The following is a 144,179-nucleotide window of genomic DNA, read 5'->3' on the forward strand; positions in this document are numbered from 1 at the left end:
CTGAAATCTCTTTCAAGTTAAAATATTTTATGCATGTTGTTGTTTAGTCACATCTGACTCTGTTGTGAACCCGCGGACTGTAGCCCACCAGGCTCCTCTGTCCATGGGATTCTTCAGGCAAGAATACCAGAATGGGTTGCCATTTCCTTCTCCAGGGATCTTCCCGATTCAGGGATTGAACCTGCATCTCTTGCTTGGCAGGCAGATTCCTTACCACTGAACCACCTGGGAAGCCATTTTATAATTAGCCTCATCTTTATCCTTTACCTTATCCATAATATAATAAGCATTGTTCTAAGGAGACAAGAAATTTAACAAGTTTTTTCCAATAGTCTATGAATGCTTTTTCAATGTACTTTAAGTGTTTAATTCTTAAATTCCAGAAACAAAAAACAAACCAAAAAAACTAAGAATTTCCAAGTTCTTAAAATCTATCAAAGTTCTTAAGAGATTTTGCCAAGAAAAGCCTGCTACATTTAAACAGTATCATTCCTAACTCCTGCTGAGCATCTGTCAGTAGGTTGTGGATTTCAACCAATTCAACCCACCATGGCCAGGAAACTGACAAAAATGATTTTGAGGTTCTATGCCTACTGAATTTCTGTTCTTGATCCTCCTGATACCTTGGCACACAACCCATCAATAAAAAATCTTGATCTTCCTGTGTGACTAAGCTTAAAAAGACAAGAAGGACACCACCACGAGAGACTGAACAGCAGATACTCCTAGATGATATGTTTTGGAAACCAGAGTTTGCTGGGCTCATCTTTGCAGCATGTCAGAAAACGCCCACATCTTAGAACTTCAGCTTATGCTGGGACATCATATTGGCTGCTTTGCCAGGGTTGCAGACGCTGCCTGGAGAAATGTTGTCTAAAGCTCACCACTCAGTCAGTGCCAGGCAGCCAGCAGTTGGAAAAGCAAATTCATGGCCTTCCACCAATCAGAATCTATGATGTAGGGCCCAGGAATTGGCTTCAAGGAGCTCTCCAGGTGATTCCCATACTCACTGAAAAGCAACAACAACTTTTGGACCCCTGTGTGCTGGATGTGGAACTTTAGCTAGAGACCAACAGGAGAAAAATGAAGTCCCTCCACACCAGCAGCAGGGACCTCGCCTTGGGAGCTTGAAATGAAGACGGTCCTGCTCAGCCCTCCAATGACTCAGCATGTTAGTTAATAGATCTCCTCTGTTCTCTGAAGGGTACTGCCTTGGGCAATCAGCCCCGGCCCCCTCCTCTCTGCCCAGCCTCTCAAATAGTAGCTAGAATGTTCTGGGCTTCTTTTCGATCTTTCTCTTCTCAAAATCCTCATTTACCCAACAACTTGCTTCAGCCAGGTGTCAGGGGTGAGCAGTGGTTTTCCTGAGCTAAGAAGCTATAGAGTTCCTGATAAAAATTCAAAACAGAATGAAACAAAACTGATAAAACTACATGTTATTAATTTCTGTACTATCAGTAACGAAAAGGAAAGATTTCTGGAGATGCCTGTATTTTAAGCCCAAGAACAAATCATATAGGCACAGGGGGAAACTAATAGAGAAGATATAGGTTTTGTGGGCCACTCCTGAGAAATCTGTATGCAAGTCAAGAAGCAACAGTTAGAACCGGACACAGGGACACAGAACAATGGACTGGTTTCAAATTGGGAAAGGAGAACGTCAAGACTGTATATGGTCACCCTGCTTATTTAACTTATATACAGAGTATGTCATGAGAAATGTTGGGCTGGATGAAGTACAAGCTGGAATCAAGACTGCTGGGAGAAATATCAATAATCTCAGGCATGGAGATGACGCCACTCTTATGGTAGAAAGCGAACAACTAAAGAGCCTCTTGATGAAAGTGAAAGAGGAGAGTTAAATAGCTGGCTTAAAACTCAACATTTAGAAAATGAAGATCATGGCATCCAGTCCCATCACTTCATGGCAAATAGATGGGGAAACAATGGAAACAGTGGCAGACTATTTTTGGGGCTACAAAATCACTGCAGATGGTGACTGTAGCCATGAAGTTAAGAGACGCTTACTCCTTGGCAGGAAAGTTATGATCAGCCTAGACAGCATATTCGGAGAAGGCAATGGCACCCCACTCCAGCACTCTTGCCTGGAAAATCCCATGGACGGAGGAGCCTGGTGGGCTGCAGTTCATGGGGTCTCTAAGAGTCGGACAAGACTCAGTGACTTCACTTTCACTTTTCACTTTCATGCATTGGAGAAGGAAATGGCAACCCACTCCAGGGTTCTTGCCTGGAGAATCCCAGGGACAGGGGGGGCCTCGTGGGCTGCCGTCCATGGGGTCGTACAGAGTTGGACACGACTGCAGAAACTTAGCAGCAGACAGCATATTAAAAAGCAGAGACATTACTTTGCCAAAAAAGGTCCATCTAGTCAAAACTATGGCCTTTCCAGTAGTCATGTATGGACGTGAGAGTTGAACGATTAAGAAAGCTGAGCACTAAAGAATTGATGCTTTTGGAGAAGACTATTCAGAGAGTCCCTTGGACTGCAAGATCAAACCAGTCAATCCTAAAAGAAATCAGTCCTGAAGATTCATTGGAAGGACTGATGCTGAAGCTCCAATACTTTGGCCACCTGATGCAAAGATCTGACTCCTTGGAAAAGAGCCTTATGCTGGGAAAGATGCTGGTAGGAGAAGGGGATGACAGAGGATGAGATGGTTGGATGGCCTCACTGACTCGATGGACATGAGTTTGAGCAAGCTTTGGGAGTTGGTGTTGGACAGGGAAGCCTGGTGTGCTACAGTCCATGGGGTCACAAAGAAGTGGACACGACTGAGCAACTGAACTGAACTGAACTGAACAGATCAGGTATGAGGGAGGCTGAGCTGGTCAGGTCTCCCTGCTGGATTCCTTACCTTTCTATTTAATTAGAACTGATTGAACAAAGAGTTCACCTCCAAATGGCAGTCTAATCATCTCCATTCACCTAGGTTTGTTACAACCATTTAATAACTCTGGCCAACCATGAGTCAAGTATTCAAGGTGTTTTAGGCTACATTTTGGTGGCTCCAGGAGCCCAAACAATGAGCTCAGAGGGCATTCCTGGGTTGGGAGTGGAAGGCCTTTGAAGGCCCGGCAGGCACTACTACTTTGCAGCACCCTGAAAAGTCCTGGTATTGTGCATGCTTGCCTCCACCCACCCATTCCACCACCAAATCTGGAAATCTGTGACTACAGGATGGAGGTGGTAGCTGGGAAATGCGTTTTTTACAAAGTTTTCTAGGCAATTCTGATACACATGCCTGACTTTGCCAATGGATAATCAGAGTTCAGTTGTCTAAGTTTTATTATTGCACATTCAGTTTTTATACATAATTCAATGGTGGCTATGCTGTGATTACTGAGACATGACTTTCACATATGTGACATGTTATTTAATGCCTCAATTTGATCTATGCATGGTTTGATACAGGTTCTCAACCAAAACATAGGTCTAAGCATGCAAAATTAATAGCTACTGTAATTTTTAATTTTGAAAATCTCAAACTTTACTGGCAACTCTTTTAACCTTGCACCATTAAAATGAAAACACAATTTGAAGACAGCTACATTTATTAAACATTTTTTCATCAGTATGAATCCTGGCAATGCACTGAACTGTGCAGCAAACAGCCCGCTGGGATGGGCAATCATTAGTTTCACCTAAAATACAGTAAAGTTCGAAAATATGTACTTCTGCCGGTTTAACCCTGGTTTCTATGATTAAAACATTTGAAGTAAATAAACCAAACTATACCTCAATGCACCTCTACTGATAGGAAATAAGCCTATCTAAAATGGCGACTGCGGTGAATTTTTACAATAAAAACCATTTTCTCTTTTTATTTATTGTAGAAACAATATTACCACATAAAGAGAAAATTGAATTTACCCATAGTCACACCAACCTAACTTGCCATTTATGTATTTTTAATCTTTATCCACAAACATAACTTTTACAGTTGTAACTTGTGTATTTATACAATTTTGAGAAAATCACAAGTCTTAATATACAGGATTTTATGTATATTCCTCTTAAAGAAAATTATACAGTGAAAAACCTACAATATGCAGTTATGCCCATTAATCCCATCATACCCAAGAGCTTCAACCTTCCAGACCAAATTATAATTGCTTTTCCTCCTGCACTTGAGCACATGAGCTAAGACAAGGCTCACACTGGTCTGAGTTCACCATCTGTAAAACAGCACAGGTAAAATACTGCTATGATTTTCTAAAGTTTTCATCTAGGTTGTTCAGCACATTTTCTTTGTGCAGTCTTTATAAAAACTTAAAATTACATCTAAAACATCCCCATATTAATCGTATCAATAATCTTCGATAATTCTTAACTATTATTCCACTTTTCTTGAGCTTGTTTTTAAGGCAAAGCAGTTAATATAAATGATAATAAAGGGCATCTGTATCTAAGTACACAGGTAGAGTAGATTCTGTGATGGCAGAAATACCAGCCTGGATTTATTCAGACTGTCTATGTGATCTTGGGCCAATCATTTTGTCCCCTTACTTTACTTTACTGTAAAATGAAAAATGAATATTTGCACTCTATCTCTTTGGGGCTCTTACGGCAAAAACCAAAATATAAGTAAAACATTTTGAAATCCTCAGATGAAAGGTACTAAATTTTTTAAAGATTTCATTTTTATTACTATTCATTGACAAATATAATTTATTAACCTGTATACTAAAACTTGTATGTAGCATTCTGATTAAAAAGCTGTTTCAGTAACAGGTCAGGAGAGTGTGCTGGTTTCATTTGGTGGCACGCTGACATCTAGTGGAGATTTATGGTGTGCTGCGGTACCACACACCCCACAGTAACCCCAGTTCTATGAGGACAGACAGAAGCAAAAGCACCTTTGGGTCTTTATGCAACGCATCAAGAAAATATTCCAACAAAAAACAGGCATACTTCCTGTGTATTTTTCACTTGATCAATTAAAAATATTGGCAGATTCTCAAGACATCTAGTCAAAAGTAGTGGGAGCATGCAGATGGGGGTGGAAAAAGTCGTTTGTTCAGCACTGCAGTTGAGGGAGGTCTTCCAGGATCTCCCACTAATCCAGAGTTTAAAAGTGACGACCTAATTATGTGCTCACCTACTTTTTTTTTTTTTTTTTTCCCCAGCAATGAAGACAAGCAAGACTGGAGGGTGGGGTGGAGAAGAGGAGGAAAGGGACAGGAGGGGAGGGGAGGGAAGGAAAGCATGCGGGAAGTAAGTTTTCTAGGGTTTTCATTACATCTATGAATTACATTTTGTACCTCTGTGTACCAGAATTTTATTAAATCCAGAGGGAAAATGTCTTTCAGCAATGTATGTGTAAGATTTCTGGCTTATCACTGAACGTTTATCTAAATATAATACACTGCACTTACTTTGGAATAAAAATATACAATAAAATGTTTCTACTATTACACCTAGCTTTCATCAACATCTAATGCCATCATTAAAGCATGGCTGTTTCCTTGCCATCCCTTCCAAAGACTACAAGACGTGTACGCCGAGTGGCCTTGAGAGGAAGTAAATTTGACCCTCACATTTTTAACACGTGACTAAATTAAGATAAACAAATACTGATTGGAAGACTGTCACAATCACATCAGATCAGCTTCAGTACAAATGTAAATGCTGTCTCCTCACCCCCGACCCTCCTTAGGGAAAGTGCGAAGATCTGAGTCAAGTTGTTCCTACTGGATCTAAACCCGCCTGCTTCCTCGTTTTCTACTGAGCTTCAACCAGTGGATGACGGTTCTTGACACCACTGCTTAACAGCTTTAGTCCAATGAACAGGAAAGGCTGAAGAGGATGCATTCTGGAAGCTGGAATAAAGAATTTGTTTTACACTGCTGTGTGCTTAGCCTCTGGTTCTGGCAGACCCTTCAACCACACCTCTTCTGGAAAAAAAAAAAAAAAGTAAAAACATCTTACTGTTGGTCTGGAGGAAAAATGGAATTAAAAGAAACCTCAAGGATTAGGACATGTGTGATTTTTCTCTAGAGAAGAATGTGCATGAGTTTGTTCCCACCACACCCAGAATGATTCTAAATTCTTTTAACTCCTCTCTTGGTGTCTGAGAATCGGAAGAGTCATCTAGAAATGATTAGACCAGACCACCTCTCAAGTGTAAAATCTAGAAGAATATTATGGCAGCTACATTACTTAAATTATAATTGAACACTCATATAAATATGTATCATCAGTCATTTAAATTAAAAAAAGAAATATACTCACTTATGTCCTTCTTGGCAATTAATAGTAAACTTCAATCTTCAGAGCCCAGAGACAAAAACAAACAAAAAACAACAAAAAAAGATGCGACACAACCTATTAGCACAAGCAAAAACAATGTTCTAATAGCGAAGCTTCATGCTGTATTCAAACATGTAATTATCCATACAATTTGCAACTGTATTGTTTTACTGCTTAAAGTCTTTCCAGATACTTTACACTGCCCAGTGTTTTGCTACTAAACACATTTTCCCCATCACTACATTTCTGCAGTGTTTTTCACTGTTTTTTGTTCTTTTAGATAATTGAGAAAATTCAGGCCCAGAGAAGTAAAAAAAAAACAAAACAGTTCTAATAGAATAAAAGAGTACACAGAAAATGGGAGTTTAGTTACTCCATCACAGGCTGACAGGCTGGTAGTTATTTTGGCTCCAGTTCAGAAACTGCAGATCCAGGAGAAGTGAAGTAATTACTATTGGAATGTTTTACTCACAAAGAAAATATATCATTGACCTTTAATTACTCTAAATGATAATACACTGAAAACTTAAAAGTTGTGATCTTTCTATTCTTTCAAAAGTGTCGAAATGTGTCAGGTGGCAACTCTTGGTAATTAGTTTATATTTTATTCAATGATAAAATGTTATTTGATGACAACATTTTAGTAGAAATGATGATTTTAAAGATTCCTAGTCTAGAGGGGACCTGACCTCAGAGCTAAGGTTACTGTCCCTGTGTTAAATATGCAGATGGCAGTGATTTTTAGACACGCAACGAGTCACTTGGGTGTGTACATGTCCTCCTAAGGCACTCTTCTAGTTCCGTTGTCCCATGTACGCCACTACGCGGTAGACAGGAACTAAGCTCCCAGGTGTGTTCAGAGTTGCACACGGTAAAGAAGTGACTCCTAAAGAGATCAGTCCATGGATGTGTTATATGAAATAAATCTAGAAAAGTGGTCAGAGTACCCTTCACGAGACACTTATTGTCAGAAAAGAATTTACATTAGAGAATCAATAAAAATACAGAATGCCCCTTTATTTGTGATCTTGGTTTCCCTGGAAATGTAGAAAAAAGAGAGACAAGTTTGACTTACAGAATCCGAGGAAACTTTTTATTGATCTCTTTATCCTTTCAGCACTGAGAGAGCAGGCAAAACACTATTTTTAACTCTGGCTCAAACGAGTAAACCTTTTCCCAAAGCTTAAATGAGGTGGGTGTTTTCTCCACATCATAGCACCCTCTGCTAAATTAACCATCAACATCCTCCATCCATCAAAACCCCAACCCAGGGCCGACTGCGGAACGACGGTGCCGCTGCTGTCGGCCTGTAGACGGCCCCGCGGGGCGTTCCCGTGTTGCGGGCGACTGGGGCTGCTGGCTCCTCAACACCCAGTCGTCCCCTAATGACCACAGAATTATGTAAGTCCTACTTTGAAAATACATGGAGAAAAGACATTTCCAGCTAATTACTGAGAAAGCTCTAACAAGCTGCAAATCAAAAAGAATACAAAATGATTTCTAATTTAAGTAACAAAACACAGGGCTCTAAATATGCTGTTCTTTGCAATCCTCTAGCCAGGCCTTAAATAAGGAAATGCTGTCTTAGCAAGGTACCCGAGGAGAGGTGTTACCTGGGGCAATCACGTAAAACTGGGGAGAGATGACCCACACGAGACCTAAAAGCCTCTTTCTTCAGACTCACTTCAGTCACATTCAAAAATCCTCCCCTTGGATGTTAACTAACATGAGCCTAACTTACAGTTAACTTTAAACCTGGAAAGTTTTGTGCCCATGTTTAAACATGGCCGAATACTTGTTAATCTTCCTAGGAACATCCCTATAATGAAAATAAAAACAAGTGTTGCCATATGCCAAACTGATATAGTGCCTATCCACTGATAATGTGCTTGCCTATGCTTGGAATGTCACTTTATGAAGGCGCTTACATATAGTTAATATGTAAGCTAAAACACTTCCAAATATTCAAATCCAGAAAAAAAAAAAAAGTACAAAGTTGCCCACTCATCACTGAATTATTCTGGATTGAACAGAAGGCTCAATTTCAGTACTGCCAAATGCTCTTAGCCTCACAAGCAATGAACCATCTGTCTTGAAGCACCAAGTATATCAATTCGGATTTAAAATACTGGTGTGCCTAGCAAAGTATCTTAAGCTATCTATCCATTTTCTGATGCTTGAGACTTACCACACAGCCAGCAACAAGGTTATATGCATCAATACTTTGAACTGCTTGTAGTAAAAGAAATTATAAAAATGTCAGACCATCAGAGAGTTATAGCCCCATAAGCAGAAAGTCTTGAAGAAGAGTCAGAAGATTAAGGAAGTTTTCTCAATGAGTCACTATTGCTATTTCTCTGACAAAATATTTTTAAGTTATAGAACGGCTGCCATTGGCAAGAATGATTCTGGTATTTCACTAAAAACAAGTGTATCTGAACCTACTACTGAAATAAATACTGCTTCATCATGGGAGCATACTGATGTCATGACAGAAAGCTGGGTTTCAAAGGAGTCTGGACTTGATTCTGAAAACAGTGGGCAACCACTCAAGTCTAAGAGCAAGGGATGTGCTTACTCTAAGAAGATTAACGCGACAGCAGCATGAAGAATGAGTAGGAGTCCTTTGGATGGATGAGAGGATAACTTAAAAGGCTCCTGAAGATAATGGGCCCGAATTAGACCTAGGACTGGAAAGGAGAAAATAGAACCCAAACATGACATCTGTCAGAAACAAGGAAAAAAGACAGCAAAGATCAGCCTGTAAAAGTATAAGATAGTCTAAAGAATATTATATGATTAATTTAGGTTAAAAAGTCACACCCTACTTCAGTTCAGTTCAGTCCCTCAGTCGCGTCCGACTCTTTGCGACCCCATGAATCGCAGCACGCCAGGCCTCCCTGTCCATCACCAACTCCCGGAGTTCACTCAGACTCACGTCATTGAGTCAGTGATGCCATCCAGCCATCTCATCCTCTGTCATCCCCTTCTCCTCCTGCCCCCAATCCTTCCCAGCATCAGTCTTTTCCAATGAGTCAACTCTTTGCATGAGGTTAGGTTCAGGTAATTAGTAGAGTTGGATTTAAATGTGCAATAGTCACACAGCAAAAGCATTGTTCAGCAAGATTCAGTAAGGAGAAAAGTTGACAAAGTATCTCTTACTTCCTGACTCTCTAGGCAAAATTGAGTGGTGAGCCAAATGGGTCTGTCACTGACTAGGTTTTCAGAAAAAATAAGCTAAATATGCTCCATTTCTTCTGTATGAATCTTGGGAAGCAGGAAGTCAGGACAGGAGCAGGGAAAGGCAAACAGGGCATGAGACCCGGTCCTTAGCTCATTGCCCCATGGGTTCACTGGAAATGAAATTTGCCCTTCAAATTCCCTACTACCAAGAGTAACGTAAAGACAGAAGGCCTGGAACCGGGAGTGTCCTTCCATGGAACCAGGGCGAGAAGTAACAGGAGTTGGCATCTCTATGTCCTTCTCTCACCACTATGTCTACAAAGTAGACTTGTTCTATTTCCTAGAATCACCTGAATGGGCAAGAAAGGATTTTTGACAAGCCATCTTCCTGAAAGCTCTCTGTGCTTACCTAGGACATCTCTTTTCCTGACTAGGCTTTGATGAGCTCTTTAGGAAATTTATTTTCCTCCACTTCCAGCATTTAAGCAGCATTAGTTATAAATACTTTGGAGAAGGCAATGGCACCCCACTCCAGTAGTCTTGCCTGGAAAATCCCATGGATGGAGGAGCCTAGTGGGCTGCAGTCCATGGGGTTGCTAAGAGTCAGACATGACTGAGCGAATTCACTTTCACTTTTCTCTTTCATGCATTGAAGAAGGAAATGGCAACCCACTCCAGTATTCTTGCCTGGAGAATCCCAGGGACAGTGGAGCCTGGTGGGCTGCCGTCTATGGGGTCGCACAGAGTTGGACACGACTGAAGCGACTTGGCAGCAGCAGCAGCAGTTATAAATACTTAAATCTGTTGATCTGAATTTTTAAGTGTAGTTAAATTTGGTGTCAAGGTAAGCTTCTTCAATGACAAGGAAAATCACCTGAAGGGAAGAAAATATTAAGGTGCTTAAGATTCAACTCAGCTAACAGTTGCTAGCCATACTTGAGGAAAAAGAAGAGCCATTCCAGAAGCTAAGGAAATTTTGATTACTTGTTTACTATATTACTTATTCACAATTAACATGTAACTATAAAATCACAGGCTCATCTAGACAGACAACTCACTTAACCATTCATTTATTCTCTCAAAAATAAATGACCCCTCTCCTGGGCATGGAGGACTCACACAGACACATGCGCTTTGGTCACCCCATCCTCCCTTTCGGCCAACAGCCACTTCCTAATTAATAGAGGTGTGGAAGTCACAGGGAACTTCCCACTATCACATCTACCTCCAGCCTGGACCTATCCCCTTGCCTTCTGCTTGTTCTACTACTATGGGTGGTATGAGACGTTACGTTCCCAGCAAAGAACAGCCACTTCACGTCTATGCTAGATCCCATCTCCTTCTGCCTAAGTAGGACAGCTCGAGTTCAGTGAAGGCCAATACTGCTTTAAGTAGGGATACGCCCCTCAAGAGCTCCTAGTGTTGTCAGGAGAGAGAGAGAGATCCAAGGGGAGTGCAGAGAGCTTGGGAAACACCTGGAAAACAGTGCAGACAATCTTCTCTAGGACACTGCTTCTCTGCCCTGCTCACCCATTTCTCCCTGTTCATCTTCCTCATCAACATACAGTATAATTCCCCCCATCTTAAATAAAGGAAACTACCCTCCATTTCTCTATTGCAAGACTGTCAGAAGTCTACAGTTTGTTACCTTCGGCACCTACTCCAACAGAGCTTTTGATCTTGCCACTTTTATTAGTCACTGATGACCACTGCTCATCAGGTGGGAAATAAAACAGCCACATCTGCATCTTAGTTCGGAGAAGGCAATGGCACCCCACTCCAGTACTCTTGCCTGGAAAATCCCGTGGATGGAGGAGCCTGGTAGGCTGCAGTCCATGCGGTTGCTAAGAGTCGGACACGACTGAGCGACTTCACTTTCACTTTTTACTTTCATGCATTGGAGAAGGAAATGGCAACCTACTCCAGTGTTCTTGCCTGGAGAATCCCAGGGACGGGGGAGCCTGGTGGGCTGCTGTTTATGGGGTCACACAGAGTTGGACACCACTGAAGTGACTTAGCAGCAGCAGCAGCATCTTAGCTGGATCCTCAGTCCCATCTGAAGCTGCAGATCATTCCCATCTCCAGGAAACTCTTCACTTTCTTTTTGGGTCCCCATGCTCTCCTGGGGATGTCCTTCTACTTCCTGGGTTCTTCTGCTGATTCCATGTGTCCTTGGCTTCTGAAATTGGAGTGCCCAGACTTCTTTCTTCCCTAGCAGCACTCATTTCCTTGATGATCTCATCCAACCCCATAGCTGTAAACATCAACTATCCACTCATGAATCCCAAATGTATGTGAATGACCCAGAACTAACTCCTAAATCTCAGAACTGGATATCCACTGCTCTGACGTCTCTCTACGGACGTTTCATAGGCGCTTTGAATTTAACCTGTTAACATGAAGCTCTTCATCTTTCTCCATTCCTGCTCCACCTCCAGACTCATCTTAATTAACTACAATTCCAGCCTTCTGGTTTTCTCAGGTGCTAAACTTTGACTTTTCACACCACAGTTAAGTCTATCAGCAAAACTTATTAGCTACCTTCAACCAGAATCTGATGATTTCCTACTACCTACACTAATGCTACCCAGGTTGATGTCAATCTCTAAGCCAGCTCTAACCCACCAAGTCTTTTCCCTAACAGTAATCAGAAATTCCAGAACATGTCGTAATCTCATCACTGTTTGACTACAACACTCCAGTGGCTTTCATCTTATCTGGAATACCCAGACTCCTTCCAAGGCACTATTAACACACTAAACGGCCCTATGTGACTTGTCAGCAGTCAGTCTTGACTTTGCCTCTTACTCTTCTAGTTGCTCACTCTACCCCAGCTTCTCCGGGGTCTTGTCATTTTCTGCAAGCATTGAGCATGCTCCTGACTCCTGGGTCTTTTCATCTGCTATTTCCTTTGCCTGGAATTTCCACACTCCTCCTCCCCTTATCCTTTACATCTTCAGCTCTTGGCTGACATTTTTGGTTAAGCCTTCTCTGATAACCCTTTTACAACTGGCCTACACCCTCCCCTTTCTCCCTCATGGCACACATTGCCTGCTTTAGTTTTTGACATAGCACTTACCATCATATATATATTATGTAATACAAGGGCTTCGCAGGTAGCACTAGTGGTAAAGAACCTGCTTGTTAATGCAGGAGACATGAGATGTGGATTCGATCCCTGGGTTGGGAAGATCCCCTGGAGAAGGAAATAGCAACCCACTACAGTATTCTTGCTTAGAGAATCCCATGGACAGAGGAGCCTGTCAGTCCACAGGGTCACTAAGAGTTGGACACGACTAAAGTGACTTAGCACATATTATATACATACAACACTCCCCCGCAAAAAAACCTGTTGTCACCTTGAACTGGAAAGTAAACAACCTACAACAGGGATTTTCATGTGCTTTGTTCAATGCTAATCCTAAGCACTAAAACCAATGTTGGCCAGAATACACGACTACTAACTTACTGGGTGAAATGAACCTGATCCCTGGTTTCTAGGGGCTCATGATCAAGTAAAAGGTAACTAACATACAAATAAAATGTGTGTCATTAAAAATAATTACAGAAGAAAAAAAGCTGTCCCACATGACTCAAAATGACCTTTACCATTTGGGGGTTGTGTAGCCAGGGCAGCAGTGGGCTAACACGATCCTAAAAAATAATGTAAGAATCAAGTAAGGGGTGCCATTAATACCCCTGCAACTCCCCGTATCCCTCGTAATTACTCTCCTTCATCACTACATAGCGTGAAATGCTCGTACATTGACTTGCTATAAGCATGCCTGTCTCAGTCTTAGAGAATCTCTAACATTCCTCACACACTTGCCCCTTGAATATCAGGACTTCCCTTGGTGATCAACAGTGCTCAGTAACCTGTTTCTCCCTGGGTTCATTCTCCACTCTGGGTGTGAGATGGGCCAACATACCTGAATTTGCTCAGCCGACTTACGAAATACTCACGTTATAAGAAACTGGAATTACACTTCTGGAATCAAGGGATCTTTTACCCAGTCCACACACAGGGCAATAAACATAGGGCAATAAAGAAAAAAAGTGACTCATTTGATTCTTTATCCTATTCTATTCCTCTTTTCTCACAGAAGATAGAAATGGGAAAGAAAAACAAAATGAAAAGATTTGGATAATATTTCAATGACTGACTTTCAACACTCTAGGACTGCCCCTCTCCATACTACTATATGGGTACACTTGTTCCTTTTCCCTAAATTATTTCTCTTAAGAGAAATTTTTTCAAAAGTTACCACTTTTCATTTTTCTTACTAGATTTCCGTAACAGAATTACTGTAAGCAGATACATATATTCCACTGTGTCCTCTGCCTTCTTACCAGTAAAAAGGAACAGGAGAAATATACCAAATAAGAGTAATGATAATGGGAAACGATGAACATTTTGTAGGGCAGAGAGCATTTTGGTATAATTAAGGACTTTTAAAATTACAAGATTAATTCATTCTCCACTTTAAACAAGTAGATATTAAGTAAGTTATGAAAATAACCCATTGCTACTTCTCACACTTCAAGTTAACAGGAATATCCAGTATCTACCAAGTATAAAGCACTGAATCAGCATGACAGGGAATTAAAGGTGACAGGACTGACATGCTTCACATGGATGGTCCCTGAACAACCTTACAGAGATTACACCCATGATATCATATGCATTCATTCAGTAAACATCTATCATGGAACAACAGATACTGGGCTGAGATACAGAGACAAGGACTACAGATATTATCCTCCAAAAGCTCACTATCCAGAAATATACAGGGTGTTAAACTGAATATAACAACAAAACACACACTAGAGATATTGGGTATTCAGAGTAGTTTGAAAGAGAGTAATTATTTTCAAAGCATCAAATAGTATTAAGAAAGTTTAACATCATATAGATTAGATACAACTTACCAAATTATTATACTAATATGTTCATAGCTAAATCAGCTGAGACATTTGTTTTAATTTCTTGTTCAGTAGAAAATGAATACACGTTAACAAAGATATGTTCTCCTCTGCTAAGAAGAGGGAAAATCTATTTGGACAGAAAAAGGATAAACTATTTAAGGATGTATTCATCTCTGCATGTGTTACAGTGCCTGAAAGAACCTTCAATAAGCAAACTTAATTTGTAGAATAAACTCGCAATGGAGGCCAGTTGGTATATAGCATAACCACCCCCCGCCCACCCACCCCATCCAAAGGAAAAGAAAGAAAACGAGAAACAGACTGATGGACTAAAGTTACACAACAGTAAAATGGAAAGTTTTCATCAGAAGAGCTGAACTTGAGAAAAACTTCAGGGAACTGGATTTGGGGGAAAATTTGCTTTTTATGTTCTGTGTTAAAAAGACCTGAATAATTAACTGGCTTTAGCCTCACTGGACTTCAGCAAGATAACCTATAGATGTAAACTGAATTTGTATTTCTCTAAATGTACCCATTGGTAGAATCTAGGTTCATTCTGTCTGACAAGGTTTTAACGCCACTTAATCATTGTTGGCAACACAGTTTATAAACCAGTCCCCCAAATTCATTTCATAACCACTTTGAAAGGACTATCATTCCACTGTGTAGAAACACCCCATTATACACTGGAGCAGTACATTTAAATCAGAGAATAACTTTACCCCCCAGAAGTTAACAAACTAGTTACCAAAAACATGTTTCAAATACCACCTGCCTATTAAAATTATGAATTATTTTCTATTATTTGGGCATTACTTGAAAAACTTGGTAATTTAGACAGGAAGCAATGGGTTTATTCATATATTCTATTTATCTAAAGAAATACTGAAACACAAGAGGATAATTATTGTAGAATCATTATCTCAGCCTCTTCAAATAACTTGCAATAGTTTTATGAAAATAATGCTTCAAATCACGCCATAATTCTATCCAAAGACCCTAACATAAATGTCAACTGAAAATGTGTACAGTATTAACTTGACTACAATCCTGGTTAACAGGTGAAGCCACACGCAGGACTGCAACTGGCTCAAACTTTACTATATAATCATTTTTGTATTGTTACAAGAATATACTTGGGCAAGTAGTGGACTGACTCCAAGTACACAACACCTCATGGTTCTTGTTAGAAAGAGTAATGTACACACAGGCCAAGACAAACCTCTAAATTTTATCCCCATACCTGATTAAATTAAAAAAAAAAAAAAAGACAGTGTCTAGACAACTAATACGTCTTATTATTTTGAAAAGGCTCATCATTAAATGATAAAATTTATCAATACAAATTTTTTCATGTGGCTATGTGATGGCATAAATAAATTTAAAATATCATCACTTATCTCATTTTCCAAATTAAAAAACGGAAACCAGTGATATTGAAAGTATTCTTATGACAAATATCTAAGAAGATAAATAAACGTACCTCATATTTACTGGAATCAATTATTAAAGTGCTATTTTGTAAGGTTCCATTTGAGACTAAAATAGAAGATTAAAATAAGGATTGACTAAAATGCAAAACTGTACTCATAGATTACCTTTCAGAAGTTTTCAATTAATCTATGTATACCTGCTTTTACATATAAACATATATATTCAATATTAACTATAACACTATGAACAAAACCACTTAAGCCTACTGGTGAAGAATGGGGATTGTACCTCCATTCACATCATGCTGGCTGTTTAATCTGCAGCAAGTATTTAACCTGTTCATCTATCAGTTTTATTCTGTCAACTGAGGATCATCAAAGCACCTCTCTCTGAAAGCTTTTGGGGTGATACTGAATGAGATAAGGCACCTCAGTGACTAAACAGAGCCCGGCGTGTGCTGCATAGGCAGGCCCTGAGGGCACACAGTGAAGATAGGACACTCCAGGCTCAGCAGGGTATATGGTGCCAGGGCTGCTCTTGCATACTACAACATTTGGACCTGGAACTTGTAAAACTTGCTCTTAATGAATGAGGGAAAAAACCTAGGTTTTAAAATATCACATTCACCTCCAGAGCAAAGTTTTATGAGGAAAAAAAAAAATCCCCTATTTGTAGTATACATGGATGGACACCTATGTAACTGGGAAGTAGATCAGAAATAGAAAAGATTTTTACAAATTTAGAATTTTAAGGAATCCAAGTGATGACTTATTTTTCAGTCCACTTGAAACTGTGGCCTGTTCCCTGCAAAAGAAAGCAGAACATGCGTAACAAAATTTTATAAGATTAGAATGACTGAGTTTAAAGACTAAGAGAGAACAGGGAAATAATTAAATTAACTTGTGTTTTACAAAAAGGTTGAAAGTGTCTTATTTAAGGCCACAAAGGTAGTTTGTGGAAGAGCCACAAATATTTTTATGTCACCAATTCTTCCCACTCTGTCCCAGGTGAGTACTGGACAAAACCTGCAAGTAAGCAGGTTGATGGTAGCAAATAGGCTCATCATAGCAAATGAAGGAAGTACAAGAATTGCATCCCCCAAATATCCTGATATTCAGTATGATGAACACTTTTCTAGCATCGAGAGTTTATTAATCTAGGGTACAGGACGTACAATGGTGGAAGTGGGTAAAAACTACTTTCTACCCTTCACCTACATAGAAATCCTCAAGAGCTTACGTAAAAAATCCCCATTCTCATCACACTGACTTGACTCCAGTTCATATTATTAGTTACTGCTTTTAATATTCAAGGCTCAGAGGTTTTCATGGGCCTAAGCCTGTTTGGTGTACTTTTGTAATGAGGAGATATTTGAAGAGTAGGGGTGTTAAGTAAAAGTGTGATTTTATTTTACACTGGTTTAAGACTTCTACTGACAAGTACTCTAGCAGGAGTCCATCATTCTTTGTAAGGGTATGTACAACTCGAAATGCTTTGCTTTATTATCTTGGAGCCATGTACTTCTATGCTAAGAGTTTCACTCTATGCATTTTAAGATGGTACTCTGTTTCCAACTTTTGGACTGGATAAGACATATCCCCATATTCAACAAACCTGCAGCATGACCAGGGAATTACCTTAATAACTATCCCAGCAAGAGGAAAACATTTATACTCTGCGGACCAATTTAAATATTGAAAAGTAAATTAACTCCTGTAAGAAATCTAGTATTTAATAATTATAACTAGAAAGAAGAAATCCATATAACCTGTAAACCCTTAAAATTCTCTATTTTTTCAACTGAGAATTAATGCTACATCTGCACACTAATCTGGAGTTCTATTCTACCTTCAGGATAGACGAAAGTTTGTGTTCAACCAGCTATCTCTGCTTGGCAAGTGCCATAATAAGTATGATAATATACACCAAAAAACACCATGAAAACTCAGGAATAGGATAAATTAAAAAAAAAAAATGCATGAAAGACACAGAAGGGATACCGGATTAAAGTTATTTGGCAATATTGCCCAATGGTGGACAGAAGTCACCATTTTGGATATAAAATCTTCCAAGCCAGGATTTTATGTTATTTTGATGTCACATCATCAAAGTAGAGCTTTATGTGTTTTTGAGACCAATGGTTAAAAATGTATTTCTGTATATTTAAGCTCATGTATTCTCTCATTAGGACTTAGAGGAAAAAAACTCTACACATTTATAAGATTTCAAATGTTTTCCATTTAATAAATGATTTATTTGTACTAGTCCTTCGTAGTCAATCTTCATATTCACATTTTTATTTCAACAACAATCATCTCAGACACGCCTTCTAACAAAACTGACTTAAAATATTACGACAGGAAACTATGCCTTCAGGAGCATGTTTATTGTGTTTGAGATGATACATCAGGTGCTCTCTGAGCTACAAAGGGTAAAAGGAAATCCTCTCGTTACAAACTGACAAAGGTAAAAGGTAAAACATTTTTCACAACAGCATGAACCACATACTCAGAAATAGATCTGGGTTTAATACAAATGACATAATTCCTAATCATCTACGGCTACTTTTATAACTTCATACAGATAATGAATTAGGCTAAAATGCACTATAATATTTGGTAGACTTCAGGACCAGTATCCTTAGTACATCACAAAATACATTTTGATATCCCAAAGAAGCAAGACTTGCAAGTAGGCGTTTTAAACAGAACTAATCTACAGCTACAAAGTTCTACTCTTGATAGCATTTACCTTTTTGGGGAGTCTCCCAGTCTCCAAAGGATAAAAGCAGAGAGTAGAATCAGTATAACATATACACAGAAGTCCGTATTGTAAAGGCTATAAAGATCTGCAGCACAGTGGGAAGATGCCTTCTGCTCCTTCACACTGCATACAAATTATGTGAATTATGTTGCGTATCGCTTGGTCCACTGTCTGGCTATCCTGTCATGTTCTGCTCTGTTGGTCAAATACTGAGTGGCTATGCTTCCAACCAGAGGATCCGCTGGAAAAGTGGAAAGAACATTAGAAGATATTATACAGTGTCTTAACGATTCAGTTCTAGCAGTTTGGAACTGAAATGTTGATTTTTCAGCAGCATCTTGATATATAATGGCTAATTTCTCAAAAAGAAAAATGCTTAAAGTAACATAATCATCTTTATATTTTAATATTCAAATTAGAAAAGCCTTCTTTAAAAATAAAGTTAATAAAGCTTTTAAAATGTGTAATTTTTTTAAAAAAATGTGTGCATCTTTAATATATAAAAACTATTTTTCACCCTTAGCATTTTACTGAAAAGTAAGTGTGCCAGTATTTGTTTTCCTATGGATACTTAAAAATTAATTTTTCCAAATGCAGATCCTATGATGCAAGGTTTTTCAGAATGAAATATTTCTTTTATTCTGTACAATAATATGATTTAAATCATCATCCTTACCTCCATTTGAAAACTTGCTTGCCATTTTGTTTTAAATAATATTCTGAGCGGGAAATTGAATCTGAGACGTAAATTTTATTTTGAGCTTGTTTTTCAAGAAGGTCCACTATGTACATGTGGTACAAAATTTGAAGCACATCAATCAACAGCCAGTAAAACGTAAAAAAGCTCTCTTCCTTCCTTCCTCCAACTATTTAGAAGTTTCTCTTCCTGGCAAATGATTTATAGCATCTCTACCCAGAGACATTATATGTATTTATAAGCATTTAGAATATTATTGTTTTGCCTATTTTTCAGTGCTGTGCTTTTTTAGCTTAATGTATCTTCAAGAGTTTTCTCCATTAATTCACACAGAGCTACCTCTTTAAGCTACATCCTCTGTTAATGGCCATGAAGGTTCTTTACAATCTTTTGCTTTAATAAATGATGCCACAATGAATATCCTTCTACACATCCCTATACTATCTCTCTCTCTCTCTCTATGGTACATATGCAACTGCAGGGTCTAAAATAACAGTAATAGCCTTTGGTGGTTGATTAAATATTTAGGAAAAAATAAGTCAATTTGTTTACAAAATGACCACTTAGTAAGATATCACATGCGAAATCCCACACCTATACATTACTTTTTCAAGTCAGCTACCCACATGAAAGATCGTGTGTGGCAGTTAAGCATTTCTTAAAAGCTACACACTAATGACTTTATCCCTGAATTTTAATAATCATAATCTAGTCTAACTCTCTCATCAGTTATCATTTTAATATCCACTATTACCACATCTAATAAAGCTAACCATAATCCAAAAAGGATGGAAGGGAGAACAAGGAGCCCTTCATTGCTGAGCAGCTGACTGCATGCAAGCACATGACAGCAGGGAAGGAGCAAGAGGAGATGCTGTCAGAAACACTCGCATCAGAAAGGGTCTGCACAACTCCATAATTCAGAAAATAGGGAGTTCAGCAATGACAGGGAGAAAGTAAGTACAGGGTAGTACGCCATTAACAACGGCTTCCCTTGTAGCTCAGTCGGTAAAGAATCTGCCTGCAGTGCAGGAGACCTGGGTTCGATCCCTGGGTTTGGAAGATCCCCTGGAGAAGGAAATGGCGACCCACTCCAGTATCCTTGCCTGGAAAGTCTCATGGACAGAGGAACCTGGTGGGCTGCAGTCCATGGGGTCACAAAGAGTCGGGCATGACTAAGTGACTAACACTTACTTACGCCGTTAACAAACTAAAGGAAGTTACTGTGAAACTTTTGGTCTATTCTAATTGAAATGGTATTGATAAGCTTCTCAAAAAGTGTTTTTTGCTGACCTTTCTACCAATAGCATTTACTTCTTAAATTCACCTTAGGCCTTAAGCTAACTGAGAAAAATGCACTGATTTTTGGAGCCTCACTGAATGTTAATAAAAATCTACTTACCAGGGTTGCAGTCTGTCAAAAGAGAACAAATTGACAGCAAAACCTTTGAAATAGTCAAAGCAGGACTCCAGTTGTCTTTAAGGATGTCCAGGCAGATGACTCCCTGACTATTGATGTTGCAGTGATAGATTCTGGTGCGGAAAGTAACCTAAGGGCAGCGACATTAAAAAAAGATAAGCTTTATTACCAACCAAAACTCTCACTAGCAAAAATGAAGTGGAACATGTTACAGATCATAGCAAATAGCATATAACTGAAGAGCTAATCAAACACTAGTTTTTGTAATAGCAAAATTAAATTATTTTATTTAATTCAGTTGCAGGAAATTTTGTTTTTATCCAGTATAGCAGGAACTACATTGCTTTTAAAACAAAGCGAGGTGCAGAATTGTTTAAATAAATGATACAGTAATTCAATATATGTATGTGCGGGCATGTACACATACACCCCTGTTTAAAAACAGGAAATGAGGGAGAAAAGAAACGTTTTGGTGCCAAAGGTGAGAGAAAGTAGTGAAGAATTTTTTAAACATAAAACTAAAGTTACATTAGTAAAAAAAGGCCATCAACTCATCACTAATCTCTCGCCATGTGTCAAAAAGTACTGCAGAAGGTTGGTAAAATCACCAGTGTTTCTATTTCTCAGACTTTAATTTCCCCAAATGGCTCACTGTCTTGTTAGAATAAGACAGTCAAACAAAACAAGTAAGGTCTTAAACTACTGAATAAAGGAAACCATTATATCCTTGAAACATGTGGGAAAAAAGAGAGTAACTCATAGAAACAAATACTGGCAAATTTCAAAACAATCACAAATTCAGTGGTTAATTCTTAATTTAGAACTGCAAAATAGAAAAGATAGTTCACGAACCCTTTTAACTGGTAATCTCCCAAGTGGAGTCTGGAAAGAAAATGGGTAAAGCCCTCAAATGTGTATTTCCGATAAGGACGCATAATTAAAACAAGAAAGCAACCATTGGTGTAGTGGGGAAGGAGGAGGAAGAGACTACAGTAGTACCCATTTTATCTACACTTTTACCCTCCACGGTGCCAGTTTTAGACCCCTCAGATCAACTGGGATCCAAAGACATTAAATGCAGAAGTTCAGAAATGAACAATTTAGAAGTTTTAAACTGTGCTGTTCTGAGTAGCATGATGAAATCTTGTACCGTCCTGCCCTGCCTGAGTGTTCAGCATAATCCTGCCAGTCACAGGCTACTAAGTAGCATCCTGGTTATCAGCTCAACTGCTGCAGTACTGCAGTGCTTGCGCTCAAGCCACCCTTACTCAACTTCATAATTGCCCCAAAGCTCAAGAGCAGTGATACTGGCATTCAGATCTGCAAAGAGAAGCCATGAAGTTCTTGTGTTGAGTGAAAAGATGAAAGTTTTCAATGTAATAAGGGCAGGAAAACAAATTCTACTCTGAGGTTGCTAAGATCTACGGTAAAAATGAGACTTTTATCCACGAAATTGCAACAACATCGGGGGGGGGGGGGGGGGGGCGACGACACGGACTTGTGCTCGTTTTGCTGTTGTACCTCAAGCCGCAAAAGCTACAGCCACAAGTGCTTAGTTACAATGGAAAAGGCATTCAATGTGTACAAGATATTTTGAGAGGGACCACAATCTCGTAACATTTATTACAGTACATTACTATAATTGCTCTAATTTTATTATTAGTTAGTTAATTTCTTACTGTGCCTAATTTATAAATTAAACTTTATCATAAGTATTTATGCATAGGAAAAAACAGCATTATATAGAGTCTGGTATTATCTGTGTTTTCAGGCATCCATTGAGGGTCTTGGAATTCTGCTTCTGAGGATAAGAAAAAACTATGGTATATAATTCTAGAACTGTTCTAACACAGTACATGCTAGTTACACAGAACTCCTAAAATGTGGCTGGTAAGAAATAAGATGGGCTAAAAGTATAAAATACACACTAGATTTCAAAGACTCAATACCAGACAGAGAATGTAAAATAGGGCATTCATGATAATTCTACTGATTACATATTGAAATGACAGTATTTTTGGACATGCTGGATTAAGTAAAATGTTATTAAAGTCAATTTCACTGTTTCTATCAAAAATGACACATGTAGCCTGCATTATATTTCTACTGGCTCTGCTCTAGAATATGGGAATAACCTATGTTCGTATCATTGACAGCTGACTACTCAATAGAGAGCTTACAAAACATGATTAATATTTTGAATACTTTCAGCTTTTAAACCAATGAACGAAAAAGAATTAAATTTCTATTATTCTTCAAGAAGTTCAATATCTTATCTGAACTTCAAAAATAAGCAGAACTGTAGAGAAGCAATTATACCTAAACCAAGATAACAGCAGAAGTTTTATTCTTTTTCACTTGTCCAACTATAGAACTGAAGAATGCTTCAAAACACTATATAAGACATCTTAGGGAAGAGGAAGGAATCAACATTAAAGGGCTAGAAAATAAAAATATTGAGACTTTAACAAGAAAAATTAACATGCTAAGTTAATAAACACTGTATTAACCAAAACAATGATGACAAATCATATATACGTAACTCTGATAGTCCATTTCTATTTTCATTAAAAGATGTTAAGAAAAATGTGTTTTCCTTTAACAAATTATCCCTCATGTATAAAAACAATTTCATAAAAACTAAATCTTGTAAATTTTTTTCTGCTAATTTTTCTACCATGTTAAAACCAATTTCCAATATGAAAAATGAGGCAAGTAGAAATAAGCATTACTACAGATACAGTCATGAGCTATTTTGCTGAAGTTTTGCTTTCCTGTATCATACAGGAAACTTAAGGATTTAAGGCAAACTAAATAGTTAATGATATGCTGGAATTTAACATGTGTCATTCTGAGTATGAATACAATCTTCAGTTTTATTAACATGAGGGTTTTGTCACTGTCTTTGATTATCAAGAGATACTAGACATACTGGAGAACATTAAATAAAACAATCAGTTAAAAATCTTAGATGCTGATGGGACCACTTAGGAAAGCTCTCAAAAACTGACAGCTATAGTTGTGAGCAAATGCCTGTAGGTGATAAGGAACCCTGGTATCTGCAATTTGAGGTAAATACCACTAGGTGGAACTGTTGTTACCTTATTCAGTGAGGGAATAAAAAAAAAATATTTTTACACACACACAAAACAGGCAGGCATTGAGCATAGGCTCTAAATCGTTACACATATTTTAAATAATGGAAGCAATGTAAGGAACTACATTGAAAAGAAAAACATTTCATGAAAGCTGGCTTAACATTTCTCTACAACATCTTATTGCCTTCTCCGCTTATAAGTCTAACTAGAGCATAATTAGACTCATACTTAATACTGATGGTAAAAAATGCTGGCTTGACCCTTTTACAGGGAGAAGTCAGAAGAAGAAACTAGTCAAGTAACTGCTATGTTTAAGACTTTAAAAATAATTGTCAGTCATTACAAGACACAACTGAACCCTTTTCGCTGTTATCCACATAATTCATACTTAGCCTCTCTCATTCTCTCATAATTCTCACTCAGCTTCTCTTTCTCATTAATGCATCATACTTACAGTGGGCACAAAATAAATACATTAAATAGTATTAGTTCCCTCGTCTTTGTTATATGTTTCTAGTTTTTGCTTATCTATAGAGTATTCAGCAAAAAATTCAAGATACCTAACTCTTATTTCCGGAAGCTGTTAAATTTACCTTTTATCCCAATAAGTTTCTTAAGTAAGGTTCATATGATATTTTCTCATACCATAATTTATTTGCTTATTGATATGCAAAGTGGCATACCTTTATTTAACACACTCTCCACTGATTGTATACAAAGCTATTTGTAAAACAGAAGTCAATTACCACCACATTTTAAAAATCATTGGGCTTCCGCCGCGGCAGCCATTGTAGAACAACAGCCATGGCTCTGCGCTACCCCATGGCCGTGGGCCTCAACAAGGGTCACAAGGTGACCAAGAACGTGGGCAAGCCGAGGCACAGCCGCCGCCGCGGGCGTCTCACCAAACACACCAAGTTCGTGCGGGACATGATCCGGGAGGTGTGTGGCTTCGCCCCTTACGAGCGACGAGCCATGGAGCTGCTCAAGGTCTCCAAGGACAAGCGGGCCCTCAAGTTCATCAAGAAGAGGGTGGGGACACATATCCGCGCGAAGAGGAAGAGAGAAGAGCTGAGCAACGTCTTGGCCGCCATGAGGAAAGCGGCAGCCAAGAAGGACTGAGCCCTTCTTCTCTGTTCACAATCACAATAAATCTTGCCCAAAAAAAAAAAAAATCATTGGTTAGAAGAGTTTCCACATAATCCATGAAAAACAGTAACTTCATCCACACATTAACTCTTATGATAACTGATTCTGGAAAAGAGTTAAGTATTAAAGAATGCAATTCTAGGTTCTTACCTTTGGTGGCTTAAATGGATAATCGGATGAAAATGTGATATCCAGAAAAAACACACCACCTTCATATACAGAACCTGGTGGACCAAGTATAGTCGATCTCCATTCATAAATGTTATCTCCTTTAGGCCCAGCACTATTTAAAAGAAATTAAAAATCAATGTGTGTATCTGTGATCTATGAATATTAGCATCTTAAACCAATTAAGTATCAAAGGTAAATTAGCAACTTATAACAGTACGAGATAAATATAAAAGAAATAAGCCTCAACCAACTTGTGCAGGGATGTGTGAATAAACACATTTGGAAATAGTTCTAACTTACAGAAAAATCACAAGAACGAAGAAACTTTATCCAGAATTCCACTTTGCTCATTTGCTTTAGTCAACTCCTTTTCTCTTTCTCCATCTCCCCCTTCTAAATTACACGCACACACATGCACACACACACAAAGTGCTTTTTTTCTAAGCCATTTGAGAGAAGGCCAATGTATCATAGTCCTTTCAGAATATTTATTCTGAAATAAATATTTCAGTATCATTTCCTAAAACAATCTAATACAACTGCAATATAGCTACAACTTCAATAAAAGTAAAATCTGTACAATACCTACAATCTGCAAAATAATGTCAACTGACCCAATGATGCCTCAAAAAAACCCTCAATTTTCCTCCAGATACAGGATCCCAGTCTTGAGATCGACCATCTATATCCAGTGTCTTTAGTCTCCTTTAACATAGAGCCTTTCAGCCTTCCTTTGCCTACGACAATATTGAGCATTTTTGAAGAACACAGTTCTTATTTAATAGAATGCTCATCACTGTGAACTTGTCTGGTGTTTCCTTGTGATTATATGCAGGCAGTACATTTCTGGCTAGAAGAGAACGTAAGTGATGCTGTGTTCTTCCCAGGGTGTCATATCCAGCGCACACTGGTGATGGTAATTTTCATTATCCAGATCAAGTACTACGCGAGTGCAACCAAGAGGCAGTCTTTGGAAACTCAGCGTGTGTGCTCAGTTGCTTCAGGCATGTCCGACTCTGTGACCCCATGGACCATAGCCTGCAAGGCTCCTCTGTTCATGGGATTTTTCCCAGCAAGAATACTGGAGTGGATTGCCATGCTCTCCTCTAGGCAATCTTTCTGACCCAGGGATTGAACTCGAGTCTCCTGTGTCTCCTGCATTGCAGGTGGATTCTTTACCGCTTGAACCAACAGGAGAGAAGCCTAAGACTGTGCAAATATCCCACTCTTCATCAGCACTTCTATCCTAGATTTAACATCGACTTGTGATTCCTGGCTAAAGTGAACTTTACTATGATAGTGATAAAATCATAATTTTCCAATGTCAGCATTTCCTTCACATTTGTGTTTGAACCCTCTCTTCTCCTATCTGTATGAACATGTGTATTATTTTGGTGAGGTCTCATGGATTCTTGGAGAAGGCAATGGCACCCCACTCCAGTACTCTTGCCTGGAAAATCCCATGGACGGAAGAGCCTGGTAGGTTCCATGGGGTCACGAAGAATCAGACACGACTGAGCAACTACACTCTCACTTTTCACTTTCATGCACTGGAGAAGGAAATGGCAACCCACTCCAGTGTTCTTGCCTGGAGAATCCCAGGGACGGGGGAGCCTGGTGGGCTGCCGGCTATGGGGTCGCACAGAGTCGGACACGACTGAAGCGACTTAGCAGCAGCAGCAGCATGGATTCTATACCTTTTTTCCTAACGATTTAGAATTCTTACTGCATTTAATTATTTTGATGCTCATATTATCCCAGAATTGTCCAATGGGAACATCTTCAAAATGACCCTTGTATCCTTATCATAGGCCACCATCATTTTGGGGGAAGCATTTTCTTACTTTTTAGCATTACAGTATGTTCCAGGCTCCCATCCTTGGAATCTGCTACTTCTTCAAGGAGCCCTGGTTCCCTTTAGTGCGAATGTATCTCAAGGTCTGAGTGCCAGGTGGTGCTAAATCCCAAGTACATTACATTGTGTTCAACACCATCATTTCATTTATAAACTACAATGACAGATAAATAAAATCTAAACTCACAGTACTTTTCAAATTTACCTTACAGACTTCTGTTTTGCTCTAACCTTATAGAATAACTTAACTTTCTGCCCTCAAGTATATATAATGCTTTTCTTCTTTTAGCGATTGTCAGTTTAGAAATAATCCGCATGTTTGATTTAAAATAAGTGCAAACCAACATTGATAGAGCAATGACATTAGGACTTTTAAACATACATTAAATGATCTGACCATATCTTAATTCAGAAAAACATACACTGTAGACTGTAAACATTAAGCAAGCAATGCTATCAATAATCACTCTGAGAACAGTTCATACAGAAAGAGTGTAGAAAACGTGATGGTACAATCAAAATGTTTATAGTATGTTTCAAAAACCTATTTTTAAGGTAGATATACATGAATTATAAAATCTTACTATTATGGCCTATTTTATGGCCAAAAAAGATGTCCTTTTCATTATAGGGCACTGGAATGCAAAAGTAGGAAGTCAAGAAACACCTGGGGTAACAGGCAACTTTGGCCTCGGAATACTGAATGAAACAGAGCAAAGACTAATAGAGTTCTGCCAAGAGAACACACTGGTCATAGTAAACACCCTCTTCCAACAACACAAGAGAAGACTCTACACATGGACATCACCAGATGGTCAACACCGAAATCAGATTGATTATATTCTTTGCAGCCAAAGATGGAGAAGCTCTATACAGTCAGCAAAAACAAGACTGGGAGCAGACTGTGGCTCAGATCATGAGATCCTTATTGCCAAATTCAGACTTAAATTGAAGAAAGTAGGGAAAACCACTAGACCATTCAGGTATGACCTAAATCAAATCCCTTATGATTATACAGTGGAAGTGAGAAATAGATTTAAGGAACTAGATCTGATAGATACACTGCCTGATGAGCTATGGCATGAGGTTCGTGACATTGTACAGGAGACAGGGATCAAGACCATCCTCATGGAAAAGAAATGCAAAAAAGCAAAATGGCTGTCTGGGGAGGCCTTAAAAATAGCTGTGAAAAGAAGAAAAGTGAAAAGCAAAGGAGAAAAGGAAAGATATAAGCATCTGAATGCAGAGTTCCAACGAATAGCAGGGAGAGAAAAGTAACCCTTCCTCAGCGATCAATGCAAAGAAATAGAGGAAAACAACAGAATGGGAAAGACTAGAGATCTCCTCAAGAAAATTAGAGATACCAAGGGAACATTTCATGCAAAGATGGGCTCGATAAAGGACAGAAATGGTATGGACCTAACAGAAGCAGAAGATATTAAGAAGAGGTGGCAAGAATACACTGAAGAACTGTACAAAAAAGATCTTCATGACCAAGATAATCATGATGGTGTGATCATTCACCTAGAGCCAGACATCCTGGAATGTGAAGTCAAGTGGGCCTTAGAAAGCATCACTACGAACAAAGCTAGTGGAGGTGATGGAATTTCAGTTGAGCTATTTCAAATCCTGAAAGATGATACTGTGAAAGTGCTGCACTCAGTATGCCAGCAAATTTGGAAAACTCAGCAGTGGCCACAGGACTGGAAAAGGTCTGTTTTCACTCCAATCCCAAAGAAAGGCAATGCCAAAGAATGCTCAAACTACTGCACTCATCTCACATGCTAGTAAAGTAATGCTAAAAATTCTCCAAGCCAGGCTTCAGCAATACGTGAACTGTAACTTCCAGATGTTCAAGCTGGTTTTATAAAAGGCAGAGGACCCAGAGATCAAACTGCCAACATCCACTGGATCATCGAAATAGCAAGAGAGTTCCAGACAAACATCTATTTCTGCTTTATTGACTATGCCAAAGCCTTCACTGTATGGATCACAATAAACTGTGGAAAATTCTGAAAGAGATGGGAATATCAGACCACCTGACGTGCCTCTTGAGAAACCTATATGCAGGTCAGGAAACAACAGTTAGAACTGGACGTGGAACAACAGACTGGTTCCAAATAGGAAAAGGAGTATGTTAAGGCTGTATATTGTCACCCTGCTTATTTAACTTATATGCAGAGTACATCATGAGAAACGTTGGGCTGGAAGAAGAACAAGCTGGAATCAAGATTTCTGGGAGAAATATCAATAACCTCAGATATGCAGATGACACCACCCTTATGGCAGAAAGTGAAGAGGAACTAAAAAGCCTCTTGATGAAGGTGAAAGTGGAGAGTGAAAAATTTGGCTTAAAGCTCAACATTCAGAAAACGAAGATCATGGTATCTGGTCCTATCACTTCATGGGAAATAGATGGGGAAACAGTGTCAGACTTTATTTTTGGGGGCTCCAAAATCACTGTAGATGGTGATTGCAGCCATGAAATTAAAAGACGCTTACTCCTTGGAAGGAAAGTTATGACCAACCTAGATTGCATATTCAAAAGCAGAGAGATTACTTTGCCAACAAAGGTCTGTCTAGTCAAGGCTATGTGGTCATGTATGGATGTGCGAGTTGGACTGTGAAGAAAGCTGAGCACCGAAGAATTGATGCTTTTGAACTGTGGTGTTGGAGAAGACTCTTGAGAGTCCCTTGGACTGCAAGGAGATCCAACCAGTCCATTCTAAAGGAGATCAGTCCTGGGTGTTCTTTGGAAGGACTGATGCTAAAGCTGAAACTCCAATATTTTGGCCACCTCATGCGAAGAGTTGACTCACTGGAAAAGACTCTGGTGCTGGGAGGGATAGGGGGCAGGAGGAGAAGGGGACGAGAGAGGATGAGATGGCTGGATGGCATCACTGACTCGATGGACATGAGTCTGAGTGAACTCTGGGAGTTGGTGATGGACAGGGAGGCCTGGCGTGCTGCGGTTCATGGGGTCGCAAAGAGTCGGACACGACTGAGCGACTGATTGGGTCTGATCTGATCTTAAGTACCAGTTTTGTTTATAAAAAGAAGACAGTTTAACCTAATTCAATGACATTTCCTTTTCTAAGTTAATTTTTCCCTTGATGACTCAAAGTAATCATTATAAAACTATAGTGTGAGACTTTTACAGTGTAGCTGCTTTACTAAGCTGCTTCTAAACCATACAAGTTCTCCACACACTGATGACAATAATGACAGTGATAAAAGCAGCGGCTAAGGTTTACTTCATAAGAAGCCAAGCATTTTTCAAAGCACCATAGTACACATCTCACTGAATTCTCCTTACAAATCTATAAAACATACAATTATTATATCACTATTTTTTAGATGAGGAAACTAAAGTTCAGAGAGTTAAATAACTTTCCATATATCCCATAGCTATAAAACATTCTGATAGAATTTGGATGAAATCTGAATAAATCTCTATTGACTTCAATGGTTTTGCTATACATATATTTCTTCTTATAATTTCTGTGCTACTATGTGTAATTTAATCTTCAGTCAAATTTCCCAAATATTTGGGGAGCAATACAAGGAGAGCTATTCTCCAAAGAAACTGAATGAATATCCTCAGTGATACTCTTTGGTTTTTGGCAGAATTATGTTATGCTTGAGATGGCTGGGGATTACTATACTTTAGTGATTCACAGAATTTCAGCATGAAAAGGATCTGGTTGACGCTCAATCCCTCCTTTTACACTTGAAGAACCCAATTCACAGAAAGTAAGTCCTCCATCTCAAATCCTCTCTTCCAGGTGGTAGAAGAGCTGGGACTCCCACAGCAAATTCCTGGTTCTTAAGTTTGCTTTCTTCTCAGTTAGGCTATTTCTGCTACAAGACACTAAGGATCTGGTTATGACAGCAGGATATGAAATGTGGTTTTCCCCACTGTCTTGGTGGAGAAGGAAATAGCAACCCACTCCAGTGTTCTTGCCTAGAGAATCACATGCACAGAGGAGCCTGGTGGGCTGCCACCTATGGGGTCGCACAGAGTCGGACACGACTGAAGGGACTTAGCAGCAGCAGCCACTGTCTTGGAGTAGACCTAGCAGGGCTGTAGCTCATGGTTGTGTTCTAAGAACACCTAGCCTAAGGCGCAGGACTTAAAGGAGATATGGGTTCGATCCCTGGGTTGCGAAGATCCCCTGAAGAAGGAAACGGCAACCTACTCCAGTATTGCCCTGAGAACCCCATGGACAAAGGAGCCTGGTGGGCTACAGTCCATGAGGTCACAAAGAGTCGGATACAACTGAAGCAACTTAGCACAGCACAAGGTAAGTTAGGGCTAAAACTCAGCCCTTGTTGGCTGCCCTATCTGGAATAAGGGCCTCCTTTCCCTCTTCCTTTCTCACAAAGGTGCCACCTGCTAACCAAGATGTGGGTTAGCGGGGACGTAGATGGAGTTGAGGGTAGGTGGCAGGGACATGCTGGATATACGACTGACTTCAGTCTAATTCAATTTACCACAACATTTTACAGGCTAGTAGCTGACTTACCACTGAGGCGTCATAACTGAGTAGAAAAGGGGTGCTAAATGCTGGCAATCTCAAGACAGGTCCTAACGACACCTTTCCACTAGTTCTTAGTCTCTCTTTTCCAAAAAGAACAACACTCCAACAATTCTATACTCCATCCTGGATCATCAGTTTTTCCCTCTCTGGTGAATCATGCCCACAAGAATACTAAGATGCCATTTCCTCAATCTTTGAGCTAACCTTGATTCCTCTACTGCTTCCAGCTCTCATTTCAGTTACCTCTAACAGGCTCTTACCCCACCACCACCACCACCACCCCCCACAACCTGGAACAGCTCTCATCCAAGGTCACCAGTGACCTCATCAGGGCTCTAATTGCTCATTCCTCAATCTTCATCTTATAGACACAGTTAGTCACTTCTTCCTCCTTGATGTGCTTTCTCTGCTTCATTGTCCTTCCTGGTTTTCCTCCTAACTTTCTTGGCCCCTCCTTCTCAATCACTAAATGCCATTATCACTACGGCAATCACTATTGCCATTCCTTATCTCCCTAACTTCTAAATATTGCCAATCCAGAGCTCAGTCCTTAAACTTCTTCTCCTTTCTACCTACATATACTCTTTTGTTGATCTCCTGCTGCTTTATGGCTTCCAATAGCAACAGTAAGCTTTGAACCCACCAATTTGTATCCCCAGCCTACATTTCTATACTGATTTTCAGGGCTAGAAATCAAAATGCCTACTAAACAGTATTTATTTTCAAATCTAATATTTTGAATCCAATAATTTTGAAAATTTTAACATGACCCAAATTGAATCCCTGATCCCGATTCCTCTTACAAGTTTCCCTACTTTGGCCGATGCTCAGGGCAAACGCCTAGACCTCACCCTTGACAGCACTCATCTCTAGCCCACATCTGTAAATTCCATTGATTTTATCTTTAAAACATACCTCAAATTCTACTACTTCTCCCGATCACCTCAACCCTGACTGAAAACACCAGCATCCATTGGCAGGTTAACTCCAGTAGCCTCCTGGTTTCCCTGTGGGACCCTAACCCCACCACGGTAGTCAATCAGCTCACCTAACTGTGGTCAAAACCCTCCATGATAAGGCTTCCCTTCTTATTCTGTGTTAAAGTTCTATGACCTAAAGGCACTGTGTCATTTGCTGCTATCCTTTTTATCTGCTCCTCTTTTCCTTGTTCAGCTGGCTATACAACTCTTTCTTCAACATATAATGTACAGATCCACCTTGGGGCCTCTGCAGCAATGTCTCTCTGCCTGGAATGCTCTTCCTCAAATATGCACATGGTTTGTGCTCCACCACCTTCTTAAGGTCTTTGTTGACTCAAAAACCACCTCTCAGTGAGGCTTTTCTTGGCCGCTCTCATCTAAAATGTCAGACAATCTCCACACATTTCATCCTTCTATTTTTCTCCATAGCATCAATCAGTCTCTAACATGTATTTTATCTATTCCTCTCACTTACTATTTATTGGTCTGTCTCCCACTAGAATATAAGCTCCATGAGGCTGCAAGATGTGAACCAGGCTCTTTAACTTTCAGTGGGCTGGGCTTTTATGCCCCGAAAAACAGATGTATTTTAATCATTCAAAGTGACTACAGTGTTATGCGATCTGCCCAAGCTGAGATGAAAGGGAGATCTTGGAGCATGTTTAATGGCAGGAGAAAGGGAAACGAGAAAGTGAAAAAGGAACTTTTTCTTTATACAGGTATCCCCTACTTTTTAAAGATTCACTTTATGCCACTCTTATGCCACTTTATGCCTGCTCTTACGAAAGACCTGCCTGTTTTCATCAACCAAAAGAGACCTGAAGAGGATCTTTGCTTTTGCAAAAAAAGGTGAGAGGTGAAAATAGCGAACAGTCTTCACTTGCATTTAACACGGAGGCGGCGCGTCCTGAGCAGTGAGGGCAGCACCAACAGCCGCCTCCCCCAGGAACTACACTCTGCGTCTCAGCATCAAGCTTCCGTAGCTCTGATCTGTGAGTCTGTGGGCATCTGTGCTTTGATTTATTTTGTGCACTGTGAGCAAGACATGTCCTAAGGTAACTGCTTCTTCACTTGACGTCATTTAGGCTTACCAAAGGTTTCCTAGGAGCACTCTTACTTTCAGATGGTGGGGTAAACCTGAATTAACTTCGGAAGAAAAGGTTCATTTACTTAGTAATTTTACTGATACAGCGAAAGTAAAATCCATTTCAGTTCTGAGTCGAATTATGCAAAATCAGAGACAAAATTAACAGGAACTTTGTTTACTGAAATCTCACTATTTGCTAACACCAAAAAGAAAGATGAATTGTTAAATTCCATAATTAAGGACTTAAATTTGTTTAAATACTATAAAGAAAATGAGAAGTACTTTTATTTTACTGTTTTTCTCCTTTCCTCCCTTTAAATACCATGTTTCCCATAAGTTATTACATCTTCTACACAAAACAAACAAAAGTAAAAAGCAAGTAGAAAGTTAAGCTTGATAAACTTGCACCTGGGAATTTTCAGTTACCAGCTGTTCTTATTGTTAACGACTGACATTTTTTTAAACATTAGCAGCAGGAAAACTGATCTTAGCAAAATCCATTTTCTCATCGCTTGAGTATTAATTTAGCAATTACTGTTACTCAAGGGTCATAAACACTAGCCTTTCACAGAATTGGAGTGCCCCATAAGAAATTTCAAATGCTTAACAATAGATTAAATTTTATACATATCCCTTTTAAAAATATATATATAATTCTTTTATCCACATGGCTTTTTAATTCCATACTAAGCCAAATGCAAAGATCTGAACTAAAATCTATATGGTTTCTATCCCTATGGCCATCTTAAAATAAGCTGAATTAAATTCAAGGAGATAAGACTATCAACAATGACATAAGACGGACATACTATGAAAACTAGTATAATGGTGAGCGTCCCATTCTAAACCATTAAACTGATAAAATAAATATACCTGCATGTAGTACACATTTAAAATTTAAAAATTACTAATACAAAGTTCTTACTTAAGCATGGGTTTAATTTTATGTCTACAAGAATGAAAGAGCTTGAACTAAGACAAAGTGAAAGTGAGGTCGCTCAGTTGTGTCCGACTCCTAGTGACCCCATGGACTACCAGGCTCCTCCGTCCATAGGGTTTTCCAGGCAAGAGTACTGGAGTGGGGTGTCATTGCCTTCTCCAGGGGGTTTTCCAATCCAGGGATCAAACCCAGGTCTCCCACATTACAGGCAGATGCTTTACCATCTGAGCCACCAGGGAAGAGTGAACTAAGAAAATACATTCATATAACCTGAATAGACCTATTTGAATAGACCTTATCCACCATGACTAAATTTTAAAACACTACATTGATACATCTATTATAAATACAAATAAAACCAAAGAAGAACTAAATAAATGGAGAATACTCTATGCTCATGGGTAAGAAAACTCAATACTGTCAAGATGTCAGTTCTTTCCATCTACAGAGTCAATGCAAATCATCAAAATCCCAGCACATTACTCTGTATATATCAACAAACTGATGATAAAGTTTATATGAGAGACAAAGACCCAGGAAAGCCAACACAGTATCAAAGGAGAATGAAGTCAGAGGACTGACACTATCCAACTTCAAGACTTACTATACAGCAACGGTAATCCAGACACTGGGGAACTGGCAAAAGAATAGACAAATGGATCAACTGGACAAAAACAGAAGCCAGAAAACAGACCCACATAAAATCGAGTGACCTTGACAAAGGAATGAAGATAATACAATGCAACACAGATAGTTTTTTCAACAAATGGTGCTAACAACAGCTGGACATCCATATGGTAAAAAAAATAAAATTTGGGCACAAACCTTACACCCTTCATAAACATAAACTCAAAATGGATCACAGATCTAATATAAAATGTAAAGACATCATTAGGGAATTCTAAATTAAAACAAGATACCACTACACCCCTACATGAGTGGCCAAAATCCCAAACACTGACAACAACAAATATTGGTGCAGATGTGGCGCGACAGGAACTCTTATTAACTGCTGGTGGGATGCAAAATGGTACAGCCTCTTCAGAAGGCAGTTTGACCAATTTCTTACAAAACTAAGCATACACTCTTAACACACAATCCAGCAACTGTGCACCTTGGTACTTAATGAGCTGAAAACTTATGTCTATACAAAAACCTGCACATGGATGCTTAGAGCAGCTTTATTCATAATGGCCAAAACTTTGAGGCAACCAAGATCGCCTTTAGTCAGTGAAGGGATAAATAAATTGGTATTAATATATTCAGATGGTAGAACATTATTCAGTGTTCAAAAGAAGTAAGCTATCAAGTCATGAAAAAACATAGAGGAAACTTAAAAATGCATATTCTCAGTGGAAGAAGCCAATCTTCCACTCATACATGTTGTATGATTCCAAATATATGACATTTTGGAAAAAATAAAAACTATAGAGTTTGTAAAAAGATTAGTGGTGGGTAGGGTTAAAGGGAAGGATGGGACGAACAGGCAGAACATTAACAAATGTACCAGTGTGTTACGAGATGGTGGTGAGGAAGCTGTGTATGTGGGGACAGCAGGTGTTACGGGAATTCTCCATACTTTCTACTCAATTTTGCTGTGAACCTAAAACTGCTCTAAAAATAAAGTTTATTGATTAAAAAAATACAAATAAAGTTAAGAACAAGTAAACTTTTCCATATTAAAGCAAGTTAGTAACCATTTCTTTAACTGTTGGTTTATGAAAAGTTTCAAACTTAAAAAGGGATGCTTACCCTCCAAATCTGTTTTAAAATCAATTAATTTGGAACTTGGGTCACATTAACCATATTAATACAACTGGTAGTTTCAATGCTGGCTCATAATTCAGTTTAAACAATTTCCCGATAACTTTAAATGAAGTACTATATATGTGAAGATCCCAGACTTTTACTAATGAAGACATCATGAATATCTATTATTCCCTCCAAGTTGTTAAGGCAAACACTTTCTCCTCCTAGTCCCTTTCACTCTGTTGGCTGAAGACTATAGAGTTCTACCTTCCCTGGGACACTAAAGTGGAGTGTGGGGGAGAAGGTAATCTCAGTGATCAATGAGTAACCCACTTTAACGAGGTTATCTATGGCGGTCAGGGCTTTGGGATATTCCTGGCATGTATAAAAAATTTAATTACATTAAGTACATCAAATGCTAAATGGACATATGTGTGAAGTAGACCAAGCAACCTTTGTATTGGGAAAATATGTCCCCAAAGAAGAGCTGCTGCAACAACAACAGTAACCACGTGCACTGACTGAGCATTTGGATGTCGCTGATACAGCCAAGGGTCACTACATTAAATGCTGTGTATCTCATTTAAGCCTTGTAACAATCCTGTGAGATAAGACGCCCGGTCCCCAAATGAGAAAACCAAGGCTCACAGCAGGTAAGCAGCTCTGCGCAAATTCTCCATGGCTAGTATGGAGGCAGACACAATGAGTTTATCTAGAGAGAATACAATCTTAACCATACCTTTATATTTCTTTTCAAATTTCAAACATTTGTTTTTTAAGTGAACAGGTGCTACTCCTGAGTTCACTATTAGGGAGCAATGATATAAGACAATGGGAGAGGGGAAATGGCTTAGAAAACTAAAATATAGACCTAGCAGTCTGTTGGAGAAGGAAATGGCAACCCATTTTAGTGTTCTTGCCTGGAGAATCCCAGGGACAGGGGCACCTGGTGGCTGCCGTCTCTGGGGTCGCACAGAGTCGGACACGACTGAAGCGACTTAGCAGCAGCAGCGGCAGCAGCAGCAGTAGCAGTCTGTCAGCAGTTCACAACTATCTTCCCATTCCCCATCCCCAGAAAGTTTGCCTCTTTCTGGTAAATTTAAAGCCTTGAGAAGTCTGCAGCAGCATTGCTTATTAAGCCATACTGTGTCTTGCTGAACATATGAATTCACTTTGAACCTGAAGTATGTGCTTGAGCTTTTGCAAAAGTTTGCACACTTCACCACAGTTGACTCAATGGAGAAAATGGAAACAAAGTTATTCATTTATTCATTAAAGATTTAAGGGTCTTCTATTCTGTGCTGAGCACTTATGCAGAAAACTAAAGATATAAAGGCCACCGCCTTCAGGGAAATTACTGCCTACCTGGGAATATAGTGAGTAACCAAACAAACGCACACCTGTGTGCATGCGCACACACACACACACACACACACAAGGGAACAGATAACGTGCTACAAAGGACAAGTGTATTTGCTGAGTGACCTAGTTAGGAAGCACAGGGAAGATTCGCAGAGTAACTCATGTTTGAGATGGTATTTGAAACGCTCAGTAGGGGGTAACTAGAAAAGCTTAAGGGAAGAGCTGGGGAACACTAAACAGCATATGTAAATGCCCAGAGGTGTAAGGAGCAAGGTGACCGGCAGGGCCCGGAAACAAGCCTAGGTGGTAGACGCATAGAGAACAGGGGAGAGTGCAGTGAGAGGAGAACTGAAGAGGGAGCAGGTCCCTGTCGAGCTATATTATAGAGCCTGACATCAAAACATTCAAGCAGGGGCAGGGCTGTCATACTATTACATTTTGAAAACATTCCTCATACTGCCATATGGAAAATGGTCTAGAAGAGAACCAGAAAGCCTGTCAGTGGACTACTGTGATAATTCAGGTGGAGATGAAGGTGGACTGGACTAAGGCAGTATTAGAGATAGAGAGAAGACAATGGATCGAGAGAGAGTCAGGAAGGAAAAATCAACCAAACTTGTGTTGTTTGGAATATAGGAGGTAAGGGAGAATGAGGTATCAAGAACAGTTCAGTTTTCTGGATGTGCAACTGAGATGCATACAGAGATTAGGATAGAGACAATGGAAAAGAAGACGGCTTGGACATGCTAGGATTAAGATGCCTTTGAGATGTACAAGAAATAGATGTATCACAATGTCAAAGCCTTGCCTGTGTTAAATATTTACAACTCAAAGTAGACACAAATGTCTGAGACCTGAGTGCACAGGTGGTAACTAAGGTCCTGCAGATGAGGATAAACCAGATTATGGAAAAATACAGGGATGAGGAGATGACACTTAGAAAAAGAAAACCACGTATAAATCATGATAATATATAGCAGGCCACGACAAATATATAATAGAGTGACAAGAAAACTAAATGGGAGCAAAGCAAAAGAGATTAATTAATACATGAAGAGCTATGGGGGGAAATGTGGCTTTGAAAGAGAAGACTTCATCTGCTAAGAATATGGGGACCACACCAACTCACAGTGAGGAAAATCAAAACGTAATTTGGAAAGATCTGCAAGACATGTTAAATAGGGCGGGTGGGAGAACAAAAAAGAAAACAGCAAGTACAGAGCAATGGATACAAATACTTCTATTACAGGTGTAAACTACAACGGCTATCTGCATGTGCATGTTGGCAATATAAACAGACTCTTTCTGGAAAGATATACAAGAAAATGCTAATATGGTTTCCTCTAAGAAGAATCTGGTGCTCTGTAGTAGAAAGGAAACCTACTTTTCACTGTATACCCTTTTCTATTCTAAATGGTTTCCTATGTACCAAAAAAAAAAATAAAAAAATAAAGTTTTGCCTTTTTTTTTTTAACTTAATTAAAAAAAATAAGGGGAAAAAGAACAACCCAGTGAGTTTTATGTGACTAAAGTACCAGACCACAGGAGAAAATCTAAACCACACAGGATTTTAAGCAGGCAGAGTGAATTTCTATGATATGTTTGTTTTCCTCAATCCTAGCACTTTGGCACCTGAGACACCCTGATTCTGGAATAACAACGATTTAGAATGACTTACCCTTTCTTAAGTAACATCCTTGCCCCCATTCCTTGTACATTTTAAAGTTTGGAGCAAAGCAAAAGAGAGATTAACGTCCAAAATTAATTTACATTAATTTGTCCAAAGTTTAAGCTTTGCCATTATACTGTAAATCTGTATCATGTGTCAATCATATTTAACAGATCGTCTCATTTTAATTTACCATCCTCTACTGAATACTTTAGGACAGACTATGACTGGGTAAAATACAACTAAGAGATGATAAATGGACCAAGCTCTAGTCTAGTTTATCATGAAGGTTAAATTAAGCACACATCTGTCTTTTAGTTTTTCTGTATGTTTTGTTTTAAAGTTTGAGCGCCAAGTATGAACTGTTTGTGCTGTACGCTCCATTTTCGTTCAAAACTTTATGAAGCCCACAGTGAATCCCTGACCTGCAAAAATATTTCAAAATTAAATAAAAATCTATTTCCTGCTTATGTTCTATTTTATGAAAATCTTTTTCCTTAGTGGATAACATAATTATAAAGCTTCATAACATCGGCAGTACATATCGATATAAAACAGTAAGCAGGGCACTTTCAAAATTCAGTGCTAATGGCCCATTCTTGTAACATTTACTGAGCAGCCACTGTATGCTGGGCACTGTTAGGTACTGAAAATAGTGATGAACAGACAAGACATGATCTTTGCCCTCACAGAGGCTGTACAAATACTGCACAAATATCACAAAATTATGAACATGAAATGAAAAGAGAAAGTGATGTTGCTCAGTCGTATCCAACTCTTTGTGACCCTTTGGACTATAGCCTACCATGCTCCTCCATCCATGGGATTTTCCAGGCAAGAATACTGGAGTGAGTTGCCATTTCCTTCTCCAGGAGATCTTCCCGACTCAGGGATAGAACCCAGGTCTCCTGCATCGTAGGCAGATGCTTTACCGTCTGAGCTACCAGGGAAGTCTTGAAATATGAAACATGAATAATGCTGGTTAAATGCAAAGTCACTTACATAAGCAGGATTTCTCCCAAAAAGAGTACTTAATGAACTTATCCTTTGTTTTATGTTTTGTCCTAACATATCTAGGGAATGGACTATATTCCTTTCAGTTAACACTGGTTCACTCAAGTAATAAAGGGAGAGGGAGGGGAGGAACATTGTGGACTAAATCTCCCAGGTGATTTTAATAAGCAACACTCTTAAGGACAGAAGCGGAAGATATTAAGAAGATGTGGCAAGAATACACAGAAGAACTGTACAAAAAAGATCTCCAGGACCAAGATAATCACAATGGTGTGATCACTCACCTAGAGCCAGACATCCTGGAATGGGAAGTCAAGTGGGCCTTAGAAAGCATCACTACGAATAAAGCTAGTGGAGGTGATGCAATTCCAGTTGAACTATTTCAAATCCTGAAAGATGATGCTGTGAAAGTGCTGCACTCAGTATGCCAGCAAATTTGGAAAACTCAGCAGTGGCCACAGGGCTGGAAAAGGTCAGTTTTCATTCTGATACCAAAGAAAGGCAATGCCAAAGAATGCTCAAACTACTGCACAATTGCACTCATCTCACATGCTAGTAAAGTAATGCTAAAAATTCTCCAAGCCAGGCTTCAGCAATATGTGAACCGTGAACTTCCAGATGTTCAAGCTGATTTTAGAAAAGCCAGAGGAACCAGAGATCAAATAGCTAACATCTGCTGGATCATCGAAAAAACAAGAGAGTTCCAGAAAAATATCTATTTCTGCTTTATTGACTACGCCAAAGCCTTTGACTGTGTGGATCACAATAAACTGTGGAAAATTCTTCAAGAGATGGGAATACCAGACTACCTGACCTGCCTCTTGAGAAACCTATATGCAGGCCAGGAAGCAACAGTTACAACTGGACATGGAACAACAGACTGGTTCCAAATAGGAAAAGGAGTACGTCAAGGCTGTATATTGTCACCCTGCTTCTTTAACTTATATGCAGGGTACATCATGAGAAACGCTGGGCAGTAAGAAGCACAAGCTGGAATCAAGATTGCCAGGAGAAATATCAGTAACCTCAGATATGCAGATAACACCGCCCTTATGGCAGAAAGTGAAGAGGAACTAAAAAGCCTCTTGATGAAAGTGCAAGAGGAGAGTGAAAAAGTTGGCTTAAAGCTCAACATTCAGAAAACGAAGATCATGGCATCTGGTCCCATCACTTCATGGGAAATAGATGGGGAAACAGTGGAAACAGTGTCAGACTTTATTTTTTGGAGCTCCAAAATCACTGTAGATGGTGATTGCAGCCATGAAATTAAAAGACGCTTACTCCTTGGAAGGAAAGTTATGACCAACCTAGACAGCATATTCAAAAGCAGAGACATTACTTTGCCAACAAAGGTTCATCTAGTCAAGGCTATGGTTTTTCCAGTGGTCATGTATGGATGTGAGAGTTGGACTGTGAGGAAAGTTGAGCGCTGAAGAATTGATGCTTTTGAACTGTGGTGTTGGAGAAGACTCTTGAGAGTCCCTTGGACTGCAAGGAGATCCAACCAGTCCATTCTAAAGGAGATCAGTCCAGGGTGTTCTTTGGAAGTAATGATGCTAAAGCTGAAACTCCAGTACTTTGGCCACCTCATGCGAAGAGTTGACTCATTGGAAAAGACTCTGATGCTGGGAGGGATTGGGGGCAGGAGGAGAAGGGGAAGACAGAGGATGAGATGGCTGGATGGCATCACCAACTCGATGGACTTGAGTTTGAGTGAACTCCAGGAGTTGGTGATGGACAGGGAGGCCTGGCGTGCTGCAATTCATGGGGGCTGCAAGTCGGACATGACTAAGCAACTGAACTGAACTGAACTGATTACTATATCTGAAGCCATGGGTTGCAACCTTGGCTGCCAAGTGGAATCAACAGTGGACCTTTAAAAATTACTGATCCTTAGGCTATAGCCCCGAGAGATTTTGACTTAATCAGTGTGAAGTATGGGGTGTGGCCTGAGCTTAAGAGAGATTTAAAGGGTCATCAGGTGATATAAAGTGTAGCCAAAAACATTCAAAAGGACTTGGGGGAGGGGGGAGAGCTGATATGCAGGAAGAATGGGGAAATACTCAGCTATGACATAATTACCTAGGCTCTGTACTCCTATTGTACAGACAGATGTTAATAGGCTACAGTAATTTCTTGCCAAAACTCATTATCATCTTGGATCATAGTGAATTTATGAAGGTGATGCTGTTCTGTTGGGCTCAGCCAGGGGCATGATAGCCTCCCTGGACAACTCCTCCATCACCATCTCTGAAAGCTACAATATAACCAGCAAAATGTGTGCTCGTTGCTCAGTCATGTCCAACTCTGCAAGCCCATGGACTGCAGCCCACCAGGTTCCTCTGTCCTTTTCCAGGCAAGCAATGTTTGTTGCTCAGTCGTGTCTGACTCATCGCGATCTCATGGACTGCAGCCTGCCAGACTCCTCTGTCCATGGAATTCTCCAGGCAAGAATACTGGAGTGGGTTGCCATTCCATTCTCCAGGGGATCTTCCCGACCCAGGGATCAAACCTAGGTCTCCTGCATTCCTGGAAGAATTCTTTACCGTCTGAGTTACCAGGGAAGCCCAACCAACAGAATACAACAATTTTTAAAAGTGTGGTCAAATGAGAAACTGTCTCAAAAACATCCTTACTCATACAACGCACAAGTAATTTTGCCTATACATTTGTCTCTAAAAAGTAAAATGTTTTACGATAGTTTAAGATCCCTGCTCGTCCTGTTCTCTGCTTTCTTAACATTTCCTTCTCCTTCTCTGACTACAAAGCAGAGGCTGACTTATAAGTATCAGGCAGAGCAATCATAGATGGGTAAAATAGTATTCTAAATCCTATTTATATTTAGTAATTTCTCTCAGTTCACCCTGTAACATCTAGAAAATTCCACATAATTTGGGAAAACAATTATAATGATTATTAAATCTAGAAGATTAACCAGTAACATCACTAGATATTATTATGACCATCAAGCTATAAAACACTTTTAAAACAGACCTAAATAACACCTGCAACTATCATTCAGGGACTTAAGTAATATCATCTAAAAGAATATACAACAGTAAAAGATTCACTAAAACAATCAAGAATACATTAATCTATGTGACACAGAACAGTTCTACTAGCATAACACTGCACACTGACACCAGGTTAGAAATGTGAAGTCACAAAAGCAGCTGCTGCACAGTAAGCTAAAATCAAGTACTCCTTAGGATAAGACGTTATAGAAACCACAATCTTCTACTGATGAACACTGGCCTTCTGTCACCTTGAAAGATCCTTTTTACCCCACTTCCATCTCTTATTATCTGGATTAACCTGAAGTTGAGTCATACATACCCTACTTCTTTTTATATATATATATATATATATATATATATATATATATTCCACAGATATTATTACACATACATTCTCTCTCTATATATATATATAACTTTGAGATAACATTTCACAGAAACTACATATAGATTGTTTCTACGTCTAGAACTGTAGTACTGTATATTTTGCATTTACCGAACGTCATAATTATCTGTCCAACTGTCATCTCAAACTCAACAAGGTCAAAATAATCTTCAAAACACAACCTGGCCCTTGTAAAGATCCAAAATTATAGTACTTGATAGCAGAAGTGTGGGAGGAACAGTCATGCTCACACATTACTAATGGGCAGAGAAAGGAGTGAACTTTTTAAAAGGTCTTTAGCCACAGTGTCAAGAGCCATTTGGTCAAGTAATCCCACTTCTAAGAAGCTGTCCTAAGAGAATAAACAGAGATGTGGACAAAGATTTTTGTATAAGGAGGCGCAAAGCAAATTAACAATGAAATGCAAATGTCCAACAAAATGGTAACAGTTAAATGACGAGGTTTTCAATGAACTCTAAAATCGTCACTACAAATCATGATTCTGAAGATTATTTACTGACACGGAGAAATGCCCATAACAGATTAATGTGGAGAAGTGTCACAAAACTGTATTAGTGGCAATCAAAATGTATAAAAAATAGGTGTATATACCATATTTTAAATAAGTTAGATGAAAACATTAAAACTGGTTATGTCTACAATGGAATCATAGTTGATTTTTATTATGCATATTTTTGCTTTTGTGTCTTATCAAATATTCTGTAATAATTATACTGTGATAATCAGAAAATAATGTTATTTTAAAATACAGCACTTTCACTTATCGTTTCAGTTACACAGACTTGAGTTTTAAGCTTCCTTCTTCTCCAGGCCACGTATCCAATCATTCAACGAACCCTTTTAAGCAACTGTTCTGATAGCACAAGAATGGAAGCAGCCAACTAACTGTACTGGGAAGGCTCAGAAATCCTCTGGAATCCTTGGAAAAATTCCTAATGACTTTGATCATGCCATTTCTCCTACCTCCATGATAATCCCTGCCTCTTTCAATATACTTTATTAGAACTCATTAACAGAAAGGCCTCCCTAATGCTATAGAGACTTCTCCCCATTGAAGTCATCTAATACTCACTGCTGTTCGGTTTTTTGGTTAGGTTACACAGATGGGGGACCAACTGGAGGAGAACAGAGAAGCTTGAGGTCAAGGCAGATAAAAACATTAAACAACTCCTGAAGGCACCAAATGGTAACATGTTACACAATAACAGCCTTGAGCTGACAGGACTGAGTGATGTTCAGCACACAGTCTCTGCTTCCTAAAACAGGCGAACGGACATTAATTTTCAAACATCTGAAAAAACTCAATTATTCTTGAAAACTGGTATGTTAGAACAAAGACATATGACAACTAAATGCACTGTGGTATCCTGGACTGGATCCTGGCACCAAAAAGAAAAAAAAAAAAAAAAAAAGAGTATTAGCGGAAAAAAATTTGAATAAAGCCTACAGTTCAGTTATTATTAATCTTTTTAGCTTTGACAGATATTACAGAAGCCTTCACAAATATTTTTCATTTCTGATGGCTTTTTCTTGCCTAAGGGATAGGCACCTAATATCAATAGTACTAAGTCAGCGCTAAGGTCTGCCCAGATCAGAGATGAGGTCTTCTGCCTCACATTCCAATGCTCTCATAAACGACACTGCCTCATGTTCAAGTCTTGGTTGTCATTCAATCCACCGAGTGAAAGCACCAGCCATGGAAAGAATATACAATAAATCTACTATATAGACAGACAAAACCCATCACAATTTGCACTGTTAAGAATCTTTGTGTTTCACGGCACTCACAGAAAACCGTACATCTATTTTAACAACTAGTATTGAGCTATACCAATCACTGATATAAAAGACATTTCATACTAAGCTTCCATTACCACTCAGTGCTCCTATGAGGAGAGGTAAAGGCCTTTGTCTCAAGTGCTATTAAGCACTGTACAATCTACTTTAAAAAGGAGAAAAAAAAATGCCAGTGAATCTCTGAAGCATTATTTTTCACTGTACTTCTTTATAAAGTAAAGGAGATGTGCTAAAGCATCAGAAGGAGCCTCTAAGAGTCTACGTATGAAAATTCAAGTCTCCGTGTTCTTCCAAGGTAAAGACTATTTCACTTACTACACAGTCCAACTCTTTTGATTAACCTAACAATGTGACAATAAGGAGAATAGTTTTATAAATATCTCAGAACTGTTTTGTTAAACATTTAATCTATGATTACTCTGAATATTACAGCTGCTGAAAAGTGACTTCCTTTATCGTCAAGCTAAGTATTTTCCCAGTATTTTACCCTACGGACTACGCGACTGAGCACACGTGCACACACAGAAGCACTGGCGACTGCCCACCCTCACCCTTTACACCACACTTCACACTAAAGAGAGGCTACAATTCTTCTAACCATGAAAGTTCAGATGTTACAGCGTTTTTATACGTCCCAATGCAGCTAGTATAATGCTTTCCACGTAACACTTAATAAATGCTTGCTGAGTAAATGTCAAGCATGATAAAAGGCATCATGGCAAAAGACTGATTCTTTACAAAAATATTTTTGTTCCAGCCAATATTTTATTTTACGAACATCAAAAGTCAGGCACTGCAGACCGTGGTAGAGACAAAAATAAAGAAAAATAAAACATCATACATCTAGATTTACAGAACAGTTATATGCCAAATAGCATAATGTGCAAAACGATGTCTCACGGAAGGTTCAATGTCCCATGGAAGGATGGAGGAGGATGCATCAACTCTGCTTAACTGTGTAGAACAGAAGACGCTATGCATGCCTGAATATAAGGCAATCCACCATCTTCCCAGTACAAAGAGATAAAAGCTTTTTGCTTCCAATCTAAACACATCAATTTTTAGCAAAGTCAAGGAAACTGTTAAATGATCATTTAAAATAATTATTAGCTTACAGATATTTAAATCACCCAATAAGAAATTAATTTGCAAATAATGCTTTTCTTCACTCTCATAGTCAGTTAAAATTTTATTCAACTCCTTGATGCCAGGGTCTTCATCATCACCAGAATCATCTCGAGAGTACATGAACTCACTTTTAAGTTACTGAGATACAGCTCTTCTTGACTGTACAACTGACACTGCTCTCAAAAATTTTATGCTGGCCAAAAGTACCATCTGCACAATTTTAAATGTTTTTTTTCATTCAACCTAAAAAGGCATATTCACTATATACTCAATGGAACCATTTATTATATTCCTTCTTAAATGTATTAATCAGCTTTCTTGTGTCACTAAGTCATGTCCAACTCTGCAACCTCATGAACTGCAGCATACCAGGCTTCCCTGTCTTTCACTATCTCCCAGAGTTTGCACAAACTCATGTCCATTGAGTCAGTGATGCCATCCAACCATCTCATTCTCTGTTACCCCCTTCTCTTGCCCTCAATCTCTCCCAGCATCAGAGTCTTTTCCAATGAGTTGGCTCTTCACATCAGGTGGCCAAAGTATTAGAACTTCAGCTTCAGCACTAGACCTTCCAATGAATATTCACGGTTGATTTCCTTTAGGACTGGCTGGTTTGATCTTCTTGCTTGTCTTCTGAGTTATAATTTATAACACAATGTCACATTTTGAAGTGGACAACTGGTTAGGTTGCAACATCAACCACAATCACCTTGTAATATCACCACAATCACCATAGAGAACCTTTCCACCACCCAAAAAGGTTTCCTCATACTCCTTGCAGTTAATCTCCTCTCCTCACCCCTATCCCCTAAGAACAACTGTTTTGCTTTCTGTTGTCACAGTTTCTCCTTTTCCAGAATGTTGTATCAGTAGAAATAGAGAGTACACAAAGCTTTGTGACTGGGTTCTCACATTCAGCACAATCTCTTCAGACTCATTCATGTTTTGGTGTGAATCAATAGTTCCTTCTATTATACAGATATATCACAATTTTTATTTACTCATCCAGTTTGTAGACAATGGGTTGATTTCAGCTTTTGGCTATTAGGACTAAAACCACTATAAATATTCAAAGTACATCTCTGTAAAAACGTTTTCATTTCTCTTAAGTAAATCCCAGTAAGTGATATTGGTGGGTGTACTCATTTCTTAGAATTGCCGTAACAAAGTATCATAAACTGAGTGGCTTAAAACAACTGAAATTTATTCTCTTCCACCTCCGGAGGCCGGAAGTGTAAAATCAAGGTATTGGTCAGGCAATGATCTCTTGAAGCTGCTAGGAAAGAACCTGCCCATGTCTTTTACTTAGCTGATGTGTCTGTAATCGTCAGAAGTACCCCCTCTTGCCCCTGTACACTCCCTGTCTCTCTCCTCTTCTTCGGACAAGTGCTGGATTCATACTAGACTAAGTCATACTGGATTAAGAACTCCCTACTCAAGTAACGTTCAAAATTCTCCAAATCAGGCTTCAACAGTATGTGGACTGTGAACTTCCAGATATTCAAGCTGAATTTAGAAAAGGCAGAGGAACCAGAGATCAAATGCCAACATCCGCTGGATCATCGAAAAAGCAAGAGAGTTCCAGAAAAACAGCTACTTCTGCTTTATTGACTATGCCAAAGCCTTTGACTGTGTGAATCACAACAAACTGTGGAAAAGTCTTCAAGAGATGGGAATACCACACTACCTTACCTGCCTTACCTGCCTCCTGAGAAATCTGTATGCAGGTCAAGAAGCAACAGTTATAACTGGATATGGAACAACAGACTGGTTACAATTCGGAAAGGAGTACGTAAAGGCTGTATATTGTCACCCTGCTTATTTAATTTCTATGCAGAGTACATCATGAGAAATGCTGGATTGGATGAAGCACAAGCTGGAATCAAGATTGCCAGGAGAAATATCAATAACCTCAGATATGCAGATGACATCACCCTATGGCAGAAAGTAAAGAACTAAAGAGCCTCTTGATGAAAGTGAAAGAGGAGAGTGAAAAAGTTGGCTTTAAACTCAGCATGGAGAAAACTAAGATCCTGGCATCTGGTCCCATCACTTCATGGAAGTGATGGGGAAACAATGGAACAGTGACGGCCTTTATTTTGGGGGGCTTCAAAAATCACTGCAGATGGTGACTGCAGCCATGAAATTAAAAGACGCTTGCTCCTTGGAAGAAAAGTTATGATCAACCTAAACAGCATATTAAAAAGTAGAGACATTACTTTGCCAACAAAGGTCCGTCTAGTCAAGGCTATCATTTTTCCAGTAGTCATGTATGGATGTGAGAGTTGGTCTATAAAGAAACCTGAGCGCTGAAGAATTGATGCTTTTGAACTGTGGTGGTGTAAAAGACTCTTGAGAGTTCCTTGGACTTCAAGGAGATGCATCCAGTCCATCCTAAAGGAGATCAGTCCTGAATATTCACTGGAAGGACTGATACTGAAGCTGAAATTCCAATTCATTGGCCAAGTGATGCGAAGAACTGACTCATCTGAAAAGATCCTGATGCTGGGAAAGATTGAAGGCAGGAGGAGAAGGGGATGACAGAGGATGAGATGGTTGGATGGCATCACTGACTCGATGGACATGAGTTTGGGTGAACTCTGGAAGTTAGTAATGGACAGGGAGGCCTGGTGTGCTGCAGTCCATGGGGTTGCAAAGAGTTGGACAAGACTGAGTGACTGAACTGAACTGAACCGACTCAAGTGAGGCCTTGTATTAAGCTGCAATGATTATTTCTAAATAAGGTCAGATTCGATGTACTAAGACTGAGCACTGAGACATACCTTTGGATGGGGAGGGGTGGGAGTGGGCACAATTCAAATCCCAACAAAGAGTCCTACGTAAGTGTATGTTTATAACAACCAATTGCTAAACTATTACTCAAGTGGAAAGACTAAAGATCTCTTTAAGAAAATTAGAGATATCAAGATTTCATGCAAAAGGGGCACAATAAAGGACAGAAATACTATGGACCTAACAAGCAGAAGATATTAAGAAAAGGTGGCAAGAATACACAGAAGAACTATACAAAAAAAAAAAGATATAATCACTTAAAAATAGTTAAGGACTCAGATAAACACAATGGTGTAATCACTCACCTAGAGCCAGACATCTTGGAATGCAAAGTGGGCCTCAGAAAGCATCACTATGAATAAAGCTAAAGGTAGGGGAGGTGATGGAATTCTAGCTGAGCTATTTCAAATCCTAAAAGATAATCCTGTTAAAGTGCTGCACTCAATATGCCAGCAAATTTGGAAAACTCAGCAGTGACCAAGGGACTGGAAATGGTCAGTTTTCATCCCAATGCCAAAAATGCTCAAACTACTGCACAACTGCACTCATTTCACATGGAGCAAAGTAATGCTCAAAATTCTCCAAGCTAGGCTCCAACAACAGTAGGTGAACTGAGAACTTTCAGATGTTCAAGCTAGATTTAGAAAAGGCAGAGGAACCAGAGATCAAATTGTGAACATCAAACTGATTACCATATAAAAAGCAAGATAATTCTAGAATAACATCTGCTTCTGCTTCATTGACTACACTAAAGCCTTTGACTCTGTGGATCACAACAAACTGTGGAAAAATTCTTCAAGAGACAGGAATACCAGACCACCTGATCTGCTTCCTGTGAAACCTGTATGCAGGTCAAGAAGCAACAGTTAGAACCAGACATGGAACAACAGACTGGTACAAAATAGGGAAAGGAGTATGTCAAGACTGTATATTGTCACCCTGCTTACTTAACTTCTATACAGAGCACATCATGCAAAATGCCAGGCTGGATGAAGAACAAGCTGGAATCAAGACTGCCAGGAGAAATATCAACAACCTCAGATATGCAGATGACACTATCCATATGGCAGAATAAAGAGCCTGTTGATGAAGGTGAAAGAGGCGAGTTTCACTCTGGCTTAAAACTCAACATTCAAAAAACTAAGACCATGGCATCCAGTCCCATCATTTCATGGCAAATAAACAGGGAAACGACAGAAACAGTGACAGACTTTATTTTTCTGGACTCCAAAATCACTGCAGATGGTGACTGCAGCAATGAAATTAAAAGACGCTTCTCCTTGGAAGAAAAGCAATGACAAACCTAGACAGCATATTAAACAGCAGAGATGTTACTTTGCCAACAAAGGTTCATCTACTCAAAGCTATGGTTTTTCCAGTAGTCATGTATGTATGTGAGAGTTGGACCATAAAGAAAGCTGAGCACCGAATAATTTATGCTTTTGAACTGTGATGCTGGAGAAGACTCTTGAGAGTCCTTGGACTGCAAGGAGATCAAACCAGTCAATTCTAAAGGAAATCAATCCTGAATATTCATTGAACGGACTGATGATGAAGCTGAATCTCCAATATTTTGGCCACCTGTTATAAAGAACCAACTCATTAGAAAAGACCCTGATGCTGGGAAAGATTGAAGGCAGGAGGAGAAGGGGATGACAGAGGATGAAATAATTGGATGGCATCACTGACTCAACGGACATGAATTTGAGCAACCTCTGGAGATGGTGAAGGACAAGGAAGCCTGGCTTGCTGCAAACCATAGGGTCACAGAGAGTTGTACATGACTGAGCAACTGAACAACAATCTATGTCTATCTCCATATATGTAAATACATATCTCCTTACATCATACAAATCACAGAATAGCAGGTATCTTAGAAATTTTTCATTTGCAGGCTTCACTTTTAACTCCTGAAAATAGTTTTGTCCCTGAAATAATATACACACAAATACTGAAATGAAATAGCTCTTTTGCTACAATAAACAGAAATTAAAAGTTCGGAATACTAAGTCGTGATTTTTGTCATTTATCTAAATAAAATTTATTTACCTGAAATTATATAAAATACCAGTGTTTTCCTACCCCTTTCTCTACTTTTCATAAATGACAATCTCAAATCAGGTATTATTATACATCTAAGTTTAGTAAAATTTCCATGACAATGATAAAGCTGTATTTCTATTACTAAAATCATTTCACCAGTTAGAAGCTACATTTTGTTCCTCTCAGTATCTCCTTTGAAACTTCAACATGAATAAAAATGAAAGTTCTAATACATACTAAAATTTGAGAAGGGCATAAAATAATATTGAGACATGCTACTTCCAAGAGATTTCAGGTAGTCTTACCTAAAATTAAGTGAAACATCTGCCTATAAATTACAGTGTTTCTGAATCATAGTTGAGAATAAGGAAGCACACTTAAAAATTATATTGTTTCAATCTCATTTCCTTTGCATGTCCAGATTATGGTGATACACTTGAAATTTTTTCTTTCACATTTTCAGAGACTGAAAAAGAAATACCAGGTAAAGAAGATTGAGAGAGTTAATAAAGAAATGCACACAAATGAGAAAATTCTAAGATGCAGAGAAAATATTGAAAACAGCAAATGATTCCCCCTCCAATATTTTTTGGAAGATCATTATCCTATTTATATTATCTATGTTACAGAGGTTTCCTTTGTTAGGGGTCATTTGAATAAGCTAGTTAAATGGTTTTTTCTGTAGTCTCTACATATGAAAGAATAATATAATCTTTATTAGATAGCAGAAGCTGACTCTGAAGAGAAATAAATGTCACCAATTAAAAATTAATGTTTAATATGTTATTTCATACAATTGCTACTAGATGAATAAGTAGGGTCATGTTCTATTTTTCTTTTCCTTTGAAATGAGGTTTGCTTTAGCTTTTGTAAGATATTACTTCAATAGGAGAGTTCATTTTGTCAGAGATGTCTCCCAAGGAAAACTGGACAAGGTACATGCTCGAAGCAGAACTGGAAGCTTCTGCTGCTTCAGAGGCGAAAAACCTCAGAAGACTGATTATCGGCAATGTTGGGTTTCCAGATTTTGCTAATGGACTCCCTTCCCTGGTGCAGGTTTCCCACTGCAGAAAATAACTCTTGGATGATAAGCACAGGTTACATGGCATTTGCAAAGCTGCATTTGTGAGCCTGGCAAACTCTGAGTTAGAAACAATGGAGTTTTAAAAATCTTTTAAGTCTGGAACGGAACCATTTCAAATCTGAAAAGGAGCTGATAGGAGTTAAAATGTTCCACAATCCTCGTGCTGTATGAGAGGGTGTCTACTTCTTTAAGTAGACATGGTTTAACGTTTCAAGGGAACCATAAGAAAATAATGTGTGTATCTTCCAAAACTAGATAAAGAGGCAAAATATGAGGAAAACTGACTCACTAGAAAAGACCCTGATGTTGGGAAAGACTGAAGGTTCCCTGAGGGGGAGCTGCAGTCCATGGGGTTGCAGAGTCCGACATAACTGAGCAACTGAACTGAACTGATGAAGACAAAAAGAAACTAATAAGCCTGTAAAAAAACCTTCAATAAATTTACAAAGGGAGAAAGAAGTACAAGAGGTAATAGTGAGACAGGGACAGGAGAGGATAGAAAATGGGAAGTCCTAAGTAAACGGTAGAAACAAACCCCAATTCCAATCAATATAAATAATTACTTTTCAGAGATCGTCAAACTGAATTTTCTCTCTCTCTCTCTCACCATACAGAGAAATAAGGTATTTTTAAAAGACAAAACCCAAAAGCTGTAAGGATAAATGCTTCAGGGAATTCCCTGGCATGCCACAACTAACACTCGATGCAGACAAATAAATAATTTGAAAAAAAAAAAAAAGTTTTGGACAAGACTAGCAAAATATAAACACCTCTGATGAGACTGAAAAAAAGGGGCAGAAACAATAAATATGAAAAAAAAAAAAAAACCTTAGACAAATGGTTCTACTCCTAGAAAAACATAAATTATTGAAAGAAGCAGACTATGAGAATATAAGAGGTAATCTCCACCTTTCTGTTATGCCAAGCCACTCCAAATATAAAACTACCAGGTCCAAATATTGCTTTATGGAAGAGTTTTATTAAATTTTGAGCACAATATTATTCCAACTTTAAAACTTTTTAAAGAACCAAAAACTTTCTTCTGAGGCCAATATAAACTTGATATTAAAAATACGCTAATAAAGTAGAATTTTTTTAAAAAGTTAAAAGCTAATCTCACCAATGAACACAGATGCAAAACTCCTCATAACAAACCATCTCCAAAAGTGTTTATATCATGACCAAGTTGGGAATGCAAAGCTAGTATGACATTAGAAAAATATACAAATGCAATTTCTCATATTAACAGATTAGAGAAAAAACACAACTTTTTTTGAAGCATAAAACAGATAAGCATTTGATGAAAATTTTAATACTCAATGAAGAGTTTACATAAGAACACTACAAACAACAAAAATATCATTTTAGAAAATTAGAAAAAAGGATTTCATTAACTGATATGATCAACAGTAATCTTTCAAACATACACATCAAACATCATTTTTTAATTTTTTAATTGGAGGAAAATTGCCACACAATGTTGTGTTGGTACTGTGCTACAATGTGAATCAGCCATAATTACACATTTATATATATAGCTAAATGCCATTTTTAAAGATTAAAATTTGCAACACTTCAATGTCTCAATTAAGACAGGAAACCCACATATGACCTAGTGGATATTACAGTGAGATAAAGAACTAAAAGGAAAGGGAATTTTTTTAAAAAAAGAAAATCATCCTTTAGAGATAATAAAAATGAATAAATATAAAGCTTAAAAAACATAGAAGCAAATTATTAGATTTGATAAAAAGAGTTTAGGTAAGGTTACTAAATACAAGAACAGAAAAAACAATCAACTTAATTTCTAAATGGAAGAACAAGAACAAATTGAAATATTTAGATGATATAATTTATAATATCAAAAATACTAAACTCTTAGAAATAAACCTATCAAAAGATGTACAATACTTACATGGACCAAATTATGAAACATAAACAGAAATCAAATAAGTTCTAAATTAATGGGATAGTGTATATATTAATAGACAAAGAGAGTCAACACTTTTAAGAATTCACTTCTGATTTGACAGTTTCAACAAAATTTCAATCAAAACCACAAGAGAATTTTTCTAGAATCTGATAAGCAGATTCTCAAATTATATGGATCAGTCAACACCTCCTGATGAAAAAGGTATAGATTCTTGCCATACCAGATAAAGATTCATTAGAATTTTAGTAGTTAAAACAGTGGGGATTCCCAGGTAACACTACTGGTAAAGAACCCGCCTGCCCATGCAGGAGACACAAGAGACGTGGGTTCAAACCCTGGGTCGGGAAGATCCCCTGGAGGAGGGCACGGCAACCTACTCCAGTACTCCTGCCTGGCAGGCTACAGTCCACAGGTTTGCCAAGAGTCAGACATGACTGAAGTGACTTAGCACAGCACAGTACAGTTAAAACAGTCCCATGTAGTATCTGTGTAGAGACAGAAAATCTCATCAACAAAAGAGAAAAGCCCAGCCTGGAACCATGCAGAGAATCATGAAATGATCAAGAGGTGGCACTCCAGTCAATGGAGAGGTTATTCAATAAATGGAACTAGAACAGTTACCCACATGGCGGAAAAAAATGCAACTGGACCAAGAACTTACACTATCCAAAGAACCAACTCCAAACAGACTTAAAATAAATACAAAAGATAAGCCTTTAAAAATAAAATACTGATAGTATATTTATGATATTATACAAGGTAGAGAGTTCTTAACCATGATATAAAAAGTTCTAACTATACAAGAGAATGACACAAATGAACTAGGAAAAAAAAAATAAAAAACTGCAAAGCGTCAGTACTGATAAGCATATATAGCAAAGAGAATTACAGCACTCTGCTGATGGGACCATGACCAACTTAGCATTATCTTGTACAAACGAACATACACACACCCTGTCATCCTAATTCTGCTCCTATACACATACATAAAGAAACTACTCACACGTACCAGAACACACATTAAATAAGCACTGAATTAAAAGTGTTCACGACAAAACAAAACTGAACACCCAACACTCCCTACTACTAGCAGACTATCAAGGTGCGCGTGTGCGTGCTAGGTCGCTTCAGTAGTGTCTGACTCTTTGAGATCCTATAGACTGTAGCCCACCAGGCTTCTCCAGGCAAGAATACAGGAGTGGGGTTACCATGCGCTCCTCTGGGGATCTTCCCACCCAGGGATCAAACCAATGTCTCTTGTGTCTCCTGAATTGGCAGGCAGGTTCTTAACCATTAGCGCCACCTGGGAAGCCCATCAAGGTATTTTCATATAATGAAAAGTATGTAAGACTGAAATTTAATGACCTATAACTACATGCCATGACTCAAATAAATCTTGACACATGATTTAAGAGACAAACGAGTTTCACTTTGAGATGGTAACATTTAAGGACTGTACCTAAGAGACAGGCCCACTAAACATCAGCTTTGTAAGACAGTGGGGCATATGGCCGTGAGACCCACAAGGCTATACTGAAATGAAAATCAGGGTTTAAACAGACTCACCAAGGCTATTCCACAGGGCCCAGCACAGAGCAGCTGACTGAAATAACTTGCCTTTCCATAGAGGAGGTCATCTGCTTATCTTGAAAGCTTCTACCTGAGGGCAAGCCTCTAATTTAAGGCACATCTAAGGGCCTTCAGAAGTTCTCTCCAAACAGGAAGCCAACAGGCCATCATCTTCACTCTTTCTACTGGACTCCAAGTTGTTGGCATCGCCAGTCTACAAGGAACTTGTGCACAAATCTGGTGCCCCTCTCATGCCCTGGTTCTGATGGCCAGCAGGGCTTGGGTTCAACAGATGGTAAACAGTTCTTAACTAGATTTCATCCCAAGGTTCAGTTCAGAGAAAGCACACAGAAACACTTAGTCTTCCTCTGAATACTTTAAAAGATACTACCTGAGAATTTAGCTTCCAATTTGCCTGAACCTAGGTGCTGATTCAACCTGCTTATTTAACTTATATGCAGAGCACATCACGAAAAATGCCAAGCTGGATAAAGCATAAGCTGGAATCAAGATTGCCGGGAGAATATCAATAACCTCAGATATGCAGATGACATCACCCTATGGCAGAAAGAGAAGAGGAACTAAAGAGCCTCCTGATGAAGGTGAAAGAAGAGAGTGAAAACACTGGCTTAAAACTCAACATTCAAAAAACTAAGATCACGGCATCCAGTCCCATCACTTCATGGCAAACAGATGGGGAAACAACGCAAGTAGTGAGGAACTATTTTGGGGGCTCCAAAATCACTGCAGATGTTGACTGCAGCCATGAAATTAAAAGACGCTTGCTCCTTGGAAGAAAAACCATGACAAACCTAGACAGCATATTAAAAAGCAGAGACATTACTTTGCCAACAAAAGTCCATTTAGTCAAAGCTATGTTTTTTCCAGTAGTCATGTATGAATGTGAGAGCTGGACTATAAAGAAAGCTGAGTGCCGAAGAACTGATATTCTTGAACTGCAGTGTTGGAGAAGACTCTTGAGAGTCCCTTGGACTGCAAGGAGATCCAACCAGTCAATCCTAACGGAAATCAGTTCTGAATATTCATTAGAAGGATTAATGCTGAAGCTGAAACTCCAATATTTTGGCCACCTGATGCGAAGAACTGACTCATTGGAAAAGACCCTGAGGCTGGAAAAGATTGAGGGTGGGAGAAGGGGATGACAGAGGATGAGATGGTTGGATGGCATCACCGACTCGATGGTCATGAGTCCGAGCAAGCTCTGGGAGTTGGTGATGGACAGGGAGGCCTGGCATGCTGCAGTTCATGGGGTCACAAAGAGTAAGACAGGACTGAGCAACTGAACTGACTGAGGTGCTGATTAAGAGCCTTCCTTTTGAGACACTGACACACCCTGAATTACTTGAAGCAACTAAGAACAAAGGCTGCCTGGTACTATCTCAAGGTTTAAAAGACAACTAAGAGGTATGGGAGAGTTTAACAACAAACAATAAAGTTATTCTACTACACTAGGTCACTACTCCTTTAAGAGATGGCTGAACAATCTAAAGCATAGAAACCAACACAAAGTCAAGGAAATGAAGAAACAAAGGAAGATATTCCAAACAGAAGAATAAGATAAAATGTCAGAAAAAGACCTTAATGAAACAGAGGTAACTGATTTACCTGATAAAGAGTTCAAAATAGCTGGCATAAAGATGCTCATGGAGGTCAGAACAACTTATAAACAAAGCAGGAATTTCAACAGAGATAGAAAATATAAGAAAATACCATGCAGAAATCAATTTGTAGTTCAGCCACTCAGTTGTTATCTGACTCTTTGTGACTCCATGGACTGCAGCACGCCAGGCTTCCCTGTCTATCACCAGCTCCCGGAGCTTGCTCAAACTCCTGTCCATCGAGTCAGTGATGCCATCCAATCATCTCATCATCTGTCATCCCCTTCTCTTGCCCTCAATCTTTTCCAGCATCAGGGTCTTTTCCAATGAGTCAGCTCTTCCAAGCAGGTGGCTAAAGTACTGAAGCTTCACCTTCATTATCAGTACTTCCAGTGAATATTCAAAGTAGAGTTCCTTTAGGATTGACTGGTTTGATTTCCTTGATCTCCTTGCTGTCCAGGGACTCTCAAAAGTCTTCTCCAGCACCACAGTTCAAAAGCATCAATTCTTTGGTATTCAGCCTTTTTTATGGTTCAACTCTCACATCCAAACAGAACTACTGGAAAAGCCATAGTTTTGACTATATGAACCTTTGTAGGCAAAGTAATGTTTCTAGTTTTTAATACACCAAGTTTGTCACAGCTTTCCTTCCAAGGAATAAGCGTCTTTTAATTTCATGGCCGCAGTCACTATCTGCAGTGATTTTGGAGTCCAAGAAAATAAAGTCTGTTACTGTTTCCATTGTTCCCCCATCTATTGCCATGAAGTGATTGGGACTGGGTGCCATGATCTTCGTTTTTTGAATGCTGAATTTCAAGCGCGCTTTTTCACTCTCCTATTTCACCTTCATCAAGAAGCTCTTCAGTTCCTCTTCTCTTTCTGCCATATGGGTGGTGTCATCTGCATATCTGAGGTTATTGATATTTCTCCCAGCAATCTTGATTCCAGCTTGTGCTTCAACCAGCCCAGCGTTTCTCATGATGTACTCTGCATATAAGTTAAATAAGCAGCGTGAGAATATACAGCCCTGATGTACTCCTTTGCCAATTTGAAATCAGTCTGTTGTTTCATATCCCATTCTAACTGGTGCTTCTTGCCCTGTACACAGATTTCGCAGGAGGCAGATCAGGTGGTCTGGTATTCCCATTTCTTTAAGAGTTTCCCACAGTTTATTTTGATCCACACAGTAAAAAGCTTTAGCATAGTCAATGAAACAGAAGCAGATGTTTCTATGGAATTCTCTTGCTTTTTCAATGATCCAACAGATGTTCACAATTTGAACTCTGGTTCCTCTGTCTTTTCTAAATCCAGCTTGTACATCTGGAAGTTCTTGGTTCATGTACTGTTGAAGCCTACCTTTGAAGATTTTGAGCTTTGCTACCAGAAATCACAGAGCTGAAGAATACAATTGAACTGAAAAATACAATAGATGGGTTTCAACAACAGACTAAAGGAGGAGGAGGATGAGTAAACTCAAAAGGAACCACTGAAACCCAACCAATCAGAGCAGCAAAAAGAAAAAAAAGGAATACAGAAGAGTGATAATATGAAAGAGTGAGAGTAGCTTATGGGACTTAGGGGAGATACTCAAGAGGATCACTATAAACATCACAGGGTCCAGAGGGGGAGAGACAAATGGACAGAAAACGTTTTGGAAGAAATAACGGCTAACAGAAATGGTTCATTTCTATATATTATCAGGAAAAGGGCATTTTTAAAAATTCAATTTAAAATTGCATCAAAAAGCATAAAATACCTACGAATTAACTAAGGAGGTGAAGACCTGTACAATGAGATCTATAACACTAATGAAACCAACTGAAGAAACAAACAGAAAGGTATTCTGTGCTCACAGATTGAAAAATTAATAGTTTAAAAGTTCATATGGTCCAAAGCAAAGTAAAGATTCCACACAATTCCTTTCAAAATTCCAATGACATTTTTCACAGAAACAGAACAATCCTAAGACTTGTTACGTAACCACAAAAGACCCTGAATAGCCAAAACACTCTTGAGAAAGAAAAAGAAAGCTGGAGTTATCACACTTCCTGATTTCAAACTTTATCACTAAACTACAGTAATTAAACCAGTATGGCAATGTCATAAAGACAGACACATAAAATAAATGGATCAGAATAGGGAGCCAGAAATAAACCCATGCCCATATAGTCATTTAATATGCAACACAGGAGCCACGGGGAAAGGACAGTCTGTTCAAAATGGTGATGGGAAAACTGGACAGTCCCATGCAAAAGAATGCAACTGGACCACTATCTTACACTGAATACAAAAACCAACTCAAAATGGATTAAAGACTTAACAGAAGACCTTGAACCATAAAAAGCCCAGAAGAAAACACAGGCAGGAAGCTCCTCCATGTGGATCACCAAAAGCAAAAACAAACAAGTGGACTTACATCAAAAGCAAAAGGAAACAAGCAGGGCTACATCAAACCGACAGGGAGTTCTGCACAAAGGAACCACCAACAAAACGAAAAGGCAACCTGCAGAATGGGATAAAATATTCGCCAATCACACATCTGACAAAAGGTTCATATCCAAAATATAGTTTAAAACAGATATGATTCAATAGCCAAAAAAAAATATGATTTAAGTATGGGCAAAGACTCTAAGTAAACATCTTCCCAAAGAAGTCATATACGTGGCAAACAGATACAAGAAAAAGTGCACATTGTCAGCAATCATCAGAGAAATGTGATCCAAAACTACCATAAGCTATCACCACACACCTGCTAGAACATCTACCGTCAATAAGACAAGGGATAACAGTTGTTGGCATGGATGTAAAGAAAGAGGAAGACTTCTGCACCTCTGCTGGCAGAGCAAATTGGTGTAGCAAGGGTAGAAAACAGTACGGCAGCCCCTCAGAAATTCAAAAACAGAACTACCATGTGACCCAGCATTTCCACCTCCGAACATTTATCTGAAGGAAATGAAAATACTGACTCAGAAAGACATATGCACCAGAATGTACACTGCAGCATCACTTACAGTAACCAAGATATGGAAGCACCCTAAAGGTCCACCGATGGGTAAGTATATAAAGAAAACATGGTTTATAAATATAATGGACTATTATTACTCAGTCACAGACAAGAATGAAATCTTGCAATGGAGGGAACTTGAAGGTGTTAAGTCAAGTGAAATAAGTCAGACACAGAATGACAAACACTGAATGATCTCACAGGTGAAATTAAAAAAAAAAATGATACAGAGACTAGATTGGTGGTTGCTGGAGGCAGAAGGGATGCAGAGTGGGCTAAATGGCTGAAAGTGGTCAATAAATTCAAACTTTCAGTTATATTTAATGTATAGCATGTTGACTACAGTCATACTGTATTTTATATTTAAAAGTTGCTGAGACAGTAAATCTTAAAAGTTATCATCAGGAGGAAAAAAATTTTAAGTATGTGTAGTTACAGATGTTAACTAGACTTATTGTAGTGATCTTTCATAATATATATATACATAAATCAAATCACTGTTATACACCCAAAGCTAATATGTTAACCCTCAATTATATCACACTAAAATTTTTTTTCAAAATATCAACAAAACAGAAACGAAGATGGTTTCTTCTACCGTAGACTTCTACCATCCGAAGATGGTAGAAGTCTAATCAGACTTAAATTGAAGAAAGTAGGGAAAACTACTACAACATTCAGGTAAGACTTAAATCAAATCCCTTAGGACATACAGTGGAAGTGAGAAATAAATTTAAGGGACTAGAAGTGATAGACAGAGTGCCTGATGAACTATGGACAGAAGTTCATGACATTGTACAGGAGACAGGGATCAAGACCATCCCTAAGAAAAAGAAATACAAAAAAGCAAAATGGCTGTCTGAGGAGGGCTTACAGCCATGAAAAGAAGAGAAGCAAAAAGTAAAGGAGAAAAGAAAAGATATATCCACTTGAATGGAGAGTTCCAAAGAATAGCAAGAAGAGATAAGAAAGCATTCCTCAGTACACAGTATTCAGTGCAAAGAAATAAAAGAAAACAATAGAACGGGAAAGACTAGAGATCTCTTCAAGAAAATCACATACCAAGGGAACTTTTCATGCAAAGATGGGCACAATAAAGGACAGAAATGGTATGGACCTAACAGAAGCAGAACATATTAAGAAGAGGTGGCAAGAATACACTGAAGAACTGTATAAAAAAGATCTTCACGACCCAGATAATCACAATGGTGTGATCACTCACCTAGAGCCAGACATCCTGGAATGTGAAGTCAACTGGGCCATAGAAAGCATCACTACGAACAAAGCTAGTAGAGGTGATGGAATTTCAGTTGAGCTATTTCAAATCCTAAAAGATAATGCTGTGAAAGTGCTGCACTCAATAAGCCAGCAAATTTGGAAAACTCAGCAGTGGCCACAGGACTGGCAAAGGTCAGTTTTCATTCCAATCCCAAAGAAAGGCAAGGCCAAAGAATGCTCAAACTACCACACAATTGCACTCATCTCACACGCTAGTAAAGTAATGCTTAAAATTCTCCAAGCCAGGCTTCAACAATACGTGAACCGTGAACTTCCAGATGTTCAAGCTGGTTTTAGAAAAGGCAGAGGAACCAGAAATCAAATAGCCAACATCCTCTGGATCATTGAAAAAGCAAGAGAATTCCAGAAAAATATATCCTTCTGCTTTATTGACTATGCCAAAGCCTTTGACTGCGTGGATCACAATATCTGTGAAAAATTCTTAAAGAGATGGGAATACCAGACCATCTGACCTGCCTCATGATCAGGGAGCAACAGTTAGAACTGGACATGGAACAACTGACTGGTTCCAAATAGGAACAGGAGTATGTCAAGGCTGTATATTGTCACCCTGCTTATTTAACTTATATGCAGAGTACATCATGAGAAATGCAGGGCTGGATGAAACACAAGCTGGAATCAAGATTGCTGGGAGAAATATCAATAACCTCAGATATGCACATGACACCACCCTTATGGCAGAAAGTGAAGAAGGACTAAAGAGCCTTTTGATGAAAGTGAGAGAGGAGAGTGAAAAAGCTGTCTTAAAACTCAGCATTCAGAAAATGAAGATCATGGCATCCAGTCCCATCATTTTATGGCAAACAGCTGGGCAAACAAGGGAAACAGTGGCTGCCTTTATTTTTGGGGGCTCCAAAATCACTGCAGATGGTGACTACAGCCATGAAATTAAAAGACGCTTTCCTTGGAAGGAAAGTTATGACCAACCTAGATAGCATATTGAAAAGCAGAGACATTACTTTGCCAACAAAGGTCCGTCTAGTCAAGGCTACGGTTTTCCAGTAGTCATGTATGGATGTGAGAGTTGGACTGTGAAGAAAGCTCAGCACCGAAGAACTGATGCTTTTGAATTGTGGTGTTGGAGAAGACTCTTGAGAGTCCCTGGACTCTTGCAAGGAGAGCCAACCAGTCCATCCTAAAGGAGATCAGTCCTTGAGTGTTTATTGAAAGGACTGATGTTGAAGCTGAAACTCCAATCCTTTGGCCACCTGATGTGAAGAGCTGACTCATTTGAAAAGACTCTGATGCTGGGAAAGACTGAAGGTGGGAGGAGAAGGGGATGACAGAGGATGAGATGGTTGGATGGCATCACCGACTCAATGGACATGAGTTTGGGTAAACTCCAGGAGTTGGTGATGGACAGGGAGGCCTGGAGTGCTTCAGTCCATGGGGTCATAAAGAGTCAGACACAACTGAGCGACTGACCTGAACTGAATTATATTATGGTACCAAGTATATAACCAAAATGAGGGCAACAGAGGTTAAGATGGTTGGATCCTATCACGGGCTCAATGGATATGAATTTGAGCAAACTCTGGGAGACAGTGAAGGACAAGGGAGCTTGGTGTGCTGCAATCCATGGGTCACAAAGAGTGAGATACGACTTAGTGACTGAACAGTAACAAAATATAACACTCTAGAATAAGCAAAAGATATGGCTCAGAGGTAAAGAACCTGCCTGCAATGCAGGAGACCTGGGTTTGATCCCTGGATGGGAAAGACTCCCTGGAGGAGGGAATGGCTGTATTCTTGCCTGGAGAATCCCATGGACAGAGGAGCCTGACAGGCTACTGTACACAGGGTCACAAAGAGTCAGACACGACTGAAGCGACTGAGCACTCATACTGTTTTTAGGAATATACAGAGAACCTGTATTTTTAAGGTAGTAAGGGAATACTTTTTTAAAATCTCAGAGCAAGGGGAAACTTTTTCCCATGCATTATGTGTATGAATACTCAATTACAGTATACTTAAACAAGCAAAATAGCAGAGTATACTTTTTCTGCAGAAACAGATGACTAGGAAAGCCGAGTTACAGCAATGTTCGAGTAGGAAACCACAAACAAAACCTAGCTGAACTACATTCAGCTGTAATAATTTATTTAAAAAGTGATACTAGGAGAGAATTTGGGCTTTTAAGTCACTCTAAAAGCCTTTAAAACATACAATATGCTAAAACTTGTCTTTCATCTCATAATTATATAACACTTCCCCCCACCACAGACCTTAAAAAAAGTGTGGCCTATATAATGTTCCACTGACAAACCTTTTTAAGGCTACCCATAAAAAACTGTTTTTTTAAGTCAAATCTCAGAATTAAATGGTTTTACATCTAGAATTCCTGGTAAGGTCTTTTCATTTAATGGGTTGGATAGTTCTATTTTCAAATTTATTTAGTATTTTAAATCATGGTTAACCATGACTATCATTTCAAATAAGAGGTCTGGCTAGCCATGAGGCATATACGAACATCTTAACCAGAGAAGCAAAAAGCAAGATACTGTTACTATAAAACTTGCCTACACTTTTTGTTGCAGTCCATCTTATATACTAAGATTTAATTTGCATACACATGCACATACATAAATAAACACAGGTGTATATTTGCTATAAATTTGAAATTAATGTGACTTATAAAAATATATGATCTTTATTTTCAAAGGTTGCAGTTAACATTTAAAGGAGTAAAGATTACCTAAGGAGTTCTGAATAAAGTTTTAATTAAAAACAATGAAAGATTTCATAAATGAGAGATTTCTGACTGGTTCCATGCGTGTGTGCTAAGTTGCTTCAGTCGTGTCCAACTCTTTGTGACTCTACGGACTGCAGCCCGCTAGGTTCCTCTATCCATGGGCTTCTCTGGGAAAGAATACTGGAGTAGGTTGCCATGCCCTATTCCAGGGCATCTTACTGGCCCAGGGATGGAACCCGAGACTCCTGGGTCTCCTGCATTGGCAGGCGGGTCTCCATCTGGGAAGTCCTTCTGACTGGTTAGTAAAATCCAGATGAAAACATTTAAAACACAATTTCCTAGGTAACTAGTTATCAATTTTATGTTTATAATACCACAGAAATTATACAAAATGTTACATGTTGGACAGGAATTTCAATCAATATCAAATACGAGTTCAGGAACAGTTCACGGATAGATACAGCAGGTCCAATCCCAGTACTGCCGCAGACACAGTTAAACATGACCAGACTGATCAACACAAGAGGAGAGAGAGGCAGCCCAATCAAGGTAAGGTTATCTGCCTGAAGTGACGAAACAAACGTCATACACAAACATTTAAATTAATGGCTTATTAAACACAAATCTATCCCACTTAACCCCTTTGATATGCAACTTTACCCCCAACTCTTTCTCTTTTCTCAACGTTTGGAGGGCATTTCCCCAGGATTATCCAACAATGGTTGAAAGACCCAATATCCGCCTCACAGAAAATACATACCCACAGAGGTGCCTCTTTCTTATCTTCAGACAAACAAGACAAAAAAAGTACCAGAAACAAAAATTCCCTTTAGCGCCCACAGGTGTCTTTTCACAGATTTTAACTGAATAAGTTATGTAGGTCTATTCTATGTCGTCTTAAATAAAATCAGTTTACAAGAGATTGCCAAAACAATCTATAGAGTATATAATCTACATTTGCTATCCTTAAAAACTTGTCTTTCTGTTTCTCTGAAAACATCCCAAGTATTAGCCTCAAATTATTACTCACAATTTTTGACTAAATCTCACAAAGAATTTGAGTTTGCTATTTCAGTTTTTCTGCCGTTTTAATTAAAGCTATTCATTATACCAACACACTTGATCCTATAGCAAAAGTCTCTTCAGTTGTATCATTTTATTAACTGCTCTGCTGATCCTCTACATAAAATAAAATTACTTCCTGGTATTATTCAAATTTTAACAGTTCTGAATATTAAAAATAATTTTTATACATTTTACATAAAATTTGACTACAACTTTAAGTACAACTTTCTTTAATCCATTTCCTGCTCTCTTGAAATATCTTAACAGTTTTAAAAATAAAGAAGAGCTGTACATTGACTTTAGAGTTATTTATAGAAGATAAATTGTAAACTTGATTTTTCCTTTTTTTTCTCTTTATTATTAAGTCTAACAGATTGTCACTAAAGTAATTCTTTACTGGTAACTTATGTTGATGTGACTCTGGAAGATTATAACAGATAATAATAGGGTTCAAATCCAGAATGAATTTAATATGATGACCCTATATTTCTATCATTTCTGGATGTCAGTCGCTTAAAACCGGAAAAAAGTGACTAGTAGCATTTAACAACTATGATTAAAGGTACCTCTTAGATAACTGTTTAATAATCTTTAAATGCATACATTCCAGGCAATTATATCTGTTTTCACAGTAAATACTGAAGGAAACTATTGAAGTTATCTTGCCCAACAAGGCTGAACACAACTGAACATCAACTATCAGGGGCAAAAATTGGGAACATCCTTGGTGACGAAGATCAACACGATGATACCGTGCAAACTGTACTTATTTGTAAATAAAATACTAACAAAAATGAAAACATTTTCAAAAGTAAACTTACTACACTGCTTTATATACTATTAAGAGTAAGGTTTCTGGTCTCCTTAGGAGTTGTTATTTAGTCGCTCAATCATGTTCGACTCTTTGAGACCCAATAGACTGCAGCACGCCAGGCCTTCCTGTCCTTCACCATCTCCCACAGCCTGCTCAAACTCATGGCCATTGAGTCAGTGCCATCCAACCATCTCATCCTCTGTCATCCCTTTCTCCTGCCTTCAGTCTTTCCCAGCATCAGGGTCTTTTCAAATGAGTCGGCTCTTTGCATTAGGTGGCCAAAGTACTGGAGCTTGAGCTTCAGCATCAGTCCTTCCAATGAATATTCAGGACTGATCTCCTTTAGGATGGACTGGTTGGATCTCCTTGCAGTCCAAGGGACTCTCAGGAGTCTTCTCCAACACCACAATTCGAAAGCATCAATTCTTCGTTCCTCAGCCTTCTTTATGGTCTAACTCTCACAATTACTTCGGAGAATGTTTAGCATATCCAGCAAAGTGGTCTGATCTCTATAGACTACTGCCTAGACCCACCCTAAAGCCAAAACTGCACCTCAAAATACTGTTGATTCTAAAAATTACTTGATGTTTTTAACTCTCTGAATACTTCCAACTTTGATCCCAGAACCCATCCACTGTTACTAAAGCCACAAAAAATGATTATGCTGGACTCTAATAAAAATTTTCATTAGCAATTTTTAAAAATTGGCTATCCTATCAATGGAATCATGAGAATTATTTTGCTATTTTTCTGCTTTTACTAGTGGAGCTGATATAAAATAATATAATAACACACATCAGAAAGACCTATTTTTGAAATTAGTCCATCTGAATTAGTACAATTTAAGCAAATTACCCTAAATAAACTAGATTGCATATTCAAAAGCAGAGACATTACTTTGCCAACAAAGGTCCATCTAGTCAAGGCTATGGTTTTTCCAGTGCTCATGTATGGATGTGAGAGTTGGATTGTGAAGAAAGCTGAGCGCTGAAGAATTGATGCTTCTGAACTGTGGTGTTGGAGAAGACTCTTGAGAGTCCCTTGGACTTCAAGGAGGGCCAACCAGTCCATCCTAAAGGAGATCAGTCCTGGGTGTTCATTTAAAGGACTGATGTTGAAGCTGAAACTCCAGTACTTTGGCCGCTTCATGCGAAGAGTTAACTCATTGGAAAAGACCCTGATGCTGGGAGGGTTTGGGGACAGGAGGAGAAGGGGACGACAGAGGATGAGATGGCTGGATGGCATCACCGACTCGATGGACATGAGTTTGAGTGAGCTCCGGGAGTTGGTGATGGACAGGGAGGCGTGGCGTGCTGCGATTCATGGGGTAGCAAAGAGTCAGACACGACTGAGTGACTGAACTGAACTGAATCCTAAGTAAAAATAAATAAATAGACACCTTTAAGTGGCGGGCATACAAGAAGTTACTACAGAATTTTTAGCTTTGCTGTACACTTAAACATTTTCATAACAAAATGCTGAGAAAAACTAGACATAACACTGACTCCTATCTACACAGGAGCATATCACAATTACAATTTTATAATATTTTATACACAATAATATTGTGTGTATATATGATGTGAAGTCTGAAAATAAACTGAGGGGAAAAAAAGTATAATTTATAGTTCTATAACTCTATTTTATTGGCGCTTTACCTAATCTCATTATTGCCTGTTCTTTTCATGACTGAAACTCAGTTTCTAAAATATTCCATTAAATGTTCCTTCCTATTGAAAACTTTTACTTTTCATACAAGCTGAATGACTGTAGAATGGTAGGACAGAAGGATGCAGTCTCTCACTCCTCCCTGATCAACTCTTAACATAAAGAGTCAATCTTTTATACACTGTCAACCATTTTCTAAGAACAAGTCAGTCAAAAGACTACTCTCGGGAGAAGAAAGATGAACATATTAATAAATATATATTTTTAAATAATCCTTTGGTGACTCATTGCTAAAGTCCCCATGTCAACTTCTGGCTCATAATGGAGGACTGAACATACATCTTTCTCTCTTCCCCTTTCTAACCTCTTACAGAAAGAGGGTAAAAGGGTAGGGAGTGACTAATCAGATGGATGATACACAGGAGTGCTGGGAGAGGTTACAAGTATGACAAATTATCTACAAAGGACAGGATTTTCAATTGCTCTATATCACTCATGACAGTGAGGGGCAGCAAGGAATAAAAAGGGTGTCCTTAAATTAAGGATGATAATAGTAATCATAATATGATGACAGCTAACATTTACTGAGCAGCAACTTAAGTGACAGGCACTATTTTTAAGTATGTTCTATGTGTTAGTTCGGGGCTTCCCTGGTGGCAGTAAAGAATCTGCCTGCCAGTGCAGGAGATGCAGGTTTGATACTTGGGTCAGAAAGATCCCCCGGAGAAGCAAATGGCAAGCCACTCCACTATTCTTGCCTGGGAAATCCCACGGACGAAGGTGCCTGGCGGGCTACAGTCCATGGGGTCGAAGAGTCAAACACAACTTAGAGACTAAACAACAATAATATGTACTGGTTTGTTTAATTCTCACACCTAAATCATGACTGTATTATTATTTTCATTTTAAAAAAGAATCTGAGACACAAAAACTTAACAGAACTAAAGTCACACGTCTAGTAATTGATCTTACCAAGAGACAGTCCATGCCCTTAATCCCCTTGCTACAATGGATGTCTCTGATTTTATGCCCACAATTACCCAGAGGTTATCAGAGTGGGGTTGTTTAGCTACTGCTAAACAATCAGTCCTTCCAATGAATATTGGAAGTCGAGTATAAGGGATGCCCGCACTATTCATGGGGCCAAAGCCCTCTGTCATCTTTCTGATGGCACATAGCACCTCGTGATTCTGAGTAGCAGATTTAGCATCAGATGAAAAGGTAAAACATTATATGTTACAAATACCATTGGTAATGGATATTCTGTGGCTATATTGTTTGAGAAATCAGGAGACAAAGATAGAGGATATAATATTTATCTTAAACTTAAATTTTGGAAATTAAGACAAATGATTTTAATTTCTTAATTTTAGCAGTTAAGACAGATGGTCACTTATTCATGGATTCTGTATGTGAATTCACCGACTACCCAAAATCAACACTAGCTTCACTTCTGCAGTCAGTCAAGGCATGTGCGGTAGCAAACAAATTGTTTCAGCTAAGACAAAACAAGACAACACCCTGCCTTCCTGTTTCAGCTCTCATACTGTAAACAAGTGCTGTTTTCATGGTCTATTTAGCACCTATTTTTCCCATTTTTTGCACTTTCCAGGGGGGTCCCTTGCCGTTTGAAATGGCCCCTAAACACAGTACCCAAGTCTATCTAGTGTCTATCCCTAAATACAAGAAGGCTCTGAAATGCCCTAAGAAAATATATGTGTTACGTACACTCGCTTCAGGCATGAGTTGCAGGATTACTGGCCATGGGTTCAAGGTTAATGGATTAACCCTATAGATAAGGTTATCTTTAAATAAAAATACAAAGTCATGCATTCATCTGTTGATGAAAATGTAACCAGAGGTTCGCAGGAATCTAACATTGTATTTCCTTTAGGAACAGTGGTTCACTATTCACTAATTCAGTGTTTGTGGCAATGCTAAAGAATATAACCACTGCAAATGCTGGAAACTGACCGAATTTCTTTTTCAAACCATCTGATAAATCTTCCTGAAATGGATGGAATTAGTAACTTAAGTCTTATTTTAAAGACAATCTTAATGAAAAGGTTAAAATTTCACAACCATCATGTAACTATTAAATATTCATTGTTTTAAAAAGCAGTCCGTAATTCCTAGATTTACAGTATATTTACACCATAACAAACGTTAATCACAGGACATCACACAGGACATTCTCACTTAAGTTCTAATATCATTAACAACATCTTACTGTGTTATACAATTTCCAAAATGATACACACACTATTATTTTTTACAAAAGTGGTGAGTGAGACAGGTAGCTTTTACTCTTAACAAAAGAACTGATCAAAAGAGAAAAACTAGAAATTTCACGCATAAGGAAGACCAAGGTCATGGATTCTCGGGACTGTTACTCTGAACCTGCAGATACACTTAGAAATCATTTAGGTTAAAAAAACAAAATCCAAAAACATTTCCTAACCTACATACGAACTTTGAAAAAAATAAATAAAATATAAACTAACAGAAGCAGATAATTAGTCTACGAGAAGAAACCCATAGCCTCAAACACTACTGAATTTACAACAAAACATTACTGAATTCCTTTATTTGCTCTACGACCACAGATACAGTAGAAACAGCACATCTAAGAAGAAAAATTGTAATTAGGGGGTGGTTGGGGTTTGCAATTATGTGAATAATTAACTTTAAGAACTTGAGTAAGGATAGAAAAATGTACTTTAAATGAATAAATAATTTCAAGAGGGAGAACACCACTCCACTGGGATTAATATCCTGTTGCCAGTAAACACCACAATCTTAACCAATCTCATGTTTTTTAAATTCCGACTGTAAGTCCACAGAGTGGTATACTGCTGTAGCAATTAACTACTCCATATTGTTGTACCCATTAAACCACCTTTCCTGAAATAATTACTGCTTCTTATGCACAGAAGTCTATGCAATTACTGACACAGAGTATACAACAACACTTCCATTAGTTTCAAATGCTCATACGTTAAAATACTGAAACATCCCCAAATACAGTATTATGAAACAGGAAGGATAAAATCCCCTTTTTCCTTTCCACATTTTATCATTCTCTGAATCTAAAATTTTAATTAGGATTGTAATCTACCCTGTCAGCTACAACCGTATCACTAGATTTTATACTCACATCAAAGGATTCCCGATATGTTAAGGATACCTGGATATGTTAAGAATTCCTGTATATGTTAAGATGAATTTAAAGCTTTCTACTTCTATGACTACCTAATATTGTTTTCTTGTGCATTATTTACTTCTAACTATTCACCTTCTGTTAACTTTATGAAAACTAGTTTTAGCATTCCTCTGAATCTACAGTTAAGGCTTTTAATTGTTCTTAAGATACCAGAACCAAAGGGAATTCATTAACATTTGCTCAGCAGATGGAAAGGTGGTAGTGGCAATGTTGAAAGATTTATGAAATAAGGAGCAAGACAACAATAATCTGGTTTTAGTACATTCGTACTTACAATCATAATCTTATCAACTATTATGCGTTGAACTCTGCCCCCATCCCTGTATGTTGAAGTCCTAACCTACAGTACCACAGAATAATCAGAAACAGCCCTCAGAGTGGGAGAAAATAGTAGCGAATGAAACAACTGACAAAGGAGTAATCTCCAAAATATACAAGCAGCTCATACAACTTACCAGAAAAACCAACAGTCCAGTCAAAAAGTGGGGAAAAGACCTAAACAGACATTTCTCCAAAGAAGACGAACAGATGAAAAGATGCTCAACATCGCTCATTATTAGAGAAATGCAAATCAAAACTACAATAAGATATCACCTCACACCAGTCAGAATAGGCAACAAACAATATTGTTTGTAGGAAGTCTACAAACAATGAATGCTGGAGAGGGTGTGGAGAAAAGGGAATGCTCTTGCACTGTTGGTGGGAATGTAAATTGATACAGCCACTATGGAAGATGGTATGGAGATTCTTTAAAAAACTAGGAATAAAACCACCATATGCCCAGGAATCCCACTCCTAGGCATATACCCTGAGTAAACCAAAATTGAAAAAGACACATGTATCCCACTGTTCACTGCAGCACTATTTACAACAGCTAGAACACTGAAGCAACCTAGATGTCCACTGACAGATGAATGGACAGAGAAGCTGTGGTACGTACTATGGAATATTACTCGGAATAAAAAGGAACACTTTGAGTCAGTTCTAATGAGCTGGATGAACCTAGAATCTATTATGCAGAGTGAAGTCAGAAAGAGAAAGATAAATATTGTATTCTAATGCACATACATGGAATCTAGAAAAATGGTACTAAAAAAAAAAAAAGAAATAGTCACTGCAGAAGTAATTAGTTAAGACAAAGTCATACTGGAGAATAATGGACCCTAATTCCATATGGCTTCTAGAGTTTCAAGAAGAGAAGAGATACAGAGACACTCAAGGAAAAGCTGGCCGTGTGATAATGGAGGCAGAAATTGAAATGATGCATTTGCAAAAACAAGGAAGACAAGGAATGCCAAGGATTGCCTACAAACAGCAGAGACTAGGCTAGGCAAGGAAAGAATCTCGCCTACAGGTTTCAGAAGGAGCATGGTCTTGCCTACTTCTTGTTTTCAAGAACTTCTAGTCTCTATTGTCTCTGTTAGACAATAAATCTGTGTGTAAAGTCACCCAGTTTGTGATATTTTTGTTACAGCAGCCCAAAGAAACTAGTATATCAACCTTTAAAAAAAAATAAACAGTAAACAGACTAAAAAAACTGGTACACTGCACCCTCAGATGAAGATAAATTTTTATATAATTATAAATGAAGCTCCCTACTCCTAAAAGTTCTGTAGTTACTATGATTTCTTCAAAATGCAAAATGAAAATAAAACCCATGCTGCGCTTTCTAAAGTAACAACTGAAACAAGAAGTTAAAAAGGCCACTGCTCAGTGCACAGTGCACTTTCAAAGTCTGAAAGTATACACTGTAGACAGGAAAAAGAGATTAAGGAAAAGTTAATGTTTCTGAGTGACATTTATGGGGAGTAAATTTTGAGCAACAGCTGAACATGTTCCAATGATTTAATGTCTGTCAACTAAGAATTTCACACAAACCCATATACTCATACATTTCAGAGCTACAAAGAAACTTCAGAGTTTTAATATTCCCAACCTCCTCATTTTACAATGAAAAAATCTGAGACCAGAGAACCCAGATCTCTCCTGCTCCTAGCCCAGATAATCGTCTATCTGGAAAATTATTCTCCCCTATGCAAGAGGCATGAGCTTTTCTAGATCCTCCAGATACTGGGGGAAAAAATTATATATGTTGTATTACCATACTATGTCCATTAACTGATTATCATTGTTACCAAATCAAAGATGAAGAATCCTAACAAAAGGGAATATCAGAATGAAAAAGCCCTAACTCCTGCAATTAAAAAGACTTCCTTCAAGCAGTTCAGAACGTTCTTATTAAAAGATCTAATAAAAGAACAAACATAAAAAAACTGAAACAAAATACAGAGCTGTCAGCATGTAAGACAGGCACACAGTTTTAACTGTCTACACTCCCCTGGGTCCTTCAGCACGAAAGTTAATAATGAATGGATCATCCACACTGAAGTATGTGTATGTGGGTGTACACACATACCCACATCCAACCCCAAAAGATACATAGTATAAACACTATGTCTTCCTATAGGTCAAATATATATGTGTACAGATGAAAATGGTAACCACATGTGTGAACATGGGTGCTTGTGTGTTTATATATGCATGTACATCACATGTGCATGGATATCACAGCCCTTTGAGGGACAGAATCTTTAAATATAAACAGTGTTCTTTAGATTTTACTGACATAAAGTAATAGTATAATATAACCTTTTTTTATTAGTTATTTAAGAATATTCATTTTAGAGGAGATAATCAACCAGTACCAAGAGCAAAGCAAATGAAAGTCCAACAGGCATGAATGAAACCAAAGCAAAGCCACTGTGGCAGTCTCATTATGAACAACAAAATCAACTAGGGTGATCTTCCAGGTACAAAGAGAAACCAGAAAGCACAGATACTGTTGAAAGGAAATGGAAAAAAAAGTAAACCCAGCTTGCAAGTTGGAAGACTATAGTTGACAACATGAAAGATGGGATTCCTTCATGAAAATCAGCAGTAAGGCAGCAGTCAGGAGGACTCAGTCTGACGGGTAAACTGCTTTTTAGCAAGGCAGCCCAGGTCCCATATCCTCTAGCTATCAAAGCCCCATTTCTAGTTGGGAGCTGAAAGATGAGGCAAGTTGAAGGAGTATCCTGTATATAAGTATAATTTAAACAAGATATTTAAAAAAAATTTTTTTTTTTAAATTTACCACTTTTTAAATAAGTAACATATGAAACAAAAGCATAAGTACTTCTACATAAAACAGACCAAGAAAGAACCCAGACCTGAAAGGGACAGATGACTCAAATCTAGAATCAGTCACCATTACCGAAAGGGTAGTGTATATACTACTACATATACAAGTGATAATTTTGGACTGTATTCATGTTGAAGAATTGACGCTTTTGTACTGTCATGTGGGAGAACTCTTGAGAGTCCCTTGGACAACAAGGAGATCAAACCAATCAACCTCAAAGGCAATCAACCCTGGATAGTCACTGGAAGAACTGACGCTGAAAATGGGGCTCCAATACTCTGACCACCTGAGCTGACTCACTGGAAAAGACTCTGACACTGTGTAAGACTGAAGGCAGGAGGAGAAGATGGAGACAGAGGATGGGATGTTTGGATGGCCATCACCGACTCAATGGGCATGAGTCTGGGAAGCCTGGTGTTCTGCAGTCCATGGGGCCTTAAAGAGTCAAGACATAACTTAGCAACTGAACAACATGCCAACTATCTCCCCTTGGAGAAAACTGCCCAAACTGCAGGATCCATGGTCCAGTCTTAGCGGAAAACCGTTGGCCTCATACAAGAGAGACTCATACTTGGTTTCCCATCCTAACCCTAGACTTGTCCCAACCTGAGGGGCACCCACCTCTAAACTTTCATTTCTGAGCTCCCCTCACTGGTTCTACCCTTACTCATCCCATGGGACCCCCTTGGGCCTCAGACTTCACGTGAACACTTCCTCAATCTCCTGAGAGTCCTGGCCACTGCCCTGCTCTAATTTGAGCTCCGAGTGCTACACTTCTTCCAGATTTCCCAATTCCTTTGGCCCTCCTTTAGGCTCTATGCTCTTTCTCCCTGTCCCAGGGAGAGTTCCACCCTCAGTTCCAGGCTTTCCTATCATCAGGGCTTTTGAACTGTGGTGTTGGAGAAGACTCTTGAGAGTCCCTTGGACTGCAAGGAGATCCAACCAGCCCATTCTAGAGGAGATCAGTCCTGGGTGTTCACTGGAAGGACTTATGCTGAAGCTGAAACTCCAATACTTTGGCCACCTCATGCGAAGAATTGACTCACTGGAAAAGACCCTGATGCTGGGAGGGATTGGAAGCAGGAGGGGAAGGGGACAACAGAGGATGAGATGGCTGGATGGCATCACCGACTCGATGGACATGAGTTTGAGTGAACTCCGAGAGTTGGTGATGCACAGGGAGGCCTGGTGTGCTGCAATTCACGGGGTCGCAAGGAGTCGCACACGACTGAGCGACTGAACTGAACTGAACTGATCCCTGGTTTAATTCGGCCTTCCACCCTAAGCTCTCTTTTGAATCAGACCCAGGTGTTCCTCACTCTCTCCCTCATCTTCTTGTTTATGATAAAGTCCTAAGATGGGATCCAAGTTGCTAGTCCCAAACCCACCTCTTCTCTAAAGTGTCCTGGTATTTCCAGGCTCAGGCCTCTAACACAAAGAGAATTCTTTCTCTCTGGGCCCTTGGTTCATCCTATCTTTTATACATCTCTCTAGACTACTAAATAAACATTTAAAGTGTCAAACCCTTTCCATTTAAAATGAAAATTTTTAATAAAAAAAAAATACAAAAAAACTTTCCTTCATTTTCCTGTACAGCTACTGGCCCCAGCCCCTCTCCCCTCCTCCTAACTATCCTTCTTAAAAGAGCTTCCTCCTCAGACATCTCCACTCTGCCTTTCCCATTCACTTCTCACACCGCTTACAATGTCTCTTCACTTCCACTCCTCTCCAAAAGGAATTCTGCTAATGTCACCTCCGAGAGGCCAAATCCACAAAACATATTAAACACTCAAGTTACTTGACCTTTATGCATTCCTGAAATACTATCTTCCTTAGACTTTCTTAACATACTCATATGCTTCTTGTTTTCTTCCTATCTCTCAGGCAAGTCCTTTCAGTCTATTTGCTGATGCTGTCTCTAATCAGTCATTTAAAGATGACATTCCTTAGAACCTTTCCCCTGCCTTTTTATCTTCCCAGTTTACATTTACCCAAGTGAACTTAACCCATACCTTTTGCAATCTATATACCTGAAATTCTCAAATATTTATTTCCAGCCCAAACTGCTTCTCTGAGCTAGACTAGCAGCATTCCATTCCTGATGAATGTCCCTCATCTTATCACTCAAACTCAGAATGCTTAGAAATGAACTTAGAATCTTCCCAACTCAGTCCATCACAACCACAACTCCTGAAAACAAAATTTCCAACCCCTCACTTTGGTCTTCATACAAGATTTCCTATCCCAGAATACAGCACCACATCCACTTGACTGTGTACGTCTGAACACAGGAGTCTCTTTAATAGCCCGTCTTTACCATCCATAGCTTTTCAACCACTAGGTTCTGTCCATCCTTCTGGCGCATCTCTTACATGTACTCACTTCTTCCCACCCACACTGCCACTACTATTATCTCCCTCCTGGAGGGGACGTCACTGATCTCTCAGTGTCCTCTCCTCCTTTCCCTTCTGCAGCAGACTGTATTTTTCAAAATGACTCCATCGGTGCTGTGGTCCAAATACTTTTTCCAGAACCTTCCCATTCCCCATTAAGAGGTATGGTCTGTTTCTCTTTTCTCGAATTTGGGTAGGATTTTGAAACTATCTTGATGAACAGAATGCAGCAGAAATAATGCTGTATGACTTCTAGGTCAGAAAAGGCAATGTAGCTTCCATCTAGAGTTCTCTCTCTCTGCCTCTCTCTCAGAATGCTTGCTCTTGAAACTCAGCCATTATGTTTTAAGGAAACCCAGGCCACATGGAGAAGCCACACTCCAACTCCCTCCCCCCATCACTTTTTCTGCAGGCAGTGAGCTGCTAAGTTATAAGGAATCTAAGCAGCCTATAGAGAGGCCTACGTGGTGAAGAACTAAGGCCTCCTGCCAACAGCTATATGAGTGAGCTATCTCGAAAGTGGGTCCTCCGATCTAATCAAGTCTGCAAATAACTACAGCCTGCTGATACTGCAACTTCATGGAAGATTTTTAACCAGCCAGAATCACTCAGCTAATCCTCTCCAAATTCTTGACTAGAAAGAATGAGATAATCATGTTTGCTATTTTAACCACTGAGTTGTGGGGTAATTTATTAAGCAGCAATACATAGCTAACAAAATGCCTATGGCATCTATCATATTTTTCCCTTATTACGCTTAGCACATTTGCAATGAAAAATTAATATATATGTCTTCCTGACTAAACAGGAAGAAGCATATGGACGGAGACAAAGCCTGACTTGTTCACTACTATATTCTCAACATCAAGCGATGTCTAATACCATAGTAGGGACTCCAGAAATATTCAATATGAGAAATGTCAATGTTAATATCTCTAAATTCATGACTACAAATCTGTTATTAGATAATAATAAAACTTTATTCTAAAGTGTGACATCATCAAATGACTTAAGACCTTAATTCAAAACAGAGATATTAATTACATACATATGTATATAAAACATACATACTGATATGGGGTATGTATGTGTGTTTATCAAACTATTAGTATACATAGAATATACTGCATTTTTTTTTTAAACTGGTCAGATCTTCCAAACTGTCTTCAGGCATAACAAAGAGATATTTCTGCGCTGTTAAATGTTAAAACCTCTGTGCGCTTACCTGACAATGTGTAGTTGTAAGACAAATGACTTAAAATCAATTATAGACACATAAGCATGAATCTATGAGCGTGCGCACACATGTATGTTTGTGTGTATAAACACACCCACCCCTCCCCTACCATAACCATGATTACTTGTTTAAAGGCTAGTGAAGCACCTAAATATACAGAAAACTACTTAGGAAATAATGTTCATCAGCAGGCAATACTGATTCAAATGACAACTATAAGGGACAAACATCTTGGCTCTCTACTCAATAAGACAAAATATGTGCCTGACTTATGTCTGAAAATTCCCAGCATACACTATTATATGTAACATATATGTTAAAAACCCAATCTAATTGATGTTGTTAATCTATTCAGGATTGCCTCACAAAAAAGGAATATATATACTATTAAAAACTGTCATTCTTGGCAAAGGACAAAACAAATCTGTAGCTGGTAATCACACTCCTTTCTCTCAAAAGAAGACAATAATTAATTTCTCCCCTTCAACCTAATAACTGAGTCCTTTACCTCACAGTAGAACAAAATAGAGCTGCCCTTACACATAAAATCAAAGTTTAATTCTGAAAATACTAAAGGAACAGGAAAACATGATGTATTCTATGGAGTCCACTTTTCCTAATAAAACTCTCTCAGGGAATTTAAGAACAAATAAACAAAAATCACTGTCCATATTGTGAAATTAAATAGTTGGAAAAAATGTTATAGCCAATCTTTATTATTTGTTCTTCCTAAAAGCAGTTAAAAGTAAGATACATGGCTCATTCACTTCAAACAAATAAAACAATAAATAATGGTATGATACAATTTTTATAACACTACTTGCCAGAGGATCTCAGTGATTAAACTGTTATAGCTCATACAAACTGGCATTCAGATGAAAGCTAAAGAATGGAAGAACATTACCTGACAACTAATACAGGGAGAAATGATGTTTCTGTATCATGCTTTCTTTGCAGCTACTGGGTTATCTTGCTGAAAGAAAATTTTGCTTGAGGAACACTAGAAAGAACACTGGTCTGGAGCTTTTGTTCTGGCTCTGATCAAAAAATGAGACCTCATGCCAAGTCACTAAATCACTCCTTGATTTTATTCACTAACAACATTGGGGGCTAATCGTAGGTATGTCCACAAAGGCCCTGTCTTTTATGATGTGCAGTTGAAGTAGTAAGTCTTCAGTAGCAAGTCCTAACCCAGGGCACTCACTAATCAAGAAATCAGTAGGCTCACTTCTGCAGAGGCACCCAAGACACACAGCAGTCTGAGACAGATATGAATATTGCCAATAAGTGCATCCATGTAAGATGCAAAAAGAAGAGAATACAACAAAAACTACACACAAGAGGTACATATCGTCAATCCTCTAACATCACACTTTTTATCAGAAAGGGCCGTTTTCCCCCTAAAACAGTCAAAGGCCATTTTATTCTTAAATCCCACTAGGAAATACTATTTATCCAAACAGAGAAAAAGGAAAAATAGAACATGATATTGAGAAAAAGTCTAGTAGCTACTGTTTTCCTTTTATGTCTAACTGTGAAAATCAAGTTCACATGTAACTTCTGAAACCATTCTTGGGAGCCACAAAACAATGATCAAACCTAAAACAATGCCAATCCTAATAGCATTTTTACACCACAGTGAGGAAGCTGTTCACTGATAGAAATATTAAAAACCTGCACAGCTCCTGCAGAGGATCTCCCTTTTAGCAGTAACAGCGGTGCTATTACCGAGGAGCACACGGCAAGATTCAGAGCAGGCAGGCAGGCACGCCTGGAAATATGTGACCACCCCTCTGACTTCTTCAACAGCCAAGAGGATCAACCACTCCTCTCATCTCTTTATTTTAAAAAGAAAGCATCTAAAAGCAACCACCTCAAAAAATAATCCTTCAATATTACAAAGGATAGGACAAAACAAAAAATAGTAGTATAGTAATATGTTAGTAAACAGCTCTAGGGGCTTTCCTGGTGACTCGGTGGTGAACAATCCACCTGTAATGCGGGAGTCGCGGGTTTGATCCCTGGGTTGTGAAGATGCCCTGGAGAAGGACATGGCAACCCACTCCAGTATTCTTGCCTGGGAAATCTCACGGACAGAGGAGCCTGGCGGGCTACAGTCCATGGTGTCGGAAGAGTTGCACACAACTTAGCAACTAAGCCATTAACAGCTCTAGGGCACTGACCCTTCTACTGGTCTCTGAATGAAAATAAGAACTATATAGAGAAACATAAGTGATAATACACAAGAATATTGTCTACCACAAATACATATCCTCTAATTATTGTACCAGCACCATGCCAGGATTAATACTTCAGCAGACTCTCACCCTACTGTTCCTAGTTGGTGAAACATCATCAAGATTCAAAAGGCATAGAACTAAAAAAATTGAATGTGACTGTAACCCCATTACAACCATGTGCCTGTCTAGAAGAGAACAAAAATAGTATTTACAACATGAAAATGCAAATACGTTGAGAGGACAACTGATGAACAAAAATATATTGATGAAACTGAAAAGTTTATTAAAAAATCATAAAGTGTATTTTTATGATAAAAAAGCACTTATAAAATAGTTAAGTGCCAATTTCCTTTATTAATACCACCTTGCAAATCCTTAAAATGCTGTTTCTTACATTTCCTAAATAAATGAGTATTAGCACATACTTTACAGTACCGGAGTCAGAAGGAACGTTCACAATCAACACTTGAAAAGAGAAACGCTGAAAGGAAGTAATTTATATTTGTTCATGAATTCAGGCAGGTATATACTACAGTAGACTAAGGCAATATGATAGTAATTTAGAGTGGCTTTGAAGATAAATGGAGGAAAATAGAATTCATTTTTCATTCACTTATTTTATAATGTGCTCAATCACTCAACATTAAAAATATTACATGCCTAGGAAAAATATCACATTGGTATTAATTACTGAGGAAAATCAGGAATTAGATAAAGCATTCTTTCAAAACGAGCAGACAGGTGACAAAAAAGTCAAGAGTTGGCTAAAAAAGGGAATTCCCCGGTGGTCCAAAGATTAGGACTCTGCATTTTCACTGCTGAGGGCATGGGTTTCATCCCTGCTAGAAGAACTAAGATCTTACAAGCTGTGCAGAACCCACGAGGTATGGCCAAAAAAAAAGGTTAGCTAAGAGAAATAACTTCTTCCTTCATTTTATACAAATAGTATAAAATATACTGTTGTAGAACAACCACCTTTAACACTGCTATGGTATTTTTTTGCATTGCCGTAGTATTTAATGCATCAAGACCCAATGTTGTTCTATTCAACTAGTTTTACATTTCCATTGGAAAATAAATCAAATTATGGCCTAGTCTGAGGAGGAACAAGTAACGTAAGACTGAATGACTTGTCAAAGATGGTCATAATCCATCAAATTGTTATTTCAAGTTTAGCTTTCAAGAGGTTAAGCTGCCACCTCTCAGTAACTATTTAATGTCTCCTGTAAGAAGCCGACTTGCCTTAAAAATGCTCGGTGCCCTTTGACCCTCTTTAAGTACACTTTCCCCAACTTAAAGCCCCGAGGAATTCCCTTTCCACTCCACTGCCCTCCTCACCACACGAGCCAGGCCCAAGTTACCACTTGGTCAGAACCCAGAGCTGCCCAGCATTCATTCCCCTCAATGGCTGAGCACTGGGATACCTCTCCTTACACAATCAGCTTTGCAGTACACACACCTGAACCTCAGCTGGAACTAAGAGCGGGTTTTCCAACAGTACTCAGTTTCCACACACACAAACAAAACGTCTACAGCCACTTTAACAAATTACAAGAGCAGCGCCGCACAGCACTTAAAGAACACAAACTCTGGAGTGAGCATGCCTGAGTTCAAATCTTGGTTCCATCTTTTATCAACTGTGTGATCCTAGATAATTATTTTCTCTCTCTGCCTCAGTTTTCTTAAAGTGATAATAACATCCATAAGACTTTTGCGAGACTTGGAATAATGCACAGCAATAGTTAATTGTTCAAGAAATCCAGCCAAATCTCATGTTGAAAAACAAAACCCTGATAACAAAACAACTGCTTGACTGGTACAGCAATCATATGTATCTATACTGTAGAGACCCATGATGTCACAACTGCTGATTTTATCACTAAGGCCAAAGTTTAAATTGATTATATCTTGACCTGTCAACCCCTACTTTAAAAAGCCAGACTAGAGACTAAACACACACTGTACTTTATTTTCAGGATATGCTTGGGGAACAAACACAAACCGACATGTCTATTCCTGAAGGAGCTTAAAGACTGAAGACTCCATTCACTATGATGGCCACTAGCAACATGTGGTTACTAAAATAAAAATAAGCAAAACTAAGGAGGGATATGACTATGCCAAAGCCTTTCACTGCGTGGATCATAATAAACTGTGGAAAATTCTGAAAGAGATGGGAATACCAGACCACCTGACCTGCCTCTTGAGAAACCTATATGCAGGTCAGGAAGCAACAGTTAGAACTGGACATGGAACAACAGACTGGTTCCAAATAGGAAAAGGAGTACGTCAAGGCTGTATATTGTCACCCTGCTTATTTAACTTATATGCAGAGTACATCATGAGAAATGCTGGGCTGGAAGAAGCACAAGCTGGAATCAAGATTGCCAGGAGAAATATCAATAACCTCAGATATGCAGATGACACCACCCTTATAGCAGAAAGTAAAGAACTAAAGAGCCTCTTGATGAAAGTGAAAGAGGAGAGTGAAAAAGTTGGCTTAAAGCTCAACATTCAGAAAACGAAGACCATGGCATCTGGTCCCATCACTTCATGGGAAATAGATGGGGAAACAGTGGAAACAGTGTCAGACTTTATTTTTTGGAGCTCCAAAATCACTGCAGTTGGTGACTGCAGCCATGAAATTAAAAGACGCTTACTCCTTGGAAGGAAAGTTATGACCAACCTAGATAGCATATTCAAAAGCAGAGACATTACTTTGCCAACAAAGGTTCATCTAGTCAAGGCTATGGTTCTTCCAGTGGTCATGTATAGATGTGGGAGTTGGACTGTGAAGAAAGCTGAGCGCCGAAGAATTGACGGTTTTGAACTGTGTTGTTGGAAAAGACTCTTGCAAGTCCCTTGGACTGCAAGGAGATCCAACCAGTCCATTCTAAAGGAGATCAGTCCTGGGTGTTCACTGGAAGGACTGATGTTGAAGCTGAAACTCCAGTACTCTGGCCACCTCATGCGAAGAGTTGACTCACTGGAAAAGACTGATGCTGGGAGGGATAGGGGGCAGGAGGAGAAGGGGACGACAGAAAATGAGATGGTTGGATGGCATCACCAACTCGATGGACATGAGTTTGAGTGGACTCCAGGAGCTGGTGATGGACAGGGAGGCCTGGCGTGCTGTAATTCATGGGGTCACAAAGAGTCAGGCACGACTGAGCAACTGAACTGAACTGAAGGAGGGGTAAATTAAGAATTCAGGTTTAACAGATACACATTACTTTATACAAAAACGATAAACAAGGTCGCATTGTATAGCACAGGGAACTATATTTAATATCTTTTAGTACTCTGTAATGGAGAAGGCAATGGCTCCCCACTCCAGCACTCTTGCCTGGAAAATCCCCTGGACAGAGGAGCCTGGTAGGCTGCAGTCCATGGGGTCGCTAAGAGTGGGACAGGACTGAGCGACTTCACTTTCACCTTTCACTTTCATACTGGAGAAGAAATGGCAACCCACTCCAGTGTTCTTGCCTGGAGAATCCCAGGGACAGGGGAGCCTGGTGGGCTGCCGTCTATGGGGTCACAAAGAGTCTCGGAATTGACTGAAGCAACTTAGCAGTACTCTATAAAAGAAAAGAATCTGAAAAAGAGTGTGTGTGTGTGTGTGTGTGTGTGTGTGTGTAAAAGAATCACTTTGCTGTACACTGGAAACACTGTAAATCAACTATACTTCAATTAAAAAATAAAGTAGACTTAAAGTACAAATTCAGTTCCTCTCTCTTACAAGTCATCTTTGAAACACAGTTTCCATATGTGACAGGTTAAGTACTTCAAGCATGGCAGGAAGGTCTTGGGGACAATGCTGGTACAGCCAGAGTCCTGCAGCAGCAGCACCGCTCCAAAGGCCTCAGCTCACCATTTTATGACGCTCCATTCATCAGTACGGCACACACATATTAACCCAGCGCACCTCTAGGAGAGGAAGAGCTGGAGACCAGAGCTGACCCAATGCAAGATCCAGCAGACTAATTAATTCCAGTTCCAATTTCCATCTCCTCATCAGAGAATAATGTTCTACAGCTATTAGCCCAAGTAGTTTCAAGCATAAAGCAAAGAGGAGATGATCAATTTTTACTAAGTTAACAGCTTTACTTAGTACACAGTTTTACTTCACATTCCACTTCATCTCCTTTCCCTCAGTTCAGTCTACTCTAAAATAAAGGTACTAGGAAGTTTGTTTACCAATGGCAAGTAACAGCTGGGATTTACTAAGTAGCTATGTGGCAAGCAAGCTGGCCATGGTTCTCCCCATGCTATACTGCCAAGATGAGGAAAAAGGACAAGGAACCTAGCTGCTCCAATCTGACCCAAGAACTCTGAAATCCGGAAGGGTCCCTTCCTTTCTCTTTCTCATTTCATTCAAAGGTGTGGCAGGCAAATCATAATTCCACAGTTATGAAATCACCACAAACTATTAGAAAAGATAGAACTATAATCTCTCTTGCCAAATCTGGGTCAAGGGAGTTGTAACAACTTTAAAGGATTGAGCTATGAAAGAAACCTGAGAACACCTGGCTCAAAATGTTACCTGTTCAGAGATGCCTCAGGCTAAATTAGTTTCACTGTTTCCTAACATTTCCAAAGCAGTATCCTGCATAACTTTTAAAGTAATTTTATTCTGCAGTTTTGAAAATATTGAAGTACTTTTAGTACTAGTATCATACATCAAACATTATTCCTTCAAAAATCAATCTTCTCTGAAGTATTAGAGGGCCCCCAAAAGATTTTTAACTAGTATTTATTATTAGCAAAACACAACTATTTTGAGGTCAGGTTGCTTTATGATGAAAAGAGACCCAGAGAGAGTTGTCAGATTTAGCAAGTAAAAATGCAGAATGGTCTCTCAGAATTATTTTTCACAACTGCATATGAATCTACAATTATCTCAAAATAAAAAGTTTATGTGAAGAAAAACCCAGGATACCCAGTTAAAATTGACTTTCACATAAACAAGAAATATTTAGTATAGCCCATGTATATGTGGGACATACTTACACTAACAAGTTATTTGTTGTTTATCTTAAATTCAGATTTAATTAGGTGCCCTGCATTTTATCTGGTCACCCTAGACACCAAAGAATTAGCCTTAATGGCATCTGGAAAGGCAAAGAGTGGAAGTCCTCAAAATCTGAAACCACATCAATATGGAGAGGGTAAATATAGACAATGGGTGGAGAGGTGCCTGTAAAACATGTAGGGGCGTGCCTGAGGGCAAACCTTAAGGCTCTGAGAGCGCAAGAGAATCCTGTCAGAGGAACTTTCTTCTGCATTAATTGTACTCAATTCTAGATCCCAACCTGTTAATTTTAACCTGTTGACACAAATCCCAAACAGTGCCACAGACTTGAGCCTCTCCACCCTGCTGGGTTCTGGCTTGCTCTGAGTGAGGGACTCTAGAAATGCCTCTGATTCTGTTCCTACAGAAGAACTAAACTTTGAACCTCTTCCTTCCAACTGCGGCAGCCCATCCACTGTTTAGATGAGTAGTGCCTGGTTTAGTTCTATTACATAAGCCAAGACCTTGGCTATACGGTCTTCTAAAACAACTGCTATACACAGTTAAGATTATCCAGTTGAGGTTTAAAAACCGGTTCTGGTAGTCATTTAAAAAATTTAACATTTGTAAACATCTTTGCCATTCCATAAATCAAACTCAAATGTACTTTCCTATTCAAAAACTTTTAGTCACAGATATCTCAAAGATTAAAACTATAAAAATAGACCTGTTAAACTGAATTCCAGTTAAAACTGGATTTTAAGGAATAGGGGGAAAATACACATTTACATAAATATTAACATATTCTTCAATAATTTCTGATAATGGGAAGCTATAAACCAGAGGCTGCTGCTGCTGCTAAGTTGCTTCAGTCGTGTCCGACTCTGTGCGACCCCATAGACGGCAGCCCACCAGGCTCCGCCATCCCTGGGATTCTCCAGGCAAGAACACTGGAGTGGGTTGCCATTTCCTTCTCCAATGCATGAAAGTGAAAAGTGAAAGTGAAGTCGCTCAGTCGTGTCCGCCTCTTAGCGACCCCATGGACTGTAGCCCACCAGGCTCCTCCATCCATGGGATTTTCCAGGCAAGAGTACTGGAGTGGGGTGCCATTGCCTTCTTTGATAAACCAGAGGAATTAAAACCAAATACTCTCAAGTACCAAGTAGGTAATGTAAATTACTTAATGAGCCACCAACGTTGGAAAGAGTGTTATGGTGAAATAAATATCTATCACCCCAAAACTGATACACACTGGTTTTTCAACTCAACCCCACTCACCTGACTTGTGGTAAGCCACTTAACATTTGCAACTTTTCTCATAACCTAAAAACCGACCCAATATATCAGGGATAGGCATGAACCGTAAGTGCATAACATTTCACACTTACTCCACTCACCCCACCGTGATTGATTCAATGATGATCTCAAATGATTAAAAAGATGCAGCTGGACCTCTGACAGAACAACTCAAGCCAGGAATCTCACTCTACTTCCTACTGCATCTGAACCTACAGGATGCAACAGGGAGGCACTAGCAGTTATCCTATAACCACAACGAGAAAGTGTGTCCAGTGCCGGAGTTAGCTAAAAGGAAGCAGAGCTGGCAGGTGGAGAGGTGGCCAACTCTACCGTGAACTCAGTTTTGTGAGACAACTTATTTAGTTGTGCCATTACTCAGTTAATGCCAACAAATTAATGCTCTTCTCAAGCATTAATTTTTTAAATTTTCTACTATTGCAACCAAGTGAGTCCTAACACAGTCATTCAAAGTCCGTTTTCTAAAACAGTTCAGACAAACACACAGTGCTGCGTTTGGCTTACAGGCTGCCAGTGTACAAGCATATGCAGATGCCAACCCTGTGGTTTTATTTATATTCTTTACAAAATATTTTCAGTGTAAGATACAGTATATCTTAACATTTAGTATACCACTACTAGCCTTCAAAACTACATGTAACAAAAGGCCAAGAAGCAACAGCAGCCTTGGTTGTCACTGTATAAGACACATAGATAAGGGGGACCCGAACAAACTTTTTGGCCAGCCCAATACATACACTAACCCTTGCTTTAAAGGTGTTAATGTAAAAAATTAAACTCATAACAAATGACATTTCAACTTAGAAGGGCAATAAAAATACATTTTAAGTCCTCTGTAACCTTATTAAATAAACTCCTCCACCTAGGAATCCTAATTAAACCAAATACACTTCCTATTACAAAAATGATATTTAAGATAAACTCCCCATTCTCAAAAAGATCCCTTCTCAAGCAAAAAGTAAGCACATACTACCATAAGACAGCAATAGTGAAGAATCACGGGCAGAGAGATATATTTCAAGGCAGAATCCCTTGGAAAACAGCCTGCATTTCTACACTGGGTACTGAGCTTTCTTTAGGACCTTTCACATCTGATTACCTCCAGCCAAGAAGGGTTTTTAATCTTCCTTTTACAAAGTGGAGTGTGCCCCAGTTCTTGAAATCTATGCATAATAAAAAGTGGTGAGAGGGAGTAAAAGACAAGTTAACCCATGACAGATAGAAAGACATGGCAAACAGTCTAAATCCATGCTGCCCAATACAGCAGCCATTAGTTATATGTGGCTATTAAGTACTGACAAAGTGGCTAGTCTGAACTATGCTGGAAGTGTAAAACACAGACCAAATTTCAAAGATACAGTATATATTGTTTACATGTTGAAATAATAATTTTATATATCTGCATTAATATAAACTTTAAAATTAATTTCACATTGCTTTTTAATTAGTAGTATTGCTACTAGAAAATTGAAAATTACATTTGTAGCCTGCATTACATTTTTATTGGACAGCACTGTTCTAGGTCATAACTTTTAAATCTGATGTATTTGATGTATTTTAAATCTAGAGTATTTTCTTCATTTGAAACCATTCCTAAAAGAGATAAGCATCTGCCAATTTACATGACCTACATTTCCTGTCACACCTCCATACTTCTCATACAATCTCTTAGGACTTGTTAATACCTGAGAACAATACAAATCAGAATAAATGTATTAATATATAATATAGATTACACTTGAACATTATGCTGTTACTAATACATTAGTGCTTTGTAATGTATATCGTTAAAACAGAAATCCATTAATACAAATCCATTTCAAGAAGTGGTTAATAAGCCAATCATAAAGTCAACCTAATTCCTAGAATTTTATTCGCCAGCTAGGTATGGAAGGCCACATGTGGTTCCAGCTAATGACAACTGGGCTTCTATGATACTGTAATTAATGCCTGTTGCTTATGATATTCAAACCCTTTGATTCCCCAAAGTGCAACAGCCAGAAAATAACAGCTTCCTTGTAAACTTCCATTATTAAAACACAAAAACATAGACAAATACCACTTTTTCTAGTCACTGAATATACAAAAGTGAGACAAGCACTGTCCTACAAGAGGGTTAAAAAGGTAAAATTATAAAATCTCATTCATATTTGAAAGTAATATATGAATAGATTTGAAGGATGAACTGCATCCAGATCATTTCCCCCTAGAACCATCCATTTGTCGATCAGTTCCAAGTCTCTTTAACCACTACAATTCACATTACAGGCTCATCTGCTACACCTCTAAACACCAACCCCTCCTTTCAACACTCTGCAGAGATTTCCTACTACCATTGCAGGTCAGGATCCTTACCCTCAATTTTGAATCTCATCAGGCTAATCTCTATTTTCTTCGCTACTTTTCTGCCTACTTCACTACATTGTGCTTGAACAAACCTACTTTTATCTGGTGCTCCATTAACCCATCCCTTCTCCAAATCTTCTCTTTTATTGTATTTCTACTTCCTGTTCCCCCACACATTCATAATGGGGAAAGAGATTTACACGACTCAAGACAAAACACAATTTTATTTTTCTTTTCCCCAGCTATTTAAGAAGCTCTTTAATTCAACTTTCAACATCCAAGTTCTCAACTTTCAAAAGGGTATAAAGTTATTTTTCATCCAACTATCTTTCCTGAATAAGTAACATATGTTTCTTCATACTAATTTACATTAAATGTAATAATTCATTTCTAAAACTCTAAAGTTTGGAAAGAACTTTGTGGTCCCCAAACTTCCTGAAATGTTCCTCCTGAAATGTTACGCATTAAGTATTTTTCTGCAGGCTTTCAGCACGTCTTTGAAGCAGCCCAAAAGGGCTTCCCAGGTGACTCAGTGGTAAAGAATCTGCCTGCCAACACGGGAGACACAGGAGACATGTGTTTGATCCCTGGGTCAGGAAGATCCCCTGGAGGAGTAAATGGCATCCCACTTCAGTATTCTTGCTTGGGAAACCCCATGGACAGAGGAGCCTGGCAGGCTAGTCCATGGGGTCATGACATGCATGCACAAGGAGTGCCAAGCCCTCTAACAATGTTTCTCGTTTTTGCTTCTTTAAGAACTTAAGTTCATATCTTTCACCTAACCATTATAAACCTTGGTTTACATCAGTATGATTTTTATTTTTGATATTTTTATTACTGATATGATCTCTTTATGAATAAACACAGCCTGTAATGCTGAGGTAAACATTTTCCCTGTGTGTTTAAAGTTTCATTCCTTTTCACATCACAAGAGTTTTTACTTAACATACTGTAATTTCAATCATCTTCTTTACACTTTTGCTAATGGATTCAAAATTAATCCTTATAAATCAACTATACTTCAATAAATTAAAAAAAAAAAAGGAAGTTAATTTTCAGGTCTAATCACAGCCACTGCATTGTATACAACCCCAGAGCTTTCCATTTACCCTGAATACAGAGTAGTACAGTGTGAATGGTACCCCTGAAGTGGTACTATGTGGATGTTCTGGTTCAACCAACAATACATTTTCCAAAGTAAAAACAGCTTTGACTTTTCATGATATATTTAAGATTTTTACCCATCTGGAGCTTATAAAGTTGTAACTGACAATTTAAAAAATCACTATCCATTTATCCAAACTTCACTTAGTAAGTAATTGTAATTTCATGTTTTGGAAAGTTTAACAGATATTTTTAAGGTATCTGTTAAACTCACTGTCAATCTGAGCTTCTATTCAACAAAACTTTAAAAAATACATATATATCTTCCGTATGCTAGAAACTGGGCTAAATGCTGATAATGAAGATTGCAAAAGATGATAGCTGAACAAAAAAATCTTAGTCTTACCAGAGAAATAAATCAATGACCATGCTGTACATTTTCTTACTCTGTCCTACTACTCATTGCTATTTGTGGACTAGCACTATTTTTTGTTACACTAATTGGTTCTAATACTTCATTTTAACAGAATGTCTTTCCATAAACACGCCTGTTTATTTTTCCATATAACTACTACTTACCATTACATGTAACAACTACTTACCATTACATGTAACATATACAAGTTATATAATATCTAGCTCACTAGAAAAAAAATTAAAAAAAAGATGAAATTGCATTATCCGCATTCTGAGAAAGGAGTTAAATAACTTGCTCAAAACCACACAGTTAATTTGTGGAGCTGGGACTTGAACTCATATTTGTCTAACTGCAAAGCCCTTTATCTGGGTCAGCTGGACTTCCTGGCTATATACAAGGACAGTTTGAGCTTGCCTCCTCTGTGTTGGGGGCAAGGGGCTGGGGCGGTGGTGATCCAGCTCTGCTTTTCCAATAAGAATTTGTATTAGAGTCACAGTTAGTACCTAATTACAATTCAGGTACCTTGGTTCCCCCCACCCCTAATTTTAAAAGAACGGTTCACAAGTATTTTCAACAAATAGAATAATTGGCTTTCTGTTAATGGGGAGTATATTTTATTTTTTTAAGGAAGAACTCTCTTCTACCTCACTGTTTGAGAATCAGTTAAAATACACCAGATGGTGCTCAACATCACAAATAAAGGCAAATCCAAGCTACCAGGAGATGCCACTTCACACCCACTGGAATGGCTCTCATAAACAGACAGAAAGTAAGAACGGCAAAGATGTAGAGAAAGTTGAGCCCTTATACGTTATTGGTAAGACAGTAAAGTGGCAAAGACTCTGTAAAAGGAGTTTGGCAAGTGTAAGACATCGCAGTTTCACTCCTAGGAATACCCTAAAGAACTCAAAACAGATATTTAAACAAATGCCTGGCATTTGTTTAAAAAAACACAAGGCCAGCAACACTATTCACTACAGGTGAAATGTTCAAACCACCAAAACGTCCATAACTGATGAGTGGGGAAAATGTACCAAATGCTTTTATTTCATATTGTGTGTTTCTTTTTTAAAAAACTGAATTGCAGTTGATATACAGTATTATATAAATTAAAGGTGTACGATACAGTAACTGACAATTTTTAAAGGTTATATACTCCATGTACAGTTTTAAAATGCTGGCTATATTCCCTGTATGCACAATATATCCTTACAGCTCACTGTACACATAATAGCTCATACCTCTTAATCCCCTACCCTTGCTGCCCCTGCTCCGTAACCATTATTTATTCTCTTATTACCAGTCAGTCTGTTTCTTTTCCTTTTTTCGGTTATATCATACTATGCATTTCTTGAAATGCTCAATAACTTTTCTTCTTTAGCCTACTGTTGTGATGTCAGAGGGCTGGGAACATTCTTCACAGTCTTGCAACAAACTTCCTTTGTTTGAGGGGTACTGAAAGTCAAAGTGAAAGCCACTCAGCCGTGTCTGACTCTTTGCAACCCCATGGACTACACAGTCCATGGTATTCTCCAGGCCAGAATACTGGAGTGGATAGCCTTTCCCTTCTCCAGGGTATTCTTTTCTAATAAGTGAATTCTATTTGTTTTTATAATTTTAATACTCTGTTCATCAATGAAATTAGAGCATTGTCATTTTGACAGTACTGGTATCATTTAGATCATATTTGCCTCCAAACACATTTAAGGTAGTTTATCTTCTTTTCCTATGCTCTAACCATGGTAAACAGCTACCATTTGGAAGTTTAAAAAATCTTACATATAAATCTACAGAGAAATTTATTAAAAGTATAAAGTATTTTTTAATTTTAAATTTTTTAAAGTTTTTTTTTGTTAACAAATAAGCTAATCCATGTTTTCAAATGAATCATCCTTTGTCAATTAGTTTAAGAGGTTGCTGTTGAAGTTTTTTCCTTTTTTAAAATAAAAACACCTAGTAAGATTTAGGGATGTCTCTGGTACTTTTAGCCCATGCCATCTTCCTTCGAAGTTGTAACTTACTAAGTTCTGATTTACTTCTATTTTCAGCTGTTTGCATTAAAATGTCATGCCCTCATTAAGTCACTAGCTACACACACATACCTACACATATGGCCCTGATTTTGCACACGCCTCCCACAGGCTTTACTAATCTTTTGCACTATGACACAGCAATCAAAAGTATAGAGGGTGCTTACATTAAGAAATAGCTAGTCACTAAAAATCAAGACCATGATCTTAACTGTTCTTCTCTAACCTCACAGAGATTAAATGGTGTTTCATTATCTCCTCTGCCCCTTCCCAATTCTCCTCATTCCAACAATGACCCTAAGCCTCAGAGCACCACTTATCAAAAAAACTGATTAGAGTGCAGCTAGCACCTAATACTAGGACATGCTTCTCAAAATGCACATGCTCAGAACACCCTTGGACCAAGAATTAGAATCTGTGCTTTGGATAATGGTTGATTACAAAAAAATCTCCTGATTCACCAAGTCTAACCAGAACACTACCCACATATATACTATCAGGGTTAAGGTAACCCTACAATTTATCATACTAACTGGGGTATTTCTGAAAGTGAAAGGAAATGCCATTAACAATGACACTAAGACAAAAGATAAAAACCAGGATGTATGGTCAAAATAGGTTCCTGTGTTATGCCGCACCTTTGAAAACTTGGCTAGTCTCAATACTACTTTCAACTTAGGAGTTCACTAACATTATCCTAAAATGTAGTACAAGAGTATTACACTAAGAGTTGAAAATATAAAGAAACATAAGATCCACACCCAGTCCTGGTGCCCGGTTCAGCTGGGAAGAAAGGGGATGTGACAAGACGCGCGAAGTACCAGGGAATAAATACAAGTCTCTCAAAAGACAGATGTGCACCAAAAGCTTTTCAAGATGTAGGATTTAAAATGGGTCTCAAAGGAGCACTATTAATTGGTGGATGAAAATCACTCGAGATCTTGAGAGAAGGTAAACAAAGATGCAGAGCCTAGAAGCCCATGTTATGGCCAGGGGATGGGAAGCAGACCACTTCTGCTAGAGCACAGCTTTTATACATTAACAGAAGATAAAGATAAGTTAGGAACCAAAGGAAGAACATTTTGATGGACACCCACTAAAATTCCTGAGGGAATTCCATAATCAAAAAGCAGCCGTGGGATTTCCCTGATTGTCCAGTGGTTAAAAACCTGCCTGCCAATGCAGGGGACAGGGGTTCGATCCCTGGTCTGCGAAGATTTCACATGCAGCAGGGCAACTAAGTCTGTGGGCTACAACTACTGAGCTGGAGCTCTGGAGCCAGCCAGTTGCAACTACTGAAGTCTGCACGCCCTAGAGCCTGGGCTGCAACAAGAGAAGTTACCACAGTGAGAAGCCTGAACACCGCGCCTGGAGAGCAGCCCCCATTCACCGCAACTAGAGAAAGCCAAGAGTGCCCAGGGGAGATGAGAAGGGAAAAAGACACAAGGGTGAAAAAAGAATACGCACTACACCAACACAGTCACACCATACATTTTTAAAAGGAAATACTAAATGGAAAGAAGAGTCATTAGGAGAAAGAAGAAACACCTCAGGAATGTCAGCAAGAAGTTGAACGTAAAGAAATTTAAGAAGGCACTTAAAAAATAAATTAAAAATAAGTCACACGAAAACATTAACAGCTAGATTATCAAATAGCCTTAGAAAATAACTAGAAGAGAAAAAGATTACAAAAAGATGAAAAAAATACAAAAAAAGACAGAAAAGTGGGAGATATGGCTCAGTAAACTAAACATAAATGGGCAGACAGATAGTGGATAAGAAAAGATGACAGAATTCAATGGGCTTAAAAAAAAAAAAAACACCTCTCAGAAACAGCATGAGGTTAATAATTAGAGACACAAGATAAATGAAAAGGCCCAGTTTGAGGCAATGGACTAGCAGAAAAATCCAATTTTTATTTTCAGATTTTCCTGTAAATAAAACTAAACTCACTAATAATAAAAAGATCAAAAGAATATGTAAAGAAACGTATTTGCCAGAGAGTGTGTATATGCACATGTTAAGATCATACAAAAAGCTTAAATTCAGTATAAGATTTCAGAGTTTAGGGGAAGTATAAAAAAGTAAAACGCTACAGGAAAAAAATAATTTTTGTATAAAAGACAATTTCATATGTAGTAAAATCATACATATTTGGTCATAATAGATTTTACATAAGTCTATTACAAATTATACATTACTGGAAGCAATGCTACACAAAAATATTTTTATTAAAATATTATGATTGGATATCATTACAGTGCGGAATCTAGACCAGTAATCTGCAGCTGGAAGTGTTAATCCTTTCCCGCTGCTGTTGTTCAGTCTCTAAGTTGTCTCCAACTCTTTGTGACCCCATGAACTGCAGCATGACAGGCTTACCTGTCCTTCACTATCTCCCAGAGTTTGCTCAAATTCATGTCCACTGAGTTGGTGATGCCAACCAACCATCTCATCCTCTGTTGCCCCCTTCTCCTCCTGCCCACAATCCTTCCCAGCATCAGGGTCTTTTCCAGTTAGATGACTTCTTCCCATCAGGTATTGGATACTTCCCAAAGTATCGGAGCATCAGTCCTTCCAATGAATATTCAGGGGTGATTTCCTTTAGGACTGACTGGTTTGATCTTCTTGCAGTCCAAGGGACTCTCAAGAGTCTTCTCCAGCAGCATATTCCAAAAGCATGAATTATTTGGCTATCAGCCTCCTTTATGGTCCAACTCTCACATCTTTACACGACTACTGGAAAAACCATAGCTTTGACTACACAGACCTTTGTCAGCCGAGTGAGGTCTCTGCTTTTTAATACGCTGCCTAGGTGTGTCATAGCTTTCCTTACAAAGAGCAGACGTCTTTTAACTTCATGGTCGCGGTCACCCCCTGGACATTTGGACAAGGGAGCAAGAGCTGCGTCCTGGTGGCCACAGTAACTGGGAGAGGCCCTGCCAGCATGAAGCCCAAAGATGCTCAGTGTCTTCTAAAGCAAAGCACGTGCTGCTGTGCACCAAGTCGCTCCAGTCGTGTCTGACTCTCTCCAACCCCACGGACTGCAGCCTACCAAGATCCTCTGTCTACAGGAGTTTCCAAGCAAGAATACTTGAGTGGGTTGCCATTTCCTTCTCCGGGGATCTTCCTGACCCAGGGATCTTCCGCGCATCTCTTACATCTCCTGCATTAGCAGGCGTGTTCTTTACCACTAGTGCCACTTGGGAAGTCCAAGGCAAAGCACAATGCAGTCCAAAATGCTGAAGGGGACACTGATAAGAAACACTGTAGATGGACAGAGAACACTGCTTTTCTTGTATATTTAGATAAAATAAAGTTCATTTTTAAATTTAATTCTTGTGATTAATTTGATTCTGATAAGGGTCTCTGCATTCCACCTTAATCTATTTTAATCGAGAATTTAAAAACAGACATATAGTTCTAATATAGGAATTTCAGTTACTAAGACATTGATTATCCCTTCACAAATTAAGATATGGCCAGGAGAATATCTTATGTTTAAAGCGACAGCGTCAAGAAGTATTCAGTTTTCAAAATAATACCTAGGGCAATGGATGAGTTGAATAACATGCCTTTGCATTGTTACCACCAAATATGTCCATGCAACTTCTATGCATGCAAAGTTTCCTAACAGCGGCCATATACTAAAGGACTGCAACTGAATGAAAGAGAACAAATACACGTTCACGAATCAGAAAAGGATAGGTAACCAACTCACTATTTTGAAAAGGAGGAAAAAAATAAATCTGATAAACAAGAGGAAAAATTAAGCACTTATTCTGCCTTCACTATAGAACTTACCAGACTGGTAACCAAATAGAAGATGTGGGCAAGTTTCTCTTTAGACAAGTATTCCAGTGGCTACCAGCATCACAAAAACACAACCAGATTTTCAGGTGTTTCCTGATGAAATAGTTCACTATCACCTATGAAGCTGTTTTGTCAAAAGAAAAAAAAGCGGGGGGATGGTAATCAATCCTGAATATCCAATACCTAACTCCCAAATTTACAGGAAACGCTGAACAAAAAGATACTAAACTTTGCCGTCAGAGTGCAACAAGCAAAATCCAGACTTAAAAACTCAGCCCTGTTTCATTTAAATAATCTGCAAAAATGAAAAGGGGAAACACAAAAACAAAAACAGAAAGAAATTAAAGATTGGATGATATATAAAACACATCAACCAATTACAACATGTCTATCTGGATACTGATTCAAATTACCTTTGAAGAAGGAAGGTAGACAATCCTTAAGACATTTGTAAATTTGAACATGACTGATTTAAGAATTTTGATGATATTTTTAGATGTGTTAGTGGCACTGGGTTAAATTAAAAGTCTTTATCCTTTGGAAATGCACCTGTAGCATCTGTTCTTTAAAAATGCAGATTAAATCGAGATTTGCTTAAACATGATATAGGAGGGTGAAATGATTGGGGTTATAGATGACATAAGATTGGCCAAGAGTTGTTAACAATTGAAACTAGGTGAAGGCTACATGGCTATTTATCACACTAACCTGTTTACTTCTGTAGATGTTCCAAGTTCTCCATAATAAAAGTTAATTAAAAAAAATTAAGAAACCTCAGCAGGAGGGAAAAGTGATCATTTGCAACATGTTTATTTAGGGCTTATAAAAGAAAATGAATACTTAGCATAGTCCTCTAATGGATATGGAGATATAAAGCATCTGGGAGGACATAACAGAAAGGTCTTTAAAAATTTTAAACAGACACTGGTGTAAATAAAATAAAGAAAAACTAAAGGTGCACTAGTTAAAACTGTCATTGAATTCCACGTGGTCACATGCATCTCAAGTTGTGTTCAAACCATTCAATTGCCGCATTTTTCCCTCTTTGTGATTGAAGGTAAATTTACTTCAAGTATATATATTACAAATCCAACAAATATCACCAATCTCCTTAGAAACAAGTGTGAAACAAAAAGAAAAACATAAAGCCAAGGCCTTAAGATGCCCTCTAAATTTTGTTGTTACTACTGTATTTTTTTATTTTTTTTTGTTACTACTGTTTAAATTGAGAAGACTACAGAAAGCAGCAGGAAGCCATAAAAAACATGTAGCCACAATCTTCTGAGATGGATTCTCTTGGGGACCCTAAATAAATAGATTCTTGACCTACTAAAATTTAATGTAAAAAAATGATCCATTTGTAAAGGACCCATAAGATTGTAAATGGCAAACAAACTACAAATAACCACCCTTAGAAAGGGAATGAATGGTGTTTATAAAAAGCAAGTCCCGTGGATGTAAAGGGAGAATCATCATGATGATTTATAAGTAAAGGAAAATAAAATAAAAAGGTAACAAAATTCATGTTTCCCTAGGCCCTTCACTCAGACCAAAACATGTGGAGCTATACTCCCAAAAGCAATTTCAGACTAGAGATGTCTTTATTTTTCCCCAGACAAGCTAGAAGTTAAACAGAATGACAAAGTATATTTACTCTGGGACAGTGAAGCAGGAAAGAAACTTCAGACTGGCAGAACTGGTCCAAATCCCTCCAAAATAGGCAGAGAAAAAAAAAGAGGTAGATTTAAAGTCATTCCTTTGCTCAAAGAAAAGCCTTACACAAGGAACTACAAGTCAGAGAACAAAGATATGCCTTCTCTGTTATGATCATATTCATTCCCTGACCTTCTTCCTTACAAGGAAAGAGAGAAGAAAGCTGAGCTGGCAACTTGGGGAATGCTCCCTAAAAAAGAAAATGATTCTGTCTGAATGATTAAAAAAAAAAAAACAAAAACACTAATGCAAGCCTAGCACCCCCAAGGCAAAGAAGAAAACTCTTCTTTCTCCAATTCACCAACTGAACCTCACTTCCCAGGTTCTAAAACCATGGAGTATGCTGGATCCTTCAAGAGACTATAAGCAAACAGAGGGGATACACTCACACTAAGAATGCACCTACAGACCATGAAACAACTCTGAATGCTTTTACCGGATTTCTCAAGCAGCAGTGTACAGAAGCAAAAAGTGCTTACATTTACGTCAAAACTAAGCCTAGATTTTTGCCCTGGAGCTGTTAAGTATATATATGTACTACATGTGTGACAACTCTCAGATTACCTTTTGAAACCTTAACAAGAATGATACTTCATAGGATTGTTTTGGGAATTAAATAAAATAGCATATTAATAGGCACTATAGTATGGAAATCCAGTAGAGTTGTCAGGCTGGGTGCTCAATTATTTCCTCTTTCTTTTTCTGAAGTGAGAATGAAAGTTGCCTGTTCATGAACCACATACAGTTTGTACAAAATATAGGCAGAGAAATTTCTCTCTAAATATCCATATGCTCCCCAACATTTTCCAACCACCTTGAGGTCACGTGATTAAATCCGTATCTTACTTTCAGACCAAAGCACTTACAGCCAGCACATGACCCTCCAGTTATCCTGCCTGGACATGTTGAAAATGGCAGAGCTACAAATTGTAAGCTGCATAGATCCCAGCCAACACATGGAAGAGCTACCCAGGAGTCCAACATATGTTGAAGTTAATGCAACACACAACAGCTTAGCAAAATTTAATATCTCCTTTTATAGCCTGCTGCTGCTGCTGCTAAGTCACTTCGGTCGTGTCCAACTCTGTGCGACCCCAGAGATGGCAGCTCACCAGGCTCCCCCGTCCCTGGGATTCTCCAGGCAAGAACACTGGAGCGGGTTGCCATTTCCTTCTCCAATGCATGAAAGTGAAAAGTGAAAGTGAAGTCGCTCAGTCCTGTCCGACTCTTAGTGACCCCATGGACTGCAGCCTACCAGGCTCCTCCGTCCATGGGATTTTCCAGGCAAGAGTACTGGAGTGGGGTTCCACTGCCTTCATATGCATACATAACAATGGCAAGTATTATGCTTAGGTATCATGGGCTTCCCAAGTGGTTAAGTGGTAAAGAATCTGCCTGCAATGCAGGAGCCCCAGGAAGCATAGGTTTGATCCCTGGGTGGGGAAAATCCCCTGGAGAAGGAAATAGTAGCCCACTCCAGTATTCCTGCCTGGGAAATCCCATGGACAGAAGAGCCTGGCAGACTACAGTCCATGGAGTCTCAAAAGAGTAGGACACAACTGAAGCAACTTAGTATGCATGCATGCTTAGGTATTAAAGGATATCTTCCTTTCTGTGTAATTTGGTATGTCCAGAATGAACAGAATAGTTAAGAGAGAATACTGATAGCAAAGTAGAAAAATAATCCAACATACACAGAATAACTTAGAAACCGATACTTTTAGTTTCACCTCAAAAGGAGAAAAAAACTCTAAAATCAAGAATCTAAACTCTCTTCTAGTTAATCATACAGGTTAGACAATTAAAAAAAAAGAAAAAAAGCAATGATCCAAAAATAAAAGCTGAGAAACTAAAAACAGCTACGAGGAAACAGGTAAAGGAAAGGAAAGCAGAACAAGACTTTAAACACCTTGCACCGTGGGGCAGCAGCTGGCGCCGCGTGTCACGGTCACAGCAAGTACAGGGCCACGACTGCCACCCCAATCCCGGAACAGCCCCAACGCTCTAAAAATCAAAGACTGCAAAATAATTTGGCAGCAACACCAAGCAGGAGCTAACCTGAAACTATCTGTAGTGCCGACTTATCCCACTTAGTGAGAACATTCATACAGTCTGGGTGTAGAAATATGAATGTATGATTATGGAGTGCTGCCCCAGATCCCACTGGCAGTGTTATATAAACCACATCACATTCCCTTTCTAAAATCTGAACTTTCACATTCTGAAACATTACTGGCCCCACAGGTTAGAAATAAAGGACTGAGGACTTGTAACAATAATAGGATAATCTCTGTATTGTCTTAATGATAAAAATCAAAATCAGATGAAGAGCACGGCTTTCTAAACTGTTTGCAGTTCAATGTACGGTATCAAACTGAATTTTGATGATTTCCCAATGGTTATTTACACTCAATGATACTTCAGTATTTCTAGTAGCACACAGATATAACCAGCCTAAACCTAAATCATGAAGAGGGTATAATGAACGAGTAGGAGACTAGTTAATTAATTAAAAATATTGCTATAAGTATTTCTGGCCTCAGTAGAACATAATTTAAAAGGCATTCAATGTAGCCGTAAACTACAGCGCAAGAGTAGTGGAAGATGGGGATACCAGCTCTGAGGAAAGTATAGGAGAAATGTATATGCACTATGCATCACTACTGAGATAGGAAAATAATAATAAATGAACTATGTAAAACTTAAAGAGGCAAGGTATTGGAATTAACATCTACAGCAGGATTTCTCAACCACTACTGACATTTTAGGCCAGATAAAATCTTTGTTGGAGGGGGGTGACTGAGGTATTACAGGGTATTTAAGAGCATCCCTGACCTCTATTCACTAAATTATTAATAGCAGCTCCTCTTCCCCCAGTTGTGAAAAGTCTCTAGGCATTGCCAATTGTTCCATAGGACAACTGGAGTGGGGTGTGAGAATAAGAAGGCAAAAATCGCCCCCCACTGAGAACTGGGGAAAGAGAAATATTAAAGGTTTAAAGATGTTTCTTCTTCTTGATTCTAAAATGCCAAATAAGCTACCCTGTTAAAGCCATATAGAAAGGAGAAAAAAAAATCTTTCTAGTTCTCTAGATCTACAGGTGGTTTTATTCTGTTTTTAATCTTTATTTTATAAGAAAGTCGAGAATGGCAGATCAAGATCCACTGGAGCACCCCTGTACCCTAAGGAGCAATGACTTGTTGATCTTCTTATAACTAAACATATCCATCTGTTGTTACAGCTACTCATTCAAGGAGGGAGTAAGATACCAGCTGGTTATCTATAGAAAGGAACAAAACAATTTGAGTCTTGCATGTAGCTGCAAAGTAACCACGTAACTTTTTAAATGCACAGTTTTCACCCACCTTCTGATTACATTATCTGCACTGAACTTAACAGATCCCTAATAAAAATGTGACCTGTTGAGGGCGAAGAATATTATTTTCAATTACACCATTCCTTTGGAAAAACTTTTCAGTCATAAAGTACTGAATCTTTCTGCTACACTGGCATGCATGAGGGAAATAACTAGCTTTACTGCAAACCAATTTCTTTTTAATAATACAAATGGTAGCCAAATACCTCTGAACAATCATATTAAAAATGTGGGGATTTCCCCAGTGGTTCAGTGGTTAAGACTCTGCCTTCCAATGCAGAGTGTGCAAGTTCAAACTTTGGTTGAGAAACTAAGATCTCACATGCTTTAGTGTGAAGCCAAAAATTAAAACACACACAATTATGAAAAAGTAAAGAATATATGGGATATTTCATAGATCTCCAATCCAAAGTCATTATTTTGTCTAGAATTTCTATTCCTGTCAATTTGACAGACCAGTTGGAAAACACCTTCAGTCAGAGTAGTTCTATACTTATCTATTTTACAAACTGAGCATCCAACAGAGATTTAATTTTTATAAAAAGGCTATTACAGGATTTTTTTCAAGAGCTGAAAACAACAGGGCTAGATGATTAATGAAACAATTTTGTTTTATGAAATAGAGTACCTTCACATAGCACATTTTGGCTAACATAAACAATAACAATCAAATGCAAACATAAAAAAGAAAAAGCAATCTATCCATATGTGTGGGAGGATTTAAAACCAAGTATTATATAAGCAACCAATCTATGTAGATTCACATGTCACTTTCATCATGATCTGCCTTCATATGTCAACTAGAGAAAGCTTCCAAAATCTCTTCTTAGATCCCAGAGAAGGAAAGAATGTTATGTTCAGATAACTAGCAAATTATATCAATTCAGAATCAATTTTACAAAATTATTGATATAATCTCATTCTCAGTAAAACTATGAATTCCTATAATGGAATACTAGAAGAGAAAACATATCACAACTATTTAAAAGTAGTTTATTATAATCCACTGGACAGAACATTCTCTGCTGCATTAGGGTTCATTAACCATTAGCATATTTCTTTAAAGAGGATACACAATTTGTTCAACCTTGCCCAGTGTTCTTAGGTTTATTTTCTTTTTTACTCAAGTTCCAAGGAACTGCTTTTAACTAGCTCCTGACATTCCCAATAGGTGCAGAGCTGATTAAGATAAAATTATTCCAATAGCTGGATGCTGATGCACTGGAGAAAATGCCAGCAAAAGTGAAGACATACTGCTAAGCTAGCTCTTTAACCACGCCTCAACCACTTTATCGACCCAATTCACATTAAGGAATTTCTAAACATATAAATTCATCTAATCTTCACAACAAATTTATAAAGGGGGTATAATTTTAACCTCTTATTATAGAGATAAGAAACAGAAAGACAGAAACATTCCATAACTTATGTAAGGTAACACAGCTATTAAGTGCCAGAGCAGGGACTTGTACTCAGTCCAGTTCAAGCACCAGTGCTTTTCAAACCTTAAAATACACACAATCCATCTGGAAATCTAGTTGAAATTCAGATCCTGATTCAGTACTTTTGCAGGGTGGGTACGCAAGATTCGACATTTCTAAAAGAGTCTACAGTTCTAAAATCTCACCTGTGATGCAGATGCTACTGGTCTGAAGACCACCCCTGAGCAGCAAAGTTCTATCTTCCCTAGAAATAGCGCAAGGCAGTAGTAATCCGCAAAAGGAGGCAGAGCTCATCCACAGACAGTTGGCTTATGAGTAAATCAGGGCTTCCCAACTACTGGTTTAGAACTTAATTGCTTTTGCTCATTTTTTAGAAAGAAGGAAATGAGCAAAATTTGCAAGCATCGTAGCACCCACTTTCAGGTTCCGTATGTTAATACAATAACTTGGTACTGTAACGCCTCCCTCTCAGTAAGGCCTTTCTAACATCCAAAAACTATTTACAATGTCCCTGAATGTCTACTTTAATATGGGTTCAATCTGAACATATTAAAGCATATTTTTAGAGCATAGTTTTGTACTGTCTCAGATAGGAAAAGAATTAAAGAGACTGAGTTAAAAATCTAGCACCTTTCTAAACTTCCATCACCTGTCAAGTCCTGAATGGACATCCTCTGGGGAACAGATGGAACATAAATGTCTTATAGCACATCACTCAATTCTACTTAATAACTTTCTCTAAAAACAGATAAGGAAAGGCACATAATACAATCTCCCTTCATTCTCACTGGTGCGTCAACTCTTCACACTCTAATCTAGAATAAAGAATATAAATTGAAGCCACTAAGTGTTATATCTGTAAATGCTTTGGCCTAAAGCATACCAATACCTAAAAACGGAAATGCCATCAAATCACTGGAAATAACATTTTATCACACATTTATACTACCAGGAAAAGAAATATCAATACTACCCAAATACATTTCAGACAGGTTTAAAGCCACATACTTAATTCAGTAATTAAGTCTATCCTATGATCACCCTGGCTGTATACATATTTGACACAGCTATATAAATACCTAAAAAATATTTTATTAATTAAACACAGGAAAAGATTTAAGAAAAAATCTTAAGTCTGAGTAATTTTGATTTTGTTGAGTTTTCCTGTATTTCATTCAAGTTTTTTTCTCAATGTACACAGACACACTTTACATTCTTCTCTGAAAAATTAAAATGTATCACATACTTTGACAAGCTTGTAAAAATCATATTCAAAACCACAATGGAATTCTGATTAACTACACGTGAAAGTCAAAATAATTAGGCTTCACAGATTTCAGACAATATGAATTCACATATTTTCTAGAATTTATTAATAGAGTCCCACTATTAATTATAACATAAATTAACAAATTTAAACTGTACAATCACCATAAAGCTAAAATTCTCACCTGTGAATTATAAGAACACCACGAATACGTATTTGACACAAAGGTAAAAATACAAATTTTAAATTAGCTGTCAAAAATCCTAAAAATGTCTCCGCTAAACCTTACTATTCCAAACTCCTGCTCAAGAACAAGACCTAGATGCTCTTCCATTCAAAAGAATCTGAAGACTTACAGAAAAACACATAAAAATATGTGAATATTTCACTTGTCCAGCATATGAAAGAAGACTGTCCCCAAACTACTAAAAACAAAAACAACTTCTCCTGTCTCCTACTAAGACTGATATTTTTTCTTTTTCTTTTTCCTCTATTAATCACTCACACAGTCACAAAAGAACTCATACATTAAAAGCAGCAGAGAACTGAAAGGTGTCATTTGCAGTAGTTAACAGTGATCGCAGGTTGTGAGGAGGGAAAGCACAGATTATATGTGTGTGCCAAGTTACTTGCTCAACGAGCAAGCCCAAAGGATCACCATTTCACCAGTCTAATCACTAAATGCGCAGCATTATTTCATGGACTGAAAGGAAATATGGTATATAAAGAGAAAAATAAAAGCAAATTAAACTAAACTTTCTATCTGTAAGACAGACTACACTTCCTCTACAGTAATCGTCAGTGACCTTGAGGAAACATATCTGGGTTAAATGGGCAGAGCACATTTCTTCAGCAACCGTAACACTACTGCTCGCAAGACATCCAGCATGTGTCTACTGGGCTTAGCAGATTCACACACAAACACTATTTAATAGTTTGTGCCATTTGCAGAAAATCAACCAAAACCTTTAAAAAATGTTTGACCTTATATGCAATTTTAAAACAATAAAGACTTTTGAACCCATAGATTTTTACATCTTCTATAATGAGAAATACCAGAATACACTGTCCATGTTAAGTAATTCTTCCAGAGAGCAAATTTAACCTGACCTCCCTAAATGGCTACAGATTTGACACACCATTTAGAAGCCTGAAAGGAAATACTGATTTATTTATTCTCTAAAGCAGTGCTGTTCAACAGAAATACAACATGTGCCACATACGTAATTTTAAATTGTCTAGTAACTGTATTAAAACAGGAAAAAAGAAATTAATTTTAAAACATTTTACATACCAAAATAACCAAAACCCAACATATCAAAATATTAGTATTTCAACATGTAATAAATATTTTTTGAAAATCAGTAAAATATTGTGCATTCTTTTCTTCATATTGTTTCCAAAATCTGACGTGTATTTTACACTTACAGAACATCTCATTTTGGACTACAACCGAAGTGGTCAATAGCCACAAGTGGTTAGTGGCTGCATTACTGGAGAGCGCAGCTAGCTCCTAAGTACTACTTTGATATCTGACATACTACTATCTGTTTAAAATTAGCTCACATTCATGTTTCCATTTTGAACTGAAATGTCTGATTACAAATATTAATATAAGCAAATAAACATCAGATCACCTTATTAGAGGACCCAGTTAACATACACAATAAGAAGCGGTTGGATTATATCCTATTATATCTCAAGTAGATTTCAGAAATAGGTCTGATCACCACAGTGAACACAACTTGTAGAAAAATATAGGTAAGACAAGAAAACACTTTCATATCAAACCGTAACACTGCTTTATTTCTAGTAGCCATTCTGGTTTCTGAGTACCTATCTGCAAATTATCTACAAGACAGTTTTTCTAAGTTTGATGAATTTTGGAAGTCATACAGTCACAGATGAAAAACTGAGCGCTAAGAGGAATTTAAATAATATTTCAGGGAAACAATTCAAACCAATTACTTTTAATGCACCTTATACCAACCAACAATCTTAAATCATTCTACATGAGTTTCACTGAAATGACTTCTTCCCACAAATTCCAACTCATTCACTATCTTTTATACACATATTTCTAGGACCAAAAATACTAAGGATTTTCCCAAGTAATTAAACCATCTGATTAAAATGTAAATAATTCCAACAATGCATTTTCTAGAAAACAGCAGCTAAAACCATTAGCTTAGCACATAAACTCTGTCCTAAAGGCAAGTTACTGAATAAATCAAACAGAAACAACTATACTCCTGTTTACTGCATTTACATTTTTGTAACACCACATTCAGCAATTTCTAAATTTGGAAGGTCAGTTCAGATTGCACACAAGCAGTAACTTTAAAGCTTGGCAAAATTTTAGAAGTTTCTGCAATATACTTCTGAATAAACACACTACAGAACTATTACAAGAGAGTAAAAATCAGCACTGTTCATACTAATCCCAGCAAGAAGCAAAAATCAATATATTCATAAGTTCAAAATGTATGATACACTCTAAAAAGGTTTTTTTTTTTCCTCCCAAATTTATTTGATTCACCCAAGACAATTTTTTTTCAATCCACTTGCAAAGCTGAAAAGAAGCAAGTGTAGCCTCTTCTGCAGCACAAATATCCAACAACGATACATGAATCTCTGGATATTTTTCCACAATTTGAAATTAAAACAACACAATTTGTTTCTTACCTGCAGTTAGGAGGAGGATCAAGGGTTATTTCAGCTAGCTCCTTCTGAATTCTGTTAGTGAAATGAGAACAGACAAAAAGGATTTGAGAGTCTACAGAATAACCGGGGAATCACACTGCCCTCTACCACCATGCAGTTAAATGCAAGGCTGGCTGCGCCCTCAGTAATGCTAACATGGCTGCTCCCTCTTTGTTCTCAGAGGCATAACCCAAATCCCTTAACAGAAACTTCGCAGCTTTTTTTCTCACTTGCTACTGTAAGTAATTAAGACATTCACACCTGATTTGAGAACTAGCCCTCCACTTGTACTCAGAAAAGGAGGTAAAATGTATTTTAAAGCACTTTTTACCAGAGAAATTCTCTTTTCAAGCTTATATGCAAATGAGACAAGAAGGGAGGAGGGAAAGCACTAGAATATTTGACAATGACTCCAAGACACTTTACCAAGGTAAAAATTAACAAGCTACTGCAAGTGCACATTAATAATTTTGACAATATTTTACCTGTCAGAAAAAAGTTTGAAATTTACAAATATTTTTACCAGTGAAAAACTTTCAAAGAATTCTGATATCTGTATTGAAGTAAATCTGTTTCTCCCCTGACCTTAAGTGCAGCACTCAAATTTAATAAATTTGGGAGAAAAGATAGACAGCCTTGAGGTAAGAGGAAAAAGAGCAGTTCTTATTTTATTCAAATTTATAATGCTTTCAAAACTTAAGATATGTTTAATATGTTCATCAACAAGATTGTAAGAAACTAAGGAGGATTTTAAATTATCTCATGGACTGCTGTTATTTCATAAAATATTCTAGTTATTAACACTTGATTATTGATACAATAGAGGTGAAAATCCACAGACTATCACTAACACAACACCAACATTCGATCAGCTTTTATATTTTCTTTTTCTTTTGGTTGAGATCAACAAAAATCAATAAAATGTCGATATCGACTAATACTATAGGCACACCTGATGTGTAATTACTAAAATTCACAGGTGTTCCACTTACTACTACCATTGATTTGAGTCCCATTGACAGCATCTTTTTTTCACTATCACAGAAATATAAATCAACAGAAAACAAATGATCTTTCACTTATACCCAACAAAATATGCTTCTCCTGCTGTTGAGTATTAACATGTCAAGCATATCCACAAATTTTAGAATGAAGAGGCATAATGGCAAACTTCTCAATCACCAAGTGCCACCTAACACGTAAAGGGCTACTTTTCAGTTTTACCTACTCTCACAAGGACACAGAGGTATGACCAAAGCTTAATTAGAAAAAGTAAAACCTTAGATGAATGACTTTAAGTCATGCTTCTAAAAACTGAAAACAGACCTGAAGTACAATTTTAAAATCTGCCTTCAAACACAGCCAAGGCCCTGAGTTTAAAAATCTTCTAGCAAACATGACCATTTCTGATCATTAAGTTTCATGAAGAGAGGCAGATCTCTCCAAGTGTCACCTTCAATGAAGATGAATATAACTCATAAAAAGACAACATCCTCAAATGTACCAGCTAATCTGGGATCACCAAATTTTCCTTGCCAACTCCTTAATCTGTCAGATGTTACTCCAATCTCTACTCAAGGACACTCTCTCTGAAGTTACCAAAGCACAGAACAAGTTGGCTTAAAAGTCTAATTCTAGGGAGGTGGCTTATATACCGCCTAAAAAGAATGACAACTCATTCAAGTCCAAACAACACCGATAGCAAAGGAAATATTTTGAACTACTGCTACTGATGTTAAATCAACAAAAGCGTCCATGTGGAAGACAAACGGACAACGTGCTTAGTCCTTTTTTTGGAGGTTACCTTTTAGCACTAGTGGATAATTTAGCAGTGGTTTTGCTAGAGAGTTTGGTGTTTTTCTTCTGCTGGGTGGCAGAAGGTTTCCTTTCTTCTTGTTCTTCAGGCTCTGGAGCGGCTGGGTCTCGCTGGTCTGCATCTGAACTCCCACTGCTGGTGCTGGGACTCTCATCATCGGATCTCTGCCGATCACTGGACATCTTGGTGAAGTTATTTCTTGGAAAACTTTTTAAAGAAAAAAACGGGGAAAGAAAGGAAATGTAAATCTAAGAAATAAACCGATAGCATTTTCTTCTCTTCATCTTCACCTAAAATCGTGTTTTAATGAAAACGCTTCAAAAGTGTTCACACTTATCTCATCCTACAGCAAGGTTACAGGCGAGGTGATGTGTCTCACAACGGCAGCGTTCAGGGATTTGCCGAACTCAAGTTAGAAAACCCACTCACATTTTTTTCCATCCCTTGGACAATCTATCAATTGTCTACTTTCTCAGAAGGCATGAAACAGATTTGCCAGGGAACTTAGGGAACGAGCATTAATAACATATGACACACTGTAAATAACAGATCTCGCTGAAAAATGTTAAAAAGTCACTAATAACGTCTAAATATTTACACACTGACATTGGTCAAAGCTACCAAATTCCTTTTCCGAGAGGAAAACATACCCTGTTAATCGCCCATATGCTTATTTAAGGTGGTGATTCCTCCTCTGTGCACGTAAGCCTTTAAATACAACACTTAGGAATTTAAAAAATCAACTAACAAGCTGTTCTGGCCACGGCCAGCAGCGAAGATTCATCCGGCCAAGACCAAGCTGCCACCCTGGGAAAAGCAGAATTCAAACTGCACCTTCTGCAAAGCTCCCCATGCCATCAAGGTTCCTCGCTCAATTTTTACATCACGGACCGACATTTTGTCCAAAATAACCCCCCCCCCAAAAAAAAAAATTTTTTTTTTTTTTTTTCAGAGGAAAAACAAACAAACAAAGCCTCAAGAAGTGCAACAAATTTCCGCGCCCGCCGAGGCGAGCCGCGGCCGGCGGCGGCCACGCAGCTCGGCGGCCCTTTGTGGGGAGGGCCGCGCGGGGGCCGCGGGCAGCGCTCGCCGCGCCGGGCGCCAAGTGATGCGAGCAGCCCGGCCGGCCCCGCGGCTGCTCGCGGACACCGGCGGCGCGGGCGCCCGGCGCGAACAAAGCTGCCCGCCCCCGCCCCCTCCCCCACCGCCGCCGCCCCGGCCGCCCCCCACGCGGCCCCCCGGCCCCGCCGCCTTACCTCGGCCGCCCGCCCGGCCCGCTCGCGCGCCGCTACGGTGTGGGGGAGGGAGAGAGAAAAAAACCCTTCCTTAAGGAAATGGAGGCAGCTGGGGGGGGGGAAAGGGGGGGGAGGGAAAAAAAGAAGCCGAGGAGGCTCTGGCCGGGGAGTGTGGAACATTGAAAGTCGGAGGGGGTTGTGCAGTGCCGGGCTCCGGCCGGAGGGTGGCGCCGCCCAGCGCCTTCGGAAAAAAGGGGGGGTGGGAGCCCGGCTGGGCGAGGGCGCGAGCTCCCGGCGAGGCTGAGGGGACGCGGGAGACCCCCGCGCGCTGTGGCCTCCCGCCGCCGCCGCCCGGCTCGGCTCCTCCCGGCCGCGCAGTCAGCAAGTTCCGAGGCGAGCGCGGGGGGAGGGGCGGGCGCGGCGACGGCGCGCGCTCTCGCTCGCTGCTTGCCTGGCGGAGGGGCGCGCGCCGCCGGCGGCCGGCGGGCGCGAGCTGTTCCCGCGCGCTCCTGCGCGGTCTCTCCGCGCCTCCCTTCACCCGGGGGGCGCACGCGTCCGCCCGCGCGCGGCCCGGACAAAGAGCGCGGCGGGGACCCGGCGGACTGGCCCCTGCCGCCCTTGGCCGCGGAGCCCTTGCCGGAGAAGGCGGGGACGCGGGCGCCGTCTCGCGGGGCCGCTGTGTCGCGGGGTGGCTTCCGGCCTGAGCCCGCCTCCGGAGCGAGGCTGCCCATTGGACTACCCGCCCCCACAGGCTGGAGCTGGGGTCATGCCCGGGCTGGCCCACTCCCCTCTTCCAGCGCACGGGCCAGCGTAGTCCACTGGGTCCCCATGCCTGGGCAAGGGCCCGGGTCGCGTGGCGGTAGTCCCCCACTGCTCTGGAACATTGGAGACTAATGGGTGTCGTTGACTAGGCCAGGTACGGAGGCAGAGGAAAGCTGCCACCTGCCCCTCCTGAGAGCTCACGGGGCAAGATGAGGTCTTGGACACTGAGGGAAGAAAAAAGGATTTCGAGACCAGGTGGCCAGCCTCTGTTTCTCTTTGGCCCTCGGCCTTCCAAAGAGAAAGGTCCTATGGATGCTTTCAAAACTTAAAAATTCAAAACGATCAAAGTAAAGAGGAACGTAAGGAGGGTTCATACCTGATGCTTTGCTAGATGCTCTTCTGATGTGCATACTAGATACCAGTTCTGGAGAGCGAAATCCCTAAGTGGTACTGGGTCAGAATGTCCACACAGAAAAGCTGCAGATGGGGGATAGTGAAGGTTAGTTTTGTTCTGCCATTCTCAGTCTCCAGGTGGACTCTGCAGCTTTTGCCCCGGGGAACAAAGTGGCCAGAAGTACAGAAACTTCCGGTTTGCAGCCCAGACCTTCTCCAGCTCCTGAGAACTTGCTCCAGTGATGGAGCCCCAAAGGAATTTGTGGATTCCTCTCCCACAAGTGTCAGGGGCAGGGGTGCTGGGAGAATGTGGAGTTCACAGAGAATGGCCGAGTCATAACAGATTAAATAGAATTAAAGGAAAAAAGAGAAAAAGGCTGAGTGAGCCAATATGCTTATTTTTCCTCCAAATAGAAAAGTTTTGGTAAAGGATTGCTTACAATTCTAATGAGTAAGTTACATTTCTGTGTTTTTTCCTAAGACACATTCAGGGAACATTTTGGAGGTCTATGCCCCAGGTGCTGGATGCAAAATTCACTCATTCAACTACTGTGTGACTAAAGCCACATCTCTCTACTCTGTGTTAGAAGCAATGGATCCAGAAGGGGAACAGGTAATTAAAGTGCACGAGGTTGGTTAGAAGGAAGGACACTAGTCAGAACGAATATGAAGTCTCAGATGTTGAAGACAGAGCATAGTGTGTGTGTTGACAAGCAGTTTGCTTGGGCTGGATTAAAGTGTACTTGTGGAAAGAGCTTGTTAGTGAAAATACCGGCAGAAGGTTCTCCCAACTTCTACACTGTGCTAGCAAAAGCCAACCAATTTGGAGTTTGGATTTTTCTCTGTTTGGAATGTGAAGTTGTGAAAGGAAAGCTATATATTAAAAAAAAAAAAAAAAAAAAAAAGGATTGTTTTAGGAAATCTAATATCACAGAAGTAGACTGAAGGCCCAAAGACCATGGACTGATGGGGTTTGGGTGGAGCTGGGAGATAAAAGATATTTAGTTATGTTTTGGTAGCATTTTCCATGATAGAAGAAACAATAGTGAACTAAAAAGCAAGGCAACTAGATTCTAATCTCATTTTACTAGATTCATGTGACCTCAGGCAAGTTACATTTTCCAATTAAATCTTTCTCCTCTCATGGCTCAAAAATTTCATGATTCTTCATTGTGTTTGAAGTCATGGAGTTCCACACAATATTCACACAACAGAATACTTAGGAACTACCTAATGCTAAGAAATTGGAGTGAAATAGAGGTGCTGCCCTTACTGAGCTCATTGTATAGTGGGACAGCCAGAAATGTAGACTACAGAATGAGAAGTGCTACATTAAAGGAGTGAACAGAATGAGTGATGTATTAATAATTATTAATTAAAAATTAGTCATGGAATAAATTATTAATTAAACTTGAGGTTATGTATGGGTCAAAAAAAGTAACAACGAACTGGGCCTGAAAGGATCATTAAGTAATAATATAACCAGTGCTCTGGGCAAATTATCTAGGACATAATAAGTGTTCAATAAATAGTACTCAGGAAATGGCAACCCACTCCAGTATTCTTGCTTGGAGAATCCCACGGACAGAGGAGCCTGACGGGCTACAGTCCATAGGGTCGCAAAGAGTTGGGCAGGACTGAAGCAACTGAGCATGCATGCATGCACAAAATTGTTGAAGTCACCAGAAAGAAAATGAATGGTTCTGTCGAGGTTAGGGACATTAGGGGCATGCCCCTACAATAGTAGGTAAGCAGCTGCTTTTACCCTTGAAAATAGGAACCATGTCTTATATGCATTCATGTCGGCATACAGAGTTTGCCTAATGCAAATTATTCTATAAAGTATGCAATAAACATTTTCCCGTATGACCCCTCAAAATAGTACGACAAAGTAGACTTCAGCTACTGCAAGAAGATGGTTCCCTCTTGGTTTCCTCTTTTTCTGTTCTTGGTATGGGATCCTGCCAGCTTCTAGCTCACAGCTCTGAGAAAGTCAGAAGTAAGAGGAAAGATACAAAATTCAATATTGCCATGAAGACCTCTTCTTCCCTTCCTCTCACAAATGCCATGACCTAAAGTAACTGGTCATTACAAGGAGAGACAAGGCAGGTTCCAGAATCCTTTAGACTTCCCTGATTTGGGAATTGCTTTTTCCCATGCTTTTCAATAGGTCTCAGTGTTATACATGTACATAAGTATGTGTGTGTATAACCAAGAATTCTATAGGAATACACATTTGATTTGCTTAAGTTTCTGAAGTGAGTAATTATATAAACTATAGAGGGGCCACAGATCTTTTAAAATCACCCACCATGGCCAACAACATACCTTATACACAATGGATGTAGAATACTTGTTACTTTGCTTTGCTGCTTTCATTTATTTCCTTCCGCACAACAACCTTTCTCAACATCCTTTCCTTTTACCCTTCTTTTTTTTAGGCTCTTTCAGATGTTATCCAGTTATGTGTATCCATTTGTCCTCTGGCTATAAAATTATCTTTCTCTATCCATTAAAAAAAAAAAAAAAACAGATTTTGGTTTATTAGGAAGTCATTTCTTGGCCCGGGCTTAGTTTAAGAAGCCAAGGTTGCCATTGTTACTCTCAGTGTCTCTGGACCTCCGGAGTCCAATGCGCCGATTGGCATCTAGTGTGCCTCCATTGTGTCGTGTGTACAAAACCTGCCGTGTGCCATAGGCTGGGCTGGAACCTGGAAATGGGAAGATGGCTTAAACCTCTATTTGACTTCAGGGCACGAAGCTCAGTGATCATTTTCTCCTTTTCTCCTTTGACATAAGTCTGAGGGAAAGTATATACCAAAAAGGGCTATGTCTTTATTCCATAAAGAGCTTGTCCACATGAAATGAAAGCATAAGCACCTTAATAAGGCAAAAGGCATGAACAGATAAATTTTTTTTTTCCTTTAGCCACACCGTGGGGCTTGTGGGATTCTAGTTTCCAGACCAGGGATCCAACCTGGGCCCTCTGCAATGGAAGCATAGAGTCCTGACAACTGGACCACTAGGGAATTTCCTGAACAGATAAATTTTAAAAAGAAATACATTTATTTAACCTTATTTAAAACACACACACACACACCACCACAACATTGTAAAGTAATTGTCCTCCAATAAAACACACATATACAACTCAATCTTGCTCAGTTCAGTTCAGTTGCTCAATCGTGTCTGACTCTGCGATCCCATGGACTCAACCTTGCTAGGCAGCAAAAAAAGGGAAAATTAAAATGAAATACCTACCAAAATAATGAAAACAATTTTCAGTGTTTACAATCATTGCTGGCAGATTCATAAAAAAAAAAAAATTCCCATTGTCTATTTTCAGTTGCATGAGAGTTGGTACTAGCTGTTTGAAAAACAACTTCAAAGTTTGTGTCGAGTCTTAAATATGTCCATGTCCTTTAACCAAATTACTCCATTTCAAGAAATGTATCTTAAAAGGTACTCTAACTACAGAAAAAATAATATTGAAAAATTGGGACTTCTCTGGTTCTTCAGTTGGTAAAGAATCTGCCTGCAGTGCAGGAGACCTGGGTTCAATCCCTGGATCAGGAAGATCCCCTGGAGATGGGAATGCAACCCACTCCAGTATTCTTACCTGAAGAATTCCATGGACAGAGGAGTCTGGCAGGCTACAGTCCATGGGATTGCAGAGTCAGACACAACTGAGCAACTAACACACAACTATAGGAAAATGACTATAGAAACTGATTCACCCAATGAAATTTGCAGTTATTACAGTAATTCATATGAAGATTATGCAAAACTACAAAAACAGATTATGATAACATCATTTATTATTATGATAATAAATGAAGGCAGGATTTGTTTATTTTGTGAAACCAGAGCTTGACTTAATGCCTAGGAAGAAAACTGGCAAAATAGTGCTCAGTAAATATCTGTGCAAAATATGGCACAAAAATGAATTTGTACCATATCTTTACAACTAGCAAGACCAAAATATATGAAAGGAATGTACTCTAAAAGGTTAACTATGCTTATATTTTAGAGCAACTATGAAAAATCTTTTTAACTCTTTTTTTATTAATTTTCTTCTTTTAAATAAACAGGTACTACTTTTATTACAAATCTGTATGCAGGTCAGGAAGCAACAGTTAGAACTGGACATGGAACAACAGACTGGTTCCAAATAGGAAAAGGAGCACGTCAAGGCTATATATTGTCACCCTGCTTATTTAACTTATATGCAGAGTACATCATGAGAAATGCTGGGCTGGAGGAAGCACAAGCTGGAATCAATATTTCCAGGAGAAATGTCAATAACCTCAGATATGCAGATGACACCTCCCTTATGGCAGAAAACAAAGAAGAACTAAAGAGCCTCTTGATGACAGTGAGAGAGGAGAGTGAAAATGTTGGCCTAAAGCTCAACATTCAGAAAACAAAGATCATGGCATCCGGTCCCATCACTTCATGGGAAATAGATGGGGAAACAGTGGAAACAGTGTCAGACTTCATTTTTGGGGGCTCCAAAATCACTACAGATGGTGACTGCAGCCATGAAATTAAAAGATGCTTACTCCTTGGAAGGAAAGTTATGACCAACCTAGACAACATATTAAAAAGCAGAGACATTACTTTGCCAACAAAGGTCTGTCTAGTGAAGGCTATGGTTTTTCCAATAGTCGTGTATAGATGTGAGAGTTGGACTGTGAAGAAAGCTGAGCGCCGAAGAATTGATGGTTTTGAACTGTGGTGTTGGAGAAGACGCTTGAGAGTCCCTTGGACTGCAAGGAGATCCAACCAGTCCCTCCTAAAGGAGATCAGTCCTGGGTGTTCATTGGAAGGACTGATGTTGAAGCTGAAACTCCAAAACTTTGGCCACCTGATGCAAAGAGCTGACTCATTTGAAAAGACCCTGATGCTGGGAGGGATTGGGGGCAGGAGGAGAAGGGGACAACAGAGAATGAGATGGCTGGATGGCATCACCGACTCAATGGACATGGGTTTGGGTGGACTCCAGGAGTTGGTGATGGACAGGGAGGCCTGGCGTGCTCTGGTTCATGGGGTCGCAAAGAGTCGGACACCACTGAGCAAGTGAACTGAACTTTTATAATGAGAAAAAATGATATGAATAAATACAGAGGGAAACATTTGGCGAAAATTGATACCCTTTTAACAGTTTTCTAATTTGTTATTTTTATAAATTAAAAAAATGAAAATTCAAGTGGACTTTCAGATTGTCAAAAGTTTTTAGGTTGATAGAAAAAATAGGAAAGACCATTTTTAAAACTGTTAAAAGGCTGTGAGAGGGGTTGTTGTTCAATTACTAAGTTACATCTGATCTTGATTTATTTCCTTGCAGTCCAAGGGACTCTCAAGAACCTTCTCCAGCACCACAATTTGAAAGCAACAATTCTTTGGCACTCAGCCTTCTTTATGGTTGAACTCTCACATCCTTACATGACTACTGAAAAAACCATAGCTTTGACTAGACAGACCTTTGTTGGTAAAGTGATGTCTCTGCTTTTTAATATGCTTTCTTGGTTTGTCGTAGCTTTCCTTCCAAAGAACAAGTGTCTTTTAATTTCACGGCTGCAGTCACCATCTGCAGTGATTTTAGAAACCAAGTAAATAAAGTCTCTCACTGTTTCATTGTTTCCCCATCTATTTGACATGAAGTGATGGGACCAGATGCCATGATCTTAGTTTTTTGAATATTGAGTTTTAAGCCAGCTTTTTCACTCTCCTCTTTCATTTTCATCACGAGGCTCTTTAGTTCCCCTTAACTTTCTGCCATTAGAGTAGTGAAGTGAAGTGAAGTGAAGTTGCTCAGTTATGTCCGACTCTTTGCAACCCCGTGGACTGTAGCCCACCAGGCTCCTCTGTCCATGGGATTCTCCAGGCAAAAATACTGGAGTGGGTTGCCATTTCCTTCTCCAGGGGAATCTTCCCAACCCAGGGATCGAACCCGGGTCTCCTGCATTGCAGGCAGATGCTTTAACCACTGAGCTACCAGGGAAGCCCATTAGAGTAGTAGCCTCTGCATATTTGAGGTTGTTGATATTTCTCCTGGCAATCTTGATTCCAGCTTGTAATTCATCCGGCCTGGCATTTTGCATGATGTACTCTGCATATAAGTTAAATAAGCACAGTGACAATATACACAGTTGATGTACTCCTTTCCCAATTTTGAATTAGTCAGTTGTTCCATGTCTAGTTCTAAGTGTTGCTTCTTGATCACATACAGATTTCTCAGGAGTCAGGTAAGGTGGTCTGATATTGCCATCTCTTTAAGAATTTTCCACAGTTTGTTGTGATCTACACAGTCAAAAGCTTTTAGCATAGTCAATGAAGCAGAAGTAGATGTTTTTCTGGAAGCCCTCTGCTTTCCCCATGATCCAGCAAATGTTGGCAATTTGATCTCTAGTTCCTCTGCCTCTTCAAAATCAAGCTTGTACATCTGGAAATTCTTGGTTCACATACTGCTTGAAGACTAGCTTGAAGGATTTTGAGCATAACCTTACTAGTATGTGAAATAGGCTCAAAGAGAACAATGTTTGGCATTCCCCTTCTTTGGAATTGGAATGAAAACTGAACTTTTCCAGTCCTGTGGCCACTGCTGAGTTTTCCAAATTTGCTGGCATATTGAGTGCAGCACTTAACAGCATCCATCATCTTTTATGATTTTAAATAGTTCAGCTGGATTCCATCACCTCCACTAGCTTTGTTCATAGTAATGCTTCCTAAGGCCCACTTGACTTTACATTCCAGGATGTCCAGCCCTAGGTGAGTGACCACACCATTGTGGTTATCCAGGTCTTTGAGACATATCTTGTATAGTTCTTCTGTGTATTCTTGCCACCTCTTCTTAATCTCTTCTGCTTCTGTTAGGTCCTTGCCATTTCTGTCCTTTATCATGAGCATCTTTGCATGAAATGTTCCCTTGGCATTTCCAATTTTCTTGAATAGATCTCTAGTATTCCCTATTCTATTGTTTTCCTCTATTTCTTTGCATTGTTCACCTTAGAGGGCCTTCTTATCTCTTCTTGCTATTCTTTGGAACTCTGCATTCAGGTGTATCTTTTCCTTTCTCCCTTGCTTTTCAGTTTTCTTTCCTCAGCTATTTATAAAGCCTCCTCAGACAACCACTTTGCTGTTTTGCATTTCTTTTTCTTTGGGATGGTTTTGGTCACTGCCTCCTGTACAATGTTATGAACTTCTGTCCATAGTTCTTCAGGCATTCTGTCTACCAGATCTATCCCTTGAATCTATTTGTCACTTCCACTATATAATCATAGGGATTTGATTTAGGTTATACGTGAATGGCCTGGTGGTTTCCCCTACATTCTTCAATTTAAGTGTGAATTTTGAAATAAGGAGCTCATGATCTGAACCACAGTCAGCCCCAAGTCTGATTTTGCTGACTGTATTTCCATCACTGGCTGCAAGAACATAATCAATCTGATTTCAGTATTGACTATCTAGTGGTGTTCATGTGTAGAATCATCCCTTGGGGTGTTGGAAAAGGGTGTTTTCTATGACCAGTGAGTCCTCTTGACAGAACTCTATTATCATCTTTGCCCTGCCTCATTTTGTACTCTGAAGTCCAAACTTGCCTGTTACTCCAGGTATCGCTTGACTTCCTACTTTTGCATTCCAATCCCATATGATGAAAAGGACATCTGTCTCTCGCTCTCTCTTTTTTTTTTTGGTATTAGTTCTAGAAGGTGTTGTAAGTCTTCATAGGACTGGTCAATTTCAGTTTCTTTGGCATTAGTGGTTGGTGCATAGACTTGGATTACTTGTGATGTTGAATGGTTTGCCTTGGAAACAAACCTAGATCATTCTGTTGTTTTTGAGATTGCACCCAATTACTGCATTTCAGTAGCTTCCCTGTTGGTTCAGATGGTAAAGAATCTGCCCACAACATGGGAGACCCAAGTTTGATCCCAGGGTCAGGAAATCCCCTGGAGAAGGAACTGGCAACCCACTCTAGTATTCTTGCCTGGAGAATCCCATGGATACAGGAACCTGGAGAGCTACAGTCCAAGGGGTCACAAAGAGTCGGACATGACTAAGCAACTAACATACACACACACACTGCATTTTGGACTCACTTATTGACTATGACAGGGAGGCCTGGCGTGCTGCAATTCATGGGGTCGCAAAGAGTCAGACACGACTGAGTGACTGAACTGATTGACTATGAGGACTACTCCATTTCTTCTAAGTTATTCTTGCCCATAGTAGTAGATATAATGGTTATCTGAGTTAAATTTGCCCATTCCCATCCATTTTAGTTCACTGATTCATAAGGTGTCAGTGTTCCATCTTGCCATGTACTGCTTGACAGCATCCAATTTACATTGATTGATGGACCTAACATTCCAGGTTCCTATGCAGTATTCTTCTTACAGCTTTGGGCTTTACTTGCTCCACCAGACACATCCACAACTGAAAGTTGTTTCCGCTTTGGCCCATCCACTTCTTTCTTTCTTGAGCTATTGATACGACTTCCACAATTCCCAAGTGGCGTATTGGATACCTTCCAACCTGTGGGGCTCATTTTCCAGTGTCATATCTTTTTGCCTTTTCATACTCTCCATGGGGTTCTCCAGACAAGAACACCAGAGTGGGTTACTGTTTCCTCCTTCAGTGGACCATGTTTTGTTAGAACTCTTCTCTTTGACCCGTCTGTCTTGGATGGGTCCTGCATAGCATGGCTCATAGTTTCACTGAGTTAAGCAAACCCCTTTGCCACAACAAGGCTACGATCCATTAAGCAGTGTGTGAAGGGGCTCTTCATAAATAAAACAATAAACCCTTGCTCAAGGATAGATAGATCACTGAAACAGAAATAATGAGAATTAGGTGATTTAATATATAGCAAATGAGACTTCATCAAAAACATAGAAAAATGAAGGATTATTTAATTAATAATATTTCATTAATGATATTGAGGTAGCTAGTTCCCAATATGGAGAAGATCACTTAGAATCATACCTTATATCTCAACATAAATTACAGATTAACTCAAGAGTTAAGTTTTATAAAGTCACTCCTTGGAAAAATTAGAATAATTTGATTACTTAATATAGATAGAGATTGTTATGATATACTATGCTATAATCTAACAAAAAAAATCACAGAAGAAAAAATATATTTAATGAGGTACAAAAATTGAATACTCAATATGCTTACCAACACACATACACATGCTATCACCAGGCTGAAACAGGAAAATAGACAAAGCAGTTTGTACTATGAGAACAGATTAATATATACCAAATATAATTTTATATAGTTTTACAAAAATATCAAATTATCATAGACAGTTAAAGGACATGTTAAAAAATGCAGATTTTTAAACTATATGTTGCTCTAAGAAATATATATATGCATGTGTGTATATATATATATATATATATATATACACACACACACACACACACACATACAGTGCAACAAAATAGAGGAAAACAATAGAATGGGAAAGACTAGAGATCTCTTCAAGAAAATTAGAGATACCAAGGGAACATCTCATGCAGAGATAGGCACAAGAAACAACAGAAATAGTATGGACCTAGCAGAAGCAGAAGATATTAAGAAGAGGTGGCAAGAAAACACAGAACTATACAAAAAAGATCTTCATGATCCAGATAATAATGATGGTGTGATCACTCACCTAGAGCCAGACATCCTGGAATATGAAGTCAAGTGGACCTTAGGAAGCATCACTATGAACAAAGCTAGCAGAGGTGATTGAATTCCAGTTGAGCTAATTCAAATCCTAAAAGATGATGCTATTAAACTGATGCACTCAATATGTCAGCAAATTTGGAAAACTCAGCAGTGGCCACAAGTCTGGAAAACGTCTGTTTTTCATTCCAATCCCAAAGAAAGGCAATACCAAAGAATGCTCAAACTACAGCACAATTGCACTCATCTCACACATTAGCAAAGTGATGTTCAAAATTTTCCAAGCCAGGCTTCAACAATATGTGAACCATGAACTTCCATATGTTCAAGCTGGATTTAGAAAAGGCAGAGGAACCAGAGATCAAATTGCCAACATTTGTTGGATCATAGAAAAAGCAAGACAGTTTCAGAAAAACATCTACTTCTGCTTTATTGACGATACCAAAGCCTTTGACTTGTGTGGATCACAAGAAACTGTGGAAAATTCTGAAAGAGATGTGAATACCAGACCACCTTACCTGCCTCCTAAGAAATCTGTATGCAGGTCTGGAAGCAACAGTTAGATGTAAACATGGAACAACAGACTGGTTCCAAATAGGAAAAGGAGTATGTCAAGCTGTATATTGTAACCCTGCTTATTTAACTTAAATGGCAGAGTACATCATGCAAAATGCTGGGCTGGATGAAGCACCAGCTGGAATCAAGATTGCTGGGAGAAATATCAATAACCTCAGATATGCAGAAGACACCATCCTTATGGCAGAAAACAAAGAAGAACTAAAAAGCCTCTTGATGAAAGTGAAAGAGGAGAGTGAAAAAGTTGGCTTAAAGCTCAACATTCAGAAAACGAAGATCATGGCATCCGGTCCCATCACTTCATGGCAAATAGATGGAGAAACAATGGAAACAATGAGAGACTTTATATATGGGGGCACTAAAGTCACTGAAGATGGTGACTGCACCCATGAAATTAAAAGATGCTTTCTCCATTGAAGAAAAGTTATGACCAACCTGGACAGCATATTAAAAAGCAGTGACATTATTTTGCCAACAAAGGTCCATCTAGTCAAGGCTATGGTTTTTCTAGTAGTCATGTATGGATGTGAGAATTGGACTATAAAGAAAGCTGAGAACTGAAAAATTGATACTTTTGAACTGTGGTATTGGAGAGGATTCTTGAGAGTCCCTTGGACTGCAAGGAGATGCAACCAGTACATCCCAAAGGAAATCAGTCCTGGGTGTTCATTGGAAGGACTGATGCTGAAGCTGAGACTCCAATACATTGGCCACTTGATGCAAAGAATTTACTCATTTGAAAAGACCCTGATCTGGGAAAGATTGAAGGCGGGAGGAGAAGGGGATGACAGCGGATGAGATTGTTGGATGCTATCACCAACTCAATGGACATGAGTTTGAGTCAGCTCTGGAAGTTGGTCATGGACAGGGAATCCTGATATGCTGCCATCCATGGGGTCACAAAGAGTCAGACACAACTGAGCAACTGAATTGATAACACACACGGGGGTATATATAGATATACACAGTATATACAAGGGTATATATGTATATAGGCTCATATATAATATATATACACATATATACAGAGCTGTATATACATACACACACATATATACAGGGGTGTGTGAATATATGGGCTTATGTATATAATATATATACACATATGTACAAGAGTATGTATAGCACAGGCGGCTGTGACGGTGCACATAGCGTGGGCGGCTGTGATGCGGCACAAGCATGGGCAGCTGCGACCGCGCACATAGCATGGCCGAGAGGAGCTACCCCACATCCGAGGTCGGGGCGGCGGCCGGGAGGAGCAACCCCACGTCCAAGGAGCGGTGGCTGTGGGGGCGCAGGAGGGCCTACAGGAGCTATTCCACGTTCAAGGTCAGGAGGGGCGGCAGTGAGGAGATACCCCTCGTCCAAGGTAAGGAGCAGTGGCTGCGCTTTGCTGGAGCAGTGTGAAGAGATACCCCACATCCAAGGTAAGAGAAACCCAAGTAAGATGGTAGGTGTTGCAAGAGGGCATCGGAGGGCAGACACACTGAAACCATAATCACAGAAAACTAGTCAATCTAATCACAATAGGACCACAGCCTTGTCTAACTCAATGAAACTAACCCATGCCCATGGGGCCACCCAAGACGGATGGTCCACTGGAGAAGGGAATGGCAAATCACTTCGATATTCTTGCCTTGAGAACCCCATGAACAGTATGAAAAGGCAAAATGATAGGATACTGAAAGAGGAACTCCGCAGGTCAGTAGGTACCCAATATGCTACTGGAGATCAGTGGAGAAATAACTCCAGAAAGAATGAAGGGATGGAGCCAAAGCAAAAATAATACCCAGTTGTGGATGTGACTGGTGATAGAAGCAAGGTCCAATGCTGTAAAGAGCAACATTGCATAGGAACCTGGAATGTCAGGTCCACAAATCAAGGCAAATTGGAAGTGGTCAAACAGGAGATGGCAAGAGTGAACGTCGACATTCTAGGAATCAACGAACTAAGATGGAATGGAATGGGTGAATTTGACTCAGATGACCATTATATCTACTACTGCGGGCAAAAATCCCTTAGAAGAAATGGTGTAGCCATCATGATCAACAAAAGAGTCCGAAATGCAGTACTTGGATGCAATCTCAAAAATGACAGAATGATCTCTGTTTGTTTCCAAGGCAAACCATTCAATATCACAGCAATCCAAGTCTACGCCCCAACCAGTAATGCTGAAGAAGCTGAAGTTGAATGGTTCTGTGAAGACCTACAAGACCTTTTAGAACTAACACCTAAAAAAGATGTCCTTTTCATTATAGGGGACTGGAATGCAAAAGTAGGAACTCAAGAAACACCTGGAGTAACAGGCAAATTTGTCTTTGGAATACGGAATGAAGCAGGGCAAAGACTAATAGAGTTTTCCCAAAAAAATGCACAGGTCATAGCAAACACCCTCTTCCAACAACACAAGAGAAGACTCTACACATGGACATCACCAGGTGGTCAACACCGAAATCAGATTGATTATATTCTTTGCAGCCAAAGATGGAGAAGCTCTATACAGTCAGCAAAAACAAGACCAGGAGCTGACTGTGGCTCAACTCATGAACTCCTTATTGCCGAATTCAGACTTAAATTGAAGAAAGTAGGGAAAACCACTACACCATTCAGGTATGACCTAAATCAAATCCCTTATGATTATACAGTGGAAGTAAGAAATAGATTTAAGGGACTAGATCTGATAGACAGAGTGCCTGAAGAACTATGGATGGAGGAACATGACATTGTACAGGAGACAGGGATCAAGACGATCCCCATGGAAAAGAAATGCAAAAAAGCAAAATGGCTGTCTGGGGAGGCCTTAAAAATACCTGTGAAAAAAAGAGAAGTGAAAAGCAAAGGAGAAAAGGAAGGATATAAGCATCTGAATGCAGACTTCCAAAGAATAGCAAGAAGAGATAAGAAAGCCTTCCTCAGCGATCAATGCAAAGAAATAGAGGAAAACAACAAAATGGGAAAGACTAGAGATCTCTTCAGGAAAATCAGAGATACCAAGGGAACATCTCATGTAAAAATGGGCTTGATAAAGGACAGAAATGGTATGGACCTAACAGAAGCAGGAGATATTAAGAAGAGGTGGCAGGAATACACAGAAGAACTGTACAAAAAAAAAAAAAAAGATCTTCATGACCAAGATAATCATGATGGTGTGATCACTCACCTAGAGCCAGACATCCTGGAATGTGAAGTCAAGTGGGCCTTAGAAAGCATCACTACAAACAAAGCTAGTGGAGGTGATGGCATTCCAGTTGAGCTATTTCAAATCCTGAAAGATGATGCTGTGAAAGTGCTGCACTCAATATGCCAGCAAATTTGGAAAACTCGGCAGTGGCCACAGGACTGGAAAAGGTTAGTTTTCATTCCAATCCCAAAGAAAGGCAGTGCCAAAGAATGCTCAAACTACCGTACAATTGCAGTCATCTCACACACTGGCAAAGTAATGCTCAAAATTCTCCAAGCCAGGCTTCAGCAATACGTGAACCGTGAACTTCCTGATGTTCAAGCTGGTTTTAGAAAATGCAGAGGAACCAGAGATCAAATTGCCAACATCTGCTGGATCATCGAAATAGCAAGAGAGTTCCAGAAAAACATCTATTTCTGCTTTATTGACTATGCCAAAACCTTTGAGTGTGTGGATCACAATAAACTGTGGACAATTCTGAAAGAGATGGGAATACCAGACCACCTGACCTGCCTCTTGAGAAACCTATATGCAGGTCAGGAAGCAACAGTTAGAACTGGACATGGAACAACAGACTCGTTCCAAATAGGAAAAGCAGTACGTCAAGGCTTATATTGCCACCCTGCTTATTTAACTTATATGCAGGGCACATCATGAGAAACGCTGGAGTGGAAGAAGCATAAGCTGGAACCAAGATTTCTGGGAGAAATATCAATAACCTCAGATATGCAGATGACACCACCCTTATGGCAGAAAGTGAAGAGGAACTCAAAAGCCTCTTGATGAAAGTGAAAGAGGAGAGTGAAAAAGTTGGCTTAAAGCTCAACATTCAGAAAATGATCATGGCATCCCGTCCCATTACTTCATGGGAAATAGATGGGGAAACAGTGTCAGACTTCATTTTTTTGGGCTCCAAAATCACTGCAGATGGTGATTGCAGCCATGAAATTAAAAGATGTTTACTCCTTGGAAGAAAAGTTATGACCAACGTAGATAGCATATTGAAAAGCAGAGACATTACTTTGCCAACAAAGTTCTGTCTAGTCAAGGCTATGGTTTTTCCAGTAGTCATGTATGGATGTGAGAATTGGGTGTGAAGAAAGCTGAGCCCTGAAGAATTGATGCTTTTGAACTGTGGTGTTGGAGAAGACTCTTGAGAGTCCCATGGACTGCAAGGAGATCCAACCAGTCCATTCTGAAGGACTGGGATTTCTTTGGAAGGACTAAAGCTAACGCTGAAACTCCAGTACTTTGACCACCTCATGCGAAGAGTTGACTCTTTGGAAAACATTTTGATGCTGGGAGGGATTGGGGGCTGGAGAAGAAGGGGACGACAGAGGATGACATGGCTACATGGCATCACCGACTCGATGGACATGAGTTTGAGTGACCTCCGGGATTTGGTAATGGACAGGGAGGCCTGGCATGCTGTGATTCATGGGGTCGCAAAGAGTCAGACATGACTGAGCGACTGAACTGAACTGATGTGTGTATATATATATATATATATACACACACACAGACATATATATACAGGTATGTATATATATACATATATAAAACACACACATATGATATATATGCATATATACATACATATATATGGCTGCCCTGGTGGCTCAGATCATAAAAAATCTGCCTGTAATGCAGCAGACCTGGGTTCAATCCCTGGGTCAGGAATATTCCCTGGAGAAGAATATGCACTCCGATAGAAGAAAATACACTTTAGTATTCTTTCCTGGAGAATCCCATGGACATGGGAGCCTAGCGGGCTATAGTCCATGCCACAGGATCACAAAGCGTCAGACATGACTGAACAATGAAGCACTGACACATATGTGTGTGTGTGTATATATATATATATTCCACAAAATTTGCCATCTAAAAGCTGCATGATGCCAAATACTTGTGGGAATATTATAAGAAGGGCACTTTCCTATATTGCTGGTAGCATTGTAAATTGATATAACCTTTTTTGGGAAAGCAATTTGGCAATGTGTTTCAAGAATCATAAAAATGTTCATACCCTTTAACCTAGTAATTCTACTTCTGGGAATCTATCCTAAGGAAATAATCCAAAATATTAAAAAATGCCATATGCTTGACAATGTTTATCCCAATGTAATTTATACTATATAAAAATGGAAACCACTCAAACTGTCCCACATAAAGGCTATGCTTTAGTAAATTATGCTCCATTCACTCAATGGAATGTACATGAATATAAAATAGTGAGTATTATAACTATCATTTTCACTATCAATTCTTTCTCATGGTAAATCCCTTTCTGTGAGATCAGCTCATGTCCTTCTTAGTTAATAAAACTAACAAAGATATCATGCATCATCTTTTTAACTGTTGTTTTTATTTAACATTATGTCACTTAAATTTTCTAAGATGTTTTACATTATGTCATGTGTAAAATCAGGTTAAGTGCATACTTTCTGCTTCAGGAAACAAACTTCTATACACAATATGATTGCCTGCAAAGTGTATACAAGAGATTTGGAAGACATATGCCAACAATCATTTTGGGTTAAGGGCCAGTTTAATTGTGATTCTGGCCATCTTTTCCATATGCACAAATGGTTATCTAATTGGAAGAGATTCAATAAGAAACAACATGTTTTAATTTAGGACTGCAAAGAAAGTAGCTTAACAATGATAAACAAGTTTACATTTTAGTTAAATGTCTTTATACCAAAGAAGCAAAATAATATTTTTAAATGGGGTACTGATTAAATATGTTACGAGTTATACTTCAGTTTTCTACAGGTCCAAATTCTAGAGATTTGTCATCATTTATAAAAGATCTCAAAGGTGTGCCTAATAAAATGTCAGAATGCATTTGATTTTAACTTCTCTGGATTATAATGTCCCAAAATAGTTCAGATAAACTAAACATCACAGAGTGATGTGAGTGGGTTAAAAAAATGTGATAAATACTTCTCAGTAAGACTATGTATTCAATGTATGGTGGCGGTAAGTAGAAACTTGGCCTCATACTAAGAAATGACTGTTTATTACCAATACTTAAATTCCAAGAAAAGGATATTGAAAAACTGACTTTTAATCAAGGAAACTGTCTCAGAGACACTTAAATTACTTTCTAAAAGTCTGCATTCTGCCCCCATTTCACTATACTGTCATATATACTAGAGCATATAGCCCATATTTCTAAATCATTAGCTCCTGCAGTCAGAGAAGGCGATGGCACCCCACTCCAGTACTCTTGCCTGGAAAATCCCATGGATGGAGGAGCCTGGTAGGCTGCAGTCCATGGGGTCACTAAGAGTCGGCCATGACTGAGCGACTTCACTTTCACTTTTCACTTTCATGCATTGGAGAAGGAAATGGAAACCCACTCTAGTGTTCTTGCCTGGAGAATCCCAGGGACGGGGGAGCCTGGTGGGCTGCCGTCTATGGGATCGCATAGAGTCAGACACGACTAAAGCGACTTAGCAGCAGCAGCAGCAGCAGCTCCTGCAGTAATGTCAGAAGGACAGCATCAGAAAATTCTTATAAGTTTGAAACTCTTTTCTCACCCTTATTCATAAGTATGAGAAAAACATCTGATATGCTGTTATAAATTTTTTAATCTTACAATAATCACTCATAATACCCTATATGTATTATATAATACTTACCACTGTTTGTTAGCAAATATCTATTTGTAAGCTTATTTCTTTAATACATTTATCTTCCTAAAAGAATAAGGGCAGTGACCATATTGGCATTTTGTGCCTAAAAAAGTGCCTGGCATGTAATATTTGGTAAATAATTCCTGAATGAATGAGTGGATACCCAAATACCATCACACTCAAAGTCAACTGAAGAAACTGTTATAGAATAACAGGAAGAAACAACCTTTCTCTACTGTCTGATATATTTATGGACCTAAGAGGAGAGTGAAAAAGTTGGCTTAAAACTCAACATTTAGAAAACAAAGATCATGGCATCCGGTCCCATCAGTTCAGTTCAGTTCAGTTCAGTTCAGTTCACTCGCTCAGTCGTGTCCAACTCTTTGTGACCCAATGAATTGCAGCACGCCAGGCCTCCCTGTCATCACCAACTCCTGGAGTGCACTCAAACTCACGTCCATTGAGTCGGTGATGCCATCCAACTATCTCATCCTCTGTCATCCCCTTCTCCTCCTGCCCCCAATCCCTCCCAGCATCAGAGTCTTTTGCAATGAGTCACCTCTTCGCATGAGGTGGCCAAACTATTGGACTTTCAGTTTTAGCATCATTCCTTCCAAAGAACACCCAGGACTGATCTCCTTCAGAATGGACTGGTTGGATCTCCTTGCAGTCCAAGGGACTCTCAAGAGTCTTCTCTAACGCTACAGGTCAAAAGCATCAATTCTTCGGCGCTCAGCCTTCTTTACAGTCCAACTCTCACATCCATACATGACCACAGGAAAAACCATAGCCTTGACTAGATGGACCTTTGTTGGCAAAGTAATGTCTCTGCTTTTCAATATGCCATCTAGGTTGGTCCTAACTTTCCTTGCAAAAAGTAAGCGTCTTTTAATTTCATGGCTGCAATCACCATCTGCAGTGATTTTGGAGCCCAGAAAAATAAAGCCTGCCACTGTTTCCACTGTTTCCCTATCTATTTCCCATGAAGTGATGGGACCGGATGCCATGATCTTTGTTTTCTGAATGTTGAGCTTTAGGCCAACTTTTTTACTCTCCTCTTTCACTTTCATCAAGAGGCTTTTGAGTTCCTCTTCACTTTCTGCCATAAGGGTGGTGTCATCTGCATATCTGAGGTTATTGATATTTCTCCTGGAAATCTTGATTCCAGCTTGTGCTTCTTCCAGTCCAGCATTTCTCATGATGTACTCTGCATATAAGTTAAATAAGCAGGGTGACAATATACACCCTTGATGTACTCCTTTTCCTATTTGGAAGCAGTCTGTTGTTCCATGTCCAGTTCTAACTGTTGCTTCCTGACGGGTCCCATCACTTCATGACAAATAGATGGGGAAACAATGAAACAGTGAGAGACTTTATTTTGGGGGGCTCCAAAATCACTGCAGATGGTGACTGCAGCCATGAAATTAAAAGATGCTTGCTCCTTGGAAGAAAAGTTATGAACCACCTGGACAGCATATTAAAAAACAGAGACATTACTTTGCTAAAAAAGGTCTGTCTAGTTAAAGCTATGGTTTTTCCATTAGTCATGTATAGATGTGAGAGTTTGGCCATAAAGAAAGCTAGGCACTGAATAACTGATGCTTTTGAACTGTGGTGTTTGAGAAGACTCTTTAGAGTCCCTTGGACTGCAAGGAGATGCAACCAATCCATCCTAAAGGAAATCAATCCTGAATATTCTTTGGAAGGACCGATGCTGAAGCTGAAACTCCCATACTTTGGCCACCTGATGCAGAGAAATGACTCATTTGAAAAGCCCCTGATGCTGGGAAAGGTTGAAGGTGGGAGGAGAAGGGGATGACAGAGGATGCAATGGTTGGATGGCATCACCAACTCAATGGACATGACTTTGAATAAGCTCCGGGAGTTGGTGATCAACAGGGAAGCCTGGTGTGCTGCAGTCCATGGGGTAACAAAGAGTCAGACACAACTGAGCGACTGAACTGAACTGAACTGAATTTTCATGAAAAGTAGCATAGACCAAACATATAGATGTCTAAAATTTTTTAGAGATATTAAAGGACAATAGGTTCATACATTCAAATAAATTAAAGGTGTTTGATATGTGACCCTAATCTATGAAATACACGTCAGGAGAACAATGACCAAATTTTCTTACTAAACTTCTTATAGAGTTATGCTCCAAAAATGAATATTGGCTTAGGTTCTTTTCTAAAAATACAACAGGGCAACAAAACTTTTTCTAATCTGCTTTATACAATTTCTGCATAGAAGAGGTAAAATTACGTGTTCTGTAAAGCTAAGTGCTAGCAACTAAGACTAAAATCAATCAACTTCAATCAATCTCAGACTCATTGGCAGGGTATTTAAAAGGATGAGTGGAAAAACAAAACTGTGATATATTTGGTCCACCTTTCTTTAGCTCTTAATCAAAAGCTTTGTAGTCAATGACCCTGAAACATGGCATCTTGGGTTCTGGTTCCCATTTCATTGTGTCAGCCTTCTAGATGCCAGTTTCTTCATCAGCAAAATGAGTCTGAAGGTTCATCCCAATTCTGGAGTCTATGGTTTATGGTAGTGTATGAGGAAGTACTGTTGAACACACCAAACTAACCAGTATGGCTGGTGGTGATTTTTTCAACTCTAGCTTAATGGCAAGATTATGCCAGCAATGATTTAAGGCCATATATAACCACACAAGTTGATTAGCCATTAAAATTTTGGCTTTAGAAAATTCAAATGTCCTTACACAAAGGCTACCATAATCCCATTTCATCTCCACCCCACCTCTACCCAGTTATTTTGGATGTATGAATCTATGTGCATCCAAATCAGCTATCAACTTAAGTGGAAAATATATATATACCGGTAGTTCTTGTTCGAAATTTTATGAAGAAAATAGTGTAATTTCTATTAATAATAAGGTTGTTTACATCAGGTGAATTTTCCACTTCTTGGTCAGATTAATTCCATTTCTTTTAATTTAATGTTTGACTGTCTAATCATGTTTTTTAAATGGTTCTATCAGTATCTTTATTTTATTTGCTATTTTTGACTGCACTCTGCTCCTCGTGGTGTCTTAGTTTCTTGACCAGGGATTGAACCTGCGCCCCCTGCAGTGGAAGCGTTAGAAGTGCGGAATCTTAATCACTGGACTGCATGGGACCTTCCCAAGTGAAAAGTGAAAGTGAAGTCGCTCAGTCCTGTCCGACTCTTCGTGACCCCATGGACTTCAGCGCACCAGGCTCCTCCCTCCATGGCATTTTCCAGGCAAGAGTACTGGAGTGGGTTGCCATTGCCTTCTCCAGATTAATTCTAAACTTAATTATTTTTTCTTGTCCAGGGAAAAATTTCTTAAAAAAAAAGTCCATAACTTACCTATGACCATTTTTGCCATCCACACAAAAACACCACTTGAACTTAGGGAATATAATTATTTGCACATCTAAGCCTTCATTTACTCATTTAACAAACATAGCAAATGCCTTTTTCAAGGACAAAGCACAGTGCTGGAAGACGTGAGTCAAACAGGAGGTAATACCACTTCTGCTCTGAAAGGTTTATAATCTAGCAGGATGGTTTAAGAGCGAGGACTTCAAGATCCAAGAACAGGAGTTTCCTGTCTAAAAAGCAACAGCAGAATTTCATTCAGCTCCTCTTCTTGTAATAAGCATGCGTGCATGCTCAGTCACATCCAACTCTTTGTGACCCCATGAACTGTAGCCCACCAGGCTCCTCTGTCTATGGGATTATACCAGCAAGGATACTGGAGTGGGTTGCCATTTCCTTCTCCAGGGGCTCTTCCTGACTCAGGGATTGAACCCTCGGTTCCTGCGTTAACAGGGAGATTCTTTACCGCTGAGCTTTCTGGAAAGCCCTTGTAATAAGCAGAATTAACCAAAAGTGCCTTAGAATTGCACTTTTACAACATTCAAATACATTAGAGGAGAAACCAGAGGGTGTAAAAGAGGGATTTATATTCTTATTCAACTAACATTGAGTACCTACTGAATATCGGAGGAAATTGTTTTTGAATACAGATGGCATGTTTTCCAGGCACATGCACACGCAGAGCAGGCTCTGAAGAAGTAGGCACTAGTAGAGTAGATGGAAAACAAATTCTATCTTCGGATAATTATATGATTAAAAAAGCAGCAGTTGAATTATTATTATTATTTGCATCATAACAAGTTTTTTTTTTTAAAGGAAAACAGAGTTCCGAGTTTAACCATCCAGCTAGGATATTTCAGATATTGGCTCTTTTCCTGCAATCACATCTGTATCCCATCTATGCTTAGCATATTATTGGAGCTCAAGAAATATTTGTGGAATGAGAGCAAACAATTCTATAACACTTGCTGTTTTTTATGCTGTATTTTATATATACTGACTCATTTAATTCTCTCAATAGCCCTCACGAGGCAAGTACTGTTATTATACATTAATGTCACAGATGAGGAATCTGAAGCACAGACAAGTAAATGGTGGTCTCTGGCAGAGAAGCCTATGCTTTTGACTGCTATGCTATGCCACTTCTAAATATTAATAATTAGGGACATTTCGAGTGAGGGAATGGGAGGGAGGAGAAGGAACCATCCTCATTGACCCTATAGTCAGTTGGGAAAGGATTGAGCTCTTTGGGATAGGCTGGCAAAGAATAGGCAAGTTTTAGATATCCCAAAGAGGTTGCTCTTGGACAGTCTTTGGATACTGGGGTTGACAGAAAATGTCCAATGAGAAAGACATTTGCAAGAAAGCTCTTATAAAAACCAGAAATGATTTGTGATATGTTTGGGCAATTTTTCTTCTGCTAATCTCTCACTAGTTCATTCTTCTTTAATTTTTTCAAAATAAGTTGGATCTAGTTCATTCTTTTTTGTGCCATTCTCTTTCTTTGTCCCTTTACCATTCCTTTTAGCCTGTTGTAATATTGACCTAAATTTTAAATTACCATATTTATTAAATCAAATATATATATCATTCCACTGGTCACTCCTAAAGGATATCAACCCTGAATTTTCATTGGAAGAACTGATGCTGAAGTTCTAATACTTTGGCCACCTGATGCGAAGAGCTGACTCATTGAAAAAGACACTGATACTGAGAAAGATGGAAGGCAAAAGAAGTGGGCAGCAGAGGATAAGATGGTTAGATAGCATCACTGACTCAAAGGGCATGAATTTGAGCAAACTCTGGGAGATTGTGAAGGACAGGGAAGCCTGGTGTACTCCAGTCCATGGGGTCACAAAGAGTCAGACTAGACTTAGCAGCTGAACAATAACAATATATCATCCCACTTTCATCTGCACTTCTATTAAAAAAACAACTAAAGTTATTTCAAAATTATTCCTTATTAGTTTTGTACATGCAGGTCAGTGATTCTTAATAGAAAAAAAAAAAGTCTTCCAAAGTGGACTAATTGTTAAATGGTGAGAGATTATGAAAATATACCTTGGTAATCCACCACTTCAATATTAGAAGAGAAGGCCACTCTTAAATACAAAGCATTTCATACTGAAATTTAACATTTTCTTTCAAATTTTAAAAGTATCTCCAAGTTTAGATTAAGGAACATTTTAACATTGATTTGACTCCTTCATGATAGGATCAAGAGTTCATTCATATCTAATGTCAGCTAAGGGATAGTTTATAGAATGCTGAACTTTCTGGGTTTCTGGAAAGAACACTAAAAGACTAAAATTGTATTTGTTCATTTAGTTATGTGAATATATAAAAATAATAGTGAATCATTTACAAGAGTTGTCTGCTGCTGCTGCTAAGCCACTTCAGTCATTTCCGACTCTGTGTGACCCCATAGACGGCAGCCCACCAGGCTCTCCCATCCCTGGGATTCTCAAGACAAGAACACTGGAGTGGGTTGCCATTTCCTTCTCCAATGCATGAAAGTGAAAAGTGAAAGTGAAGTCGCTTAGTTGTGTCCAACTCTGAGCAACCCCATGGACTGTAGTCCACCAGGCTCCTCCATCCATGGGATTTTCCAGGTAAGAGTACTGGAGTGGGGTGCCATTGCCTTCTCTGACAAGAGCTGTCTAGAGAAAACTTTCAGCATAAGTAGAAAAAACTTTCAGCAGTTTGTGCTGAGCATGGTACAAAATATGGATCAGTGACTTAATCTGAGTAAATGTAGTCTAATTAGTACAAGAGTGCAAATATGTATACATATATGAATCTATGTGTGAATGAGTCTGCACAGACCATTTGCTGCAAAAACAAGCACTTGTTTAACAGTAAAAATAAGAATCAACATTGCAGCAGCATTCACAACCATATAACTGGAGAAACCACATGATTCAGGTGCTGCAAATAGGGAATAAGTAGAACAAGTGTCCGAGGCTGGCATCAGGAGCATAGACATAGGCTCTACATTGCCTAAGCTAAGTGGTTACAGTCTCTTAGTTGACTTAGTTGAGTGTGGGATGTGGAATGTGAAATTCTAACAAAACATTTTAAAGAGATTGATTTGGGGTGAGCAAAGGTGATATGATATTCATTTCTGTATAGCTTCTTAAAACTGATTTACTGCAGTAGCTTGTAGAAGTAACAGATGTTTATTCGAATGAATATTCATTCACTGACATGAAGTCCCTGTAGAGGACACTTTCCTCTTAAGAGGTCAGTTTTCTCTTACCGGATGTTTGCTACTCCGGTTGCCAATTGTCTATTTAGAAGACATAACACTAAGGAGCTACATAACGTGACGTATTGAAGTATAATGATGTAGAGTCTGAACCAGAGGTAAATATGCTAATTAGAAAAAGCAATAACGCTCGTATAGACATCATAGTGACTTACCTTATCCTTCTTGACAGCATCATGATAACTTCTCATCAACCAGTCATGAATTTTCTTTTAAATTGCCTTATTGGTACACTGCTTGAGCTGTAAAAACATTTATTTAAAAAAGAACATTACCCAAGAAGTGAGGTGACTTTAAATTGTCATAGAAATCAAATAAAGAACTTCATTGTGAAGAAGCTAAAAGAATTATAAAATTCTTTAAAAAAATTATGAAATTTTACATAAATAGAAATTATTATTATTTTGGGCCTAGCTGCATCTCTACTACTTGCTATACAAAATCTTGCTTTTTTCTATGTGTATTTTTACAGAAAACAGCAACATCAGAAGTACAGATAACCTGTTACAATTGTTTTGTTTCATAAATTCATGCATTGGGGTCAGTTTATCTTACCTAAAGGTACTTTCAGAGAAGGCAATGGCACCCCACTCCAGTACTCTTGCCTGGAAAATCCCATGGACGGAGGAGCCTGGTGGGCTACAGTCCATGGGGTCGCTAGGAGTTGGAGTGAGCGACTTCACTTTCACTCTTCACTTTCATGCATTGGAGAAGGAAATGGCAACCCACTCCAGTGTTCTTGCCTGGAGAATCCCAGGGACGGGGGAGCCGAGTGGCTACCGTCTATGGGGTCACACAGAGTCGGATACGACTAAAGCGACTTCACTTTCACTTTTCACTTTCATGCACTGGAGAAAGAAATGGCAACTCACTCCAGTGTTCTTGCCTGGAGAATCCCAGGGACGGGGGAGCCGGGTGGGCTGCCGTCTATGGGGTCGCACAGAGTCGGACATGACTGAAGCAACTTAGCAGCAAAGGTACTTTGGCTCTGCAAAAGATTATTTTGGCAGAAGTTTTATTAGTGTGTCAAATTGTCTTTTAAGAAACTTGGCCAGTATTACTACCCAAGATGGTAAGTTATAAATTTTAAACCTTATTGCTACACACTCCCACTTCCCTCCCCCAAGACAGTAGTACTACTGAATTTTCTGGTACTATGATCCAAACACAAATTTGTTACAGAATTCCAGAATCAAATAAAAATTTTAGGAGCAGAGTTAACAAATGAGATAATGATCTGGTTATATTTCTTGGTCCATGAAATGCCTATTTAGCCACACAACTAATCTGCGTTTTCTGTGGTGTTAGGAACAGATATGTACATGGATATCTGTAGCTAATTCAAAAGTGTCACTGTTAAGCCGTTAGAATCAGCTTTCTTGCTCAAACTCACAGATGTGTTTTCTATTACCTAACCCTTTGTATTCATGGTTTTCAACTTGGGGTTCATATTAGAATCATCTGGTAATGATTGGGGAGCTGCTAAAATTCCTGATACACAGGCCATACTCCAAACTAATTAAATCCTAAGCTCTGGAAGTGAGATCCAGACATTAGTATCAATACTTTTTTAACCCCTCCCCCCACCAGGTGATGCCAATATATGGTCAAGGTGGAAAGCTACATAATGGTAGAGATGCTGAGAATCAGTGAGATGGAGAAACAATAAGAAAAGAACTTCTATATACTAAATTAAAAATTGTATGTCAGGGATTGTTCACGTTGCTGTAGACCGATGATAATGTAGAAAGATTATTAGGCTATCTTTTTTCTGAAAATTATAACTTTATATTCATCTGTTATATGAGAGGGTAAATTTACAGATTATACAAATATTTATACCTATTTATTAAGATTGAAACACACCAGTGATATATGTTGCCCCTTATTTCAATATATAATAATTTTTAATTTGTGGAGTTCTTTTTCAAAGAAATGTCTTTGAATATTTAGCAAAATATATTAATAAAAAACTAGGCAGAATAAATAATTTTCAAATGGTATTTGGAGGTGGCAAAGAAGTCCTTGGGAGTGAAGTAGATTTTAGCCATTCTCAGTTGAGGGAGAAAATGACAAATACATATTTTGTGCTGTTACCCCTTGCCATTTATTCATTTTCATAAAGTATGCTTTCCTGAGGTATCTTATTAGCATTATCCAGATGCTAAGAAAGAAAGATTTAAGAAAGATGAATTACAGTAGAGGCAGAAAAATTCCCCCTAACTTTAATGTAATTTCAGTAAAATTGAAAGCAGTGATTTATTTGCTTAGATATAATTAATATAGAAAGTATTTGCAGTGATTAGACTCAAACAAGCCAGGGTTCAAAACCTAGCTCTGCCCCTCCCAGCCATGTTTCCTGGAATATATAATTTATCTAGACCAGGACTCACTTTTTTTCATCTACAAAAGGGGCATATTTACGTCTTCTGTACAAGGTTGTTAATTGTGGGAGATTAAGAAATGTTGACAGAGCCCTTAGTATAGTGACTGACACATAGTAAACTCTAAATAAATGGTAGTTCTTTAGTTCTTTTTTAAATTGTTCGAGCACATTTAAAAAAAATCTTTTTCCTCCTAGGTAATATGTGCTGTTTTTTTAATAACTGCCTACCACAGACTCAGCATTCATGAGAGTTACAGAAATTTTTGCATAGTCTTAAATTTAGGCATAGAGTTGCAAGGCGAGTGTGAGTTGCTGCATAGGTGCATTCAAGGCCATGTGGGTCGAGTGCATAGACCCCCACACTCATTCACAAGTGAGGTACCCTGTTCTGTAACCTGAAGGGAAGCAAGCAATATGTGTCTCAGCAAAGTTGAAATCACCTCCCATCAGGGACCATCTTAGGTACTAGTAAAGAGTGGGAATCAAGAATGTTAAATCATCATATTCTGGGAGTTGCTATATATTACATTTCATTGATTCTAACATGCACATTTTAACATCTCTGAAATAAAAATGTACCATCCAATCGATGAAGTCTTAAATCAGTCTCAGCCAGGCAGCACTTCTGATGTAGCTGCCCTGCCTGCGACTGTATGAACTTGGCCATAGCTCTTCATATTGTTGTGATGCATGATAAAAACCCAAGGCCAAGTAAGTTTAAGAAAATTCTTTATAGAACTATAAAATAAGAAGTCAAAGTGATAAAAATAGCATCATAGTTTAATTTGCCGTCATTTTTCTTCCCTAATGGTACATGAAATGATAATACATCGTAGAATCTAATCTTTATTTTAATGCAATAGTTTGTGTAATAGTTTGCCATGGTTTTTGTAAAGCAATTTGACAGTATATTTAAAAAAAACCTTTACAGTGTGCATATATCCACTGATTGTAAGGCTCATAACTCATCCTAAGGAAATAACCAAAATTAAACCACATTAATGCCTCTATCTCAGTTGCTGTTTGGGTTAAGTTTGTTGATGTAGTAGGTAGAATAATCTCCCCACCCACCCGCCAAAAAAAAAAAAAGATATATGCATCTCTTTGTCCTTGGAACCTGTGAGTACGTAAGGTTACAGGGCAAAGGGAAATTAAGGTTGCAGATAAATTAAGGTAGCTAATCAGCTAATCTTAAAACAGGGATAGCAGCCTGGATTATCCAGGTGGGCTCAGTGTAATGACATGGATCATTGAAAGTGAAAGAGCGAGGCAAGAGAAAGAGATACAATGAGGCAGGAGGTTGGACTAATAAGCAGTGTGAAATGGAGTTATTCTTCTGTTGGTAACTTTGAAGATGGAGGAAAGAGCTACAAGCCAAGGCATGCTGGAGGCCTCTAGGAGCAAAGCAAAGAAGAAGGCAAAGAAATGTTTTCTTCCCTAGAGCCTCTGGGGGAGAATGTAGCCCACCTGACACCTTGACCCAGGTCCAATTTCTAACCTAAAGAACAGCAATGTAACACATTTTTGTTGCTATAAGACACTGTTTACAGTAATTTGTTACATCAGGAGTAAGTAATCCAGATCAAGCAGAAAAAAATGTTTATGATTGATTGCTTGCATTAAATGGTGAATATATAGTGAATAATTACTAGACTGGTGAATTTAATAGGCACTTAAAGTTCCAAAAAATGTCAGGGCCAACTGACAGCTTTTAATTTTGCTACCTTATTCTAAACTTTTAAAAATTATAACAATAGCATATTATAGCATAGTTTTACAAAGGAACAATATTAATATAACATATAAGAGCAAATATTTAAATTTAATTGGGGGGAAAACTTCTTACATGGTCCTTATTTTCCTCACTTCATCCAAAGACCAGTAAAATTATCCCATTCCAATGCTATTCTATGATCCATCATTTGGGAACCTCTGTATGAGCTGCTCTTTTGTTGATTTTAGTGTACAGATTTTAAAGTCCCTTAAAAAGAAAGAGACTGGCATAACAACAAAAATCCTTAGATAACAAATTCTTAGTTCAGAATTCTCAGAGTTTTGGAGTCAGGACATCTTGATTACTTTTTGCTGTGATTTTTTTTCCCCCCACTGCCCTCCCCATCTTTTCTTGTCATATATCCAGAATATGTTATGTTCGTTTCCTATGGCTGCTGTGGCCAATTACCACAAACTTGGTGTCTTAAAACAACAGACATTTATTCTCTTATGGTTCTGGAGGTCAGAAGTCTGAATGAAGTCAGTTTCACTGAGCTGAATTTAAGGTGTTGGTAGAGCTTTGCTTCCTCCAGAGGCTCCAGGCCAGGGAGGAACCTATTTCCCCTCCTTACAGTTTCTAGAGCTGCACTTCTCATATTATAGACCTTACTTTCTTGTTCAGAGCCAGCCCTAATGCATTTCCAAATCTTTCTCTCTGTTGAGGTCACATGGCTTTCTCTCTTCTCTGTCAAGTCTCCCTCTGCCTCCCTCTTATAAGGATATTTGTGATTACATTTAGACCCACCCAGATACGCAGGATAATCCTCCATTCTCAAGATCCTTAATCGCATTTTCAAATTCTCATAAGTAACATTCACAGATCCAGGGATTAGAACTTGGATATATTTGGGGGCCATCATTCAGCCCACCACATATGCTTAGCTTATGTACACATGGCATAGCTGTTATGCTTACTTTAATTTAATAGGAAAATTGTAAGAATTTATTAAGTTACCCATTGAAGTTGTGACATATTCTAAGATGTCTAGGTCCTAGAAAGCCATTCCTATATGATTGCCAAAGAAAAGCTGGTCATAATACAATTAAACAATTCTGATGAATATAACCTATTTATACAGAAAGCCCTCTCCTTGGTAGAAAGTATAAACTGAATCAGATCACATCAGATCAGTTGCTCAGTCGTGTCCGACTCTTTGCGACCCCATGAATTGCAGCACGCCAGGCCTCCCTGTCCATCACCAACTCCTGGAGTTCACTCAGACTCACGTTCATCGAGTCAGTGATGCCATCCAGCCATCTCATCCTCTGTTGTCCCTTTCTCCTCTTGCCCCCAATCCCTCCCAGCATCAGAGTCTTTTCCAATGAATCAACTCTTCTCATGAGGTAGCCAAAGGACTGGAGTTTCAGCTTTAGCATCATTCCTTCCAAAGAAATCCCAGGGCTGATCTCCTTCAGAATGCACTGGTTGGATCTCCTTGCAGTCCAAGGGACTCTCAAGAGTCTTCTCCAACACCACAGTTCAAAAGCATCAATTCTTCGGCACTCAGCCTTCTTCACAGTCCAACTCTCACATCCATACATGACCACAGGAAAAATCATAGCCTTGACTAGATGAACCTTTGTTGGCAAAGTAGTGTCTCTGCTTTTCAATATGCTATCTAGATTGGTCATAACTTTCCTTCCAAGGAGTAAGCGTCTTTTAATTTCATGGCTGCAGTCACCATCTGCAGTGATCTTGGAGCCCAGAAAAATAAAGTCGGACACTGTTTCCACTGTGTCCCCATCTATTTCCCAAGAAGTGGTGGGACCGGGTGCCATGATCTTCGTTTTCTGAATGTTGAGCTTTAAGCCAACTTTTTCACTCTCCACTTTCACTTTCATCAAGAGGCTTTTGAGTTCCTCTTCACTTTCTGCCATAAGGGTGGTGTCATCTGCATATCTGAGGTTATTGATATTTCTCCCAGAAATCTTGATTCCAGCTTGTGTTTCTTCCAATCCAGCGTTTCTTATGATGTACTCTGCATATAAGTTAAATAAACAGGGTAACAATATACAGCCTTGACGAACTCCTTTTCCTACTTGGAACCAGTCTGTTGTTCCATGCCCAGTTCTAACTGTTGCTTCCTGACCTGCATACAAATTTCTCAAGAGGCAGATCAGGTGGTCTGGTATTCCCATCTCTTTCAGAATTTCCCACAGTTTATTGTGATCCATACAGTCAAAGGCTTTGGCATAGTCAATAAAGCAGAAATAGATGTTTTTCTGGAACTCTCTTGCTTTTTCTATGATCCAGCGGATGTTGGCAATTTGATCTCTGGTTCCTCTGCCTTTTCTAAAACCAGTTTGAACATCAGGAAGTTCACGGTTCACATATTGCTGAAGCCTGGCTTGGAGAATTTTGACTCCACATTAATTTTGGAGCGTCCTCTGAAACTCCTGGTGCACAAACTACATTCAGATTGCTGGTGTAGATAGCCCACTAAGCGCCTTTTAACAGATGCTCAGCACCGAACCCCCACCTCCCTCCCTACCCTGACTTTTTAGCAGCACATTCCTAAAATCAGCTGGTGCTAAGGCATATAAAAATGTAAATTAAAAGGGCTCTGATGGCCTCTTCTCCCCTTCTAGCGATTGCTATTAGACAACTGGAGGATCAGTTGTACTGTCAAAAAAAAATAACAAAACAAGCTGGCAAACCCAAGCCTGGACATAACACCAGCTGTCTTTTTCTGGGCCTTGCTGCTGAGGTTCAGTAAACAGTATCTGAGTGGCTCCCACCCCCCAGCATTCAATTAACCACCAAAGAACTTGGATATGGGGAGGATTTGTCTCTGTATCACTTTCTAATAAATAAAACAGGCATCTTCTTTTATGCCAGGAAAAGGAGAGACGCTCTCAATCAATGGTTTCAGATTCAATTTTTGGTATTATAGGATTTCCCAGGAACCTCCAAGAGGATTGTCAGGGTACCCAGAGCAGACAGAACAGACTCAGCTCCAGGTTATCCACTTTAGGCTTATCACTTTTCTCTGTTTTACTTGCTGGGATTTTGTGTAATCTGTTCTGTTTAAAAATAATTCAACCACTTTTTAAAAAGTAAAATGTGATGCTAAAGAAACACTGTCTCAGTCTGTTCTGGCTGCTATAACAAAAATAATATAGACCCTGTGGCTTATAAACAACAGAAATCTATTTCTTATTGTTCTGGAGGCTGGGAAACCCAAGATCAAGGCACCAGGAGGCTTAGTGTCTGGTGAGAGCCAGCATTCGCACATGGCTATCTTCTTGCTGTGTCCTCATATGGTGAAGAACAAGGGTGCTCTCTTGGAGTTTCTCATGTAAGGGCACTGATCCTATTCACAGGGGCTCTACCCTCATGACCTAATTACCTCCCAAAGAACCTATCTTCTAATACCATCACACTAGGGGTCAGGATGTCAATGTATGAATTATAAAATATATGTGAAAATAACAGGCAAGGATCTGAGCAGATACATCTTAAAAGAAGAAATACAAATGACCAAAGGTAAATGAAAAGGTGCTCAACATCATTAATCATCAGGGAAATGGAAATCAAGATCACAATGAGATATCACCTAACATTTGTTAGGATAACTATTATCAAAGAGATAAAAGTGTTGGTGAGATATGTAAACAAAAGGAAATTCTCATACATTGCCTGTAGGAATGTAAATTGGTACAGCCATTATGGAAACTAATATGGAGATTACTAAAAAAAATTAAAAATAAAGTCACTATATGATCCAGCAATCCTTCTGGACATAAAGCCAAAGAAAATGAAATCTGGGTCTTGAAATCTATGCACTTCTGTGTTCACTGCAGGATGTCCACTGATGGATGAATGAATAAAGAGAATGTGAAAAAAGTCAATCACATACAAACACACACACACGAATACACTGGAATATTCAGTTCATTTGCTCAGTCGCATCCAGCTCTTTGCGACCCCACGTACTGCAGCACGCCAGGCCTCCCTGTCCATCACCAACTCCCAGAGTTTACTCAACCTCATGTCCATTGAGTCGGTGGTGCCATCCAACCATCTCATCCTCTGTCGTCCCCTTCTTCTCTCACCTTCAACCTTTCCCAGCATCAGGGTCTTTTCAAATGAGTCAGTTCTTCGCATCAGGTGGCCAAAGTATTAGAGTTTCAGCTTCAGCATCAGTCCTTCCAATGAATATTCAGGACTGATTTCCCTTAGGATGGACTGGTTGCATCTCCTTGAAGTCCAAGAGATACTCAAGAGTCTTCTCCAACATCACAGTTCAAAAGCATCAATTCTTCGGTACTCAGCTTTCTTTATAATCTAACTCTCACATCCATACATGACTATTGCAAAAAATCATAGCTTTGACTAACAGACCTTTGTTGGCAAAGTAATGTCTCTGGTTTTTAATATGCTGTCTAGCTTGGTCATAACTTTACTTCAAGGAGCAAGCATCTTTTAATTTCATGGCTACAGTGACCATCTACAGTGATTTTGGAGCCCCCCAAAATAAAGTCTCTCACTGTTTCCATTGCCTCCCCATCCTGGATGCCATGATCTTCGTTGTCTGAATGTTGAGTAACTTTTTCACTCTCTTCTTTCACTTTCATCAAGAGGCTTTTTAGTTCTTTTCACTTTCTGCCATAAAGGTGATATCATCTGCATGTCTGAGGTTATTGATATTTCTCCCAGCAGCCTTGATTCCAGCTTGTGCTTTATCCAGCCCCGTGTTTCTCATGATGTACTCTGCATATAAGTTAAATAGGCAGGGTGACAGTATACAGCCTTGATGTACTCCTTTCCTGATTTGGAACCAGTCTGTTGTTCCATGTCCAGTTCTAACTGTTGCTTTCTGACCTGCATACAGATTTCTCAGAAATATTATCCAACCTTAAAAAGAAGAAAATCTTGCCATTTGTGACAACATGGATGAACCTGAGGGACATTGTGCTAAGTGAAATAAATCAATCACAGAAAGACAAATATTGAATGGTATCAGTTATATATGAAAGCCAAAATAGACTAATACAAGGAGAGAATAGAATGGTGGTTACCATGGACTGGGAGATGGGGG

The 144,179-nt window shown here is 38.9% G+C and overlaps 2 protein-coding genes, 1 long non-coding RNA gene and 1 other non-coding gene across 10 annotated transcripts; 1 reads left to right on the top strand and 3 right to left on the bottom strand.

The window, feature by feature from the left end:
• Positions 1-3,913: 3,913 nt before the first annotated feature.
• LOC102407295 lies at positions 3,914-10,081 on the bottom strand. Of its 2 annotated transcripts, none has more exons than XR_006546817.2 (2): positions 6,254-10,081; positions 3,914-5,913 (listed from the first exon to the last, which is right to left on the bottom strand). It is a non-coding gene; the product is annotated as an uncharacterized LOC102407295 (long non-coding RNA). The 2 variants fall into 2 exon arrangements; XR_328742.4 differs by having other exon boundaries at positions 3,914-5,916.
• Positions 10,082-18,179: 8,098 nt separating this feature from the next.
• On the bottom strand, positions 18,180-110,690 carry UBE2E3 (ubiquitin conjugating enzyme E2 E3). 6 transcript variants are annotated; one of them, XM_025273982.2, is made up of 7 exons: positions 110,557-110,690; positions 108,859-109,077; positions 107,037-107,087; positions 25,092-25,224; positions 20,677-20,824; positions 19,254-19,359; positions 18,180-18,818 (listed from the first exon to the last, which is right to left on the bottom strand). In XM_025273982.2, exons 2-7 carry the CDS (start codon positions 109,050-109,052, stop codon positions 18,761-18,763), a joined length of 690 nt encoding a protein of 229 aa, XP_025129767.1. In that variant the 5' UTR covers positions 109,053-109,077; positions 110,557-110,690; the 3' UTR covers positions 18,180-18,760. The 6 variants fall into 6 exon arrangements, with proteins under 6 accessions (XP_025129767.1, XP_025129757.1, XP_025129773.1 ...); XM_025273972.3 differs by lacking the exon at positions 110,557-110,690 and adding an exon at positions 110,127-110,528; XM_025273988.3 differs by lacking the exon at positions 110,557-110,690 and adding an exon at positions 109,705-109,939.
• LOC123330745 (60S ribosomal protein L36) lies at positions 24,544-24,967 on the top strand. Its single transcript, XM_044932861.1, has one exon. The coding sequence runs from the start codon at positions 24,597-24,599 to the stop codon at positions 24,912-24,914; it is 318 nt and encodes a 105-aa protein (XP_044788796.1). The 5' UTR covers positions 24,544-24,596; the 3' UTR covers positions 24,915-24,967.
• Positions 110,691-117,191: 6,501 nt separating the features above from the next.
• On the bottom strand, positions 117,192-117,263 carry TRNAC-GCA. The gene has a single exon. It is a non-coding gene; the product is annotated as a tRNA-Cys (tRNA).
• Positions 117,264-144,179: the final 26,916 nt, after the last annotated feature.

The sequence above is a fragment of the Bubalus bubalis genome, chromosome 2 (genome assembly GCF_019923935.1).
Source record: "Bubalus bubalis isolate 160015118507 breed Murrah chromosome 2, NDDB_SH_1, whole genome shotgun sequence".
NCBI lineage: Eukaryota > Metazoa > Chordata > Mammalia > Artiodactyla > Bovidae > Bubalus > Bubalus bubalis.

What these genes read in the sequence shown, in the direction of transcription:
- UBE2E3 (XM_025273982.2), bottom strand. Translation starts at nt 109,052, where the DNA reads ATGTCCAGTGATCGGCAGAGATCCGATGATGAGAGTCCCAGCACCAGC. An exon ending in GATCCTCCTCCTAACTGCAG is followed by an intron (nt 25,225 to 107,036) that starts GTAAGAAACAAA and finishes TCTTTTAAATAG; the next exon opens with TGCTGGGCCTAAAGGAGATA. An exon ending in AAGCAAGTTTTCAAATGGAG is followed by an intron (nt 18,819 to 19,253) that starts GTAAGGATGATG and finishes CCACTTTTCCAG; the next exon opens with CGGATCCTCTGGTTGGAAGC.
- LOC123330745 (XM_044932861.1), top strand. Translation starts at nt 24,597, where the DNA reads ATGGCTCTGCGCTACCCCATGGCCGTGGGCCTCAACAAGGGTCACAAG.